The following is a 140,995-nucleotide window of genomic DNA, read 5'->3' as shown; positions in this document are numbered from 1 at the left end:
CTCTCAGCTCAGTTCCGTTACAGGAAGATCTCAGCTTCAGCCCTGCTTTTTTTTTTTTTTGCTGGAAAAATCTCCCCACAAGCCCCTGCCCTGGCTTGCACTGTGGCGAGGGAAGCTGACACCGCTTCAGCTCCCTGCCTGTCCCTCTCCTACCCCCTACATCCCTTGGTGGGATGAGGTCCCAGCCCCTGGGCCCTCCTGTTTCAGTGGAAGGGGCAGCCTTGGCATCCCCGCACTGGCCAGTGCTCTGGAGTAAGGTCCTTCCATGCTCCCAGAGTCTGCTGTGATGGCTCTCCACAGAGCGCTCCGAGGCTGCGGATGGGAAGTGCCCTCTGCGCCGTGCTGAAAGCTGTTATTAGCACTAATGGCTCTTTTGCTGGGGATATTCAAATAGCAACCGCTCCATTTCCATTGCAAATCTTTCCCCCCACTCCCTGCTCCCCTGCGAGGAAGACAAAGGCTCATCACTGCAGAGTTCCCAGCAAAGCCAGGGAGCCCATCTCCCAGGGTTTGGGGGCAGAGCAGGCTGCAGACACATGGCATGGATGTTCGCGAAGGAAAGGGCCAAAGCATCTGCTAAACCAGCACCGGGAGGGGGGCAAACGAAGCTCCCTTGTGCCAGGAGCAGATGTACCCAGGCAGAAAGCAGGGATAGGGGAGAGCACGCACAGCCTGTCAAGGCCACGGGCACTGGCGGGTGCCAGAAGATGTGCAAACGCGCAGAGCATCCCCGCTTCGTATCCCGCAGCCCAAGGGATGGGGTGGGCTCAGGGCTGGCTCCAGCGGCAGCCTGGGGTGGGATGGCGGCCCAGCCCACCTGGCACTGACTGCTGTATTTGCATTTCTGGGATTCACGGAAAATGAGAGTGATTTTTTTTTTTTTTTTTTTTACTTAGTAAGCACAGAGTTTATGTTAGTTGAAAATTGACTCAATAAATATTTCAGCCGGTATTTTAACTGAATGCGCGGGCTTCAAAGGCTATTAGGGGAGCAGATTTATAGAAACAGGCACTGAATCACACCGGCCGGAGCACATTACGGACCGAGGTATGAAGATTGCTCCCAGGGGAGCTGTTCTTGCCTCTGCCCAGTTTGGATAAAATAACTTCCCCTGCAAACTGGTACAGATGGGAGCTGGGACTCGCACCCCTGAAGTGCCAGTGGACACGGCTCACTGGGGAGGATGCTGAGCTGGGGATTTGCAAGCCCCGGTGCTGCCTTGATCCAGGAAAGCTCATGCAACCGGTGTCTCTGTGGGCTGCTCTGGGACCTGACGCCCAGTGACGAGAGACCTGGGTGCTGCTATGGAGCTGGCTGGGCTGAGGCACCTCCTTAGCTGGGGTCCTCCCTGGTACAACAGAAACGAGCCGAGCAGCAACAGGGGAGGGTGCGAAGCCCTAGAGGAATCATCTTCCTCTTGCCCTGTGGGGAGAGGGAGGCAATTACCGCTCGTGGAGCCCTCCTCGTCTGCCTGCGCACTGAAATGGCCCCGCGGGCAGGCTGCCAGGCATGCGTGGCTTTGGCCAACTCGGGCTCTGCAGCTCCCGGCATTGCTCACGCCCTGCGCTGCTCCGAGCTGCCTCATCCTGGCAAGGCACAGCGGGCTACACCACGAAAGCAGGAATTTTGCTTTGGGCACCTTGACACCCCTGTCATCCCCCCCAGGCACTCTGTCTCCCCTCCCTGCCCGCCTCCCCATGGGTGCTGGTGGAGGCATGTGTGCTGGAGCCCAGCAGACCTGGAAATCCTCACAGCCAGCCAGACAAGTGGAAACCACTCCTCTCCATTTGGAAATTAAACGGGAGCTTTAAATATTGCTGAAGCCAATCGACGGGATGGGCAGGAGCCCAGTGCAGCCCTTGCCAAGAGCTGTCCGGCATGGAGGGGAGAGAGCTCTGGTGCCCAGCTGCCTCAGCCATAGGCTCGGTAGCGTCACCTCAGATGTCCCCAGCTGCACTCATCACCATGCATCCATCAACCCCATGGCCACAGCATCCCTGGGGTGACAGCCGAGGGTGGCCCGGGTCCCTCAGCGGTCCAGGCTGCATCCCTAGCCCATGGTGCAGATCAGTTACAGACCCAGCAGCAAGCAGAGGGCGGGAAGCCCTGTGCCAGGATTAGAGCAGTTTGTGCTGGGATTAGAGCACTGTTTAGCCACAGAACGGCACAGTAACCCCGCTCTGCTTTACTGAGCTCTGCGGGATTAATATTTTGTTTCAAAGGATTAGGGCGATTAGGAGTGTTGCGGGGGGTGCTGCAGGATGCAGGGTTGCTTACTGGTGCCACACAGCAAACAAGCACTGAGTCGAAAGGGCTCAGTCCCTTGGCTGGCTGGCAGGGCTCTGGAGATGCCCCAAACCCATGCTCCCACCTCTGAGGGTTGCCGATCCCTCGTGGGTTCATGACCAGGAGATGCGCTCTGCCCAGCCCCCTTGGTGGGGGGAGTACCGTGCCGAGTGAGCCCAAGCCTATCCTGATCCCATCTTCTCAGAAGGATGTTGCAGTGGGCAGAGCTGATACCTTCATCCCATGCTCGCATCCTTGCTGCTCGAGGCTGCTGGGCACGAGGTGCTCTCCCTGCCTGATTTCCCAGTGAGCAGAGGGAAGTTAGTCCCTTGCTCCCCAAGACATCCCCAGGACCTCTGAAACGCCATACTGGAGTAGGAATTGCTGGAGCCCAGCAGGACCAGAGGAACAGCTCTCCCCAAGTCCATCAGTGCAGAAGTGAAGCTAAAATTGCAAAACCCACCCAAGATTAGAAGCTGGAACAACCAAGGAGCGGTAGCTGGAGACTTCGGCCCTGTATCTCTGGCTGGGTGCGTTGCCCCGTGTAAGGCAGGCAGCCCTACGCCACGGTGATGGTGCCAGGGATGGTTTCTCAGCTCCCACATCTCAGTCCTCATCTTCTGTCAATCTATCTGCTTGCTGCGTTATGCTGCAGCCCAGATCGCTGAATTGATCCTCCTACAGAGGACTTGGCTCCATTCCTGGCAAAGCCCCGCCGGCGGCATGGCTGAAGGCAGGTGAGAGGCTGCAGCAAGCAAGGGGGGTGCAGTGAGACCCCAACCCTGCAGCTCCCAATGACTGATGCTCCTAGGCCAGCGGCACAGAAGCTGTGGGGGCTGCAGGGAGTGGAGTAGCCCCCAGACCTCTACTACTTGCCAGGATCCCAAAGTCGCATCTGTCCTTACCGTCTTGGATGGTCACACAGCTCTTTGCTTGGGTCCCACCACCCTCTTCTCTCCTGTTGCTGCCTCGCAGGTGACCCCCTGCAAGGGGGCTACAAGCTCTTACTGGCCCATGACTCACTTTGCATGAGGATTTGGGTTGGTTTAGCCAGCCAGGAGGCAGTGAACAGTAGCATGCAACTACCTAAAGTGGCAAAGATGCTGGAGGTGAACATCTCCACGGTGGCAGATGGTATCCCAGAGGCTGCATCTCGGCAGCTTGTGCTGGATGGAAGGAAAAACTTCTTCCCCTGGTGCTGGTTGTCAGGGGAGGGGAGGAGGATCTGCCTCCCCTCTTTTGGGAAAGGGCTGTGCTGGGGACCATCCATGCCTGGAGAAAGGAGGTTTGCAGGTCTGGGCTTGCGCTGGAGAGGATCTGCAGAGGAGGGAGGGTTGAGGAGGTTGGGAGGGGGGTGCTACTGCCTGAGGGCTGGGGTAAGTGGAGATGGTTTTCATCCTTTCCCCTCCTCCAGCCTGTAAGGAGAGCTTTATTTTAAATCCTTTTCCGCTCCCCCCGGGCTCACGCTGTGCTGGAATGGTTTAATATTGAAAGGAGACAAATGAGTGACTCACGCACATATGCAGTGGATAAAAATACTTGGGCCCCGTGCATCCCACGGCCTGGACCCGCGTGGTGTGGCCATGCAGAGCTGGGTGGCCAGGCATGTCGGAGGTGACATGCCTGCTCCCCCGAGCAGAGCCGGGGACCAGAGGTTCCAGGGACCCAGCGAGTGCTGCCAATGCTGCTCTCACCCCAAGTGGCCGTGAACGAAGGGGAGCGAGGGCCAGGTGCCGTGGGGAGCTGACCGAAGCTCATGTGGACTTTGTGTCCTTCACCAAGCAGAGGAAGATGCAGCTTTTGGCAGTGATGCTGGATCCCACTGCTGCCTGAGCCCCAAGCCAGGCGATATGCCACGTCATGAAACCAGCAGCAGGGACATAGACCCTAGCTGCAATGTGGCATCCAAGGGATGGGCACCAGGCAGGATCTTGTCTTCCCTGGCCTCTGGAGGGGTAACGCAGCCCTTCCAGGTGTGCCCAGCTTTCAGTACCACCCTGCCTTGCCAGCAGTGGCTTAGCTTGGCACGTGCAAAGGTCAGACCAGAGCGGCTTGCACTAATCCTTGCTTTCCTGCTCTCAGGTGGAGGAAAGAGGCTTGAAAGCAGAGGCTCCACTTTGCATTTCTTACCTTTTGCATTTTCAAAAATGGGACATTTTGCAATGTTTTTGCATGCTTTATGCTGCTTTTTGCATGTTTTACGATGAAAGACTCCCATGTTGGTGAGTGCACACACTGCTGTTAACACCCAGGGACCGTTCGTGCCCATCCCTCCCCTTGTTTTGTCCCCCAGGGCAGAACTGGTGGGTGACGGTGGTCTCACACCTTTGCAGAGCCTGCTGCTGGCTGGGTTGGTGGCAGGCAGCAGCGGGGCTGGGGACATCACCCAAACGTCTCTGGAGGCTGGTCAAGCCCTGACAAGCTGGAGCACACAAGGCATAGAGGAGTTTGCCCATGGGGTGCTGGAAAATGGGCAGAGAAGGACCCTGGGGAACCTGTGCCGTGACTTACAATCCCTTGACGAGCAGCGATCAGGGCTAGCTTGCAGAAGGCACACAAGGAACGGTGAGAACAAGAAAAAAATGGGCAAATCAAAGAAAAACTCTTGGCACAGCAAGTTGGCAAGAGGAAGAGATGCCCTTTGGGTGAAGATTTCCATGAAAAAGCCTGATGGAGCTCCCTGCCAGAGTATGGCTAGTGGCCACTGGTCTGCTGCTTCTTCCATGTTGGCTGAGGAAGAGGATGCCAACCAGAGAAACTTCTGCAGTGTCCCCATGGCACCTTCGGGCATGTGGGCACTGTGGTGGGAGTCACAAGTGATGCTGTGCTCCACCCCCAGGTTCACGGAGCACCCAGCTTCCCATTGGGTTCCCAGGGCCCTCAGCCTGGGAGGCAACAGGGGGCAGTGTGTTGTGGGGATGGGGTCTGAGCACCCCACAGTGCCTGTGCCCCACACACCCAGACAAATCACCCACGTCTTGGTGTTACTTGTCCAGCTGGTGATTTTCCAGGGAGGGGGATGACCACCATCGATTTGCCCAGAGAAGGGTTCGACGAGGAGCAGGATACTCTCCTGGCTTGGGTATGATCTCAGCTTTCCTCAGGATTTTTAGAGTCCTGTCCCGTTCCCCACAATGACTCTGAAGTGTGAGCTTCCTCCCTCTGCATCCTCAACCTGCTGGTGCCCACCAAAGGGTTTTCTTTGCAAGCAGCTCTGAAACTCAGCAGGCTCCGCTGCGTTTTGGGTCACCAGAAAGTTCCCAGGCAGGGGGAGAGGAGAAGTCCAGGTGCTCACAGCAGCAGGGCCACTGGTGATGCACCCCACGGAGAGGCGTGGACTGCACTGGCTGCCCCACCGCCACAGCTGCGGGAGAAAACGTTCCTCCCCGTAACCTGGCAGGCTCCGGAGATCATGTTTCTGGCATTTAGCTGGAAGCTGAAGTGCGGGAGACGGGGGTCTGGCAGGGATCCCAGCGCTCTCTGCTTTACTGGTAGCAGGGTGGGGAGCTGCCACAGCTCGGCAGGAGGCCAAGGGCGCAGGGAAGAGGATGCTCTTGCAGGGATGCGGAGCTCAGGCACGTTAGCAGATGCAAGTTGCTCCAGCTCTGCTCTGCTTAGCTCTCCTGCATGGCTCTGTGCACACGCCTGCTCTCCCAAAGGCCAATGTGAGAAAGCAGAGGCTGTCTGTCACCCTCTTTAAACCTGTGCGCCTGTGAGCATGGGGACACGCTCCTGGGCTGAACGTGGCTCACCTCCATCACAGAGTGCTGGCGGGAGGAGATGGAGTGACCAGCTGCAAGGGGGATTCCTACTCTGGTGCAGCGGCGTTGCGATTTTGTGGGTTCCCTGTGCTGGAGGGGTCTCTCCCCATTGCTAACCTTGTGGTGGCACGCTGGGCAGTGGTGGCACGCTGGGCAGTGGTGGCACACCAGGCAGTGGGGGTGACCGGGGCAGCGATGGAACAGCGTTGGGGTCTCCTGCTTCTGGTTGTGTGCTCCCAGAGCATGCCGGCCCATTTGACCAGGGGCTGTGTGGGGAACTACCTCCCAGAGCTGAGCCAGGTTAAAATATATGGTGAGATATATATATATATATATATATATATATATATGGCAAAAGAAAGGGCTATTTTGAGCCTGAATTAGTTCCTGGATCTGGATCTGACCATCCCCACCGGCGGTCTGCATGGCCGTGCCAGAAGTGCCAGGTGACAGTGGGGCACAAGCAAGGGGACGTGGGATGGGAGACCCTGGTCTGGCACCAGTGCCAATGCAGGCGGGACACACAGCAGGACACAGGGTCACCTCCCAGGGGCATTTACACCAGGCTGCAGCCTGCCCAAGCCGGTCGGAGCGGCAGAAGGAGCAGAGCTGCTCTGCCACCCGATCCCCAGCTGCATGGTCCTGCCACCCCAGCTGGTGACAATGCAGACATGAGTCATCTTGGTGAAAAAAAAAAGGGCTCCTTTTCTCTTTTTTCCTTTGCTGTATCACTTCCTAGCTGGGCTGTCTGCTCCACAACTTGCTGAGCTGTCTGCTCCACAGCCTCCCCGTGGCCAGTGCCAGCACGAGGAGACTGTTTATTCTCAGGGGAGATGGGTATTCCCTGCAGATGGGAGTATATCTGCAACCTTTTCCCTAGGGCTAAATCCAGTAGCAACATGCCCTTCACTGCTCCCATTGCTTTCTTGCTCTTTGGGGCCCATTTACCACGTCCCACTTCATGGGAACTTGAACCCATCTCGGCAGCCAGGGCCTGGCCAGCGCTCCAACCTCGGGAGGGCAGGAGCCTCCTGCCTGGGGTCCAGGGAGCTGCCAGGGAAATCTACAGCATGTTTGAGGGCACCGCATCTCGCACCCGCTGCTTGGCACTCTCTGTGCCCCTGCCCAGCTCAGCAGCAGGTTGCAGGACCAGGATGGTTCTGTCAGGACCGATGCTCTTGCCAGCATCTGCCTTGTCTTTCTCCATGACTTGACTATCTCCTCCTCAAGTGGTGGGGGGTTCCTTGGCGTGGAGCTGGGTGCACCTTTGGGAAAGCCAAGAGCTGATGCTGCCATCCTCGCGTGTCACCTCAGGGAGGGGCTGAGGCTCAGCATTTCTTAGCACACCTATGAGCCACCCATAGGTGCTCTCCCCTCCCCTGCCCTCTCATCAGCGCTTGCAGGGATGCTCGTGCTCACTTGCTATGGTTCCCGCACACTTCTCCTCAAAACACCAACCTTGGTCTGGCAGGAGCAGCCTGTGCTGCTTGTTCCTGGTTATAACTCTGGGCTGGTTGTATTAAATGGGATGGCTGGATCGGCCTGTGCTGGTCTGAAGACTGCCGTCTCTTCATCACTATTTATTGCTCTGCCAGGCTCACGTGTCAACTGCAGATATTAGCAACAAGATTTTAGATTTACTTCCAGACCACTGATGAAAATGTGCCGTCGCAGTGAACAGCAGTTTTGCCGGTCTCCAGTCCTCTGGAGAGGTTTCCAGCGTGAGCATTTTGGGGTGCAGGGATGGATTGACAAGTGGAGGGGACCACCTTGGGCTGGAAGGTGTTACACCCCCGCCACAACCACCCTGCCTGCTCCCATGGGTGTTTCCACCACGGGGGGAGCCCGCTGCCTGCGTGGCCATAAATCGCTGCCCAGTGTGTGGAGGAGACCCCAGATCTCCTTTCCCCATTTCCAGGGGCTGTTTTCTGCTGTGGAGGTTCAGCAGCTGCTTCATCAGCAGCGCAACTGGTCTGGCAGCGCATGCAGAGGGTGGAGCAGGGAGCAGGGACAGGAAACACTGCCCTCAAATTCGCCCACCTGGGGCGGTGAATCAGAGCCTTTCCTAACCCCTGCTATTCGGCTACTGATTGATTGAGTAAACGTGCCGTAATAACAGCTCGTAACCTGTAATACTCCCATCACTGATCCCAGGGCAGACACCGGCAGAAAGCGTCTCACCATCTCTGTGCCTGGTGAAGAAACCCTGTGCAGGTGAGAAAACCTTTGGACAGAAAGGTGAGACTCTTGCAGGCTTTGCAGGGTCAAGCCTTGCCCCAGAAGGAGTCAGGCCCATCTGCACCATGCCACCAGCATGCACTTCAGCATCATTGCTGTGTGAAAGAAGGGAAAATCCAATCCCCACTTTTTTTTTTCTTTTTTTTTTTTTAATGTCCATTATATTCGACATGAGACAGCAAGAAAGACTGCATGACTCAGTGCTTTGCAATGCAGCTCAGCTGTAGCTTCCTTTGTCTCAAGAAGGACAGCCACTGGCTGAGGGTTGTTGCATTGGTTTTGCCTTTCTGGCTAAATTCTTCTTCTATGGGCAATGTGAGGTCCTCCAACCTTGACCTATAGAATCATAGAACACTTTGGGCTGGAAGGAACCTTAAAGATCACCCAGTCCCTGGGCAGGGACACCTTCCACCAGACCAGGATGCTCACAGCCCCATCCAGCCTGGCCTGGAGCACTTCCAGGGACGGGGCATCCACAGCTTCTCCGGGCAACCTGGGCCAGTGCCTCCCCACCCTCACAGGGAAGAATTTCTTCCTTCCTTCCCCTGGGTAAATTTTCTGTCCTACTGGAGGACAAGGTGAACTTGGGTGGACTCCCAGGTCTCGCAAATGTAGGTAGCAGGACATGAAAGCCTGGATCCATGGAGGATGTAGGGGGGAGGAGGGATCACATCTGGGGAGTGAAGTGCAGCCCAAGCAAAGCCATCTTGCGCAAGAGCCTGCCTGCAGCTTCCAGAGGGGCTCTGGGCCTGGTGCTGCTGCAGGAAGCCGAGGGCTTTCTGGTGCCGATGGGACGCACGCTCCTCGCTGGGCCTTTGTTGCATTTTCTCGATGGGGGCATTCAGAGCAGGTTTGCTCCGTGGGCCTGGTGTGAAGCGCGGCAGGCATTTTCATGCACTGGTAATCTGTAACAATAGGGTGAAAATCTCTCCTGCATTGTTGTCAAGTTTCAAATCTCCGATGGGCTGTAACAGAGACAAAGCTCTCCTGGTTTGCTCCTTTTCCATCTCATCATTCGGGCTGAGTGGGCAGATCTCTCCAGAGCTAGACAGGCAGGGAGCTGCGAGAAGATGTTTTCTAGTTTCATGCTCTTTACACTGTGATGTGTCCTCCAGGACCTCTTGTTTCCATTTTGTTGGATGAGAGGCAGCATGTGTCCCGCTGCTCCCCTTCAGATCCGTTCCCTGAGGTCCCGGGTGTTTACCTGAGCAACAGGAGCTGAAGGAAGTGGCTCTGGCATACCCAGCCCCTGTGCTTCCCACAGCTCCTGAGGTGTTGCCTACCTGGAGATTGGAGGGATTGCAGTCTGTATCGGCCATCCTTGAGAGTCCAGGGGCCCTCAAAGCGGTGAGCAAGCCTTGTTTTTTATGGGCGCTTTGGTGAGGAATGGTTAGAGGAGTGTGTAGAGGGGTTGAGTTTGCAGGATCTCTCTGGGGACAGGAATGCCACACAGGGCTGGAACCAGCATCTCCTGCTCCATCTGCACCTCCAAGCATCTCCACGTCTCCCTGCACTGCCCATGCCTCCCTGGTTCATCAGTCTCCAAAGGTCACCTCTACCCTGTGAAGCCACTGGTGGGAAGGTGCCTGGAGCTGGGGATACATTGCCCAGGGTGTTGTAGGCTCAGGGGCATCTCCCCATTATCCTCATCCCTGCACCTCCATCACCACTGGTGCTGTATTCATCCACCTCCAGAGCAGAACAGGCGGCCCTGACAGTGCTGATGTCCCTACTCCAACTCCACTGCAACATCCCTGTCCCACCAGCCATGTTGCCCCCAACCACAGCAGTGTCCCCACCCCCTCTGCCATCATCCCCCATGCCCTTGCTGATGCATTTCTCCCCGGTGTGGCGGTTCCTCTCTGCCACCCTGGGGAGGAGGCAGGGAAGGATGTAACCCCCCCTGGTATTTTCCAAGCCTACCTCCCTCCCGCTGCGTGGGGAGCTGCCAGCTGGGCTGAGCCACCCGGGCTCTTGTCTCCACTGCGAGGGCCGCGCCGCGGAGCCCACGCCAGCAGTGCCGGGTCACGCTGCAGGACTTATTTATATCTCTTGGCGTGTGGCGGGTGCCCGTCTCTGCTCTGGGCGGTTCTGGCTCTCCACTAGCAGGTGGCCCGCTGGGATTTGCTGGCAGTCGTAAGGGGAGGGTATTTTTAGCCTTCCACTCTCTCTTGCTGTGGGTGGTATGTGGCATTTATTTGTCGTTAAAGTATTTGTAATCAGGGTGGCAGGCTGCTTTCACAGCAGGAGCTATGGCACGGAGCTGGAATGTGCTAAAGGTGCCATCACTAAGCCCCAAACTGCTGGGTGCAGGGGTGGCGGTCCCGCAGGCTGTCCCTGCTCCCGTGCCCAAAGGTCTGGCTGACTCTCCCCATGTCAGAGGGAAGCTGCATGGCTTGGTCAGAAACTCAAGGGACCCAAGCCAACTGGTCATGAGCTGTAGGTGAACTTCCAGGGTCACAAATCCATTCCCATTTAGCACAGGCACCTCCATCAAGGCCATGTGTGAAAACATTTCAGTCACCTGCCTCCTCGCATCCCTAGGAGATGCCATCTCTAAGCAGGCAGGAGCTGCCTCCTCTTTCTAGTCTCCATGTGTCCGTGCTGTGTTTGGACCCACTTTTTCCCATGCCAGCTCCTGGTATTCCCAGGCCTCCCTCCCTGCCTGTTGTCCTGCACATGTGTCTGGGGAGAAAACACCTCATAAGTGAAACGGTGCCCTGCAGGAAAATGCTATCCAACCTGTTGGGATGGCTCTCTGCAGGGAGCTCCGTGCCTTTCCTAAACCTCCGCAGGCTTCCAGAGCCTCCCTGGCATGTGAGGTCCTTGCTGCAAGGATCACGCATTCCCTGGCATGGAGGAGAGACTTGCTGGAGACAGCGTCCGGGCACGGGGCCAGGAGTAGCATCAGGCTTGATGGGAACGTGAGTGGGTGCTACATCGTTCCAGTCCTGGTGTGGGACGAGCCCTGCGCGCCGCAGCGTGGTGGGGAGGGCGAGTCCAGCCTCTCTGACGGCTCCTTCTTGCGTGGGTGTCACACCTCTGCCTCCGCTGACTGGATGGGCACGAGCTGCATCATCCCTCTCCATCCCCTCTCTCCTGATGTGATTGCAGGGGCTGACTGTCTGCGAGCGTGCTGGGGCACAGTACGTCAGAGCCACACTTTCAGAAGCTGGTGCCAGCCCAGGTTTGCTGCTGCAGCTCCTTGTGCTGGCCCCAATCAGAGACAGGAGGAGCATTAACCGGTCTTTGCGAGAGTACTGGCTGCAGGAACGGTGTGGGAACCGAGCATGGCGGAGAGAGCAGAGGCTGGGAAAGTAGATGCCAAGACCAACCTTGGAGACATGTCCCAGAGCTGAACAGGAGGATGGCCTGGCTGTTTTGCTGCCCTGGAGCCTCTGTTGCCTACCCCATGATAAGACGTGCGCTTGCGCATGCTCTGTGCACATCAGTGTGCATGCATGTGCACGTGTCTGTGTTTGCAAGCTCACGGGTGTCTTCCCTGCAGTGACACAGCTCTGGGGAATGTCCGGGCATGGCAACCTCCTTAGAAAGGACCTGTTGCAGCAGTGCCTGCACGGCAGAGAGCAGACAGGAGGTGACTGACTCACTGCAGGTCCAGACACCGTGGGAGGGCTGGTTTCAGGTCCTGGCTCCTCCAGGATCCCAGTATGACCAGTGACGGCTCCTGGCTTCTGCCTGCACCACCAGGTTCAAAGGTGGTGCCTCACGTCGCACTGCTTGTGTGTGGCTCTACCAAAGAGCCTTCACGTTGCCTAGAAGAACGGAGGGCAAAACCCCTGCCAAACTGTAGCGCACTGGGCCTCTGCAAGTCCAAACAGTATCCTGACAGAAGTGGGAGATTCTGCCCTCATACGGGTCCTCGTGCATGTTTCCTCAGGAGCTCAGCCAACACCAGTGCCTCAGCAACGTCGGTGTCTGTATGCACACACTGGAGCGGCAGAAACAGAGACACGGTCAGGGCAGGTGCCTGCATGTTCCCGGCAAGCCAGGTTGCATCCAGGGGCAGTCAGGCACCACGGGCAACCAGGGAAGATCCTTTCCCTGGGGACCCTCCACCCACCCAGCTGGGTGTCTGCAGCACTGGTTCTGGAGCAATGCCCCACCGGTGCTGGGTGGTGGACGAGCAGGCAGAGAAACCTTCCCGATGCGGGATGATGCCGTAACCGTGGATACCAGAAAGGTAATTGGTGGGAAAGGAAAAATCTGAAAAAGGCACCCGCTGCTGAATTCAGCCATCGTAGAGCTCTTTGAGGTAGCTGCCGATTTACACATCAAAAGAGGAATCTGAGAAAAGCCTGCCCAAAGGTTGCAGCTGAACTGTGCTCAGGTCCTCACCCAGATGGCTACTGGCCTCAGCAGATGGGGTAGGACGCACCCCTCCCAGCTCAAACTGCCTCCCCGCTGATTCTGCTCTGAGTTGTCCCTTTATAGGCCGTGGGGGAGAGAGACACCTCTGGATGACAATTTGTGACACTCTTGGGTAGTGAGACCAAAACAGGTCTCTCAGCTGCTTCTGGAGCAGCCAGCGGACACAGATGTGGGGGCTTGGCTATGTGAGGGAATGACCAGTGGGATGGAAAGCACCACTGCAAAGTTTTCATGGTCAGGGATCCCACACGTGTGGCCAGACAGCCACCATCTCCGATGCCTTAGCTGCCATGGTAGGGGTGGTTTTCCTCGGCCTCTTGCCTTGTGCTTTGTGCGGTAGCCTTGGCCCAAGCCTCACAGAGGAACGGGCAGTGGAAGGGGCATTCCCCACACGGGGTGCTTGTACCTACAAAAATCCTGTGGTTCCTCTCTTGCCCTCCCACCATCAACCATTTTCAAGAGAGCTGGCACCATGTGCACATCCTTAGCAGGTCAGGATGGAAGGGGACTGCTTTCTGTGCCATGGAGAAGAAAAGCTTTCTGAAAGGTTGGCTGGAATCAGCCAGGTGTTGCCACCAGATGACCATAGTTATGCAGGGCAAAATATCTTCTCTGATAAAACAGATTTTGGACCATCAGCATCATCAGTTTCAGTTAGAGCCCTTTCTTCTGCTCATGGAGTTGGGCCTAGAGGAGAAGAAGAGCAGAGCACAGAAGGAGGAGGCAGAGAAGCTGTTTCATGAAGGACCTCTCCTTGAACCATCTTCCAACAGTCCAACTTCCAACTGTCCTTTTCCAAAAAAAAACAGCTCCCAGGAGTAGACAGACAACAGCATCTCTGGCACAAGGGATGGGGTCAGGGTGAAGCTCCCCTTGAAGTCTTGGTGCTTGCAAGGGATGTGCCTTTCTGCGCTCATGCATCAGCCCCGGCCATGGTATTGCCATCCATGGAAGCCTCAAGGAAGCTGTTTGTCAAGTGTGACAAAACCAGCCGCAGACAATTACAGTGGCTTGTCCTCCCCTGGGGAGGTGGGGCTGAGGAACAAACGTCCCACACCCAGCATCGAGAGCCTGCCTGGCTCACGGTGCAGGGAAGCTGGGAGCATCCTGCATCTCCTTGAGACCTACGGCAGCTGGCCAAAGCCAGGAACCCTGCTCAGAAACTGGGGCCAGGCTGGAGATCTGAGCTGCTCCCAGGGAGCAGGAGGAACAAAGAGGTGGCCTGGCGAGGCAGGAGCAGCGTGCGGCCGGCTGGCCCCGGCCTCGGATGCCGCCCACATTAGCAGCCTGCCTGGAGTCTGTGTATTAGCCGTGAATTAATGTCCTGCAGAGACTGGGAACCGGGATCATGCGGGGATTAAAGAGGCATTACCCCTTTGTTAAAGCTGATGTTTTTGGGATAATCTGGAAGCTTTAGCTAATACATTATTACAGAAACTCCTTCAATCACAGCGCAGACAGTAAGCAGATTTGGATATTACTGCATAACTGTGCGCAGGCCTGCTGCTGCTGTTCTTCTTCGCCTGGGCAGCATCGTGGTACAGCCGTGTGTGTCCTGCCCAGGGAGCTCTGCAGAGACCCTGCGGTGGCCTTGGCTTTTGGAAGAGATCCCTGCCTGGAGATGCTACACGCACAACCGAAAGAAGGCTGTGTGCCAGCCAGGGTGCTCAGGGCTCCTTTGGGGAAATCAGCAACTTCGGAGCCACTCAGGAGGCTTTGTCCATGGAGGAGAGCACTGGGAGCTCCAGCTTGGGTAGATGGCTCAGCCCATCCAAGCACCTGTCAGCAGTGCCATTCAGCTCACAGCTGCAAGGAGATGGAGGTGGCTGGGGCAGTGTGTGGGGATGGAGCCACCTGTTCCCACAGCAGCCGGTGGCCAAGGATGGCAGGGACCTGGGAGGGGCCATGGGGTGCCAAACCTGGCAGCCGTGGGAAGCTGCCCTGGATGGATCTCTCCTGTCTGACAGATCAGCACCTTCCAGGGCTGACCTTGTGGCAGGGAGGCAGCTGGAGAGCAGGGTGCTGTTGAGAGGAGGGCAGAGGGGCCATGGATCTCCAGATCAAGCAGAGTGGAGCATCTCTGGACCAGGGGGAAGGTGGTGCTGATGGGAGAGGTCTCCCCTTGGTGCTGCTGCACCATCAGATCTGCTGCTCCTTGGGTCCCAAAATTGCTCCTTTCTCTTTCCTCAAGAGCTGCAGCAGGTCTAACAAGAGATAGCCTCTGTTCATCCCAATGTGGACAGCAGCATCAGGATCTGGGGCTTCTGGAAGAAGCCCCTTGTCCATGCTCCCAGTGGTCCCAAGTGTGCAGGGCTTCACAGGTGGCTTCTTGACATCACATTCCCAAGCCTCATTGGGACTTCTGTGGAGACACATTCCCAGTTTTCTGTTGCTCCATCACATATTGTATCTCCCCAGGCGTGACCCCATGGGGCACCAAGGGCTGCCAGGGATGCTTTTCTAACTTCTGACAGTCTGGGAGGTGCAGGAAGCTCTTGTGTTCAACAGCTCATCATTAACCTGGACTGTGCAGGTGGAGCCAGACCCTCAGGTGCTCATCAGCAGAAATCATGGCGAGACACTGGTGGTCCACGATGTCCCCCTCCCCTGGCTGAAGATGCTGGTGCTGGTGCTGAACACAGTCAGCCTCCCCTCCTGGGAGCCCTCCAGTCTGCACAGGTTCCTGCCCGCTGGCAGACCGTCCTGAAGCTCAGCACTTCTGCTCCCTCCACAGAGGCTTATGGAAATGGGAAAGTCATGAGGAAACGATGGCATGCCCTTTCTCTTCCCATGGAGCTTCCCATTTAGGCTGTCCTCCCTGTAGGTCTGTCACAAGCCAGAGCCAGGTTCAACCTCAGTCCCTGCTCATGACTTTGTACCCCACCCTGCCTCTCAGGGATGCTGTGACTCCCACAAAGCAATCCCAGAGACAGGGATTAAAGCTACCATGCCTGGGATGGAAGGAAGGGCAGTTCTCACTGCGACCCCTCTCCTAGGAGCAGTGGATGGAGATGAAGCTCAAGTCTGGCCCTGCAGAGCTGCGGGAAAGGTGGTGGACTTGAATGTGGTGGTGCGCAATGTGATGGGACCCGGGCTCGAGCCTGCTTAGTGGTGCTTTGGGGACAACTGGGAAGAGAAACAAGGAAGGTTCATATTGCTCTTATTGGCAGATACATGAGACTGTGTGAGCCAAATGCTGTTGAGAAAATAGATATTAACCTCCGGAGAGCTAAGAGAAAGAAAGAGAAAATGCAGTGAGTAAAACATGGGATGGAAATTGGGAGGCGGAGATGGCTGAGAGCACACACAGCCAATGCAAGGCGCGCACAGGGGAGTCTGCTGGGGACCGGGACGTGGAGGGAACATGGTGGAGATGCAGGACCACCCGGCCAAACAGGGGGGCACCCCGAAATGAAATCCTTGTGCCGGAGCAGGGAGCCGTGTTCCCAAATTCATTCTCCTCAGGCGGGGAAGCAAAAGACAGAGATGGAGGATTCAAAGCCGCGATGCTGGAACACACAAAAAGCAGCAAATCCCCAAGCCCGCATGACACATCTGGAGTCCTCAAAGAGCTGAAAACCAAGTGACTAAGCTCTTAGCAATAACGCACAAATTCACAGCCTCCAACTATTGGACCGGGGGCACTAAATGCTGGGCCTACATTTTAAAGAAGGCCCCGGGGTGTGCTAGGGATTACAAACCAATAAGCTTTGCTTCAGCGTGAGGAAATGGTGGAGACAATTATGCAGAGGCGTAATTAGAAGTCTCATAGAGCGGGGGTTCCTGAGCTGCCGTATCCAGCCACTTCAAACGAGTGCTCATCACCTGAGCGGCTCTTCTTTTTGAGGCCATGTTATTGGTAGGTCTGGTCCCTGTATGGACCCACAAGTGGTACCCATGCAATGGGAGGCACAGCTTGGGACAGGGATGGAGGGGCTGGCAGTAAGAAGAGCTTTGAGCAGACCCCAGGGCCTGGGGGCCAGCAGGACCCTTATCAGATAGAGAGGTTTAGACTCTGCCAAGCTGCTGCCACTCACGCTAACAGCAGCAGGTCAGACCCAGAACAGGCCAGGGCAGGCGGCTTTTCCTTCCCTCTTCATTTCCCCCAAGACGCTGCGCCCAGTGCGGACGCTCTGCACAAACCAGGGTGAGATTTCGGGGGGGAAAGTGCACATTCAAGCACAGAAGGAAACCTGCTGCTCATGCACAGAGGAGGAAGAGGCCATGGGAGCACTGGGCAGCTCCGTTCCCGGTGTTTCTGCATGTCTGCACATCACGATCCGGCCCCTGACTGAGACCCCAGCACCGTGGCTCAAGGGTACTGCAATGCTGGGAAGATGCTGGGAGGTTGCCATTCGCTCATCTTGTGTCTTCTCCTCCTTCAGGGTACCTTTCCCACCTCCCCATATCCAGCCACCGATTCTGGGGACACCTCAAGGAAGGTAAATCCTGCAGAGCTTACCCCAACTGGTGAAACCAGCCAGGAGCTAAAATCACCTCATTTCCTTAGAAAACCAGGCTGAAATATAAGGAACACAAACCAAACACCCCAATGACCAAATAGCCATCAGTCCCCAGGGTGTCACCGAGTGGGCTGGTGTCACCAGCGGGGACTGGGCGTGCTGCCTTCCCTTGATGCTGTTTTGAGCTGTATTTTTCTCAGTGCTAACAATAGGACTGCAAAACAAGAACATATGATGGGATCAGTTATATCACTTCCTCCCCTCCCACTTTCCTAAATAGGTGGAGGGGCATGGAAAGGTCCACAGGGTTTTAAATACCTGACTCAGGCTGAAAATAAATCACTCCAGAAACAGCTGAGAAAGACTTTTGTATGATACCTTTTGTGACAAAGCCCCCCGCAAGGAACTTCAGGCCCTCGGGACCCATCAGCAGAGGTCCTGATGCTCAGAGAGTCCCTCTTTGCCTGCTCCAGTCCTTTGGAGATCACTGTGCCCCAAAACCAGCCCCGCCGAGGCCCCTGTTGTTAGGAAGTTGGGGTACAGGCAAGCAGCCAGCACAGATGAATGTTTCTGCCCTGGGCTTTTCTTGGCAGAAAGAAGAGCAAGCACCTCCCTGGAGGGCCTCCTCTGCCTGCCTCGTGCCCCGGGGCGTTCATGCACCTTTCTCTCGAGCATTCGCATGGGGCACCGCAGAGACCGCAGGCTGGTCTGGAGGGATGCTGGTCTGGAAATCCCCACTGCAGCTTCCCACAGCATATGCCAAGGGGCCTGAGGACAAGAAATCAGGAGGGACCCCCTCCTCGCTGCTCTTAACTGTTGGAAAAGTAGGACAGGTCTCCCAGGCTCTCCTGTGCTCCTTCCATCACTCCCAGCATCTCTCCAGTTCACTCTCTCCTAACCCTGCCCTTTCTTGCTCCACCAATGTAATCCTCAAACTCAACAGTGTCCCCAATTTAACTGCTCTCTCTTTGAGCTGGGACTGCCTGGTGTCTCACAGGACATGAATGCTGCAGGCGCGGAGGCACAAAGAGCAAAAGAAGGGTAGGAAAGAATTGCCCAGCCGAGGAACTGCCACTTCAGCCCAATTAAAACTGCCACTGAGAGCAGCTCGGGAGCCCCTTTGTGCTCGGTGGAGTGCTTGCACTCCCTGGCATCTCCAAGATGGACCCGAAGGTGACGAGCACCACGCACATCGATGGGGGATCCGGTGCTGGTGTCCATGCAGGGCTGACGTGGCGGAGCGATGGTGTTACGATTGCCCTGTCCTGCCTGTATCTCCTGTGTCTTCCATAGTTGCACCATCACAACCGTTTGTGGGGCCACACTGAAGTGGAGTGGGTTTTATACAAGGGCCTAGAGCTGAGCTTTCACTTGGGACCAGCCCTGCTTCAGCTTGACGGGTTTTGGACCTGCAGGGCAGCCCCTGCATGGAGTAGGGGAGAAGTGGGGGAGCACAGGGTGCCCTTCCCCCTTGCATTTCAGCAGCCTGGCTGTGCCTTGCATCCTCCCTCCCCGTGCTGCCACTTCCCATCACAGAGCATCCCGGTGACACCAGCACACTGCCCCCTTCATCCTCCTTACCACTCACAAGGGGCTGAGAAGCTCCCTGGACCACTTCACAACGCCCTCCGCGTGTGGCTTTCCAGCCCACTCCAGCTCCAAGTGACCCTGCCATAATCAGGCCAAGAGATTTAATTTCGTGAGCAAAACATAATGTGGTCAGGTTCACTAAAAATGCCTTGCCACAAGCCAGGCCAACACTCTCCAGTGTTTTTCCTTTCCCTGCTCGTCTACCTCTTTGCTTGAAGATGTGCATCTGGCACAGATGGCCCTTTTTCACCCCAGTGGCACTTCCCACGCTTGGCTCCACTTGCATTGCTTTCACATCTCATGCACAGCACCATTGAATTTGCTGGGTGAGAGAGGCCACGCAGCAGCGAATTAACTTTCCAAAGGCCGCAGCTCCCTTTGACACCTCTCCAATCCACAGAGCCACCTCCGTGCTCTGGCTTGGGATGCCTTGATTTCCAAAAGGCTTTCCTTGCTGCCTGTTGGACAAGTCATCGTGACTTTGCCAGAGACCTCAGCTGGATGGATGGAATCTCTTTATCCAAACCTCCCCTCTGAGTTGTCTAAGGATGTTAGTTTTACTTCTTGCTATGTAGAAGACCCAGACACTAAGTCTGCTTTTTCTTCTTGGCCCCTAAGTCCTGCAGCTCAAAGCTTTGTGTGACTAAAGCCTTGATTACTCTGGGCCAGGATGAGGTTGGAGGGCCACAGAGTGGGTAACAGGAAGAACGTCCCTCCCATGGTCGTGATTGTCCCCATCATTCCCTAGAGACAGACAGATGGCCCAGGGAGCCTGGTCTCTATCCTCCCCACATGGATCTTCACACTCCATCACTCCCCGCTCTCAACCCATCCCATCAATCTCTCTTGCACTTTCTCATTTCACAACTCTCAACCCGGACGCTGCAGGTGGTGGCCATGGACTTGTTTGCCTGCCTTGCTCTCATCCCCTTGCTCGCCAGGCTCACACACACATGGGCTGTGGTCCCTCTCAGGGGCCCTTGCACTGTGCCAAGGGAGATTTTCTTCTCTTCACAGGAATGAAAACCTTTCCCAAATCAAAGTGCTTGGGTGGCTTTGAAGAGTTTCCTCTGGAGATGAAATAAAGCTGTTTGCAAGCGTAAGAGATCGCTGCCGAAGCGGGAGCTCCTGGTGGGACAGTGACTGGGTTGCTGCTGAGCACTGGACCAGGTTAGCAGCCCCGGGGCTACCCCAAGCTGGGCATTTGGGTGACCTCAGCAGGCTTCCAGTAGGCGTGAAGCCAAAGGAGCCATCCTCCAGGCTGAAACTTCCCCCCTCAGACAAAGCCCAACACAGGACTTTACTAATTCATTTCTAACTGGCTGCACGCTGGCAATTGTGCGGCATGAAAGGCAACCGACAAAGGAACGTTTTAGAGGATTATGTGGAGATGCTAGAGATGTTCAAAGGGCACCCTGCGCAATAAGGCGCTGCACAAATCCTCGCGTCTCCAGGACTCACAGAGCCCATCTGGAGGGGAAAAACAAATGCAAGGGCCAATGCAGAGAACGTCTGAAGACAAGCTCACCTCCTGGAGGAAACCACCCAGACTAGGTGGAGGTGGAGGGACTAGGGGCAATCTTGCTGTGGGCTTGGAGACAGGTAGGCATGCTTATGTGACCCGGGACTCGCGGGCACAGGCTGTACCTGCCAGCATGCCCTGGGGAGCAGGCAATGCCTGGGAAGCCAGTATGCATGTAGATGATTGTTGTTTGATATTTTCCCTTTAATGCTTTTGTCCTAAAATAAATACACAAAAGTTCAGGGCCCTGCAGGTCGCGTCTATTAGCAAGAGAAATGAATAACTGAGTCATTGCATTGGAGCAGTCAATGCTCTTTGTTTACCAGGATGGGCAAAGTCTAGTCTCCCTGGACACATCTTGCTCATGGTTCCTTGTGAAACTGCCCCAGAACTGTCTTGTCACCCTGCCCACACAGCCCTGCCACCTCTCCTCTGCCTCTCTGGCCTTCCTACTCAGGGGGGGAGCATGCTTACCAGTGTGGCACCAAGCAAACCGGCTGATGGCTGCTGCATGGGCCAGGGGGTCTCCTGGGCTTTGGGGACAGAAGTTCTTTGTCAAGGGGCAAGAAGGGTGAGGGCCCACACTGGATCCCAGCCTGGGGCAGGGATGCTGAGGGACAAGGGGAAGCAGGATGGGCATATGCTGTGTGCTCTGTGTCAGGGATGCATCCATGATCCTGGCACCTGGCACGAGCAGGGAGTGTCAATGATGTCAATGCTCTCATAGCGATGCTCACCACATGCATCCCACCCCCAGTGTGCCACCCACTGTGTCCCAGGTCCAGCTGATCCCCACACCAGCACAGGGAGCCTTTTGGGTCCGTCATCCTCATGTGCCCCAGCTCCACGTGAAGATCCTGATAGAAGTATCCTGCACTTCTGACCTGCAGACCTCATTCAGGCTCATTCTCTCCATTAGGGACATGCTATTTCTGCATGGGGCTGGATCGGTCCCATCATGCAGGGCTCCCACTGCTGGGAACCATGTCCCATGCCAGAGGATCTTGGTTAGACTTTTTCAGCAGAGTCCAGCTTGTCTGTCACTTGTTTAGCGCTGCATTCCCCTTGGAGCCTCACGCAAACGTCTCTGGATTTTGCCCTGGAAGAGTGTTGGCTTTGGGATATTGCTGAGCAAATAAGGAGCAGAGCAAACAGAGCAAACACAACCCTCCAACCCTCCATCCCAGCGACTGCAAAGGCCGCACAGGTCCCCCACTGCCATCGCCTCCCATCCCGGCCCCTCATTGTCCCCAGGCCTCCTGCCTGGTGGCACAGGGCGGCCACGTGCCAGCTCCATCAGGCAGCACGCTGACCTCCCACCAGATATGGCCCACGGAGACTCAGTCCTTCTCCATTCCCAGCTCGTGCTGCCCTGGTCTCCCCCATCCATGAGGTCCCAGCACCAGGGCTGCCTGTTCCTGCCCTCCGTGTCTGCAGTGATCTTGTTTCTACCCTGTCGATGCTCATGGCACCTTGGGGTCCCTGTCCTCCACCTCTCTTCTCCTTTGTTGTCTCCTAACCTTGCTTTGGGTCCCCACCTCTCACTCTGTCCCCGTCGTCCGCTCCCAAGTCCATGGCCGACCCTGAGCTCTCCATCTTCTGGTCTCCATGCACATGGTCTCTCTAACCCTGCCATGGTACTCAGCACCCTCCCTGCCACAACGCCTGCCCCGATGCAATCAGGAGCCCTACATACTTGTCAGCGTGGCTGGCCGGGGCTCCCCGAGATGTGTCTGCCCTGCTGGGTTTGGAGGTTCGGGGAGCCCAGCCTCTCCCTTTCTCCATACATGGAGCAGCTCCTGTCCTGCCCAGCCCAGTCTCCCTGGGCAAGTCAGAGCGTGAGCAGAGTTTCCTGCTGTTGTCTCTCCCGTCCCCCGTGTAAGTCACACCGGGCAGGGCAGGTCTGATCTGGTCTCCTCTCCCCGAGATTCCTCCTTCCTCCCTCAGACTGCAGCCAAAAAGCAGGATCTTGTGGGAAGAGGTCATGGCTGCCCTGACAGCCAATGACTCCTGTTCTGGGGATGTGGAAAGCTCCTTTCACCCATGCCTGCTCACAGGAACCATCCCTGGACCATCTCCCAGCAGCAGCTGGAGGTGGGCTTACTGGAGGTGGAAGATCACTGCTTCCTTGAGGGGGGCTCACAGCTCTGGGGAAGCTGGGCATCCCCACAGGCTCTCCATAGTCTAGTAGTCTCTGGGAAGCTCCTCTCAAGTCAGAATCCCAAGATCAGCTCAGGCTTTGAGCACCAAGCTAGATTTGCCAGCAGGGTTTCAATTTTTTTGGTGCTCTGCTGTTCCTGCTTGAAGAAGTCTCCGGTGCCACACAGGATGGGTAGAGATGGGAGAAACCATCCTGTTCTCTGCCAAAGTCTGCCTGATCCCTGAAGCAAGAGATTGATTAATCATTGCTTGAGTAATTGCAGGGTGCTGCAGACAATCTGTTCCCCATGGCTGTGAGGGGAAAGGATAAGGGTGGATGATCGAGCCCCTGGGACGCCAGGGGAGGTCACAGGCCCCAGCCCATCCTCACTCACCCCAACCCATCCTCACTCACCCCAGCCAATCCACCACACATCAGCCTCACAGTTGCTCCCAAAAGCTGGATTAATTGGTTCTTTTCTAAAATAGAGATCTAATCACGTTACAAAAGCTTGAGGAATGCTGTGAGCCCCGAGGAAAGCTCTTCCAGCGTTCAAATGCTTTCACCACCAGGATACTGGCTTTCAATTCAAGGCTGACTCTGCCTCTCTTCAGCTCCAGTCCTGCTCTTGTTACACCTTTCTGTGGGATTTGACGGTTCCCCGCTTTTCCACACAGGAAGGCAGAGGCCAGGTCCTCAGATCACCTGAGAATGCCCTTTTTTTTTAACGAGCACCACATCATTTGTCTTGGCTTTCCAGCTCCTTCAAGCTCTCCTGGTGTTCCCCTGCCTTCCTCCCAGTGTGGGTGCCAGACCTGGCACTCCCACAGTGAGCAATTGACTAGTGCTCCCCTTTCAGGCACCCACAGTCAGGCTCTCCGAGCTCATTTTGGGGCAACTGCTCGCTCTGATCCTGAATTCTTCTTCCATGGCCAAATCGGCATCACTGGATGAGGCAGATACTCCCAGGAGGGCTTCAGATGAGCTCTCTTGGTTGCTGGGTAAAAGCCAGCGTTCGTATCTCCATGCTGTACCGGCATGCCCAGAGTCACTGCTTTCCAAGATCTAGCCTGCAAGCTTAGCACGCAAGCTTTGCTTCCAGATATATTCCTGTGTTTATCTGTATTCAAATGCACCCTGACCGTTCAACCAGGTGATTCAGCATGAAACCGTCCTCGTTCCTTTCTCTCTCATCACTCTCGGTGTCATTTTCAAGCTTCGCCAGCAAAGATTTCATATCTTCATCTACATCATTGATAAAAATGTTTAATAGCAGTGGACGAAGAAGAGGTCCCCGGGGGAGGTAGGTAGAAACAGCGCTACTTACTGATACCTACCCATTAGCAACCACCTCTGAGATCTGCCAGGGAAGCAGTTTTAATCCATCTAATATGTGCCCTGTTAATTCCTTATAATGCAAGTTTTAATCAAAATGTCAGGTGGAAGTAAGTCAAATGCCTCGGAGAGATCCGAGTGTACTATATCAACACAATTGCCTTTCTCAACCAGACCGGTAATCCTGTCAGGAAAAGACAACAGGTTTGTGCGACGAGCCCCGCCATCCATGCCACCACGCTGGCAGCAGCTCCTGATTTTCAAGACCTCACGTTACTGTTTTTTTCTTGACCCAGGGATCTACCCATGGTCTGAGAACCCACCAGAGACCAGCAAAACCCCCTGAGCAACACCTTCACCCCCTTTTCCTAGCTCATTTCCATGTTCCCTCCCCATTTGCAGTGATATTTTGGAGAAGGGGACGAGTTTTTGAGGCCAGATGAGGAGGTTTGTGGTCCTCAGCCCCAAGGGTCTGTCCCAGGAGGAGCTTCCAGGTGGCCATCATGGAGCCCGTGCAGCCCCAAGACGCGAGGTGGGAGGACCAGAGCTCAGGGGCTTCCCTGGCTTGCAGGATCTTTCGTCCTCCGTCACCACAAAGCCGGGCCAGATCTGCATTTGCAGCAGCCCACAGAAGCTGCCTCTGTTGTCTTATTTTTGTTATTTTTGAGAGGATATTTTAGCGCTGAGCACATTCCCTCCTGTTGCCATGGCAGCCATGACAGGGGTTATATACCGTGAGAAAAATACCAAAATTAATGAGTGAGTGAAAGTGCAGCCGCAAGAAAAACAAGGTTAAAAAAAGAGTTAAAACAGTAATAAAAACAATCTCCCAATAATTTGGCAGCAAGCGTCCCACACGCAAGACGGGCAGCGACCATCTGAGCCATTCAGCCCCTCCATTAATCCCGGCTCGGGGGTCAGCCGCCCGCATCCCGCGGCCGGCACGTCTCCCAGCTGAGCTCGCTGGCGCGGTCCGAGGGATGCTCCTCTCCAGCCGCGTCCCGCTTACACTCTGGATTGGCCTGAAACCGCCCAGCCCCTTCCCCCGCAAACCTGCAGCCCTTCATTACGCGGTAGGCATGCGGAGGAGAAGTTCTTTAATGTGCTCATTTCCTCGCATTTGGGTTTTGAGGATCTTTTTGTTTTTAATTGTAGAAACAAGCGAATCGTCAGAACATCTGTGTTATTAGCATTTGCTGCCCAAATCCGTGCTGCTGCTTCTCCTGCGGAGCCCGGAGCTGATGAGAGAGAGAACAGAAGAGCCTTTGAACTCCTTGCAGCAGACGGCAGCCAGGTTGCTGCGTGTGTGTGTGTTGGGGAGGGGGTATTTATTCTCTTGTAAGGTTCATTTGCTTGCCGTGTTTCCCTTTCTTCTCGCTTTCCCAGAGATTTAGCTGGATGCTCTTCTCTCGCAGGCTTTGTTCTTCTGACAAGGCCCCACCGGCACCATGAAGCGACTGTTTCTACGCGACGCCAGAGCATCCTGGCACGGGGTACCCACTGCACGGGGCAAGCCAGCACCTCTAGCAGCATCTCCAGAGTCGGTGGCACTGCCGGCACCAGGATAGGTGGGCGGGAAGGAGCTGGAGGTTCCAGTTTCATGGTTTCCCATTGCTTAGACTGGCGCTGCCATCTGGGAAATGGCAAACGCAAGGGGAGGACCCGTGACTCATAGCGTAAGGCCCAAGCAGAGGGAGGGCGGGGAACGGCAATGCCAGCATCAAGCTCTCCTTGCTGTCGGAGGGCAAGGAGCGCTTAGGGAGGAGCCAGGCCGCTTCCAAAGGCAGCGGCAGAAGAGGAAGGCAGGGACAGACAAATTGTTTCTGGGGTGCCAGGCCGCCTGAATATGGTGTCCTGTCGGCTCCCTTGGCTGCAGAGAGGTGGCTCCGGAGCCTGGGACACTTTTTCCCCTCCACGCTCTTAGCGCCTGAACCTGCCTCTTTGAAACCTCGCTGAGCAGAGGCCGCAGATGGCAGGCACGCGTGCCCCCTCGAAGGGGCGGCATCCAGTAAACTACCTGCACGCACAGCCTGCCTGGCTGCTCCCTGCGCAGCCCGCCTATTGACTATCTGTGTCTCTTGCGAAACGGAAACCTTCGGCCCCCCAGCCATCTCTTAAGTTTGCCTTCACCGCTCCGCAGTCAGCCTTGGACCCACAGGGTCACTTCCTCACTTCTTCCCTCTGCCACGGCTCTCCAGCCCGCCGAGGAGGGCTGCCAGTGACCGATCGATCAAATCTCACGTTGTCTCTGGGGAGTTTAATTCCCTCTCTCTGTCCAGTTCACGCTGTATCAGCAGGGTAAACCCTGACAAACCCTGCAGCTCCTTTCCCCACCCTTCCACAGTGGGCTTTGACCTTCCCCAGCTTCTCGCTTCACATTTTCTGCTAAATAGGCTTCATGAGAATTGACACTCAGAGAAAAAAAAAACAAAAAACCAAAAAACAACCCAAGAAACCAACAAACGGACGCAGAGAGGCCAACATCTCTGCAGGAGTAGAGATGGCCCTGCTACAGGAAAATCTTGGAGGAAGGGATGGATTTTCACCCGGAGGGGATGTCTCTCCAGCCCCTTTCTCCTGCCCAGCAGGAAGAAGCCCTGCCAGGGGCTGAGCTCTCTTCTGGGGGAAAAAACAGGGCGATTTGAGCTGAGCCGGAGCCGGGGCTCCCCCGACCAGGGCAGCGTTGCCTCTAGATGGTGCAGTCACCGCAGCCGAGCCGAGCATGTGTGCAGGGAAGGGAGCTGAGCAACAGGTTGGCGTAGCTCAGCGGGAAAGCGCTGCTCCTCATCCTGGGGCTGCGGAGAAGCGGAAAGGACTCGCCAACATCCTGACAAGAAATCTGCACCGCAACGAACCAAGAAGGTGGGTGCTGCTGGGTGAGGGGCCCTGAGGTGCCAGGTCCTTGCAGGGTGCCGAGAGCCACTCCAGCATCTCCCATCTGAGAGTGCCGAGGCCTTCGGGCAGGGCCAGGCTGCGGATCCAAGCTGGCTACAGGGAGCACCCGTTCTCCTTGCAGGAACGCAGAGGCCGGTGGGAGCACTGAGGGATGGGGCACCCATGGAGCACGCTGTCCCCGAGGCTCCCTGGGACGTCTGAGGTCCCACGGGGGCCAGCGAGGTAGCACAGCTTGCGAAGGCATCGCAAGGGCGGCCGGGAGCTTGCAGGCACTCTGCGTTCCCCAGTCCCAACACTGTGTCATAAAATCATGATTCACTGAGGTGTGATGGGAGGGGACGGTCGCTTTTCCAGGCCCTGCTCTTTCATCCGGGCAGGGCTGCAGGCATCGTTGCAGGATCCGAGGAGGGGTGGGCACGACCGGGTGGAAAAATAAAGAAAAATAAGTGGATAAAGAAAAATAAGAGCACCGTGAGGGGAGCGAATGGGGTGACTCACTCCCACAGGTGGAGGGTCTCCGAGGTGAGGGGGTCCCGGGGGGGCTGCGGGGACCCCCTCCCCAATTCCTTCTCCACGGGCGGACGGTGAGAGGGCCGGGTGGCCCTGCCCGGTACCCGCTGCCCGTTCGTCCCGGCCGGGGGATGCGATGAGAAGCCGGAGCTCCACCTCCTCGCGGTGGCGACGGGAGGCGGAGGCAGCGGGGTTGGGGGGGGTGGAGAAGGAGCGGGGGGGTGGAAAGGGGCCGTGCCTGCGCTGCGCTTCCCTTGCACATCCTCACACACGGCGAGGGACGGAGGCGGGCGCGGACGGAGCTGCCCACCGGGGCTGCCGCCAGCCCCGCGCCGCTCCGCCGGAGGAGCCGCAGCCCCGGCCCGGGGGAGGGGGGGCGGTTCCCGCGGGACTTTTTTTTTTTTTTTTTTTAAACCACCTCCCCTTTTTAAATTTTAAATTTTTAATTTTTTTTTTAATTTTATTTTCATCCGTGGATAACGACCGGGAGGAGCCGGGGGGGTTGGGGGGAGCCCGGTCCCGGCGGGGAGGAGGCGATGCAGCCGCCGCCGGATCAGCGCGCAAAGGGACGGCACGGAGAGCAGCGCCGTCCGCATCCAAGTAAGAGCTGCGGCAGGGCCGGCAGCCCCGCGGCCGCGGAGAGCTGCGGAGCGGTGCGGGATACCCTGGGCGGGAGCTTGGCCGCGGTGCGGAAGCGCGGAGCCGGGCGGCGGCGGGAGCGGCGGTGGCGAGCATCCCCCTCTCCCCTCCGCGCCCCTCCGCGCCTTTCCGCGCTGGGGGTGCGCGGGCGGCGGCAGCGGGGCGCGGGGCTCCCGGTTACGGGTCCCGCCCGGCTCTGCCACTTGTTGTGCGGGGCGGAGCGGGGCCAGCCCCGGCCCGGGCGGGGTGGGGGTGTGCGGCTCTGTCGGGGTTTTTTTTTTTGTGGGTTTTTTTTTTTTTTTTAATTATTCTCGTCGGGGGTGGCTCTGGGTGCGCGTCCCCTTTCCACCCCGAGGTTTGAGCGCGGCTGCGGGGCGCGCCGGTGCGTGGGAGCGAGAGAAGTTGCGGGTGAGCTGGGAGCCGGGAGCGAGCGCCGGGTAGGAGCGGGGCTGTGCGTGTTCGTGCGTGTGTGCGAGGGAAGCGGGGTGAAGGGGTCCGGCAGGTGCACGCGCCCGTGTTTCCGTAGCGGGGGGGTCTCTGCGTGCGTGTGCCCCGGGGGTGTGGGTTATGGGAGCAGTGTGCGGGGAGCGGGCTGCGGGTGTTACGGAGGGGTGCGGATGCGAGTGAGTGTGTCAGCCTGCGCCTTGGAGAGTCCCTGTGCGCGAGGCTGAGCGTGAAGTCGGTGCCGTGTGTTTTCCACGGGTGTGCGTGTGTGTGCGGGGCTGGCGGGAGGGCCCCCTCAGCCCGCGGCTCCGATCATCCCCCGGGCAGCCGGCGCTACCGGCTGCGGGAGCCCGGGCCGCAGCGGCCGGAGAGCGGAGCCCGGTCTCCATTCTCCCACCCAGCCGGCGGGGAGAGGGGGCTGCGGTTCTCCCCGGCACCCTGCCAGGTTGAGGGTCCCCTACCCCCCCTCCCCACACCCTCCCTAGCCCCTCCGACTCCCTGTGGCCCTGCCAGGGTGTTCCAGGCCAGCGACATTTTTTGCCTTCCCCCAGGACTCACTTCCAAGCCAGGATGGCGAGCCGGGATGGTGGCAGGAGGGGACAGGAACCCTCAGGATCCCAGAGGGGCTGTGAGGGACCCCTGGGGTGGGAGGATGGGGGCTGCAGCCCTACGGAGGCTCTGACAGGTCTCTGCATCGCTGGCTGCCAGAGTTGGAAAGGATGTGGAGAAAGGAGGGAAGGCCCTGGGCTTCGCCGTCTTTTCATCACTGTACAGCTCCTAAGAGATGATTTTGGGGTAAAGCTGCTCACGAGCGAGTGGGGTTCCTCATCGCTGGGTGCTCTGGCTCAGAGCGCTTGGGCCCAGCCTGTATAAATGCCAAGCAGCCGCAGCGGCAGCTGGAGCTGAAGGAAACCGTGGGACGTGCCACAAAACGCCCAGGATTCCACCCATCTGAGCCTTCGATGCGGGGCTCGGCATCGGTGGCCGTTTTTTTGGACAATATGGTCCTTGGCCTCAGCCCCTCGCACGAAGTGGAGCCGCGATTGGCATTTGCTGCTCGCTGGGATGTTGCTCCAGCTCCGAGCCTCAGAGCAGAGCTTGGGGGGGGTTGGCGTTGGCTGGGGGGGGGATTAGTACTTGTGTGCTCAGTGCAAGGTTTGGGTAGGCTTGTAAGCATGGCTCCCAGCCACGCAATCAGCCGTTGGGAGCAATACAAGGGTGGACTTTGGTACCCGGCGTGCTGCTGCCTTCTGTGGAACGGGGCCAAGGGGCTGTGGGAATCACAGGGAGCCCAGGCTTGTTCAAGCAGTTGCTTAAATTCTCAGCGCTTTATAACCTCCCTCTCATTAGGGCTTGGGTTTTTTTTGTTGGTTTTTTTTTTTTTTTTTTGAGGGGGAATGGCTGAATTCTGTAGGATTTTGCATGCCACTGTCCTCCGAGAGCTTCCCAGTCATGCATTAAGCAGCGTGACTAACGCCTCTCTCATGTGGTTCAGTCTCTCTCACACTCTCCCCGTAGGGAGAATTGTGTGTGTGGAGGAATAGTTGTTTTGGGAGGGGTTTTTATTTTTAAGTGCTCTGTGCTCTGCCAGCAGGTTGGAAAAAGGTGCCTGGCACCGGAGAAGAAAGTGTGGGATGGTCCTTAGATCCCATGGGAAAATAGCCCTGATGCCTTGGACTGGCCCCTGAGAAGCCTCTGTCTCCTGCACAGACGTGCTTTTCCCCAGTGGTGGAGGCTTCCGCCTCCTCCTCCTCCTCACGCCCAGCACTGGGCTCTCACGTCTGCGCTGTGTCATTCGCACCCCTAGGCGCCAAGCAGGATTCCTTACCCCGGTGAACCCGGGGCCCCTCACGCCCGCCGGCAGTCCCTCGTGGGGTGATGGTCCCACTCGTGTTCCCAGCCCCTCTTTTCCGCCAGCTTCCCTGCTTTGCAGGTTTCCTTCACCTGTTGGAATGGGGGCTTGGGTTTAGGCTGCAGCCTAATTTTTCAGGCCAGAAAGCATGGGTGCTGGGCACCCATGGGTGACTCCCTTCCTCCTCCGGGCTGGCACAGGGCTCCTGGGACCCTCCCTCCCAGCTCAGTCAGGGCCACGTGAGGCATGGCCCCGCGTTGGGACTTTCACCTTTACCTGCAATCATCCACCTCACACCAAGGCTTAGTCAGGATGGCGCTACGTCACCGGCAGCCGTGGCCCAGCCTAACGCAAACAGGCTTGTGCAAACAGTCTGGTGGCGGGCACGGGTGCCTCTCCCAGCCGGGGCATCCTCCGGGAGCACCTTCCCAGCAGCTGAGGCTGCCCGTCTTCCCCTTCTCCCTGTCCTGGCCGCAAGGCCATTTCCCAAGGGAGCATGGGGCAACAGGGCGGTGAAGCTCAGTGCGGGTTTGGACACCCCAGTAAAGGCAGGTGGGCGTGTAAGGGGGGGTCTGGTGTGAGTGCACACGCATGCTGTGGGCACACGCGTGACCCAGCCGGGGCGTGCTCACACACACACAGTGGAAGTACCCCCCGCACAGGGTGACATCACACCGATGCACACCTGGTAGCGACAGGGGCATGCACGCATGCTCCCCCTGCACGGGCACATGCGTTGCTTGGTGCGCGCACACGTGCAGGAATACAAACTCGTGTCTGGTGCACGGGCTCTCCTGCTGCAGGCATGGATGGGATGTGCGCCTTGCAGTGCATGCACGTGTGTGGCACACCCCGCTAGTGCACACGTGTGCGTGTGTCCTACAGACATGCAATTGTGCTCTGGGCACACACACCCAGGCGCTCTTAGTGCGCAGACACACGCATGGGTGCACACATCGCTGGGTTTTGCCTGTGTTGATACCGAGATGTTTTGTACTTCTGCTCAGCCTCTTGCCTCCTGCATCCTCAGCCCCGAGCAGGGATGGAAGGAGCCTTGCTTGCCTCTTCCCTTCCTCCCGGGGACATACATGTCAGAGGCATCTGCACACAGCGCTGGTCTGGACAGACCTCAGCATGTGGAAACACCCTCTCTGTGGGTGCCCTCAGCAAGGTGGAAACACCTCTTCTCTGCATGGAGAATGCTTGCAGGACAAGGGAGCAGAGTCTAGCTCAGCTTCAGGGCTGTAGTTTTGTCTCCAGAAACGGAGATGTATTTCCATCTGCAGAGGGAGAGCTCCTCACTTCCATGCCATCGATGAGGCACTTGGCCATGGGGAAGCAGAGAGGTGGAAGGACTGGGAGCTGCTGGCTTGCAGGAAGGACCAGGGTGGAGAGCGCAGGATGCTCCACTTGTTGAGGATCCATACGATGCTGGGGTAACCAGGAGTTAGGCACTTGCCGTGTGGCACTGTGGAGGGGAGATGCTGGAGGAGAGCTCACCCATCCCACGGACTGGGTGCAGAGTACGGAGAGAGCGGGCGATTGGAGCAGTGAGAGAGGGTTGCTGCTGAGGCGCCGTGGCAGGCGCTTGTGGGATTGCAGGGCATCCAGCCACTGGGCGTTCTGGGTGAGCTGGGCTGCAGCCCTTCACGCTTACGGCTCAGCTTGGAGCGTGAGTGCTCCTGGACCTTGGAGGAAGGTGCGTTGCCGGAACGGAAAGCGGAGGACTGGGAAAGCTGGTGGCCAGGCACGGTGCTAGGCAGAGGCTTGGTTACAGGGCATGTGGCTTGGCGCAGGAGGGGACAGTCTGGATGGGGCTGGCGGTGCGCCTGGCACTGCCCCTGCAGCGTGCGCGTACTGGGAGGAGGTTTCCAGTGGCTGGGTGCCTGCGGTGCAGTGTGTGCAGTGTGTGTCTCTGCAATGCAGGGGGGCAGTGCTCCTGCCACTGCCTCTGCAGCGGGTGGGGTGGACACTGGCACTGGGAGGGCACCCAGCGCCTGCTGGCAGTGTCCCAGTCTGGGGTGGGAGGGAATGGGAAGGAACGGAGTGTCTGCAACGAGCAAAGGGAGCAGTATTTGCTGGCGCAGGGTGTGGGGTTGCCTAGTGACTGTGCAGCAGAGGGGAGATGCTGTGCCTCCCGTTGCAGTGCGCTGGGGCTGTGCAGTGCCGCTGCAGCGCCGGGAGGCACGCGGCCTGCCCTGTGGGGTACACGCAGCGCAGGGTGGGCAGCGCGTCTGCGTCTCTCCAGTACAGGGGTGGGTAGCGCCCCTCTTTCGGCGAGGGGCGCGGATGGGTGGCAGCGCCCCGCATGCAGCGCGGGATGGAGGATGCACGGGGCCCGCTGCATCCCTGCAGTGCCGGATGGGTGGTGCCTTTGCATCTCTGGCAGTGCGAGGCTGGCAGTGCTGCTGTGTCGGCGGTGCAGCGCGGCTCTGGCAGTACCCCGTGTCCCCGCAGTGATGGATGGGTGTTATCCCTGCATCCCTGCAGAGCAGGCAGAGCCCCTGCCCCCCTTTTGGTGCTGCTGTTTCTGCAGGGCTGGCAGGCGCATGCAGTGCCTCCGTGTCCCCGCCGTGCGTGGCAGGCAGTGGCCCTGCAGTGCGTGGTACACAAAGCTGCTGTGTTTCTGCGGTGAGAAGCTGTCTCTGAGCCTGGCCGGCTCCCATCGGGTTGCTGGCAGCAGGCTGCGTGCAGTCCACCCTGTTAGTGTGCCTCGTTGGGACTAATTACAGTTTTCATGGTGACACAGAGGGTGGACAGTAGCAGGAGTGGCTTCCTGCAAGGGACAGGAAGCTGAGGTTTCAATGGCTGGGTTGCTCACTCGAGCAGGGCGTTGCAGGAACTTTGCAAGCTGGGACGGGTCCTCCCGGGCATTCGCTTGCAGAGGCTGCCAGGAGACCGTGGCCGGGGCCAGCTCTGTCAAGCGGGCCCCCAAAGCTCCTTCCCTTTGAGGGGGGGATGCTTTGAGACCATGCGCGGTACCCCAAAGGATGCCCTGCAGAAATGGGCTGGGGCGGAGCGCTCCTGGGGGCCTGGGGCTGCCTAACCTCCGGTGTCTGTGTCTCCTTCCAGCTCCCCTCCAGCGCAGGATGAAACCGCTGGCATCCTGCCTGGGCCTGTGGCTCCTCTTCCAGCTCCCTGCCCTGGTCTGTGGGACGCGCGTGGTCTACAAAGTGCAGGAGGAACAGCCCCCCAACACCCTCATAGGGAGCCTGGCCTCCGACTACGGCTTCCCGGATGTGGGGCACCTCTACAAGCTGGAAGTGGGGGCCCCATACCTACGTGTGGATGGCAAGACCGGGGACATCTACACCACAGAAACCTCCATCGACCGGGAGAGCTTGCGTGAGTGCCAGCACCTCCTGCCTGGAGAGCCCTGCTTCCTGGAGTTTGAAGTGTCCATCACTGACCTGATCTTGAACAGCAGCCCACGCTTGCTCGAGGGGCAGATAGAGGTGCTCGACATCAATGACAACACCCCCAACTTTGCCTCGCCTGTTCTCACCCTGTCCATCCCTGAAAACACCAACATTGGGACGCTCTTCCCCATCCCCCTGGCCATGGACCGGGACTCGGGCCCCAATGGTGTTGCCTCCTACGAGCTGACGGCTGGTCCGGAGGCGCAGGAGCTCTTTGGGCTGCAAGTGGCAGAGGATCAGGACGAGAAGCAGCCACAGCTGATCGTCATGGGGAACCTGGACCGGGAGCAGTGGGACTCCTACGACTTGACCATCAAGGTGCAGGATGGAGGCAACCCACCACGGGCGAGCAGCGCCCTGCTTCGCATCACCATTTTGGACATGAATGACAATGCACCCAAGTTTGAGAAGGCCCTGTACGAGGCGGAGCTCTCTGAAAACAGCCCCGTGGGGCACTCCGTCCTCCAGGTGAGTGTGGGGGCTTTCTTCTCCTCCCTAGCTCTCCTCCTGTCTGGCTGCAGCAGGGACAACCCAGGGACCATTTATATGGCCGCTTGCTGTGATGGCTCCTCAAGGGAGGAGGGAGCCTAGAAGGGCTGCAAGCCGTTGGAGCCCACGGTGTCACCCAGGGCCAGCGGGCAGGCATGTCCCTGGGATGTCGCATCAGCTAAAAGGAGATTAGAAAGGATGCGCAGGCATCTAATCTAAAGGATGCTGTTGGGGCGGGGGCTGCAGGACTGGACCGAGGGGCAGCAGCAGGGCAGGCTGGTACGCAGCAGCAAGGCTCCGGGTGACGGGGAGGGCTGGGACCCAAGGTCTGTGGGGAGCCTGGCTTCATGCCAGACGGATCTCAATGCTGCCCGCAGACAAGACATAGACCCTTTCATAAGTTGCATTCTCTTGGCTGCTCCATGGAAACTCAGGCTTGCACAGGAGGTGGGGGGCAGGCAGCATCCCCGCTGCTCATCTCGGGGGGCTGCCCCTGACTCTGGGGGTGCCTTGCTGTCTGCAGGGGCCGGAGGCTCTGCCCTGTCTCGGGCATCGGCGCAAACTGGCCGAGGGAGCCCGAAGGTGTGGATCTCGGTGGATTTGGCTCGGAGGGGGCATTGAGATGATAGTAGCTGACATCTGTTTATCTGCAGCTGCCATCTTAATAAGCGGAGCGTGGCCAGCTCTCATCTGCTTGCTAATTCTGATGTGAATTTTTTAAGAATTCATTTTTCACTGTTAAGAGAATGGAAGTTGGAAGCAGATAAGGGAGCCGCATGGCTGGGAGGAGAATGGGCTGAAACACCGCTGCTGCCATTGCTCAGCTTTTATCTTTCAGGGGGAAAATGACTTCCGCCTTTTTTGTGAGTGGAGGTAAAAGGTGGAATTTACATTTAACAACTTTCGTTCTCCATCCAAATCTGCTGAGCAAGATAACGGCAGAGCAGCAAATGGTGCAGAGAAGAAGCTGCTCGGAGAGCCGATTAGGGAGGCAAATGTTAGACAAACCTCATCTTCTTTAGAAAGCAAATAATAGGCACAGAGGAAGGTTTATGCGGATGCAGAGCTCCTGACAGGCGTACAGGGATGGCTGGTGCTGTGCAGAACTTAGGCAGCTCCGCTCCCGGCTCAGCCGCATCCCTGAATGCCGGGATGGAGTTGCTGCAGCTCTGCACATCCTCGCCTCCCTCCTCATCCTCACCTCCAGCCCCTATTCGGGGAGGGTATTGCGGAGCGGCTGCAGCTGGAGCCGTCCCTCCATGCTGCTGCCTGGGCTCTGGTGGCGAGGGTTCCCGGAGGATTCCCTGCGTGCCGGAGCTGGCCGGGAGGAGAGCACTGCCAACCAGCCCAGCCGGTTTTGCCAGAAGAGCAAGGAAAAGCTTCTGTGCCGGAGGGCCGCTCCCAGCCGCTCTACCAGTCCCAGGCTCTTTGCCCCATAGTCCTTGGCCCCAGAAGAGGAAATCCTGGTTTTTCCCCACCAGCCGTACCTGGAGGAGAGCGGCGGGCTGCATGGCAGTTTGCGGAGGGGCTTGCATCGCATTGCCCTCCTGCTTACTGTTTCTCCCTCCATCCCGCAGGTGAAAGCCAACGACTCGGACCAGGGTGCCAACGCCGAAATCGACTACTCCTTCCACCAAGCCTCGGACATGGTGCGCCGGCTGCTGCGGCTGGACCGTGCCACAGGGCTCATCACCGTGCAGGGGCCCATCGACCGTGAGGACGTCAACATCCTCAAGTTCTCCGTCATGGCCAAGGACAAGGGGGCCAACCCCAAGACTGCCCGCACTCAGGTGGTGGTCACCATCAAGGACATGAATGACAATGCGCCCTCCATAGAGATACGAGGCATTGGGCTCGTGACCCACCAGGATGGCATGGCGAACATCTCGGAGGATGTGCCAGTAGAGACAGCAGTGGCTCTGGTGCAGGTGTCTGACCGAGATGAGGGCGAAAACGCCGTGGTGACCTGTGTGGTGGCTGGTGACGTCCCATTCCAGCTGCGGCAGGCTAGTGAAACAGGGAGCGACAGCAAGAAGAAGTACTTCCTGCAGACCACCACGCCGCTGGACTATGAGTCGGTGAAGGACTACACAATTGAGATTGTGGCAGTGGACTCGGGGAACCCGCCCCTCTCCAGCACCAACTCTTTGAAGGTGCAGGTGATGGACGTGAATGACAACGCACCTGTCTTCAGCCAGAGCTTCACCGAGGTGGCCTTCCCCGAGAACAATGAGCCTGATGACCTGGTGATGGAGGTGAGCGCCAGCGATGCTGACAGCGGCTCCAACGCCAAGCTGGTTTACTCCCTGGTGACGGACCCCTCCTCCAAGGGCTCCTTCACCATTGACCCCAACTCTGGGGAGATCCGGGTGAAGGCGGTGCTGGACCGAGAGCAGCGGGAGCGCTATGAGTTCTTGGTGGTGGCGGCAGACAAGGGCAGCCCCAGCCTCCAGGGCACAGCGTCTGTGGCCATCAACGTCATGGACAGGAATGACAACGACCCCAAGTTCATGCTGAGCGGCTACAACTTCTCGGTGATGGAGAACATGCCGCCCCTCAGCCCCGTGGGCATGGTGACGGTGATTGATGCTGACAAAGGAGAAAATGCCCGCATCCAGCTGTCGGTGGAGCAAGACAATGGGGATTTTGTCATCCAGAATGGCACTGGCACCATCCTCTCCAGCATCTCTTTTGACCGGGAGCAGCAGAGCACGTACACTTTCCGACTCAAGGCTGTGGATGGTGGGGATCCTCCTAGGTCTGCCTATGTAGGGGTGACCATCAATGTCTTGGATGAGAATGATAATGCTCCCTTCATCACTTCACCTTCCAATGCCACCTACAAACACATCCTGCCCCACACCAGCCCTGGCCAGCAGGTGAGCAAGGTCAAGGCAGAGGACATTGACTCTGGTGTCAATGCGGAACTGACCTACAGCATCACAGGAGGCAACCCCTTCGAGCTCTTCCAGATCTCCCCGCACAGTGGAGACATCACCCTGGAGAAGGAGATCCTGCGCAAGCACCATGGCCTGCACCGCTTGGTAGTGCGCGTCAATGACAAGGGCAAGCCCTCCCGGCATGGCACAGCGCTGGTGCACTTCTATGTCAACGAGACGCTGGCCAACCGCACGCTGCTGGACACACTGGTGGGGCACAGCCTGGACACACCGCTTGACATAGACATCGCTGGAGACCCTGAATATGAGCGCAGCAAGCAGCGAAGCAACATCCTCTTTGGAGTCATTGCCGGCATTGTGGCCGTCACCCTGGTCATTGTGCTGGTTGTCCTGGTGCGCTACTGCCGGCAGCGGGAGGCCAAAAGTGGCTACCAGGCAGGCAAGAAGGAGACCAAGGACCTGTATGCACCCAAGCAGGCCAGCAAGAGCAGTAAGAGCAAGAGCAAGGTGAAGAAGAGCAAGTCCCCTAAGCCACCCAAGCCCACGGAGGATGAGGAGGAGACAGGGCTGCAGAAATCGCTCAAGTTCAACCTCATGAATGACTCTGTCAGTGACAGCCCCCGAATCCACCTGCCCCTCAACTACCCGCCAGGCAGCCCAGACTTGGGTCGCCACTACCGCTCCAACTCGCCGCTGCCCTCCATCCAGCTGCAGCCTCAGTCACCCTCTGCCTCCAAGAAGCACCAAGTGGTGCAGGACCTGCCGGCCACCAACACCTTTGTTGGCACCGGGGACAACAACTCGACGGGCTCCGAGCAGTACTCGGACTACAGCTACCGCACCAATCCCCAGAAATACACCAACAAGCAGGTAGGAGAGCTCATCCTGAGGCCAGCAGCGGCCCCGCCGCTGAACCGGGGCGCCATCTGGACAGAGGTGTGGGAGTGAGCGTGGACTGGCCCCCAGCCCTGCATGCGTGGCCTGGGGGGCTGGCCAAGGACTACCCTGCAGCTGAGCCACGAAGCCTGGTCGTGGGGCGGGGAGGGGATGGGGATGGTGGGCGGGGGGAGGCCAAAAACTGTCAGAGCCCTTGTCAGAGCGCCCAGGGCTGGGTCCTGGTGGTGCTACGTGGGTGACGGTGACGTGAGGGGTGCTGCATGCCTATGCCTCTGCATGGGGAGCCCTGGGGAGGGAATCTCACGCTCCCAGGTCCCCTTTGGGGACCGTCTCTAAGAGCACCGAGGAGGGCAATGCGCACCCTCCCATCCATCCATCTGCTTGGGCCGGCTGGTGGGGAGGAGAGACTGATCCTGCTCCTGCCACAGCTCTGGGCAGCCGGTTTCCAGCCTTGCCCCTGTCCGGGGCGCGGCGAGGAAGGCACTAACCTTGCTGTTGCCAGCCTGGCTCTGCTGTTGCGGCTGAACCTTTCACCATCCCTGCGCAAAGCCACCCAAAAGGGAATTTTGCATCCGCCAAGGCTGCCCAGGCAGATGAGGCTGGGTGGAGGAGCAAAGCTCTGCCTTTTTCCCAGGCTCAGGTGCTGGCTTCCCCCAGGCTTGGGCCCTCTGCCATAGCTGGCACGGTGAAAATTGGGCTTCCCTTAGTGTGAGCATCGGGCCCGGAGCTACGGCTCTGCGGGAGCCGCGCTGCAGCCGCTGCGAAGGAGGAGAGTGGATCCCGGTGCCCTGGGATTGCTTCCTCCAGGCGACACAGGTCCAGCCGTGTGCCGGGGCTGGGGCTGGGTCTCATGCTGGGGGCTGGAGGAGTGGGGCACTGGGGTCTCTGCTGCGTGCTGCGGTCGGGTCACTGCTCTTGGTCAAGCCGGGGCTTTCTGCTGTGTGCGGGGCAGGGCGGAGGTAGGGTCTTGGCTGTGGACTGGGAAGGGCTGCTCGCTGGTGTGCAACTGGAGCTGGAGCTGTCCCAGGAGGTTGGGGGACGAGCCCAGAGCTTGCAGGACCCTCTTTCTTCAGGCTGTCCGACCAGTTAGCTTGCACCACTTTTCTGCTTTAGCACCTGTCGGGTCTATCCTTACTGAGCTAGGGAGGGAGAGCGGGGACGAGTGCCTGTGGCTTTGCCTTCTTCCTGGGCCCCTGTGAGTGAGGACCACCCACTCCCCCACCGTGCTGTACCCTCTGTGCCCTATGGAGACCCTTGCTCCCTCCTTTGTACCCCGGTGAGCGGCAGGCTGGGCTCCTGCCGCAGGGCTGAGCTCAGCTGCCCTGTTGGATTTGACTTCAATAAAGTTTTCTATTTTTGACCGGTTGTGCCTTATTTTCCCTGCTGCCCCTGAAGACGCTCTTGCTCCTAGCCAATTCCCAGCCATGTTTTCCATGTCCTCAGCCACCGGAGCACCCAGACCCCCCGGCGCCGAGAAGCGGTACTCAAGTGGGCCGGCCATCACCACAAGCCCTTCACCGTGCCCCAGTGTGGCCAGTCCAGAGGCCTCGTGGCACTTGACCCCTCTCCCCAGACTGACGTCTCCCATCTCCAGTCACCATCTGGCCCTCCTAGGAGACAGCTTCCTCCAGGACATGGTTTGCAACACATGCATGTACATATGCACACACGTGTACATGTGTGGACAGGGAGGCGGTCTGAGCCACAGCTCAGCTTTCTTCCACCCCAACATCCGCCTGCATAGTTTCTCCTGGTTCATCCCCACGTCCTTTTGAGATCCACTCACGTCCCAAAGACAGCGCATGGAGCAGATCCCTGCCGCATGGTGCCTGGCTAGCGTGACCCAAATCCTGCAGGCAAGGGCTGGAAGACGCCTGCCTCTCGCCCGCCGCAGTGCTGAATGAGGACGCGCGCGGTTGCAGATGGAGCCTTGGCGCGTCAGTGGCACTGGGGGGAAGCACCTGAAGCAAGATGCTCCCCCCACCCCGGGATGAGACGGGCACCCTTGCAGCGAAGGAGAGGTTCTCCCAAGCAGGCTTGCTGGCGCCGGGAGGGCGATGGAGCCAGGCGGCCACGCTCCCTGTAAGGATGGCTCTGCCCCTCCCAGCGGGCGGCTTGGGGGTGATGCTGCTGCCGTGGGGCTTGCTCAGGCTGTTGTCTCCAGTGAGCTGGAGAGAGGATGGGTCCTGGTAGGCAGGAGCAGTACAGCACCCTTTCCCCAGGGCCTGGATCCTACACCCTCCTCCCTCCAGCTGAGCATCACATCTCAGGGACCCCCTCCCCAGCCACCCCTTCCTCTTTCTCATGGCTTTTCTTTCAAACTGGGGCAGACATCCCCACGCCCATCGCACCAGCTTCACCTCTTCCCCAGGGCCTCCAACCAGCCGTGCCAGGCTGCTGGAGAAGAGGAGCTCTGGCGCTGGGAGAGATTAGATCATCCGGGGAAACCAGTGGTTCTGGCTTCGGTGGTTTCAGCCCTGTGCCAGCCTTGGCTCTCACAGCCTCCTCGTTTGTTTTGCTAACAGCATAAGGTTTTATCTTGAACCGTCCAGGAAGCGTCTGGGCCTCCGAAGCAGGCAGGGCTGGGACCTGCGGGGAGATGTGATAGCTGCAGAGGAGGAAAGGAGACACCAGCAACCACCTAAATAACTGGTCCCTGCGGGGCTGGGCAGGGCAGTCTGGGGGCTTGGCTCAGCCTTGCTATCGGCTTCCCTTTGGGAACCTTCTGAGAGAAGTTTCCCTTCCTTGTCCTTTGATGAAGCTCTTTGATGAACCTGGGGCGAGAACGCAGCCTCTCAGACGGTGGCGCGGGGAGCTTCTCCTGCGAGTCTCCCAGGCTCCATCCTTTGGGGCTTTTTTATACTGGGAGAGGAGGGGGCTATGCTACGTACTTTCCCAGCTGGACAAACCCAAGATTGCCCCTGGTTCTTATAGCCTCCCACCATCGGAGAAGCTGGCTGGAGTGGTGTTAGCTCCAGCGTGCTACTGCGAGGTGCCTGCACCTGCCTGCGGGCTCAGGAGCGCGGTGTAGTATTAATTACTCTCTGCGGGGAGTGAGGATAAGAGGAGTATTGTAACTGTAATGGACAGAAATGAAATTGTCTTGTTGTAGAATTTCGCTTAGAGTCTTGTAAATTGCAGGTTTAGGTGTTGGCAGATGTCTGGGAAAGTCTCCTGCCGTCCTGGGTCAGTGGATTTTTCTCAAGGTCGTTCACGTGGAATGAGCTGATAAATGGATCCAGCAAAGAGCTGCAGATGGAGCTGAGGGCTCATGGGGGACCTGCCCTGTTTTTCCCCAGTCTCGGAAGGGCACTGTGCTGGGAGCTGTTCCCAGGCACTGCAAATCAGCTCCTGCTCCCAGGATCGATTGCACTTGGTTCAGATTTGGCTCCGGTGTGCGGAGATCGAACCGGGGAGTGTGTCAGTGAGGTCCCTGGGGCTGAGCCCTAGCTGTGCTGGGAAGAGTGGCTGGGGTCTGCAAAACAGCTACGGACGCACAGCGGCTTGCGAGCGTTGATGGGGGGCTGGTGGAAGCTCGGCGAGCACTTGAGGGGGTGAGGAGTGGGTCGCGCACCATGCTGTTTTTTGGGGAGTTGGTGAGGATGCTGGGAGCCCCAGGGGTGAGGCAGGAATGTGCAGGGGCAGGTGATGCAGCCGTGGGAAGGCTGATCCTTCCGAAAGCATGTCTGCAAGGAGGCAGCAGCGCTTACTGTCCCCGTTGCATTGAAGAGAGCCTCGGATCTCTCCTGCCTGACAGTCTCTGGCCCCACCATCTTTTGAAACCTCCTCCTTTGCTTCCGTGAAGGCTGGCCCAGCCTGTGCTGCCTGCCTGGGGCTCCTCACATCAGGCTGGGCTGCCTGGGTGCCTTGCAGTGCTGACTGTTTTCCCTCTTCCCACTCTGCCGAGACGGATGCTGCTCATTCCTCCCTGCCCTCCTCTTCTTTTCTCTTCTCAGACCCCTAAGCCGGATACCCTTGGAGCCAGTGTTGGTCTGTGGTGAACACAGGCTTCCCTAGGTTGAATGTGGTGGGGCTTCTCCTTCTTTCTGCCCCCCACCCTTCCCTCTTTCCTTTCACAATTGTCTCTGCTGCCTTCCATCCCTCTCTCCCGATCTCTCCCCCAGCTCAGCTCCGGCAGTGACCTCTTCCTTCCCTGCTTCTTTCTCTTTCCCATTAGTCTCTCTCGACCGGCTGTCTGCTGGCCCTGGTACAGAGGGATGCTGAGCCCTCCGCAGCACAGGGCTGAGTCCCTGGCTGGCTCCGACAGCCGAGCTCTGGATCCTCTGCGCGATGAAAGCGCTGGCTGTGTGGGCAGTCGCCCGGTCCAAGCCGCGCTGATTGATATTCCCAGCACTGCTCTGCCCACTCGGCCGGGCTCTCAGCTGCAGTGCTGTTCCCTGCGCCTGCTTCATCCCTCACCCAAATCCTGGGGCAAAACCTGATGCTCCCATGGGGTGTGTCGTTGTCCCTCCACCCAGAGAGCAGCCAGGAGGCCATGGATGGGGTGAAGGACGGAGGGTGGGATGCAGCTGAAGGGGGTGGAGGGTGAGGTGCTCCCAGGTGAGAACAGAGCTGGGATGTTCTGGGACAGGAGGCTGGGGTAATGGGGTAATGGGTGAGTGATGTAGGGCAGGATGGGGTGGGCTGTTGCGACAGAGAGCAAGGGCTAAGGGATGTGTGGGACAAAGCGGTTCTGTCCGGTTCTGTCTGGGAATTGTGTCAGCTCCGGGTGGGGATGGCAGCCCTGGCAGGTTGTGGGGCAGCAGCGAAGGGGTGGATGCTGTGTGCTTGTGTCCCTGGCGCTGGTGTCTACCCAGGACCCTCGGCGTGAGTGGGTCACAGGCAGGAGCCGTGCAGCTGTGCAGGGTTGACTCATGGGGTGGGTCGCAAAGAATGGGAGGTCCCCTTCACGGTTTGTATTCAGCCCCTGCGGTATCCTGCCAAATCTCTCTCATGCTGGCATGTTATTTTGAACGCTGCCCTGGAGCTGAGCCCTGTGCCAGGCCCAAAGCACCTCCCTCCACCCTCCGTCCCCACACATACCTGTCGTATGAGAGCACCTGCCCATGAAACCCCGGGCACAGCCCATCTCCATGGGAGCGCTGCGCTCCTACGTACTGCCCTGCAAGCTGGTCCATCCAAGCTGCAGTTACACAACCCAGGCTCTGCTCCTGGGAGAAACCAACATGGTGGATGGAAATTACTCCAAAAGGGATTCTTCCCGCAGTCCTCTGCTCCTTCAGTGCCCTAGGAATCACACGGTCTGCTCGGCTGAGACAGAGAAGAGTTGAACACGGGTGAGGAGGAGCCTGGCTGCAGGAACACAGGCTACTTCTGGTACCTTGGTCCTTCTCTTCTTGTCACCTCTGATGCTAGCTGCAGCATCCACCAGCCCAACCTGGATGAAGCTTAGTCTTGGTTTCACCTCTGGGAGCCAGGGTCACCTGCAACTCAAACCCACTCAGCCTCCCCCCAGTAGGTCCCCCGTTGACCTTGTCTTCTCTCTAACTTTCTGGACTTTTCTGAAGGTCTCAGTCTACAACCTTGAAGACCTGCTTTGCATATCCCACCAGTGGTATAGGTTTCTTTTCTTAGTGGGGTTCCCACTCAACCCTGTGACTGAGAGCACAAGAGGAAGAGGATGTCAGACAAAGGAATAGAAAGAAAACAACTCCCCAAGATCCCTTAAAAACCTCTCCTAGTTGTTTTGCATCAATGTCTTCCCATGGCGTAAGCTGTTTACTGCCTCCATCCTTCAGATGCTCACAGGAAAGAGTGGGAGGGAGAGTAGGTTTGTGGCAGTGACCTGCTAGGAGGGCAGGCTAGCTCGTACATTACCTCATCATTTACATCAATTCTGGCGTTTACAGCCGTGCCTATGGATCCCGCCCAACAATCCTTAAAGATGACCCTGCCCTGGGGAGGTAAACACCCTTCTGAGCACTTCTTCACTTGCAAAATACCCGCCTCCTGATCTACTGTGTAAACATGGCACTGCTGGGCAGCCGGTGGCCTTGGCAGGTTTCATCAAAGCTGTCTTTAGAGCCATCATTTTGGGCGGGCAGTGAATTGCCACCTCTCCTTTAGAACTTAGCCTGCACCGTAGCGCGGTTTTTGAAGCGGAGTGCCCTGATTCAGCTCCTCTGAGACACCTCTGAAGGCCTGAGCAACCTGAAAGCCTGGAGCTATTTAGCTCCCAGGTGGCCTGGTTTTCACATGCTCCGAACTCCCCGATGCTCTCGAGCAGCTGCAAAGCTGCTGCCAGGGAGGTTCTGACAGATATCGGTCCCTGCTGAGGGGGGAACGTCTCGTCTGAGTCCGGGACTGAGATCCGTGCTCTAAATGTCTTGGTAATGTGATGTCTGATGTTCCTCTTACGCTAATCTGTTAATCTTTCTGCTTCTTCATCAAAAGCACTCAAGCCCAGTAGAAAGCAAAATCAGTGTTCAGATGTTTGAAGAGCCCTTCATTATTATTCAGGCTGGGCAAGACCTTTTAGGGTGTTGTGATTCAAGGCCCTGGGAATGCCTGGAGCAGCTTGGGCTGGTTTTTTTGCAAGGATTTCAAGTAGATCACAGTTTATTACGGACTATCAGCATGTCTCTCACCCAGAGAGGAGAGCTCAGAAAGCTTCTCAGGAAATTTTCCTTGAGCCACGATCTGCAAGGTCTGGCCAAGGACTTTACAGCTCACTTAGGATTTGAGGACAGGGCCAAAGAAAGCGGTCCTCAGCTCATCCATACCGGAGGTCCTGTGCCAATAAGAGTGGTAGCGCCAGACCAGATAAGTGGCCTTAACAAGCCTTACAACATCATTTGTCTTACCTGTTTGATCTCTCCAAATGAAGGCTTGTCTTACCCAGTATTGTCATTAATCATTAGGTGCAGGTTGGTTGCAGACCACTGAAGTGAGGGCTCTGCCGGTGCTTGGGGCGTGTTGGTGCACAAACTTATGGAATAGACACAATTCCTTGACCAAACAGGAAAAGCTTCTGCCCTTTGCCTGTGGAAATAGAGATGGTTAGAAAACAGGGTTGCCAGCAGAGGAAAATTTTCAATTTGAAAACAAATCAGCAAGAACGGACAATTTTTTTTTCTCTTTTGGCTCAAGTCAGTCAATAAATATTGCTATATAAATATATATATATATATTTCCTCATAATTTCTAAAGGCATGATTCTGACTGACCTTTTTGAATTTAGCTTCATAATTAGTACTTGGCTTGAATTCTGAAGTGAAAGTTATCTTTGCAAGAGCATCATTTTTTCATTTTTGCATGTCAGCAAAGATATCCCCCCTGCCTCAACTTTGAAACGAGAAACTCACTTGAAAAATGGTCTGATTTCAACAAATTGACATTTTTTCCATGCAAAGTCTTCTGTTGAAGCATTCCTAGTGATCTCTCTTTGTTTTAGAGTCCTTGGCTTGGGACCCCCTGCTCTCCAAAGAGCTTTCAATACTATCTGTCAGCTCCACTGGGTGCAACTGGGAGCCAGATTAGCTCATTATTTTCCCAGCATTATTTTCCCACTCTTCAGCTGTTGGATTCCTCAAGGGCTTTATTCAAGTGTTACTCCCAGTCCTGGAACCTTTTTCTCCCTGGGATCTTCAGATGGTTTTAACGCGATTATGAGACCTCCTTCTGTGTCCTGAGCAATTTCCGCTCTGTACCAACTATCTACAAAATGGCTCTATTATCAGCTTGAAGGTGATAGACATTTCAGGACACCACGGTCAGTCCAATTTAGACATTATTCCATGAAGATTATGACCCCTTTAGATTTTATGATTCACCCTTCAGATGATTTATTTCCATATTTTCCTTTCCAGTCCTCATTTCAACCAAAGAAAAGCCAAATTGCACATCCTTGATGGGCTCAGAGCTCTGATAGGCTGAGAGGTTAGGCAATCTCTGTCCTAAGGCTGTCTAAATGGGTTTCTAATTGCGTTAGATCTTGCTATGAGTTAGATAAATTCGATCTGACCAGGCAGGTTGGCACCAGGCTTTGGCGGCTTCTTTGAGCATCATGCAAATTTCAGGAGGCTTCAGGGCACCTATGTGGAGTCAGCCCACATTTTACCCAGATTTATTCATTAAATAGTGCCTCGGGATCTGATGTCCATTTTAGGATGGCTGTTCTGCTATCATTATTTCAGCAGGACATGTAGCACCTCTCTTTTGACTGCAAGGTCAGCACTTGCGAATTGTCAGCAATGGGAGCCATGCGAATAGCCACGTAGAAGAGTTGCTTTTCAAATAATTCCTGGTTTTCAGAGGTGTGATTCGCATGAATTCCTGTGCGTCTTTCCTCCAGTTGTGGATTCCTTCTGTAGCTTCATTTACCAACAGTGAAAGAGCTAGAGGTTTGTTGGGAACAGCCCTCACTTCGGGCACAGCGATGGGGATGGACACAAGGATTTGTGGGCAGAGCACAGACATCAAAAAAGACCTCATGAACATTAGATGGACCCAAACTGTCAGCCCCATTGCTAGTGTGCCTTGGGCAACCACAGTAGCTGCGATGGAGGTGACTCCAGAGGATTGTCAGACTCAGAAAATCGGGCCTCTAAGTCTGTTGGTAGTCCTGTCCAGAATTGTCAGTGCTCGTGTGGAGACACGACCTTCAATGATAAAATTCTGGGAAGGCCTGAACACTTTTCTTGCATGCAGAAGGGGTCTTACAGGTGTGCATAGACCACTCGTTCACTTAGAACTGCGTCCATCTCCCTCCCTTGGTTGTGCTGGCTGGAGCTCCAGGCAGGCAGTTGTCCCACCTGGTTGCTCCATCCCTGCTTTACCCAAAGCCGGCAGAGTCCCCAAGGACCTCTTGCCTTGCTCTGCACCAGCTCTTTCCCCAACCTCTCTGCGTTGTGCCAAAAGGCATCAATCCGGTACTGCTGGGAAGTGCAGCTCTGGCGTGGTTCGGTCTGCTTTACGAAGTGATAGTTAGCCTTTGTGCCTCAGAAAATCTGTCAGCCCTGGGCGTGAAGGTGGGTGCAGGAGGAGTGGGGGTGCTCTTGGAGGGGTTTCTTCTCCAGAAGTCAGTGCAGCAGCCGAACAACGTGGGAAAGGATGGGAAGAGCTATCAAAGCACCAGCAGAAGCACGTGCTGGTACTCAGACAAGCTGTAAAATGGTCGACTGCTTATGGCCACGAGCTAAGCTTGTGTCTTGTTTCCTAGAGCCCTGGATGGTTCTTGGCAATTCAGGTCCAGCTTTCCTCTGGGCTTGCCCTGCTTTCCATGGGCATAATGCTCCGCTCAGCCTGCTGCTTTGCGCTGGAGCCATGCTCCTCTCCAGACGTGACATTAGCAAATGAAATAATTCCCACATGCAGCAAAGCCTCCGTACATGAAAAGCTGGATCTGCGTAGTTCAGGGCATGGTCCCTGGGCTTATCTTTTTTTTTTTTCCCTGTAACCAGGGATATCGCATGGCTCCATGTTGGTGTGTAAAAGAGAGGGGTTCATGAATTAATCCGAAGTTGGCTAACTCATGTGCTACAATGGCTCCCTTGTCACTTATTTTTATATTCTGGGCATTGGGTCTGACATTGCCTTTCACTTTCAGCCCTGTGAGTTGCTGCATTGTGGCGGCCGTTGGGGAAGCGGGCTCCTTTGGCAGCTGCCTGAAAGGCCGTTGAGGCTTCTGGTATGTGGGGAGGTGCAGGAGCGACCGGAGGCTGCCAGATGAGCCCGTTAGTAGTGGATCCTGCTTTCGGATCAGCAGCGAGGTAGTTAACAATTTTAACATTTCCACCACTCCAGCGTTAATCACCGCATGGGGTGGGGGGGGAAAGCAGTGCAGCTCATCTCCGTGGCGGCTGCTGCACCGCACCGTTCCTGCTGGCAGGAAAAGGGGGCCTGGGGCGGATTTTAAGGTTTCCTTTGTGAACAGCGCATTTTCTGGTCTGCCAGATGGGCCCGCATCTTCTGCCGCTCGGTCCGTGCCGTCTGCGCATGGCGGGTGATGCCGTGCGTTTGGAGTTCCCCTCCGGCATCTGTGGGTGGGGAACCTCATGGCTGAGGGCATCAGAATAGTGGAGCCCCTTGGCAGGGATGGGCGTTGGGGGGTTTTGGGGTCTGCGGCCAGGACCAGGCAAGCCGACGAAGGCTGTCAGGGAGTGTCCGAGAAAATTTCACATCAAAGCAAATCCCTGCTACTGTCAGATAAGCCCAAAAACTGGCACCGTGGCTTTGACCCTAGCTTCCCCGTGGTGTGGCAGGGCTAGAACAGACACAGAGAAAGTGGCAAAGCTGGCCTGACCTGCCTGGCGTCTGCAGGAGGACAGGCTGCACGTACTCGCGTGCTGCAGCTCGCGGAGGACACGGTGGAGCGGGATGCGGTGCAGATCTGTGAAATTGGAAAGGGGTAGAGTGAGGAGCAATTACTCATGTTTTCTCATAACCCCGCAGGTAGGAGAAGTTCAAGGAAAAATTACCAGGCAGCAGATGTAAAACCAAAGGGAAGTGCTTTTCCCTGTAGCACACGGGCAGAGAGCTCATTGCTGCAGGATGCCATGGGAGCCAAGAGCAGGCGTGGATGCAAAAAGGCGTGAGAGCACTTCACAGAGGACGGAGGTCGTTAAACGTAGGAGCTGCAAATGATTCCTTGCTCAGGGAAAAAAAAACACAAAACCTGAGCTGCGGCACAACAGAAACCCGCAGGATTTACCAGGGGATGAATGTCTTCATCAGAGCATCCGCCGGTGCTGGAGGCAGCCGCCGGTGCTGGTGCTCCCTGTGGAAATCGGGAGACGGGGGCTCCGTTCGTTCCTTAGATGTACAGGCTGGCACAGGCAGGTCTCCCCATCAGGAATATAAGCGCGAGCGCTGGGGAGCCCTTGAAAGGAGTTTTCTTCAGAGCCACAATTCCTCAGTGAAGAAAATAGAGAGCTTTGCCCCAAATCCCATTTTAGTGCCATGGCAAAGTGGAGGCAGCAGTAAGAAATAGAAAAAACAATAAATACTGGGGGGGAAAAGAGGGAAAAAGGAGGGAGTGTATAGCAATTAGTAGAAATGAGTAGTTATGGAGTGTAGAAAATTGACAAGGAAAGCCAGAAACATTTGGGGAAAATCAATTTTGACAAGCTAAACACAATAAGGAGTACTTTTTAAAATGTGCTAGGAAGAGGTGGAATCCAGTAATTGTCATTTCAAATGGAGATTGCAAAATTGTTAATTATGTAGAAAAATGCAAAAGTATTCAACAAATAGTTGTAGTAATTTGGACTGAGACATAACAACGTAGGATGCAGTACCTGCCAGTGCGTCGGTAATCAGCAAAGACATTCAAAATATTATCTCCTCAAAACAGTGATATTTGGAATAATGGAATAAAATCATTTGCGCCAGAGAGTCTGCAAAGGGCTGGAGTAGGAGCACTCTGATCTGAGGGTGTTAATGGAGCTGGGGACCCCAGGATGGGCCAGGAGGAGTGGGAGGGCGATGATGCCCTCACCATCCCTGGGTAATGATGGGGATGCTGTGTGCGCCGCACACTGTCCTCGCCAGCCCCAGGGAACAACTAGATTAATAGCTGAGGCAGGAAACTCGATGGAAATAGCATTGACGTCAGTCAGTGCGGTTTGATGGGGAGGGATACTGGGCAGTGTCATTACATGACACTCCAGCTCTGGAACCTTTCCTTAGGCATCTGCTCCTGGCCACTGTTAGGAACAGGATCTGCTCGAGGCGTACCTGTGGGTTGGAAGCAGCAGAGCTGGTTTTGTGTTGGTGTGAGATTACAACGTGCAGCTGATCAGCTTGGAGTCTGATGGAGACGCCAAGCTGATAGTGCATTGTGTTATCATTATTATTATTATTTTGAATTAACATGACCCATTATAAGCAGAGCATTGTTACATAGATGAGGATCTAGTTTATCAACAGCTTAGCGAAGAAAAGCAGTCGTTGGTCTGGAGTCCTCGCGGAACGAGGTTCTCCTGGAGGAGCTCTTCGGCAGCAGCACTGCACTCGTTGCCGTTCAACGTCGCAATCAACGATCTGGAAGTAAATATAAAATCACCGTTGATAAAATTTGCAGCTGACATGGAGATTGGTGGAGTGGGAGATCATGATGAGGACAGAGCAGTCATGCAGAGCAATCCAGATTGCTTGGTAAACTGGGCCCATTTAAACAAAGTGCATTTTAACGCAGCCAAATGCAAAGCTCTGCATTGAGAAATAGGGAATGCTGGTTTATATCCTGGGAAGCAGTGACTTTAAAATGGATTTAAGGGTCACACTGCATGAGTAGCTCAGCGTGAGCATTCACGGTGCTCCCGACAAAGGGTAAATACAGTCCTCTGATGAAAAACCTGAGAGGGAGGAGGAGAAGCAAGGCTCTGCAGAAAGGCCTGGGGAGATGGCATCGGTAGTCCTGCGGGGACTGGCGAGGAATGGGGAAAAACTGGGGAAAGTAACAGTGAGGGCCACAAGACTGATTGGCTGGCTTGCAGGTTGAGACTTGAAGAACCTGGTTTGTTTAAGTTCTCAAAAAGAAGATTGAGTGGTGCCTGGATGGCACTGTAGAAGCCACTTCTTGCGTAGAAAATGCAGCATACTGAAAGACTCTTTAACCTAGCAGAGAAGGTCAAACAAAACCCAATTTCTGTAAGTCAGTGCCAGACAAACGGATTCAGTGTCTTTCCGTGACTCCAGAACAAGGCTCACAGGGCAGAGAGCTCCAGGCAGATACAAGCTACTATTATTTTTGGAGTGCGTTGTTCGCAGCATGGTGGGGACAGCACAGAGTACGAGGCGGGCACTGAGCCCCGTCAGTGCTGTGCAGGGTTGGTCGGGGAGGAGTGGGGTTGGGCGTGGGTTGCATTTGCCCTGCAGCAAGGCAAAAAGCCCTTTCAAGGGATGCCAGGCAGGACCTGACATTTAAAGCAGGTGTTTTTTGGGTGAAAGTGATGCTATTTGGATGGAGATCTTCAGCAGAGGGATAGTAGCTGTCACAGGCTGGGTTTGTGAGGCTGTTTGTTTGTATTATTGCAGGCACCCCAAGGAGCCCTAGTTGTTTGTCTGGGGTTTTACAAGCACAGAGTGAAAGCAGGCACTCCGAGCTAGGGACGAGCCGCGGTGGTGGAGGACAGCTGTTTCAGACAGGCAGCCAGGGTGCCTTGACCTTGGCTCCTCCAGAGCTATGCACCAAGACCTCCTGAGAGGTGCTTGCCCATCTCTTCACGACAAAGATTGCGCCTTCTGCTTTGGCAATCTATTGCACTTGGATAGACCTACCATTGCACTTTTTTTTTCTGTAGCAGCTAACCTCGGGCTTTCCTGCTGCAGGTGAAGGCCATTCCTTCTTGTCTGTCCATGGTCAAAAGCAGCAGCTTTCTCTTTGCAGAAGGCTTTTATGAGGTTTAAGAGTCCTGCCTTTGCCACTCTTGGCCTTCTCCTCCCCAAACCAGTTTCCTCAGTCTTCTTATGTTTTGTCATGATTTCTAACAGCTGCTTGTTTCTCTTCCTCTCTGCTTAACTGGTGCGCATGTTCTTGAAAGTGGTGCCCATACTGGACATCGCTCTGCCTCTGACGTCCTACTTGAACGCAGCAGAGCAGACAAATCCCTACGTGACTTAAAGACAAAGCACGTGGATGTTTACACATCCCAATATAGATGCATTTTTTGGTGGGAGATTGATACTGTTGACGGATAGTCAACCCATGATCTGCTGTAATCCCCAATCCTTCAGCCAGCCTGATGCTTTGCGCTGTGATTATTTTTCCCAAGTGTGCAAATGTGACAGATATATTCCACATCTGTCATCCACGCAGTAAATGAAAATACAGGCTAGTAACGGACTTGGGACACAACTGGAAGGATTTCATTTGATACATCGTCCCAGCTGAAAGGCCTGTCTTCCGTAATTACTTTCTGAATACAACTTTCTAAAGGCTTTGCATCCACCCTGCAGTGAATTGCACTATATTACCTATTACTATATGGCACCTACACTATTTTCCTGCATTACTTGTGAGAACACCGTCTCAAACAGCGTCAAAAAACTTCCCGAAGTCAAGATACAACATTCACTGCTCCTCCTCCATCCACAAGGCCTGATGTCTTTTCAAAGGAAGAAGTTCAATGGCTTGACATGTTTGTTTGTGACAAACCTACAGTGGCTGTTACTCGTTTCCTTGTTATCTTGTAGGTACTTACAAAGAGTTCTTTCATCTATTTCAGTATTTTTCCAGGAACTGAAATTAAGCTAACTGTTTTATAATTCTCCAGTTCTTCTTTATTCTCATCTTTAAAGACAGGCGCTCTTTTAGCTCACTTCCAGTCTTCTGGAAGCTCCCTGATTCTCTACAAATTCTTTTAAAAAAAAGTATAAAAAAAAAAGCAAGGGAAAAAAAAAGCCCTAACAGCTCTGAAGTTACTTAAATCAGGTCTCTAAGCACCTGGGGTGAATTTAATCAGGACCAACCAGCCTAAAAGCAGCTAGCTCATCTAAATGCTCCCTGTGTGTTCCCTCCCTCAGTCAGTCTCAGTTCCTGCCCCTTCCTCCTTGGTGCTAGCTGTGTGGGACGCCTGATTGCCACTCAGCTGTAGTAAAGACATCAGCAAAAAAAGATATTCAGCCTAAATGGTGTGTTGGTTCCTCTCTTTCCTGATCGCTTTCAGATCCCCATCAAATTGTTCCTTTCTTGGGCACTTTCCTATGTTTACAGATTATTTTGTGTCTTTTTGTCTCTCTTGGTGTTTGTGTTTCATTCTCTGTGCTCATTGTCCGGCTCTCGCCCTATGAACTTGTGCTACCCCTTCCACTCCTTGTTAATCACCACAAAAAAGGATTTTATGGAAGGATTTGGAGGAGGATAACACTTAATGGCTGTTTGCAGGAGCTCCTCCCAAGCACGAGGCAGACCTGAAAGTGTGAAGTAGGATCTTTGAAATGTTTAACAAGCAGACAAAAGAAGCAATAGTGACCCTTGACGGAGAACTTCTTAGGATGAGAGATGGTGTGAGGCCAGAGGCTGGGGGGTGAGGGATGATGTCACCGCAGCTTTGTGCTGGGCAGTGATCCCATTAGAGAGGTGGGCTCTGCCAGGTGGGTTTCTGAGAGCATCAGGGGTGCATGCAGCATCTGAGTGCAAAGTGGAGACCCCAGATGAAGGGTGAAGGCCAATGATTCAGGATGCTATGCCAGCGGCAGACCTTCCTGGAGCCTGCCTGGCATGGGAGAGGGCATCTGCCCAGGGTTGTCTCTGGGTGGAAGAGGAGGCTAGGGCATGAGCCATGGAGGATGCTGCTGGGTCAGGGGAGCGCAGGCACTGTGCAAAGCGTGCTCCCTGCACGAGGTGGTGTCTGATGGGGTGCTTTTGGCTGGGGTGGAGCCTGGTGCTGTGTCTGTTGGGCTGACTGCCGGGGGCCGATGATGGACCCTGCTAGGGAGGAGTGGTCTGCCTCTGTTTAGGGGTCAGGTTTGATGACCCCCCCCACCTTTGTCTTCATCTGCTGAGTGGGTGATGCAACAGCTTTTCTCTTCTCTCCCAGTTACCTCATCGTCGAGTGACGTTCTCTGCAACCAGCCAGGCTCAGGACCTGCAGGATCCCTCCCAGCACAGCTACTACGACAGCGGGCTGGAGGAGTCAGAGACCCCAAGCAGCAAATCATCCTCGGGGCCCCGCATTGGGCCGCTAGCCCTGCCTGAGGATCACTATGAACGCACCACGCCCGATGGCAGCATCGGGGAGATGGAGCACCCTGAGAACGGTAGGTGCTCGTGGCACGCGTGCCTGCCCCCTCCCCGGGACCTGAAGCTCTTCATCGTCAATGCTGCACCTCCCCTGGTGCGGCTGAGATGGGCGAGGAGCTCGGTTGGGACAGGCTTGCCACGCTCAAGTCTGGTGGGGCTGGGAGGCTGGAGAAAAGATGAGGCTGAAAGCAAGAGAGCAGCAAGGACATGGTGGGGAGGGGAGAGTTGGATGAGGGAGCAGAGGTCTGGGGGGAGGCCAGGAGATGTGGGAGTGGGAAGAGCTGAGGAAGCAGATGGGTTTGGCAGGAGGCAATGGGTTTGTCATGGTGTAGGCAGGGGGCCCAACAGGATGGTCCGAGATGGCAGCACAGGCGGCATGTGGAGGGGGTGGTAGCCCAGGCGATGGTGAGCTTGCGTGCTGCAGTCAGGTGGTCTCGTGGGTGCCTGCCCCCATGGCAGGGCAGGGATGTAGGGGTGGTCAGAGTGTCTTCATGCTATGGTGGGTGTCGGAGCCATGGGGGTTTCCCAGGGAGCAGAGCGGGAGAGCAGGTTTAGTGGCACAGACTGGGGTGAGGAGATACGTGGAGTAGAGGATCATAGAGCGTGGCGGTGGCAAACCCAAGAGTGATGTGTCCTGCCTTCATTGGGCCCTTCAGATCACCTCCTGCTTGGGCCCACCTTTACATGAGAACCCCACACAGGGGGTGTCTGTAATGTCACCTCAGGAGAGCTGGCTTTCCCCCGCCCTGGCACAGCTTCAACCCCAGTTCTGCTCCTTGTGCTGCCTCTGTGCTGCCTGCCTGACTACCCTCAACCAGCCCACTCCCCAAGCTATCTTCTCTGGCCAGCTTAAGTTGCTTCCTCGGACTTGGCTCTGGCTGCGCACATAGCATCTACTTTCCTGTACCTGCTGTCTTCTGTGCTCTTGTACTGAGGGGAGGTCGCAGTGGAGCTGGCAAGTTCAGAGGAACCTCTGGGAGGGAAAAAGAGGAGGTGCAAAGCGTTCTCCTGAAGTCTTCTCCTACTTCTGGGAGCAACCTTGGCTTTGGGACAGGTCTGTATGTGGTGTGAAAATGGCTAAGAGTGGGCTCAGCAAACCTGCTGGGTCCCCCTGTTAAGGAACACAAGGGCCCCAGGGTAATTTGTGGTCTTGAAGGTCTAGTGGAACATCTCTCCCTTCTTCCCAGGTTAGTTCCTGGAGTAACACTGGAGTTTGCTATGCTATGACCATCAAAGCAAGGCATGGTTGTGCCAGGTCTGGCAACGTTGCCAAAGACATTTGTTGCTCTTGCAATATGAGGCACCCTCCTGTCTAGGAGTGTCGTGCAGATCACTTTCTTCCCAAAAGTACCAGCCAGTCAACTGAGAAGAGCAGCGTGGAGAGGTTCCTGGAGTCCTGGCACAGAATAACAGTTCTGGACTTCCCAAGTGCCCTCGAGTACAAGCTAGGTGCCTGCAAGAAAGGCTTGAAGGGCATTTGGGCAAGGAGATGCCACATGGCTCTGCTGAAGGATATAGCGTGGCAGTGGTGATGATGGGGCTGGAAGAGGAAGGTTTGACCCTCTGAAGGTGGCAGGCAACCCAGAGACAATGAGGAAGGAGCAGGGCTAAAACTAGAAAGAGGAGAAAGAGAGGAGGACCTGGAGGGTCTGCAGCAGGAGATGGAGGGCGGAGAGGGCTGCCTGTAGTCCCTGGGATGTTTGTTGTCTGCCTGATGGGGATGAGCAGACCCAAGGAAGGCTGGGGGACACTGCTTGGAGCAGTGGCTCTCACAGAGACAGAGCACCTGGGCGTGGCTCCTTGCCCACAGCATCACAAAACCCAATTTCTATAAATTAGGCAGCTCCCTCCCTTTGCACAGGAGACCCTGTGTGTGTTCACAGCCCAGGAGGGTAGAAATCACCATGTACCTGTCCATGAACAAGTCCACGTGTGACACAGATGTGTGCAGAGGCTCCTGGTGCATAGCCGTAACCGTGTTCGGCTTGCCATACCCCAGCCTGTCCTGGCTTGGCTCCCTTCACGTGGCAGTGGCTGGGAATCAGGCTCCAGTGCCTCCAGCAGCTGCCCTGACCTGGATAAACCCAGATCAGTGCAGAGGCCATGGCAGGCCAAGGCTCGGGGGAATCCACCGGCATTAACTCTAGTCAGTCCCGGTGCTCTGCAGATCATCTGGCAAAGGCAGTTCAATGAACTTGAGGGGCTGGGGTCAAGGTCGTGATCTGTTAAACTATTTGGGGACCCTGACACGGAGCCAGGTGATTTGGAGATGGTGAGTTACTGGTTGTGTTAGATCAGTTCATCAGAGTTGCGTTTCCCACGGTCTGCCTGCCCGCGACCTGGCACATCAGACCTCTCTGTGGTGCAATCAAGACCTCTCTGTCCTGTTTGTCCAGAGAAGGGTCACGTCTTGCTTCCCATAAATTGTCTCCAGTGATGCGGGACCATCATTACCTTTTGGGGAACTGTTTCACCATGACCTTGTCTTGGCTTCCGTAGCTGCTCAAGCAGCACCAGCCCCTCAAAGAGATCAGATTTGGGTTTTCTTGTGAAGCTAGGAAGACTAAGCCATTCTTGACCTTATATTAAACTGAAGAGACTAATTGGATCCCACACACCCTATCTCGCGGCACGAGCACAAGACTGACACAACTGTGCATTTTCTAGGCTTTCATCTAGTTATAAATATCCAACATAACAGGGCTTCCATTGCTTTCTCTAGGAGATTATCCCTGCAGCCGAACCAATCTGATAAGCAAGTATGCAAAGCTATTTATAGCTTTTCAACTGGAAGACAGATCCATGCCTTTTCTTTGTAGATGGTTCTTCACTTGATTAACAGACATATCAGTGTCCTCCTTTTTTGGACACCTTTTCCTGTGCAGACTGCAGTAAAATGCTGTATTGCAGGGGCTGAGCCAGGTCCTTTTCAGCAGGAATTATGATGTTTCTGATGAAGACTTCTCTGGTATCTTGGCACTGATGTGCCAGCTCCTCAGTCATCCCAGGCATTTGTCATCCTTGGTATTTTACCTAGCTGCCCACTGTTTCCTCCCCAACATTTTGCCATGCTGTTATCCACTTCTGTGGGGTACACGGAGCTGGGAACTGAGCTTAGTCTCCCACTTGGCCACCCGTTGCTTTCGCTAAAGACATCTGCTCCCCGTGTACCACAGATTTGCTTTAGTTGGAAGGAGCCCGGGAGTGATTCTGCTCTGCAGAGAATCTGCCCTGCCATAATGCACGCAGAGCTTGGATTACGAAGGTGCCAGTCTCTCTCCATTGTATTTAGCAAGATTACAGGACCAAATATGTGCAATTTAGGAGACGTTACATAAAGGATGTTTCACTCTGTTCCTGTGTGGTGCGAAGGTACCTGAGATGACAATATATTGGATGAAGTATTTCCGAACTGCGTTCTTCAGCCCACAGAACAGGGGCAAATGTTTAATCTGTTTTATCCCCATTATTCAAAGTGAGGACCCCATGCCATTTTTAATGCATGCCATTACAGCCTCGCACTGAATATGTAATTAACAATCATCTCATGAGCTTTCGCAATGCACTTAGTGCAGTAGTATCTGTACTTCACAGATGTTAATGAGTTTATCCTCACAGCTCTCCTTCCAGGGAAGAAATTCCACCATAGGTGGGGAATGAAACAGAAAATTATAATCTGCATTTCTGAGATGTCTGCTAGCTTTGGGTGACCTGCTGGACGAGCTCAGTCTGCTCTTCTAGGATGGTGAGAGCCGCTGTAGAATCCCAGTGCTCCTGAGACACAGCTGCTCTTGGACAGCAAAGCCAAGGCGACATCAGCCGCCTCCGGGCAGCTGCTGACGTATGAGGCATGAGCAGTGTGGCTTTGGGACTCTGTGGCAGAGCTAGATGTAAAACCCTCTCACCTGGTTCATAGCCGTGGGCTTTTCTGACAAGACCAGCTTTTTTTTTTTCATGGTTTCCTATCTCCTCTGTACACCTCAGCACAGCTTGACCAAATGAATTGAGATACCATATCCAGGGTTTGACTGCTGGAGTTAATAAAACCCTTTCAGTCCAGATTTTACTTTGTTCCAAGAAAGATTGGTAGATTGATGCATTGTAAAGCCTGAAGGAGCAGCTTGTCTAACCCCTGCATGGCACAAGCCATAAAATTTCACCCTGTGATTTCTACACCTCACCATGGCTGCGCAGGAGCTCTGCTTTGGAAAGACCCCATTTTGATAGCAGATTGCAAATGGTGGCAAGCGTGCGAGACCCCTGGTGAGCCCTTCCAGTGGTAGATCCTCTCTGCCCCCAGTTTCATGAGCCTGCGCTTAAGTTCTGCTTGAGCTACACTAGCTCCCATTTCTTTCCATTAAATCTTACGACATTAGAAGATGCCTCACTTCATGCGTACTTGTAGATCATGCGAGCAAGTCAACATTTAAAGTTCTCTTCGATATACTCAAAAACTGACTCAAGTCCCTTACTGTGAGCCCAGCCAAGGCAAGACATTTCGGCAGCTGGGTCTCTCTTCCTTTCCTCCCACCTTCCTTGGGCTCCTCCCAGCCATTGCCATCTGTTCATGACGCCACCACAGACCTGCAGCCCCATTCCTGGACAGCAGCAACATCTGGCACATCTTGGATGTCTGTGCTGCTTTTTTGGCAACCCTTGCAAAGGCAGCCTGGGGAGATTTTTTTTCCTCCTGCTCCCCTTTCCTACACTTCTGATTATGGTTCAAGTCTTCCATTCCTTCATATAATTTTTTTTCTCTGCATGATCACCAATTTGCCAACAACCTTTTAGCAGTGTGGACGTGTCCAGATGATAGCCTGCAGCTCTCTGGCAGCACTCGGTGGCATCAGGAGCAGCACCAGATAGTGTGACGGCTAGTGTTTGTCTTCATAGTCTCAGGACAGGCACATGTGTCTATCGCACGCAAACAGAGCTGCTCCTGGCTAGCCCTGGGCTGTGCGTGCACCCTGCGGTATCACAGCACCTTGAGAAGGTGGGGAGCTCAGGAGAGGACTCCCAAGCCAACAGTCCCTTGTCACTGCTCATGGTTTTTTAAGGTTCTTGCTGCTATTGTTCAGTCCCTTCCAGCCAGTAGATGAACAAAAAAAAATTACTTTCTGTCTCCTCCTCTGGCAGAGTGAAGTCTCTAGATCTTAAAACCTATCCCTCTTTTTTTTCTTTAAATGTCCCTTTTGTCTTGCAGATAGTGTTCCAGGCACATGTTCAGTCTGCGGATTTTTTTTCAAACATACCCTGCAGCATTTTTCGTTTGTTGTAGAGCGCTGAGGAATGCTTTTGACTGGGCTCCCATCTGGGATGCAGGATTGGATCTAGCTCTGTGCCATTCCTGGTCAAAGGCTGGTGAGCCCAGATACGATGCCTGGTACACAGACCTCTTCTGTTACTGAAAGATCTCACACCTTGTGGGAGAAAACTGAGGGTATGGAATTACTTATTGTAGATATTTTGTCATTACCAATAGTTTCCAAGTCCTGCTCCTCTTCTGGGTATGCACACTCTCTGTGACCATCTTCTGCACCTCATCTACTTCTACAAATTATGTCTGGGTTTATAGCGATCTTCAGCTCTACAAGCATCTACATTTCTTCATAAGAAATGGTGAGCTTCTCTACTTTCTTCACTTAATTTTGGTTCATCCCCAAAACCAGCTTCTGGTTTTCCTAATCGCTACTAAAGAGAGATGTGGGAAAAGATTCTTATCCCACAGAGAGACGACATCCGACAGATTGCAAATGGTTGTGGATTACACCATCTTGGTTTCAACACGCCATTTCTGTCTGAGCTGTAATTTCAAACTTGTTCTCATTCTATTTCTTCTTTTCCATATTTTCCAGCACCCGTGTCTGGGTAAGCTCTCTCTTAAGAAAGAGCCGTTTAGGTCAGAGTAGTTGTGGTGTGCCACATCAACTAGGTCACCTTCCTTAATTGTACCAAGGATCCCAGGGTAAACAGGGTACAGCTGTTTTTTCTTCCTCAGACTGAGTAACAACTACACTGCTACAAGCTACAAAGAATGCCTTTAATCCTCTCAAGACCTTCTAAGAAGGATGCTACTTGCTTCAGATGTTGTCCAAAATAGCTTTAATAATTCATTTGACAGTGTCTTCCTTGTCTCACAGGATTATGTGGTAGTGCACATGTAAGACTGTCCTCAACTTCTCCAAAGATCCTTGGCAGATCCTAGACATCTCTAGAGGAGTTATTTGAAGGAACCAGATTTCCCTGTTGGATTCTGGTGACTTTTTCCACCCTTTCTGTTCCTGAACTGTGGCTCCAGCTTCAGAAAAGTCTAGGCAGGACAGTAGTTCTAAGTCAATGCCCAAGAGACACAAAGCTTCATATTTCAGTAGGAAGATGCCTTCTCCTGTAAAATTTCTAGGTCCCTGTGGCTGTATGTGTGCCTCCTGCATTTGAGACTGGATTTTTTGAGTTTTCTGCTGCTCCTTGTGATCCTGGACTGGGCTGTGACATCTTCCATTCCCTCTTGCTCTCTGTGGCAGGACAGTGGTAATAAGTGAATGTCATCTCCCTTCTTTTCTGTCCTTCCCATTCTTCCTGCTCTGAACCTACTGGACGGAGAAAATCCTGTCATTTTTTCTTAATCTTTATTCTTTCTTCCTTTTGGAAGCCTTTCCCAACACAATCCTCTCCCTGTACTATTGCGCATTGCAGGGAGGTGTGCTCTACTCTGCTCTGCTCTAAATTTGCTGATTTCCTGGGCAATATGCAGAGACCACAGACTTGGAGAATATGCTGAGAGCTAGCCCAAAACTCACCTTACTCTTCGGAGCCAGTCTTCCCTGTTCACCAGGCTTGGTCAGCTCCATGGCAAACTTTGAGATGTTTCTTACAGGAACCAGCTGCAAACAGGTGGGAATATGTAATTTTTATCTAAGAGCTATAAATGCACTTCTGCAGGGAAAATTACTTCTGCTGTCCCAGGGAAAGGAGAATTTCCCAGTCTCCCAGACCAGGGAGACCAAGTGATGTCGTGTACCTCCTCCATGCCCATGGAAATGTTCACGCACAGCCATTCTTATCTGGACCAAATTTAAGCACCCCTTCTTTGGTATAAAGTCTATTTTCCAAAGAGTAGTTTATGTCATCCTCAAACTATTCATGGGTTCAACCCAAGTTCGCTAAACTGTGTTACAGGAAGAAACTTCAAGAATTACATCCATAACAGGAACAAGAGGGTGGGTCCCTTCTTCGTTTGTACCATGTTGCTCTCCAGAGAGGACATTTCCTCAGAATGAGCAGTTGGATGAAGCTCCTTCAGACTCTTTGTGTTTTCTATAACATTTTAAAATATGCATTTGAACAGGGATTGAGACCCGATGTCCTGCCTTTGGACAAGTGCTCTGGAGCAATTGCAGATGGTCCATGAAGGAGAGCCAGTAGCTGAGTTATGAGCATTCCTGTTGATGAACCTGTAACCACAGCCCATACCCCATGTGTTTTGCTAGGGAGAGGACCAAAATAGACAGCTCCTCTCTGTCGTGGTTTGCTCATCCCTGTGCCATGTGCCAACATAGCTGTTTGTCTGGCGGCATGGTGAACTGGATCGGGGAGCTGGTCAGGCTGAAGTTTTGCTGGCTCATTTTTTTTTTTTTGCCAGATTACTCTTCAGTCAGACCAATTTTCCTAACCTGACTGCTCTGTGGCTCCACAAAGAGCTGAACTTGCAGAAAGCAGGGATTTTGCAGAGGGGCAGTGAGCAGCCAGACGAGGTCTGTGTTCAGGTTTAGAATACGTCTAAACCAGAAAAAACGACCAAGTGTAAAAGCAACAGACAACTAGGAACCCTGAGCAGTCCCAGACTATTTGTTGTTTTCAAAGACCTGCTTCCTTTTGAAGTAATTTGACATGCCATTTCCAGCTCCTGTGTGATCTAACTCAGTTATTTCCCCTTTATCTGCCTCTGAATGCTCCAGAATGTCTCTAGAAATCTTCCTGCTTGGCAGTGCCTCTTCCCATGTAAAGGGGCTGCATTAGTGTGGGATTTAAACCTAATGCTAGAGAAGCTTATGAAGTCTCCTATTTGAGCTTCTTGAGGACTTCACACTGCATTTTCTTTCTCATAAAAGTAGTGTTTGCCGGAGTTTGAAAGATTGGTCAGGTGTAGATCCCTCAGGTGGAAAATCTCTCTCATAGGCATGAGACAGAGGATAAGGGATTCATTCCTGTCCCCAGTGAAATCAGTGTGAGCTTTGCTATTGAGATAGGTCAAATGTCAGTCTCAGTTGTTCGTTCTTCCCTGGGATTTTATCCTTTGTGCTCTCACTATCAATGAATCTCTCCTCCTGTCTCCTTCCCACAAGCTCTCATCCATCCTGATTTGAAGTCACCTCCATTAAGTGGTTGTAACGCTAGCTCTTTGCTTTACTTGCAGAGAGGACACTCCATAAATCTAACATTAGTCATGGCATCTGGCGAGCGATACCAAGGATAGGCTGCTTTGACTCAGAGGTTATCTAACCGTATCAGCCCCTGCGTTTGCCTTTCCTTTCAGAGAACTGCGATTCCCCTGCAGGAACCAGGGCTCATTTCATGTGAGCTGATGCAACCATGCAGTCTGCTCAGACGGTTTAGGGCCGGTGCTGACAAAACGGTGGTGTAGAGAATCCCCGTGGCGGCCAGCTCCTTCTTCCCTGGGCAATGTGGTTGGACCCGGGCTCCCTTTCCAACACCTCAGCCCTGTCTGAGCAGGACAATAAGCATTCAACAAGGAGAAATGGGAAAAGCTTCTGCGCTTTGTAGCTGGCGAGCTCCGTTTTCCCAGGCAGGCACATCTAGACAGGTCTCTTTCCACCACTGCATCACTAAATACAAAGAGCCAGAGCTCATCCTTGGGCTTTGAGGCCAACTGCCCCCGTACAGCTCATGTCCGCTGGGCTAAAATCTTTCTGTTGGGGTTGCTTCATCCTTCCTGCCCGTTGGGAAGCCTTCTTCCGCAATGTCTACTTGCAAGCTGTGCTGGGGCTCGGTCTGTCAGAGATGTGCTCCGCAGCTGGCGAAGGCAGACTAACCTCAGAATGAGCTGGATGATGAGGACAGCGCTCATGGTGGGCCTTGGAGATGCTTAGATTGACATTCAGGACCCTTACTCCAGCAGAAGACTGGTGTTATCAGGTTTGACTTATTCACTTTTTAAATCATTTAGGGTAAACTGGCAAAAATGCTGTGAGTCAGGAATAAATCAGCTTAAATGGCCCGTGTGCGAGAGGGTGTGTGCCTCTGTTCCAGTCTGTCTGAGGTCATCTAATTACCCAGACATAAAAGGTAAAACGTTCTTACGTGGATGGCCATAAACCCTCTGTACAAGAAACACCAGGAGAGGCTGGGGAAGGGATCTGGGAGAGAAGAGCAGGATGCTGGGGTACATGGGCACAAGTTCATAAAACCAGCAGTTCTCAATCGGTTGTATGTCTGTGTCTGGTTTAAAATTACCTTGCTTGGAAGTGAAAAAAGAAGGAGGCAGTGAGAGAAAGGAGGAGAAGGCTAGGAGATGATCTTTGTTCAGGGGTGTGTCAGAACAGCATGTTGTGTTGTTTGATAGCTGGTGTGGAAAGAGAAGATGGAGAAGGGAATGTAGAATGACAGAGAGTGAGTAGATGTGATATTTGCCTGATGTATTTTGCTGGTAATTAGTATAATGCCAATTAGACATAAGTAATCTTTTTTTCCCCTTCTTCAACTGTATAAGTTATTGCTTGAAAATATGCCAGCTAAACCCAAGATATTAAACTTTGAGTGATATGGAGATCTCTGTTCCTTGAGGATCTCTAGATGAAATTACCCAGACAACAGGGATCTTGACAAAAGCAAGACTTATTGTATCTAAAAAGAAAATGAATAAAAGCCAAAGAAATTGTGTATTCTGTGTCTAGCATCTTGCTGCTTATTAGCCACACAGGAAGGGGCACCCACAGAGATGCAGATAAAACAGTGAAAGAAGGCAAATATCTTGCTTTTCCTGAAAACAATGCTGCTCCGACATTATTGTTTACTCTATCAGTTTCCCTTAGCAGCGAGATCCCAAATCCTTCCTGTGCCCAGGCAGATCCCCACTGCAGGTAAACCCTGCTGCCCACACGCATTTTGTTTTCCGTTCTCCGAGCACTGCTAACCCACATCGTGAGACGTGGGACTTGCGTTGTTTTCCCTCATGGTCCCTTGAGACATAAACCTCTTTAATGTCAATTAACAGCTTCTTTTGAAGGGTCAACTGCTGGTCCTGGACCTCTCAAATCACAGATCCTTTTGGGCTCTCTACCTGTCCGGTTCTGGGCTGCTCTCTCACACAGTTACGCCACTGCGTTGCTCAATGCCACACACTTATTTACTATTGCTACGGCCCGTGCATAAGGAGCAGACCTGCTATTACCATCTTCTCCCTTTTCAAAAATAATCTGTAAAAACTATGCCCTTGGACTGATTCTGGAAGTTTTCGTACATCTCTGCTGGACCGTGAAATCAAAATCTTCTCGTAATCATCCTGCTGTTCCCTTGTGCTGCGCTTTGGGGGTGACAGAGCTGGCAAATCCCTTTTGCCAATCTGCCTCTAATGCAGGGCGATGAGGCATCCCCGTTGTCCTGCCGGGATGTTAGGCAGCCAGGTTTAATCCTCACTCGTTCTTTAAAGCGCGTTTTATTCATTCTGTGCCTTTAGGACTGCCTCTGGCAGATCTCCCTGGAGTGGTGCAAACTTTATTGCGTCTAACCTCCAGCAGTCTGTAAACTGCAGCACCCAGGGGTAGCTGGAGGTTGATACTCCCTATCGGAAGCGATTATCCTTCTTTTTCCCGCTCTCCCAAAAGAGCGCCTTCCTGCCATCCTAATAACAAACACAGGGTAGAGCAGTATTCATCAGAATCTTTTTTTTTTTTCCTGGGTCTCCCAAACAAACCATAGCCACTCTGCCCCGTTCCTACACCTGCATCATCACGCTGACATCCTCCTGTTTGCCGAGAGGTGCACCTTTCCCAAGCTGTATTGGCGTGGGTACCTCCTAATTTCACACGAGGGGGTGACTTCTCCCTGGCTGTGGCCATCAGCGCTGCGAATCCTTTCAATGCCTCAGTGGGAAATCACTCCAGCAAGATTCGATTCAGAAATGGCAGCCACCTGGGCTGATTGTTTGGCTCATATTTTGGCTGCACCATGGGAGGATTTGACCAGTGCATATGCTGCTTGTGCCACATGCCAGCTGCAGAATCTCTCCCTGTTTAGCTTCCACTGAAGGTTTTCAGCCTGCAAGTCTGTGGGTGTTGGAGGCGTCAATAACGTGTGTTTTCAGCTGGGGTTGTGGCTTGTGTCTCTGCCGCAGAGCAATGGGCTGGGTAGTTCAGAGGTTTGGGCTCTGCTGCGTGGGCTGCTCTTGATCCTCGAGCGACCTGAAGCCAGACACCCTCATTGGGCGTGAGATCATTCATCTGAATTTTCATGACCGTATCCCTGATCTAATGCTCACAAAAGTGCCGTGTGCTGGATTTCACATGTGTTTGGTTCTCTGTGGCTGGGTGTGGTATCCGGGTCTATGTCTGCATCCTCCATCAACAGACAGATTTTTCTTCCTCAGGGCAGCCCATGAGCATCAGCCCCGGATTTAGTGCCCATCCCCTGATCCTTCAAATATCCATCCCAAATTCTGGCAAAGGTCTGGCCTCTTCCTCCTCAGCATCTGCATTATGGCTCAGGCAACCAGCGCGTTTCGACAGTCAGAACAGCCTGTAAAAAAGCTGAAATGACAAGTGAACGCGCTCACTCCACTCTTAAGCAGCCCAGGAAAGATCCGTGGAAAGAAAACAAAGCGTATGCATGCAAATCCATACTCTCGTTTCCTCTCCCTGTTTCCTTGGGGTTTGGCTTGACTCTCTTCCTTCTCCCCTGCCCTGCTTCTCTCCGAGTGGTCTTGGTTTTCTTTGTCTCCAGACCCCCTTGTCGAGGCAAGCCCTTTTCATAAAGCTGGGATTTCTTTTCTCAGTCAAACACCTAGATGACTTCAAAGGCCTCGAGCAGCACTTTGCTGTGTGGCTACCGGCCCCCCCTGCAAGAATAATTTCCCCTGACTCATTGTCCTGCTAGTGGAAGATTATTAAATTGTTGATGGAGCTTAACAATGGTTCTGTTCAAAGGCAGACACGTGTATGCCGGTTCTTTTCTCCTTGACACAAGAGCTTTAATACAAGCGTACAATGAAAGGCAGCCACCGAGGAGCAAACGCGGAGAGTGCTCCTAAGACCAGATTGGTTTTCCTACGTCCTTGTGCACGTGAACTGGCGCACCTTGCAATGCATTGTGCATGTGGTACCTGCTTGCTCTGGTCCCACATAGCCTGTAGGTGAGGTGAGAAAACTGGTCTTGCTGAAAATTAATTAAAAAAAGAAAAAAAAGAAATCATGATTTAATTCTTGCTGATGTGATTAGGACAGGATGAGGATTGAGGAAGTAGCAGGTGAGCAATGCTGGGAGAGGACCACCCTTTCCAGGAGCAGCGGAAGGACCGTACAGCGTTGGTGTAAGGCTGAAACCGTGGCTCTGTTCCTCCCGCTCGGAGCATGCCGAGCGCACACGTACATCTCCCAGCCCGCCTGCGCCGTCAGAGCAGCTCTTGGAACCTGCAATGAGGATCATTATATAGACTGCGCAGCCTCGGGCTGCTTGACATTTTGTGTTGTACAGACTTGTTTTCGATTGCTTATCACTTCAGCAGATTTCCAACACTAAAGCTTAAATTTTCCGAGCTGGGTTTCCCTCAGGTTGATTTCTTTTTTTCTTAAGTTTTAGCAGAGGTGTTCCAGCTGGTTTTTGAGAACAAGACATGCTATCTCAGCCCTGCTAACAAACTGGTTACAAGAATTTCTTTTCAAGACCCATTAGCGTAATCGTGCTGTGGAACAGAGGTGTGGAATTTGGCACGGAAGCTGTCAGCATCGGTTGGAGATTGCCCCAAAATGGCTGAGTGTCTCCTTGAATGCGTGCCAGCACGCGTCCCTGTGTCGCTGTGCCCACACACCGCTGTGTGGCCTTCGAACAGCAGCGTTTCTCAGGGCTTGTGTATCCCTGCCCTCTCTCAGGGACTCGGTGCAGAAGCTGGCGGCAGATGCTGTTGCTGGACGGGCATCCCTCCTCTCGCTCGACAGCATCCCTCCTTCCCTAGTTTTCTCTGGAGTGCTGGGTACCGCGTGGCATGGGCTGTTCCTTGCCTGTGGGAGGACTGAGTGTGGCTTGCTCTGCCGCCGGGGCACGTGGCACACGTGGGCTCTGGTGTCAGGGCGTGTATGTGTGGGTCTTGCCAGGATTGCTGCTTTGGGGTGCAGTGGGGGGGTGCGGGGTCCTTTTCCTGCTGGGAGATGGAGCTAGCCTGTAGGGCCTGCCAGCCTGCCTGGCGGGGGGCAACTTTCTTGGCTTGCTCCCAGGCTGACGTGGCAGAGGTCCATCAGACCCTGCATCCCCCCACACTGGCTGGGGCTGGGTCCCTCGCTGCTCTCCTGGTCCCGGGGCTGCCAGCGCAAAGGGATGCTTTCTTTATCTTCTTCTCCCTTTTATTGTCCTTCCTGGGGCATGTTCCCTGCCCTTCTCCCGCTTCTTTCCAGGCAAACTGGCAGAGACTGCCTCAAGCTCCAGTGCCCTCCCTGATTAGCCACTGCCAGGAAGGGAAGCAGGACTCCAGCTTTAATTAAATGATAAGGGCAGAGCCCCGGAAGTGGGGAGATAAGTGCAGCGGTGTCTGCCACCACACTTGCCCAGGCTCTTTCTAATTAGCTTTGAGAACCTCCAGAGAGGAAGATTAACCCATGGAGGGAGGCTGGCTGGAGTGGTGGGCTGTGGCAGACGGAGGGTGCTGAGGCCAGCCCCGGGGATGGGGTGCTGCAGGTCACCTGGAGGGGTGTGAGGGACGTGGGCTGGTGGAGACCCCACAGTGTTGTCCCCCCTGAGCCCCACACCTGAGCAGAGGGTCTGGGTCAGAGGGGATTAGACCCCTGCCTTTCACAGGCCCAGGTAAAGGTAAAGCTCAAGGATTAGCCACTCAGGTTCCTTCTGTAAGAACATTTTCTGCTTTAAGCATCCTGTGCCTGGCAGCTGTGGGGTGGCCTGGGGCATCTGGGTTGCTGTGCTTGTCCCCGCAGCTGCGCCAAGGCTTGCAGTGCAAGTGGGTGAGAGACCCCAGCCTCTGGAGCGGTGGCAGGAGCGCAGGGCACGATGGCCCTGCAGAAGCTCTGGGACAGGTCTCTAGTCCCCTCCGGAAGCCATGATGTGCCCCAGTGATGCTCTGAGAGGGGAGGAGGGAGACAGGGTAAGAGGACCAGTGTATGTCAGCAACCCATAATGGTTATGGACCAGGAGCTCCTCGGTATGTGGTTCCACAGGGGACGTAGCCTCAGCTCTCCTGCCCTTCTCCTGCGTGGAGCAGATCCCAATTGGAGTGTGCATTGCTCCGGACGGCTGGGGAAGGGCACCTCAGCTGTCCGCACCCTGTAGCTGGGTCAGCGAGTAGCTGGAGCTCTCACTGACATGGGTGACACTGCTCCTGGCCCTGGTACACTTGCCCCTTCTGGTGACCCCTTGTCCCATGGGCTGGCAGCACATGGGTACCCAAGCCATGCCAGGAGGCTCTGGGCAATGCATCCATGTGTCCCTGGAGAGCCCCTGGGTGGACAAGGGGACAGGTCAGCCCCACAGACCCAGGCTGCGACCCCCACCAGGAGGGTCTGGGAAGACACATACCGGGGGAGACCTCGGCTGAGTCAAGGTGGGAATGTGGAAGGAGCAATTGTGTAGGTATTTGGGTAGCAGGAATGCGCATACAAGGCATGCATGAGCTGACAGCCTCTGGGGATAGCAGGTGGTGTTGCTCTTGGTATTTACATAACCATCATTAGAGAGGACTCAAAAGCCAGAAAAGCCCTGTGCTCTGACCTGCCCCTCCTCCTTGGGCAGGGAGGGAAGAAGGGAGGCTGCTCTGCTGCCCACAACTTCTTGTCAAGACGACCGTGTGCTCCTAAAGGTACCGCAGGAGTTGTTACTCACCTGGGCTGGGTATTGCAGGAGCAAACAGTAAGACTGGGAAGATGGTTTGGTTGTTACATGGTTTGGTTGTTGCATGCTTTGGTTTGGTTATTGCGTGACTCCTCAGCCTTTCTGGTGGTTGTTTGCTGAATGTCTGTGGTCTGTAGGTGTCATGAGAAGTTCTCCGTTGGCCAGAGGACAGCATCTGGATATTGCAGGAACCAGGATTTCATTTTAAAGCAAGACTCATTGCTCTGTTTTATGCAATGTGAAGAGGATTGCCCAGTAATCCTCCTTACCAGACTTTGTTTTCAGTTGCTTGAAGTTTTGGCAAACTTCAACTGCAAGGACACAATCTTTCATACAAATATTTTGAAAAGTGGCAGTGAAATCTGTCCAGATATTTCCCTTCCAAAAGGAGGTAGGAGAGGAAATTACTGTTTTTCCTCAATAGTAAAGGAATCCCCCCCAACCTCCAGCCCCGTGCTTTGGAGATGTAATTTTCTGTGATCTCTTGACCCTTTCATTGTACCTTCTCCAATTTCTGTGCACCCTGTAGGATAGAGTCTCACTGGCAAAGCCTCTTCCACCCAAAAAGCCTGGTACATCTCCCGGGTGGTTCTGTCCTCTCCCCTGGAGACACAAAGGACCCTGGGGAAAATATTTTCCACCAGAGCATAATTCTGGTCTGCATCACAAAGCAGACTTTCACGAAGCGACTTAAGACTGCATGGACAATCCTAATTTTGGCATTTCCTAACCTTTGAACCCTGTAATCCTATTAAGGTAGCTCTTAACGTAATTATTCAGTAATTTAATGTAATAATTCTGCTTTTTATAGTCCAGCAAAGGTTGAAGCCCCACTGTGCCAGGGTAGGAGATCATATAAGTGGCACCATTTAGAATTTCTTTCACGGGATATCACGGGGATTGCAGTGAAGTCAGGGGGCAGATGGTGCTTTCGGTGTCCAGCGAGTGCCGTAGCCTGTTGCTGAGCCCTGCGAACCCTGCCTGGTCCCTGCAGGAAGACAGTCAGTGTCCAGAGCCATCCATCTGGGTGCTCCTGCCACCGGCACAGGATACTGATCACCTCCCATTGCTGTGGCGGTGTGGCCGTGGGATGCCTGCACTTCCCAGCCAGCCTGCCACTGTCACACAGCCGCCTGCAGTGGTGGCACAGGGGAGGTGGTCCCTCAAGCTCCAGCTACGATGAGCAAGGGAAGAACATGTCCTCTGGGAGCCTGGGCTCCCAGGCCCTCACTGCCGACAAAGTGTTTTAGCACTGTGCTACCTGTACTGGTGAGGCTGAGGCTGGTGGGTGCATCTGTCCACATTAATTACGTGCCGGTTCTGCTGTGATACCCTTGGCGGGATCTGGGAAGTCATTTTCTTCGGTACTGCAGTCAGTGTGTGCTGTTGTAATATACTCCAGGGGCCACGGTTTGAGCCACGCGTGCATCCGGGGGCTGACAGGCCATTAGCTTTGGAGCAAGCTGTCTGTGCTGGTGTTTAGATCCTATTGTTTAGCACGAGGGGAGAGACGCTCGGTGCTGTAGGGGCTGGGGGAGATGGTTGTGCACGTTATATCTCTTGACTTTAGTGCCTAGGAGAAACCTATCTGTGTGCTGGCATCAGTCTCAGGATCTTTCTCAGTATTTATTGTAAGATTGGGTGTTGCTCTTTATTGCCCTGAGAGCTGTAGGTGTGGCATTGAACCGCAGTCACCACCTTTACGGGCAGTGTCGGGTCGGTCTCCGATACCAGAAGCCATCTGTCTGCATGCTGTAGTGACGGTGTTAAGTTTGGAAAGCCATCTGTCTGGGTGTTGTAGTGCTAGAATTGGTCCCTGAAGCCGTCTGTTTGGGTGTTGTAGTGCTAGGAATGGTCCTGCAAACCGTCTGCCTGGGTGTTGCAGGGATGATGTTAGCTCAGTCTAGGGAAAATAGGGATTGACGTGGACTGCGGGGAGTTCTCCGCTCGTGCTTTCAGCTTCCGATGTTTCTGTACCCATTGATCTCTGGAGCATTGCTATGGAAATGGGCAGCAGTCCAGCAGCCTTCCCCAAGGCCTGGAAAGTGAAATGGGTGTTGTGCTTGTGCTGCTCTGGAGGTAGAGGGCTCTGGTCACATCCACATGCGATGTGGGAATCAGGGGCCAGGAAGGAGATGGATCAAAGAGCTGCAGAAGGCGAGCTTGATGTTCTGGTCCCCTGTGACTGGCCGTGCTCACCTCATTTGAGGTCTGGGCTTTGCAAAGGAGATCACGGCTCCACAGCTACCCACAGCACAGCTCCTCTCTCCCAAAAGCCCTCACAAGGGAAAGATGTGTTGAGAAGGAGCTGAGATGGCCAGGTGAGGATGGGCTGCCGAGCATCTCTTGCTGCGAATGTGGGGGGACTGCTCCAGGCTACTGGGTTGGGTGTGTTGCTTCGGGAGAAGGACACAGCAAGGGCTAAGACAAGGGGTGGATAGTGCAAGGCACTCATTCCAGCAGTGCTGGGATGAAAAAACGTGAAGAATAGCATAGCATAGGATAGCATAGCATAGCGATGGGGCTGCTGGTATGAGAAAATGGGATGTTGGGGCACAGTATCCAAACAGCTGTACTGTTAGGGTGTAGTGAAGAGGGAATAGACCAGAAGCAATGGTGCCTGGAGGAAGCAGCACCGCGGGGGAGTGGTATCTGGAGGGAACAGCGCTGTAAAACATGGTACCTGGAGGAAATGGCACCATTAGAGCAGCAGTGCCTGGAGGGAAGACAGCAGCAGGAGGGGAGGCAATAGCTGGAGGGAGCAGCAGCACAGAACATGGCACCTGGAGGACGTGGCACTGTAGGGGACCAGTACCTGACGGCAGCAGCGCCGTGGGGGAATGGTGCTTCCCAGGAACGGCGCTGCGGGGGGAACGGCACCTGTAGAGAGCAACGCGGCGGGAGAGTGGTACCTTTGGTAACCACGCCGTGGGGGCCAGTACCTGTAGGGAACAGCGCTGTAGGGGAACAGTACCTGTAGGTAGTCGCACTGTAGGGGAGTGGTACCTATAGAGAACGGTGGCGCGGGAGGATGGTACCTGTCAGCAGTACCGCGGTAGGGGAATGGCGCCTGTAGGGAACAGCGCTGTCGGCAATGATACCTGTAGATGGGAGCACTCCGGGAACTGGTACCTGGAGGGAGCGATGGTGCAGTGCAGGAGAATGGCACCAGTAAGCCACAGTGGAGTAGGGGAATGGTGCCTGCTCTCAGGAGCTGCGCTGTAGGAAGGGAGTCATTGGAAAGAGTGGTACTGGGGAGGCTGTTCCCATTGCACAGATGCTGTAGGGGCAGGCAGGGAGGACGGTGCTGCTGGGATATGATGTCATGGGAGGTCATCGCCGTGAGGGATGTCCCAGGAGCGATCTGCAGAGCCCTGGGGGCTCGGTGTGGGAGAAGGGGTCTTTCCAGGTGTCCACATCAGGGCAACAGAGGGCGTAAAGCTGCCCATACTGGAAACACTGCATCCTTCCCTGGCTGAAAGACAGACATGTTGAAAGAAATACCTTGCACCCCAGCCTGCAGTTTGCAGCATGGGCCATGCTCCATCCTGACTGGGGCTGGAAGAGATACAGTGGTTTTGGGCTCGGAACAGGGGTAGCTGGTTGAAATTAGTGGCCGATATTTTCCGTGCCACCAAGTAGGGAAAATGAGTCTTTCTGATCTAATGCTTCGAGAGACAATCCTGCTTTGCCTCCGAGCTTCTCTCCCCAAACTGTCATATTCCCCCTTTCTCTGCACCACTGAAGTTCTCTATTCCCTCCTGGCATGCTGCGCTTCCCTCCTTCTCCCTTCCGGGCTTCTCTGCATCCTCTGCCCTGCTCTGCTCTGTCACATCGCCACAGTTCCTGTCTTCCCTCCCAGAGCCGCTCCACTACATCCCCTCACCCACCAGATCTGGCCTCCCGTGCTACATCATCCCCGCTCACCCGGCGCTGCACACCGCGCAGACGGTGCTGATGTCTGATGCGAATGGAAGACAGAGAGAACCAAACCAGACTGCAGATGTTGCAGATGGTGGCAAAAAAAAACCCCAAACAACAAACAAACAAGTGGTTGAGGCTGGCTCTCAGCCCGTGCTTGAAGCTACCTGGCTTGCGGTGGGCGAGTGAACCTCTGCACGTCTGCTGCAGGAGATGGAAGTGCCTGCTGAATGAGGCTGCTTGCTTTTATCTCCTGTCTAACAGTACTCGAGTGTGCTGTAGAAATCCCTCACTAAGAGCAATAATGCCGTTAGAGGAGCCCTTGCGAGTGGCTGCAACAGGATGTGTTCCTGCCCTGCATGGGGATAGAGAGGGAGAAATAATTAGCAGCGGCACCAATATGTGCCTCTTCCCAGAGGAGACAGCCTGGCACAGTCTCCTTCGCAAAGAGCAGAGGTGCCCTGGGTGTCAGCAGAGGAGAACAGCCACGCCAGCATCCAGAGCAGAGCCGCAACTGGAGAGAGCTCCCCCCTCCTCCAGCCAGAACACGGGCCCAGGGTGCATCTCTGAATGCATCTCGGTGTAAAGCCCCAACCGTGCCCCCTTTTCATCTGAAAAGTTCAAAGGGATGCAACTTTTACTGCCCCGGATTCCTTCCTCTGCAATGTGCTGAGGCAGAGCAGCCCCGAGGCAGCTAACAAGAGGATGCCAGAGAAATGCAAAGCTATAGAAAGTGGGGAGACAGAAGACTGTGAGGACTGTGAATGCCCAAATAGCCACACAACCCTTCTGGCATGGAAGCCAGCCCTCCAAAGGAGCCCAGCGAGAGGCAAAGCTCAGGAAAACATGGCAGCTGCACAGGCACAGCTTTTACTTTGCATGGCCAGGATGCCGTGGAGGAATGAGGTGCTGGAGAGAGGGTATGGCCATCCTTTTCATCACCTGGGAACTTCGTCAGATTTCAAGGGTTTAGAGCCACAAAACTGCATTCCTGGGGTGGAGAAGGGATCCGAGTATGCTTCATAAGGTGAAGTGAGCACCTCGACCCCCAGCTGAGGTTTGGGCTCTGCCTCCTCATTATCCCACAGAGCATCCAGAATCGGCACTCTGTGGGCAAAATTTCCACCATTTTTTACCCCCTAAGAAAGATTTCTGCCTGTCTGCGGTGGCACATTGAAGCCTCTGAACCACCGGCATGTGCTGAGAATTAGGCCATAGGGTCGTGTTTGCTCTAAATCAGAGCTATTCAGGAATTACACCCTGCTCCGTTCCCGGGCTCTTACAGTGGAGCGGGTTGTGCTCACGGCACATAATGCACTCCTTTAGCGGCAGAGCCCCAGTGCCAGCGTCTCACTGCAAGCAAAGGGACAACGCTGGAAAAAGGCTTTAGTGCCAGCAACAGGCAATGGGAAAACCAGAATAAAAGGCCCTGAACACAGCGTTCCTGCTTGATCCTGCGATTTCTAAGCTGCCATTGGCGCAAGGAAATCACCATATCTTTGTTCACTGGAGAGGTAGTTTTTTTTGGTCCTGCCAGTACCCTCCGTAGACTCAGCAAAGCATCTTCTGTCAGAGCAAGAAGTGATGGCACTCATCCACTCCCCACCCTGGGAGCGCACAGCACCGAGGCATTTCTGGAAGTGGAAATGCTGCTGAGCCATCCCATTTGTCCGGTAGGAAAGCAGATGTGAGAGAGACAGCGATATGTCTCTTGAACAGAAGTGAAAGACAATTGACACGAAACTGAGCAAGCTGCTGGCCATCAAGCCATCCTGTTGTCCTGAGAGGAAGACCTGGTGGATCGTCTAGGACACAGGCTCCAGTCTCTGCTTTGGCTTGCACAGAGTAGAGATGAAAACCAAGCTGTTTTGCCTCTAGTTTGGTATCTTGCTTTCTATCTGTAGCTAGGAGAAAGAAATGAGGCTACTTTCCACGTGCTCAGGAAATAGGACAGCAGGTCTGTGGCCAGCCCTGAGGATGACCCCAAAGACATGCACTGGCAAGTGAAGCTCTCACACTGGCCTGTGTGGGCATCTTGTCCCCTGTGATGCTTGGGCTCCTGCTTTTGCACCCTGCAACGTGAGCATGGCTGTCCCCTGCGCCGGAGTTCATTTGAGTGTGGTGCATGAGCATGTCGGCGTGCATCCTGCTGGGCTGTATCCGTGTGTGTGTGTGCCCATCGCCGCATGATGCACAGCCCCACTGCCTCTGCACATAGGGGCTCGGGGTACCGCGAGCTGGATGGCTTTGAGCTTTGCCTCAGGTTCCCGTGTGAGTCCTGCAAGGGCCACTGAACTCCAGGGAGGCTGGGATAAGGCTGGAGAAAATAATGAGACATCAGCAGTGGTGGCCAAGTAGCCTCAAGGAGGCTGGAGCAGGGCTAGGAGAGACCAAGGGACTCCTGAAGGCAGTGGGTACCAGAGGGATGCTGTGGGGCTCGGTGCAATGCAACGGGGAGGGCTGACAGAGGCTGATGGGGCCAGGAGGACCCTATGGGTGGGTGTGGAGGCTGGGGGCTGTGCAATGATGTGACCCTCTCGTCCTTTTTCTGCTCCTCATTAGAGTCCCCTGAGCGGAGCAGGCTGTGAAGGGGGTCTGCGCTGAGGTATGTCCGTATGGCTTCTGCCAGGATATCACAGCTTACATGTGTGCCAGGGGACGGGACACGGGAGGCGGCTCCCAGCACGGGGAGCAGTGTGGGTGCCAGAGCCTCCACAGGAACCAGGGGGAAAAACTGGGGTGCCTCAGCCCCCAGAGGAGCTGAGAATTTGGGATACAGTCACTGGGGATTGTTTTAGGGCAAGATATGCTCATGCACTGGTTTGCTGCTAACTTTGCCCCTTCTTCCACGCCCATCTCTGTAGCTCTCACTTATGACCCTTGTCATAAGTTCTTGGCATTGTATGGAGCCTTCTCCTGCAGAGACCTTCCACATATCCCAGGGGATATGTGAAAGCTGTGCCAGGGTGGCTCGGGGACGCCTGTGTCCGAGAGTCCTGAACTGGTGGCACAACGGACATGCTGATGAGGGCAGAGTCCCTAGCATGGTGTGAATCGCTCTGGTTTGCTTCTTCCCAGGGCTGAGGGAGTGCCAGCAGGCCTGTCCTTTTTTTTTTTTTAGGAGGATGGGATTATGTATACCAGTGTGTATCTGGTGGGGAGGGGCATGCCCTGAGCTGGTGAGAACACCATATGTCTCAGGTCCCCAGAGCTCCTTAGCACCTCCCTCCATCGGTCTGTGTGTCAACAATGCAGTGGAGCTCCTGGGTGGAGAGATGGAGAGGACTTCTGTGAACCAGAAGGGATGTCTGCAAGTCAGAGCTGTCTCAAGGTCATGAACAGCCCCCGACTTCATCCTAGCATCAGCACCAGGCTTGATCTGCCAGCAAGTGCTTGTGGTAGCGGGCAGCGATGTGCCCCGGGCAGTGGCAGGAGGCTATGCTGTGTGTAGATGGCAAGGAATGGCTTGTGTCTGGGATGGCTCTTGAAGGGACACTCACCTCTCCATGGAAACACTAAGTTTTGGCCTCTGAAGACTTGTGACAGATACTGCATGTGTAAAGGACATGTGGCCAAGACTCAAGAAGACCTTGTGCTGTCTGGGGTAGAGGATGGCTGATATGTGAGGATGCTAGACAGTGAACTGGTATAGCTGGTGGTCAGTTTCCTGGCTATACCAAGAGCAGGGAACTATTAATGCTCTCAGATACCTGGCTCTCTCAGGAGGACATGTTTGGTGCACAGAGAGAATTGGGTGCTCCTGAGGCAGGAACTCACAAGTGTCAGATATGTCTAGCCTCTCTAGGAGTAGACATGGGTTTGCCCATGCATGCTTCACTGCACTCAGGGATTTCAGGCTCTGCGGGAGACCGGCCAATGTCTGAGGACTTCTGTCTGGGCTTGGGGCTCCTGCTGATGGGTGCCTGGAGAGGCTTTCAGGTGACCTTGGATGTGTGATGGTGTTCAGGAAATATGTTTGTACCTCAGGGCAATGAAGAGCTTGATTGTGTTGAGGGCAGTTCCGTCTCTGAACGGTGAAGCTGTCGGAGACACCCCAAGGTGCTGTACCAAGGTAGTTCCTGGAGCCTAGCAGGGCGAGGTGTGAGTCCGGTGGCAGTCTATCTCCTGCTGTGCAAATCCAGGCTGTGGAGCCCCTCCTTTGCAATGCTCATCTCCAAATAGGGTGGGCTCTGCCCCGTGCTCTGCCTCCCATTTCTCTGTACGCATCCGCTGCAAGGAGGATGTTTGTCCAGGGGAAGCTGAGGCTGTGAGCTTGGATGGGAGCCATCGGCTGCCAGGAGCCTTGGGTTCCTGTCTCAGCTTTGCCTTCGCTCCCTGGGTGGCCGTGGGTTCAGCTGTCCGCTCCCACTGCGGGGGACGTGGGTAGGATGGAGACGTCCAGGCTCTGCTGCTCGTCCCTTTGCTCCATCCTCATGTCCCACGCCAGTGGTACCCAGGTGTGCGTAACGATGCTCTCGCTTGCTTCTCTACAGATCTCCGGCCTCTGCCCGATGTAGCCATGACTGGGACCTGTACCCGGGAATGCACAGAGTTTGGCCACTCCGATACCTGCTGGATGCCCGGCCAGTCCTCCCCCAGCCGCAGGCCCAAGAATGCCCTCAAACTCTCCACTTTTGTGCCTTACCAAGACAGAGGGAGTCAAGAGCAAGTTGGGAATGGCAGCCCCAGACTCTCAGAAGAGCGCAGCACCAAAATGGCCAACCTCCGCCTGCTCCCCACGTACAGTGCCTTCTCCAATAGTAGCCATGAGCCCTGCAAGGACTCTCCCATGGAGGAAATTCCTCTCACCCAGACCTCGGACTTCCAACCAGCCACCACCCCCTCGTCCCAGACCACCAAGAGGGAGATATACCTGTGAGGCTGGGCGTGAGGGGCAGGGAGCAGGCGCGCTTCTGAGGCCAGTGTCAAGAGGAACATTTTAAACTTCAATGCTTTATCGCTCCCACGGCTGGTTCTCCAGGCGGTGGCCTCGACGGACAGCAGGGCAGGGCAAGGCAGGGATGAGAGGAGCGCCTTTTTAATCCATTTTTTTTCCTGGGGCCAGGGGTGGGCGGGAAGGATGAAGGCATCCTAAACCCGATTTCTGAGCACTTGCGGGTGCGTGTCTCCGAACTGCTGCATCGCCAGGGAGGGCTGGGCAGGCTCCTGGTGCGGAGGGCATGGCTGGGGAGAAGGGCTTACGTACCAAAGGTCCACGCAGAGCTGGTAGAGTTCCTGGGGCATAGGATGAGAGGTGTCCCCGAGCATGGGGAGCGAGCTGCCTGTCTCTTTGCTGTAGACTCCTGTAAATACGAAACTTAGGAATGACATTCAAGTCCTGCCTGATCGAAACTTTTTATTGTCCTTGAAACAAAAGACGTTTAAACAAAAACAAAAACAAAAAAAAAACCAAACTAAAAAAAAAGGGAAAAAAAAAAAGGAAAACAGAAACAAACCACAGGGAGCAAGTTCCAGCTTTGAATGGTTTGCTGCGTGGAAGAGCCCGCGGGAGCGCAGCGTCCGGCCCACACTCATGTTCTATATTGTAAATAGAGATGTGACCAGTCCCTGAAAGAGAAGCTGGGGAGCTGGAGGAGAGGGGCAGCGTCCTAGCCGGACTGTAGGGACTTTGCTGTTTTTCAGCCTGGATCTCTTTCTGAACGTTGTCACTGTGCCCACAAGCTGCAGGGTCCCTAGGGACTGCCCGGTGCCATAGGCGGGGTATGCTTTGGGGAGGGGGTTCCCTGGCGGTGGCCCTGCACCCGGCGGGTGGAGGAGGGATGGGGAAGCCCCCAGTCAAGGGACCGGCTGGGTCCGGAGAAGCCCTCAGTCCGACTCTGCTGGCAGGGAGGTCGTCATCGGCTGTGGCGTCTCAGCCCATTGCCTTGTGCCTCCTCCGGGGCAGGGGATGCCCATGAGGCCGGCTGTGCCATGCCTTCGACCTCCGTCCCGCCCGCCTGTAAGCCACCATTGCCTTTGTGAGGAGGAGCTTTGTCTCAGGGTCACACCGGGGGCCGCCAAGCCCCTGCCCGCTGGACTCCCGCTGCCCTTAGGCCACAGGGCCGCTCTCACGGGATCATCCAGCTTTCTCTTCCATTGTCAAAGGTCGACCGGTCTCCCCAGCAGGTCCTCGCTGCCCCGACATCCTTGACCCCCATGCAGGGTACCCAACCAGGGCAATGCCACACACACAGCGGGGACAGGACCCCCCTTGCCCCTCAAAGGGCTCTCCAGAGAGGGATGCTTAGGCGCTTTCCTGAGCCTCTCTGCTCCCTCGGGAGCTGGGTCACAGGCCTGTTTGGGGGGCTCAATGTGCACCCCTGGCAGGATGGGCCTGGGGAACTTGCGCCTCGTTCCTGGGTAGCCCTTCCCGGTCCTCCCCCGCCGGGATGCGGGGAGGGGCTCTGCTGCACCGTTGTTCTTCCCGTACTGGCGCGTGCATTGATTGTCTTCATCTCTGGGATCTTCCTTAGGGCGGGAGTGAGGTCAGTGGTAACTGCAGGACGTTTCCCCCCGCAGCTTATCTTTGACCCACATGCTCCATCACCACGGGGCTCGCGGACATCTCTGCTGGGCTCGACCGACACGGGGACAGCGCAGGGACGGGGCACCCCAGCCGCTGCAGGTCAGAGACTGCCCTGCCATAGCTGTAGTGCCTGTCGGGGTGCAGCACGCCAGGGGCCCGCCTGCCCAACCTCCCCCACTCCTCCAGCATCCCTCTCTCTGAGCAGCTCCTCTCCCTTTGCTTTGGCAGCAGTGACAAGATGCAGCCAGCTCCCCGGTGCAGCTCCCGTTGACCTGAAGGGACTCTGTGCAAGCCTAACCCGGCTTACGAGGGAAGGGTGGCAGAAGGCGCCTGCTCGCGCCCGCTCCCTCGTGCCCCAGCCTTGCTCCTCGCCTTCCCAGGGCGGCACCATGCCACACTGCATCACTCGCAGCCCCAACACCTTGGGGTGCTACCCGGAGGAGGCAGGACCCTCCTCCCGGCCTCCTGCTGCTGCTTCCCGCCATCCGGCCGGGGTCCGTCGAGGCGGGAGCGATGCTCCTGGTGGATATCCGTCCGTCCGCCTGCCCATCCGGGCATCCCTGCTCTACCCTTGCCCGCGGTGGCTGCCCGGCAGGGCCCACTTTCCCCTGGCCTGGCTGCCTGAGCAGGTCACGGTCCCGAACGTGTTTTTATTGTAGCTCTGTAGTTTCAGGGCCAAACTGGGCAGAATGTGCAATTTGGCTGCGCTGGCCAGGATCTTTGACTCCACTGCCAACTCGACTGCTCACGCCTCCCCTCGGCTCAGGCAGCGGCAGTGTCCAGTGCCTCTCTTGGGGAACCCCCCAGGAGAGCAACGTAGCCACATCTGAGGGGTGCTTGTCCAAAACCAGCTTCCCCTGGCCCCTCGCCTGCGGGTGGGCTTCTGCTCAGGGTCACCAGAGGGACCCTGAAGCTGGAAGCCCTGTGACTGGAGTTGTTGTCTTCCCTCCTGGAGCACCTGGCAATGTTCTCAGAGCGAGCATGGTGCAAGGCAGGGGGTGAGTGCAGAGGGGGTCCCCAAGGGGTGGGAGGGATGAGTGCTGGGAATACGTGCCATGGGGAGGGAGAGTGGGGGGAACGGGTCTCGTGGGGGTGCACAGGGGATGGTGGGGCTGGGTCTTTGAAGCACAGTGGGGAGAGGACATGGGGATCTGGGGGGTGGAGAGGGGATGGGTGTCTACGGGGAGCACGGGGGGGCGAGGGTGGGTCTGTGGGGAAGAAGAGAGGGGGCAGTGGGACTGGGTCTTCAATAGGGTGCCATGGGGCGGGAGGCCATGTAGGGTGCAACGGGGATGGGTCCCTGGGAAGGAGAAGGCTCCAGGCTCTGGTCCTGGGAGAGCGGGTGCTGGGGATTTGTCCCGGGGTGAAGTGGACAGTGTCACTAAGGATCAGTCCCGGGGGAGGGCGAAGGAGAGGTGCTGTCGGAAAGACGCTCATTTGCACAATTATAAGCCAGAAGGATAAAGCCTCTGTGCGTGTGGATGGGGGAAGCTCCCCACGGGCTCCAGTCCAGACAAGCACAGGGAAGAGGAGGGGGGTTCAATGCCCCTGTGGAGGGGTTCACTGTATCTCACACTGCACTAGGACAAGCCAGGGGTAAAACCAAAGGTGGGAGCCAGGGAGCAGGCGGGCTGCGTGGGAAGGATCTAAGCGACCCCTTTGTAGCTCTTCAGTGTTGGTTCTATTTATACGAGATTTCATTTCCTTGCTTGTGATGCCTTGTTTTTTGTACAGTTTTATGTACATGCAGGTGTAGCTTTTCTAAAGGAGAAATCCTATGGCAGAGTAAAGTACCCAACTATTTTTCAGATGGTGACCTATGTCTAAGGCGATGCCTCTTGCTAAGGTTGTATTGCTCTCAATGTGTGATGCATTTCCCTGTGCGGGGAAGGCTTTGGGCCTTGGGCTTGGTTTTCCCCGGGCGCTGTGAGCACAATTGATTCCCTTGTAATTCTTTCTGTTCAGAGCAGTGAGCATGACACCGTCGTGATCCCCTTTCTGTTCCCTCCTGTTCTGTTTGTTTGCTGAGCTGTCAGATGACCAACTCCATTGTAATTAGCCCTTCCTAAAGCTTTACAATAAAAGTGTGAAAACCCCCGTGCCTGTGCCTGAGGGATTCTTCCCACGTGTCACATCCTTGGGGATGGCTTGGGGTATCTTCGGGAAAGAAAGCACACGGCAACCATGAAGAGCCTTGGTGGCTGTGGGGTGATACCTGCTCCTGTTGCTCTCCTCCAGGTGCAAGGAGCTCTAGCATGGCTGCTCCTGTCTCTCCACTCCTGTTTTCCAGCTTAAGGATGTTTTTGGACTTGATGATCTTGGAGATCTCTTCCAACCTTAAGATTCTGTGAGTCTGTGATTCCACGAGTCTATGAGTCTACGAGTAAGATAACCCCACAAAGCAGTTTTCTGCAGACCAGTCTCCTTTATTTAAAACCACAACGTTTCAGTGAAAAGACATTTCCAGCCCCAAGGCTCCTTGCACTTGTCCCCAGCTGAGGTGGGAACCAGGGAAAGTCCCACCAGCCAGCTCCAGCTCTCTCCCACCTCCATCACTGCTCCTTGGAGACCTGAATGCCATTTTCCACCAGTTCACTATCTCCTTTACCAAGCATGGTTTTGTAGTACTGCTTTTCTACCATCCCCTTCTCCCTGGGCTCTCGTCTGGGCCCCCCCACTCTTGAGGGATCACGTCCTCTTGGGAGAGGGGTTGGAGGCTCTCAGATGCCCCTCTGTGTCTCCACATGCAGGGATGTGTCTCCAGATGTCCTGGGGAACCAAGTGGTCTTGCTGCCTGATGATGACCCGTCCCAGTGTCTGGATAGACACTGAGGATGGTGCCAGACTCCCACAGCTTGCATGGGGTGGGGGGCAGGTAGCACCCACACAGAGCTGCCAGCACCCACCTGCCCCTGGGATAACCAGGATCACCAAATAATATCTTCCTAAGCAGAGACACAGTCCCAGGGCCTCCCTGTCCCTCCTGAACATGCCTGGCCTTGTGCCATGCCCTACGGTTGCTCCGCACACTCCCTCCTCCTCCCTAGTCAGCCCAGGCTGTGCAGACCCCCTGTGCCCCCATTTATGCCTCCTTCCCCTCCTCTGCTCTACCCTTCTCTGCCCCCCCACATATCCCATCCCTCCCACTCCCTCAACTCCTCCCTTCCCTCTTTGCCTTTCCTCCCCACTCCACCGTGCTCCCGGCAGTCCCTGCCCTCCCCTCGTCCCACCCCAGTGCAGCAAGCCTTCCAGCTCCTCCAGCACATCCCTGAGCATCACATCCAGCCAGCTATGTGCTGGTCTGGAAACTGTTTGGTTTCCATGGCAGCACACATCAATTTACCGGGGTGGGAAAGGGCCTCGCAGATGCTGCTGGTGAGGATGCTGCAGCTGCCCAGCACAGTTTGGAGTTTGGACACAAGGCTCCCTGGTCAGTACTGCCCACGGGATGGGTCTCAGTGCTCAGTGAGCCCCACAGGTGGATGTGGAAGGAGTACCCTCCAGCCCAGGATGGTCCCACAGGGCTGGGCCTCATGAACAACCAAAATGGAGTTGAGTGGCACAGCCTCAGTGTCCCTGCAGAATCCGCTGGTCCTTGGAGGTTTGCATGGCCTGGGGCTCCACAAGAATCATTCCTAGCCTAAGGTGGAGGAGATGGGAAGCTGCTTCTCCTGCCTGCTCCTTGGCAGCCTCCCCTGGGGAGGGGACATCCGCAAAGAGGGGTGATGACCCTTCTTTGAGATATTTTTGAGACACCATGACCCTTCTTTGAGATGAAGGGAGATGAAGCCTATCTCCCTTCACACACACACAGCGTGTGAAGGCAGATGGGCTGGGCAAGGAACCACTTGCTGCATGGGCTTTGTTCTGTCCTGGGTTTTTCAGGTACATCTGGTTTAAGAGGGTCTTCGGCTTACAGCAGGAACTGGGAACGTGCCAGGCCAGGGCCATCCATTTTGATAGAAAACTTAATTCTCATGTCTGCTGAGGACCTGACCTTGCGGCTTCAGCTGTCCAGCTGCCTGCACAGATCTGACAGATTCATTTTCAGTGGTAAAGTGGATGAGGTTTGGGGTCTCTTTCTGGCTTTAACCAGGAGCGACCAAATGCAGCGGCACCATCTTCCTCATGGAGGCTTTCTCCCAGCATGGCTTTGCTCTGTAAAAAGCACTGTGAGGTTTAAAGTGGTGTTGTCAGCAACCACAGAAGATCTGTGCTTACAGATTCCTTGTCTCAGCTCCTCACTTCTAGAGCAATGGGCATTTCTGCAAGCTAGAAACAGGGAACCAGATGGAAATCTCAGAACTGCCTGATCTATTTTCACTGCTTCTTTAAAGAAATAGAATGATCCTGAGATGATTCCTGGGCCAAGCAGATCCGGTGGGAGGACAAACTGAGCCAGCAGAGCTCTGCACACAGCCAGCTGAAGTGGCCAGACAGTGAGTTCCCACCAGCATGGCTTTCTTGCTCAGATGAGCTATGGACGGTACAGCCTTCGGTGACTACCTGTGACGGTGGCCACAGATGCACTCCTGGCACGGGAGCAGGGCGCTGGGCCACTGCTGTGCCAGCCTGCTGCTCAGGGTAGAGGATCAAAGCGAGCTGAAAGCAGTTGAAGAGCTGACACCACCCCTTCTGGCAGGGGATGTGCTTTATGCCACGATGCCCACAGGCAGCTGTGGACAGCTGTGGAGCCGACAAGAGCAGGACTGGCCGTGGAGATGGCAGTGACGGGCTTCGATGACAGTACCCCAAGGTGAGATTCTGTGAGGAACAGAGCCTGCCGTTCAGGAGGAGCAGGACCATGGTATAGGGATGCTGCAGAGCCCTCCATCCCCAGCTGGATCCAGGCTGCAGGGAGGTCGCCCCTGCCCTGCTCATAGGATGTTAATAGGATGAGCGAGGTTGCCTTTGCTCGCCGCGGCCGCAGGGCTTGGCCCCGCATATGTTGCGGTGGCCTCTGGGGGAGATTGGATATTGTGCTGGAGGAGAAGCCCCTGTAATCACCCACGGGATGATTGGGATTTGCCAGCGGCTCAGGGAAGGCAGGGGGGGCCGGCCCTGGGCAGTTTGCTGCGGTGTCTGTGGTTGTCTGGCGGTATGATGAAGGGGATTAGGAGATTTAGAGCAAACCCAGCCCCCTCTCTGGGGGGCTCTCGAGCTCAAGCCTCAGCAGAATACGCAGCTCAATTTATTCCCATAGGCAGATTGATAAAGAGAAGGCTGGGGTGCTGCTAACAGCAGCTAATCAAAGAGCAGAAGCTTTCCCCCCCGCTCTGCTAGCTTGGAACTGGCATTGTCCAAAATAGGGAGACTCCATCAATTTCCTCCACGGCTTGATGATCAGCCCCCAGCAGCTTCCACCTCACATTGCTGTTCCCATCCTTTCCTTGAGCTGATCCCACCCCCAGCCCCTCCGCAGTGCTTCTTTAGCTCGGCGTGAACCTCCGAGTTCCCGCGCTGGGATGGCCTGGCATCCAGCTTTAGTCACACAAGTTTTGGTGAGACCGTGCTCCTCCCCGTCTGCTCATGGTGGCCATGGAGCTGAGCCTGGCCCACGCAAAGGCAGATGCTCTCTCGACAAGGAAGCGCTGGCAGGGGCTTAGTGCAAACCAACCTAATGGGATTAGCGCAAATGGGAGCCACACTCGCTTCCAGAGGAGAGGGAAGCACGCCTGCCCTCCCTCCCCAAGTTCACCTTCCTCCCCCAGCCTGTCCATCAACCCTGAGCGGGGTGCCAATCACCAGGTATCTCAGCACCCATACTCCTCAAAAGGCAGCTTTCTAAAACTCCCTGTCCTGGGCTTCTCCAAATTAATGGATGCCATGCGTCAGACATCTCAGCTCCCTGAGCCTGTCTTTCCACCCTGATCTCATTACGGACAGCCAGCTTCTGTTGCAGAGGGCTGAGTCCCACTTTCACTTGTGAAACAGCCCCAGATTGCAAAATTATCAGATTTGACACTGCAGAGAGAAATTTTTTCAAAAGGCTTTAAAATGGAGTTTTATAATGTCAGGGTGGACACCGAACCCTTCCTCAGTTGTCCCTTTGCAGCAGGCTTGTCACAGCTCCAGGGCTGCAGGGAGCTGGGATGCTCTAGCACCCCACGATGCTCTGCTTGTCTTTCTGGGAAGCGTGGGAAGGATCCGGAGGCCCATCATCACCTACCATATATTAGTTAGCATTGCAATAACACTGGGGCTCCCACCATAAACCACTGCAGTGTTACACTCAGCACCTTGCAAACACAGACAAGAGATGTTTGCTGCTCCAGCACTGCCACACCGGTGTGATTTATAAAATGCTTATGCTGTGCTGTGGGCAGGCTTCCAATCCACGCAACCACAACCCCAAGCAGACACCTTCCCCACCGGCTACCCTGCCTGGGATGCTCAGCTGCAGGCGGCTGCATGTGTAGACCGAACCTGAGCGTCAGGGGTTGTAACTCTACAGTCAAGATGAGCCCTTGGAGATGGCACAGAGATGGTTGTCAGCTGGAGAGGGGCCGTAATTAGGCAAATTTGGTCATGGTTGTCACAGAAGGCCACCGTGGGCCGGGTCGTGTTCCGGCGGTGTGGTGCCAGCCACCCTCTCCTGGCTGCTGCAGCTTGGAAAGGACGGAGAGATGCTGCTGCAGAAACTGCTGCTGAGTCTCCCACCGTGCAGGAGAAGGTGTCTGTGGGCAGCTGCATGGCAAGAACGTGGAGGTGAGCTGCAGCAGAATCTCTGCACCCATCGGAGGTGAGCTTTGAGCATCTTTGCAGTCAGCAGGGGAAATTCATGGATGTCTTGCTGCTGTGTCTCCCAGCTTTGTCCTTAGCTGCTTTTCATTTCTTCTCCTGCCCTATGAAATAATTCCATATCTGAAAAAATGGCTGCACAGGCTGCTTTCCAGACTCAGAAAGGCAGCAGGCAGGGAGTGACTTAAATGGCTTTTCCAAAGACCACACAGACCTGGGACAGTCCTTCATTGCTGGTCCAGCAGGTGAAGGGCTTTCCCGGGATTTTGGGCAATACCTCTGGAAGAAGGTCAGCCACTCCTTCCACCTGCCCCCGCACACGTACCGCCTTGCTGCAACCAAAACCAAAGCCAGCAGGAAAGACTTGAAGGGAGCAAACAGCTGTGTGCCAGAGGTGCTTGGCTGTAACAGCGCCAGTCCTGGGCGGGACGACGGGGAAGGTGCTGGGCACAGCTGGATGTGTGGGCTTGTGTGCAGGGGAGGGATGGCCAGGGGAAGCAAAGAGGCAGGAGGGAGACACAGAGCAGTGAGGAGAGTGGGGAGGTGTCAAGAATGATGGAGCCTTCTTGCCCTACCTTGTCTTAGATTGATCTAACGCCTTCCCCAGTGCTCTCCATCCCGTCCCACTCACTGCTCTGCCTCTGGTCCTGGCCAGCGTTTCTACTGTCTCAGTTTTCCAGGGACCTTCTCATCCGGCCCTGGCAGATCAGACTCCTCCGTGCAGGCTCGGCGCACAGATTGAGAGCCGCTCCCACGCGCCATGCTTGCTCACTGAGAGCAAACCCGTCACTCGCGTGTAGGAGGCCCGGCGGCACCACGCCCCCCCCTGCGTTATTTATACCACAGCCCAGCATCCACCTCTGAGCGTGGCTGTGAGGGCACGGCGTTCAGCTTCTGGGATAAGCTGTGCTCATCCCAGCCCTTTCCAAGCTTGCTGGAGAGGATGGCATCTTTCCCAGGGCCTCTCTGGCTGCCAAAGTTGGTCTGCCATAGCACAGCTCCCTCACCACGTGGAAAAGCTCATCCGAAATGCTGACGACACCACCCGCACCCCAAAATGCTTTGCTGGGGGTAAGGTGGGTGGGGAAGCACCGGCCTTTTCCAAAGAGCAAAAAAGCAGAGGAAAGGCTGTTTTCCCCTGCCTTGCGCAGCTCTGTGTATCCTGAAACCTGCTGAATTATGCTCATGACTCAAATTTGCAGGAGATGGAGAGATGATAAAATCTCACTCGTCGTTCCAGGGCTCTGCCTCCAGCCCAGCGCGACGCTGGCGTACGCTCCAACAGTACAGGCACCAGTGATGGCTGAGCGCAGCAGCACGCCGCAGGCAATGCATGAACCCTGCGCTGATGTTGCCCGTCGAACAGCCTTTGGGAGATGGTGAGATCCCAAACGGGTCAGATACATGAAATAAAATCAGCCACAACTGAGCCTTCTGGGAACTGGTTTTCCTCACTCCTGGCAAAGCCGAGCGCTTGCTCCGTGAGGTCCTCACCCTGCCTGGGAGCTACCAGGAAACACCAAATACCACAGTTCTCACACTGAAACGGTGGGCTGTCTCCTCTGACTCTCTCCCTCCTGTCTTTCTTCATCCCTCGTGTTTGTCCTCCCATCTTTTTCCTCCAGGACAGCCCAGCACCAGCCCCTGAGGACCCTCGGACCCTGCCTTATGCCTGGAGAGAGGTGGCCTTGGCAGTGTGTCACCAGTCCCGGTGACTTAGAATGAGTCCCCAGCCTGAGCCTGGCCAGCCTGGTGTCTGCCCTTCCTCATTCCTCTCCTGTGGCACTGGACTTCCCTCAGCCAGTCTGAAATCAGCATCCCACCTCCCCAAATCAAAACCAGAGACCACGGAGCTCCCACGTGCTCCAGACCCAGACTCAGTCAACCAACTTGTTGGGATCTGGATGCTCTCTGGGAGTTTTCCGGGGCCAGAGGTCAGCAGTGGCAGGGGAGGATTGATGCAGGTGAGACGTTGCTCTGGGAGCAATCCTCCATTTGCCCTGTCAGCTCTCGTTTAACCTTGGAAGGGTGTCCAAGCAAGGACTGGGGTGAAGGGAGGCACAGGGAGGCTGGCGATGAAGAGGGAGAGGCAGAAAGGGCATGCCCATGCTCCATCAGCATCTCAAATTGTAAGAAAACAGAGAAGCAACGCCAGGACCAGCCAGTGTACATACCTGCTGCAAGGATGGGCAGAGACCAGGCAGCATGTGGACATCCACTGCAGGGAAGACAGCAATGAACTGGGTAGGGCAGCCTTTGTGGGGTCCTGCACCCTGGGCTGTGCAGCTGGGTCTTGCTGCTAAGCCAGGCAAGACAAATGCCTTGGGGGTAAACCTTCCTCCAAGGACCCTCATCCTTCCCCCATCCTGGGGTGAAGGGGTGTCCACAGCAGCCTGGGTACCATGGGGATACATGGCACAGCACATACCACACGTACTAGGGAGAGCGGCCAACACCGATGTGCGGGCAGCGGCTGCCGGTAGTGCCTGGGTTTGCACACGCGTGCCGTCCTCCTCCCCGCACAGCGCAGGGGCTGCCAACAGGCTCTGTGCAGCTGCAAGCCCACTCCAGCAGAGATGCTCTGTGTCTAACCGTATGTCCGAGGTGGGGGGATGCTCGTGGCCAGCCACAGACCGTGTCCCTGTGTGTCCTCCCTGCGCACAGGGCGGGGGGCACACGCCGCCTGCACTCGCACAGGCAGATACAGGCAGGTGCATGTGCTGCATTCGGCCAGGGGCGGTTATTATTCTTTATTAGTTTTCCTGTCCGTCTGACATATTCTTTATCACTCTGTCTCAATCTTTCACTCGTCCTCCTTCTCTCCCTCAATCATCCTCGATTAGTTTTTTTGTCTGCCTCCCATTCCCATATTCTTCATCAGGCGCTCCCTCTCCCGCCCTCCCCGACTCTCCCTCTCCTCTTCTCTCTCTATCTCCCCTCCACCAGCTTTCCTCCCTCCTTTCTCTTCTCCCCCGTTGTTGTGGGAGCCCGTCAGCGTGGAGTGGTCAGGAAGCGTGGGGCCATCGTGACTCTTTTCCAGGAGCCGGAGGTTGCTCAGTGCTCCCGCTCCATCTCCATCTCTGCCCCGGCTGCCAGGCACTTGGGATTTTCCAAGCTGCCAGGAGCAGCCTGGGGATGCTGAGTGTCTCCAGCCCCCCCCTAGTGTGGATGCTGCTATCCTGCTGAATAGGTTGCAAATTAAGCCCCTGGCTCGAAGCAGCTTGGGAGCTGAATTCTCCTTCAAGAGGGAGCAGATCCCCTTGGATTCTTGTGCCTTGAACCCACTTCCCCATCCCTCTACTCCTCCTCCAGTCCATCTCAGCGTGCATCCCCCAGCAGGGAAAAAACTTGTCTTGTGCCTCATACCCATTCCCCTTCCAGGCTGGTAGTAGAAGCCCCTGAATATGCTGGTGCTGTAGGACTCATCTGTGAGACTGAAGGCAGCATGCCAGTTGCCAGAAGAGGCCCTGGCTGACAGCCCCAGGCCGATTCACAACCTTTATTGCCTCTTATCCCAGCGTCTGTGCCTCTGCCTGCACAGACCTGCAGCCACCAACCATGCATGGTGGGGACCAGAGCAATGGTACAGCCATGGGGTGGGATGGAGTTGCATGGTCAGAGACGGTGGAGACCAAACAGAGAGCAGAGCTGCTGGTGGACATCAGGCTTTGAGGCACAGCGAGGGATGCTCTGGAAGGCACCTTTGGCTAAAGACGGGAGACGGATGAAGACATACCCTTCATCCCCCAGCAGAGAAGGCACAAATGTTTTGCCTTATCTCCCTTCCTTTGGGGGCCAGAAGGTGAAAGTCAGGAGTCGGGAGTCACTCAGGTAACTGAAATGGCAGTGGCTACTGTGCTCCAGGCACCCAGAGGAATCAATCGGCCTGGACTGATGACAGCTTCACGTGGAGATGGTGTCCACTCTGTTGCTGCCCTCCGCTGACCCTGGAGGAAGAGGACGACCACAGAACCCGGCACTGGCTGCAACTCGTAGCTCCCCGCATCCTTGTCCCTGCTGCCCAGCATGGAGAAAACCTGACCTGGCATTGTGGGAAAGACCCTCAATGCCCCAACAGCCCCCTCTCTGCTGCGTATGGGCAGCAAGGGTGGGTGTCTTGACCCATCAGCTGGGGCAAGCACAGGGTTTCTACAGCTGGGCCCAGCACAGTGCTCAATTTTGGGAATGAGTTGTCCCATCTAGAGCCTGATTTCCTGACACCACGCTTGCTCCTGTTGCTGGCTGAGAAGCCTTGTTGCTGCCCAGTCCCAGAGCTGCCTTTACTCTTGCCCACAGTGTCATAAAAGCCCATTTCAATGGGTGGCGGGGAGGTGAGTTGCAGCTGGGAAGCCACACTGAGTGGGAGACCTCGTTAGGGTCCAGCAAAGCCCCAGGACCCTCTCTGTATGGTGACGAGGTCCTCTCTTGGCTGAAGGCTGCTGCAAGAGGCGATCGGTCCTGCATTGCATCTGCTGCTGATGCTGATGTATGTGACAGGCACGGGGGTTGCCAGGAGACAGCATCCTCCTCCTCGGGCGCTGCGCAGCCAACTCGGCTCAACACCGGTGACGTAATGTTCCTCCGGCATCGCTTGTTGCCGGCCTGCCCTGTTTCTCCCCGCCAGCGATGGAGGGAAAAATGCAAAAGCCTTTATGGACGTTCCTGTGGCCTTTGTCAATCTGCGTTGTGCTCCCTCCTTTCCTACGAGTGCGACGAGCAAAGGTTTGCAGAAAACAGTTTCAGTGTCAGCACCAAAAGTGCTCTGGCACCCTTCCCATGACAGGATGCCAGCCCCACCTCCCGATAGGCGAGGTCTATCGTAGACCCCTCACTGGGGTTTTGCCTACGTGCAAAGAGTCCATGGCGAGATCTGAGCAGGTCTTCGTCGTTTGCTCACATACGAGGGGGAGAGGGAGAGGCAGATGGCCACTCACGCACACAGAGGCTCATTGAATAAATATCTGGCTACAAATTATCTCCTGATCTAATAAAAAAGATATTACCTACCTCTACAAACCTAGTTTCAAATTATTCCTTCTGCTCCGTTCAGTAGCCTACTGGGAGATCACTGGCAGGTTAATTTGCTATTGAACGGGTCCCAACTGGAATTAGCGCTTCAGCCCGCCTCTGGTTTCACTTGACAGTTAATGAAAGTCGCTGTTATTCACTCCTGCCTCTGAACATTATGCGCTGCACCATGTTTCAGGGGTGTGAAAGAGCTGACCAGGATGTTTTCCTTTGAACTCGCAAGGTATTCAGTGCTTGCAAGACCCAAAAGGTGCTGAGGTAGAAAATAAACTGCCGTTTGTATGCTTTTACACGAGAACTTGGTGTGTTCCTAACAAAAGTGGCCTTTATCTGGGGACTGTCATTTTGATTATTTTATATCTGCACAGTGCCCCAGAGGTGTGCATAGAAAATGAAAACAGATAAAGAGCCGGAACGAGGCAGAGCTCTGCCAGAGGCCTTAATAAACCAGCAGGCTGGACTAATGGGGGGAGGCCGGCATGCAGGGGTAAGTTAAAATAATCCATCCTGCAAGCCAGGGCTGCTGCCCCTCTCCGTGGCTGGGGAAGGCGGCAGGGAGGGCGGTGGGTCTGGTCCACGGCTGTGGGAGATGTACCTTGTGAATGCCACTGGAGAGGAGCGACGGCTCTGTCCCATCACACCTTCCTCCCCCTGCTGCTCTCCTTGCCCAGCCCCGCTGTCCTGCCGTGTTCTCCTTGCTTCATCACTCTCCCCTCATCCCATATACAATTTCTGCAGACCTCCTTGACCTGCCAGCCGTGAGCCAGAAGCTTCCCTTGCAGCCCAGGCATGGTTTGGTTGGGGCTCAGTCCCATCCTCTGCCCCGAAGACAGGTCACACAGCAGGAAGAGCTGAGTCAGCAGCTTTGGCCTTCCTCTTCCCCTTCCGACACCCTGAAGCCCCCTAAGTAATTTCCTTCTCCCTCAGTGTTTGCACCCTTCAGGCACTCAGAGACAGTTATCCGGCTCCTGCCTGCATGATTGATCGGCAAAGCTAGACAGATTTAGTTCATTTAATCTGCCTCCTAAATCCCATCCTTCAGCCCCTTCATAATTTTCCTTGTGTCTCTGCATTGTGTCTGTATCTCCCTGGGACAGCCGTGCCTCCAGCTGCGCCCAGGCTGCAGGCAGGGGCTGCTGGTGCCGGCGCGATGCCTGGCCACCCCGGTGCGTGTGGCATGACGGCTGCACCAGGGCCACCCCGACAACCCCAGGTCCCTGAGGATGCTTGGAGGCACCTTGCATTCTGGGCACTGGTGCCCATCGTGCCACAGCATCCCCTCTCTGATGCAGCCCAAAATCTGCTCCATCCCCAGCTGAGTCATGGGTGCTGGAGAGCCACTTCTTGGCAAACGCAGGGCTCTTCTTTTGTAAGTGCTCACTGCTGTGGAGTTGCCTGTCTGCAAAATTTGGGCCAAAATCTCTGCTGCCGGCTACACTTGGCAATGTTTCTCCTACTTGTGGAGAAAAATCTCGTGACGATGAGGATGTGTGACTCATCCAGCCAGGCTTACCTGAGCCTGCAGAGACCAAGACTGCAACCTGTCCTGCCCCTCTGCACCAGGGCTTTGGAGGTTCTTCTCCCATTCCTGTGCAATAAGACATTTTGTCCAGATGACCTAGAATGCAACGCTTCCATCCCAGATTCACCTACAGATGCACCTACAATTGCTGTTCCTGCCTCTCTCTCGGATTAGACCCTTCCTCTGGCTGCCCCTGCCCGGATTCCCTGTGAAAGTCGTCGCGTTTCCAGCTCCAGAAGCCCGGTGTGGCTTCATCCGAAGCAGCAGGACCGAAGCTGCTGCTGAGATCCTCAGAGATGGTTGCTCTACAAGGAAAGAGCCCCAAAGTGGAAAAGCCACCCCCCTGATCAAAAGGGGTGGGTTTTGCACCAGCCCTCCAATCGCCAGCACAAAAGACTGCATGGGGAGAGGGCAGCAGTGCTGGGGGGAGGTCATGGGGGCAACAACACACGCACAGCCCGCAGACGCAGCGGGTTGTGTGCCTGGTCCCCCTCTGCCCTCGTGGTCCCACTGGATGCTGCCGCAATTTTGTTATTTTCCAGAAGTCTCCCTGGCTATCGGCTCTATTGTTGGGTTGAAGATGGAGCCGTAAAGTTATCGCTGCTGGGATCACTGTCTTTTCATGAAGGCTGGTGTACTTCCTTTTTCCAAATCCTCTGGTAATTTCCTGCTTCTCTGTAACTTAAACAACTCTATTGTCGGTGCCTGCTTTATTTCATCAGCTCAGTCCCACCCTGTTCCCTGCTGCATGCCCCCAGCCCTACTGAGCCGCACAGGTTCACCCTCTCTTTGCCTAAGAGTCATATTTGACAATTTGACAAGCTTTTCTTTGTTTTCTTATTGTCTGTAGACTCTCTTTAGCTTTTCTTTACTTTTCTTTTCTTTTTTGGTTAAAGGCACATTATAGAAGGCTGTGCAGCAGTTCAGCCATTTGAGAGTCATCATTAATTTAATCTTCTTCCTAATTTATTAATGGCTCCTACTTTCTCTCCAGTACTTGAGACTCCCCTGGTATATTTGTAAAAACAGTCTTATTCCCCCTTAACCTCTGAGGCAGCATTGGTTCTCTCTGCCTTTCCTCCCTGTCTCCGGCAGGTTGAAGCCAGTCTCTGTTCTCCCTGTCTCCGGGACGGTCTTGTCCCATCCCATCGCATCTCCCGGCAGTTTCGCTGCCTGCCCTCTGTGTGCTTCTTGTTAGGTGACTTGCTGGAAGCTGCCCCCTCGTTGAGGGAGCGTGTCAGGCTCTCCTCATGCCACCCCAGAAAATAATGCCCTTTCCTCCTCACGTCTCTCATCAGAGGGCAGGGAAGCCGGGGGCATGATGCAGGGTCCATAGCTTGCTGGTTTATTAATTGCAGCCCAGCAAAGGCACGTCCCACCCCGAGCTGGTACAGCAGCCCGAGGTGTTGCGAAGAAATCTCTCCTCATCAGCTGTGCTCCGCAGGCAAGACCCGGAGCTGCTGGCTCACAGCAGCTAACACATGATAAATGGAGTAAACTGATAAGCAAATATCGCTTAAAGAGCAGGAGAAAAGCGCCAAGACTGACCTGCAACTGTAAATATATTAGGCTTAATCCATCACTGGTTGAAGTCCTCTGTATGTACAAGATCCTGGTGGCTGCAAATCCCTCTGAAGCATTCCAGGTGCTATTAGGGAGCCTCAGAAGCTCCCCATCGCTTCAGACATGGTAGTAACTGATCCACTGGTGATGAAGCTTGACAAAGAGCTGGTTGGGAGGATGGGTGGCATCTGCCAGGGGTGGCTTCTGCTGAAAAGCCACTTGGATCAGACTGGGAGGTCCCACCACTGGGAACCCAGCCAGGCCAGATCCTGGGAGCACCCCAGCCTCTCAGCTGTGCCCAGACTTTTCCCGTGTCTGCATGCCCACCACCTTCCTCACCGCTCATGCACTCTGCACCAACACCCCCAGGCACAAATGCACCCACAGCTGGGAAGTAGCTGGTTACCCCTGGAGACAGCGTCTCGCATCAGCCCCATGCAACCTCAGAGACGATGGAGAGACAAAAAGGAGTTATATTTTCACAGGAGATGCTGAGGATATGACTTTTTTTTTTTCCTTTATTTGCAAATGAAACAGGCCCATCAAAGTCTGATTTTTTTTTTTTTCTAGAAAAAATGTTCTGGAAGCATTTCTTTTGGACCAGTCCAAATGGTCAGTGTCAATGAAGCCAAAATACATCATTGCAATTTGGACTTTTTCAAACAGAAGTAGAAAGGACACTTAAATTGAATTTGTTCCTAAATGTCATTTTGAACAAAGAGAGAAATTCCTCAGCCTGCAAATGTTGAAACAGACATACGGATAGCACTAGACTGGTTAATCCTATTAAAACAAAATAAGATGGGAATATACACATTTTATTCCATTTTTTGATTTGGACAAAACCACTATAAAATATAAAATCCCGAACTTTTTGAGAGAGCCATTTAGCACCATGTGCTCCAAGCAAGACAATGGGACCCCTGCTCTGTGCTGGAGGCATTTGGGGGTCAGGAGAGGGGAGGCAGCTACAGGGTCCCACAACCCCATTTCCTGCAGGATGCTGTCTTGGGAGGTTCCAGCTCTGCCCAGTGCCATGGGTGCACCGGCAGTATCACCCCATGGGTAACCACATGCTGAAGGATCTCCGAAATAATCTAACCAAAGCCCCATGCCTTTTTGGGACACATCATGAAATGCTGATTTGTTGAGTAAGAAATGCTTTGCTCGGAGCACCTCGGTTCTGACAGATTTTCACCAGCGCTGCAGATAAATTCCTTCGCTTTGTGGGGCACCCTGAAAGCACCTGGAGTCTCGCCTCTGAAGTTGCCTCTCTAGGATGACTCCAGTCTCGTAGGACTGATAAACTTCTGTGTCAGTTCATTTCAGAGCAAAATCAAGTCAGGAGAAAAAAAAAGTATTATCATGAACTGGAACTGTCAAGGTAAAATTGTGTTCCCAGATTGCTAGAAATGAGCAAAATGGAGTCTGGTTGGCAGCAGCTGGGGCTCCTCAACCCTGTTGTTTGCTCAGGATTGTTTGAGATCTCTCCCTGCCGTTCCCTGCACTGCAAATTTCTACATTCATGACAGTCCCTTGCGTTTCAGCACCCATTCCCCCAGTGCGGAGGGTGCCTTCCCCACCAGGACTGCTCCCCGGATTTCAGCCACCTCACCACCACCCATCAGGTAGTGAGGTGGCCATCTTCCTCTCCCTGTGCACTCAGTCACCCTCACAAGCACTCCTGGCTCTGGAGCACTAAAAATCCCCATCTCTACAGCTACCATCCCTCTCTGTGTCCAGGCTCCCCATGTTTTCTATGCGTTGACCAAAACATTACTTAAAACATCTTTGGGGTTTTTTTTCCACTCAAAGTTGCGTGGTATTTTGCCAACATGTTTTGACTGCAGCGATGAGATTTTTCATCCAAATTGCTAGCAGCTGTAAAATGCAGACCCAGACTAAAAGGGAGCCAAGACTGCGTACCCATCACCCCCATGGCCAGGAGTGACGTGCCTCTGATTACCGTCGGTAGCTGCCTGCATCACCCTGCTCCATGCCGGTGATGGCACCATTCGCCCTACAGCAGCCAGGATGCTGGTCAGAAGGCAGACAGGAGCCTATCTCCCACATGAGCTGTTGTAATTTCATTACTGGCCATCAATGCACTTGCAAATCTCCTGCCATGCTCGTGATGCTGAAGAAACACTGGTTCCCATTCCCAGAGCATCCTCTGGAAAGGAAAAAGGGGGAGGGATGAGCACAGAGGCTGAGGGCAAAGACCCTCTCTCATGCACAGCCCCATGCAACACACAGCATCTCTTATTTCCATAACCACCAGCAGAAGTGGCTCGGGCAGTGCGAGAGCAGCTCGGCTTCCTCCCCTCCCAGCACTCCTCCTGAGTGGGGTCGAGCGACAGGCACCTGGCTGCAGCGTGGACCAGGGCCAGGAATGGCATGTCAGTTTGTTCACTCATTTATTTTCAGATGGATATAAGCAGAAATCAGCAGCGCTTGGACTGGAATGCCCTGTGGTTGCCTGACAGCAGAAGCCAGCCTCAGAGATGGTCGCACAAACACTGAAGAGGCGATGAGAAGGTCTAATTATAGAGAGGAGAAAAGCAGCCACCTAACCAGGCAAAGATTCGCATTTCTATCAACAGACTCGGAGTGGAAGGCAGGAGGACAAAAGAAAGAGGAAAAAGCTTCTCTGGGCTGACTCATGCTTTGCTTGACCCTGGGGAACACATGTCCCCATCTCCAGAGTGAGCACACAGAGCGATGACAAGCAGGTGTCACCTTGGTCTGCCTGGGTGCTGGCAGGTACCCACATCACCAGCCATGTCTCACACCGGGCAGCCCTTCCCTACCCCAGCAAGGGCAGCCAGACATAGTTTCAGTGCCTCCTAACCCACTCCTAACCCACCCTCCTATCAGTATTTAACACCAGGGGAAAACATCCATCTCTGCAGGATGGGCTCTGAAGGCTTTAAAGGACCCACTCCCAGCTCTTGCTTACTCTCAGGGCATCATTTCACCCCAGCTGCAAACCTGCCTCTCTAGCACTTGCAGGCACATGGAGGTGGCAGAGATTGCGTAGCTGCTGAACGACTGCCCTGGTTCTTCTCACATGCTTGGGGATATATAGCAAATAATGAATCCAGTATCATCTGGGATTGATTTCCCAGCCAGGCTTCGAGGATCTTAAATCAGGTTTCTGGATACTATCACAATAGCAGTAATATGGAGAAATTGCTGATGCCTCAGGAGAGATGATGGCACCTGCAGCAGCAGCTGGGCTCACCCTGCGGAGGACGCAGGGCTGCGAGTGCCAGGGGAGGGTTGCAGGGGTGAGCGAGGATGCTGTGTGCCCTCGGCACCGGGGCCAGAAGCATCCCTCAACCCGCGCTCCTTCCCAAACTCTCCCTGGTGTGAACAGCATGGGAAGCAGAGGCGGTGGCTGCAGCAAACTGCAGGGCAGGCTGGTGGGAGATGCTCGTTTGCAGGTGGTTTGGGGGTTGGGCTGTGCTCGGATGCTACACCTCGCAGTGGGTGCACTGGCTCAGACAGCCCCGTGCCACAGCGTGATGGGCTGAACAGAGAGCTGGAAGCTCACGGGGACCAGAGTGCAGACTGGATGAGTCTCAGGGTTCCAGTTCCAGTTAATGTGCATCTTCCAGGACCCAACTGGACCCCCAGGCCCTTTTGAAAACACTCCTCTCTGCCAGGTGCCTGCTCTGGTTGCTGCCATGAGCAGAGTCCAGGCAGCCCTCGATGCTTGCTTTGACCAAGGATGATGGTAGTTTGGCTTCACTCTCTGCTGGGTGGAGCTGTGTTCTCAGCCCTAAAACACGGAGCAAATATGCTTCAGAGAAGGAGTGAGAGACTCTTGTGGGAAGAGGTGAATGAGGGCTGCCTCGTGGCTTTTCCCCAGGAGTTAAGCTGGAGGCAGCAGCATCAGCAGCATCTCCTGCCCAGGGAAAGCGATCGTTCCTCTAACCTGCCATGGGGCACCCCAGCCCCTCCAGGCTGGGCTTTACAGACCCAGGGCTTCCAAGAGCTGTGAGCACCTGCAACCCTCTCCTGGCAGAGTCTCCTCTCCACGCATCCCGCAGCCAGGCTTGCATCTCGCCCAGACAGCTGCTTTGCCACACTGCGGATGTGCCATGTCACCGCAGGATGCCTGGCAAGCCCTGTCACCAGCCTGACACAGATGCACTGGCTTTCTCCAAGAGCTGACGTCTGCGAGGTCTCGAGTCAAGGAGCTGCTGCTGCTGCCAGTGCCGAAGATCTGGTCCAAGAGGAGTGATGAAACGGAAGCAGAAACAGCTGGCGCTGGCGCCGAGACGTGCCGCGCTCAGCGAGCAGCGTGTGTGTCCTGCCAGCCTGACTGAATTTCCTGAGCTGTCAGGTTGGATGGAGAAGTGCCACGTCAACCTCATCTGGTCATGTTGTGGGGAGAATGTCGTGTGTCAGCAGTGGCATTGGCAGCTCTCACCAGCTGCAGAGCTTCGTGGGCTTTGGGGAGACCACAAGAAATGACATTTTGAAGGAAGGCAGCACTATCTTGGCACAGGGAAGTGGGGCTTTCAGCGGGAATGAGTGATGGCTGGGTTTCACATCTGCACAGGTCCACGGGTGTTTTATCATGCATCAGTAGAAGCTGAGACAAGTCTACTTTCAACGAGTGTCCATGAAGGAGATTTGACCACTGCCAACACTGATACTGGGCCACCATGTCACATAGTAGCTTGTCTTGTCAGGTTTGGAGAAGAAGCCAAGTGCATGGCAGGTGACAGATTTTGACAGATGTCCTTTTCACTCAGTTTGGTGCCAAACCTCTGGGCAGCAGGCAGGGAAAAGAGCAGTCATGCGCGAGGGCAACAGCGTTCTACCAGCTGGCTCGGTCATGCAGACCTGGAGCGTGGCGTGCAGCAGCCCTGGAGATCTCAAGGAGGTCCCAGACCCCTTCCAGTGTTTACACCATGGCGTGTAGCCCATAGCACAAACTCTTCAAGACTTTTTGCTGTGACTTTTTCATCCCCTCCCTGATGTTAGCAGGTTATTCCAGAACTTGTGGCTTGTTCAAACCTATTTTCCTTTGTGCCATTGTCACCTGTTAGCTCAAAGGATTCTCCTCCGTCACACTCTCTGGAGCATTTTCGGGGAGTGGGCTGCCCTCTGAGCCATCCTGGTGGGCAGGCAGGCCAAATCCTTCCGAAGACGGGGAGCGGGGCACACTGAGAGAGTCTTGGAGCAAGCAGGACTGGCAAGGCTGTTCCTGATGAGGCCTCACTAACTGACTGTCCGCAGCGCTGATGGGTTTCTCTCTCAAGGAAATATTGCAGCTTGGCTCACACATGCCTTTTTTCACTGCTGAACCAAATTGACAGTTTATGGCCCTTCGGTGACTGACTCCCGCAGCAAGCTCCCTGTGCTTTTCATTTACTTCCAGCTACAGCTGAAGTTCCTGCATCAGTTCCTAAGTACCTGACCTCACATTTGTACTATTGAATTTCCTTCCAGGTCTCTTACTGCAGTCTTTAAGGTCACCCAACTCCTTCTGTTTGATATTCCACTGCTGCCATGCATCGGCTTCCTCCCTGGAATCATCAGCAGGTTCTATCAGCAGTCCCCTACCTTTTGTGCAAAGATCATTAGTGGAAATATTAAGAAAAATCAGACCCCAAATGGATCTTTGAGAAATTCCATTAGCAGCCTGCCTGCAGCTTAGTGCTTGCTGTTTTTAACACTATCCATTGCTGCCTCCCCTCCAGCCATTTCCCATCTTACCCTTGTTCCTTATCATTTCCCCATTAATCCCCATCTTCATCAGTTTAATTAATAATTTCTCATGTGCATTACATCAAATGCTTGACTGAGGTTCAGGGAGATGAGATCTACTTCAATTCTTTTGTCTGGGAAAGCAGATACCTTCTTAAAGCTATCAAGCCAACATGCCACAGTGTGCCTTGAGTAAATCCAGGTGGTATTTAATCCTATGTTCTGTTTACTTCAATGCTTTTAATTACAATTTCCTTCAAAATCTATTCTAAAGCCCGGCCTATTGCTCAGGTCAGGTCTCAAGTCGTCTTTTCTCCAGATCTTGTTTTTTTTCTGTTTCTGGTCAGCTGACTGTTCAGCCCAGTGAAAAACTCCCATGGGCATGAGCATGAATGCGGTCTAGAAGAAGTGAGTTATTGGAAATGCAGCCCAGGCAAGGCTGGACAGCTTGGAGAAGACTGCCAGCTGCAACCCATGGCCAGCTGTGTCCTGCTCTGCAGTGGGAGCTGGAAGCCTTACTGGTGAGGGGTCCATGCCTGGTCGGAGAAGACAGGCTATCAAAACCTAGAGCATGGCTGCTCTGGGGTGAGGAACCACAATGCCCACACATCCACTGCATGCAAATATCTAAACCTTCCCAGGAGGGAGTCTCTTACCCAGCGATGGTTCCCCACCATGTGCTGTGCAGGGAGCAGGGTATCCACACAGGGAGGCTGTGGAGTTCGGAGTCCAGGTCAGCACGTGTCCTCAGGAGGTGACAGTGCCAGGTAGTGCTGCTGTGTGCAAAGATCACCTTATCTGCAGACTTGTGTCTGTACTAGAGGTTTCAGAGGGCACCAGAAGGCTTTGGGCTTCATGGATCAAGCTTGGTATGTTGGACAGGATCAGTCATCAGATGACACCAGAGCAAGGCCGGACCCACTTCATCTTTACGTCTGATTTCAAACCCTAGGGAGAAGAAATTTAAAAAAGAACAGATGGGCATCTAGGAGACAGAAAGCATGGTCATTTGTAAGGACGGCACCCAGGTGTGTCCCTGCTGAGGAAAGGCATGTGTCTAACCCAGCCCAGAGATCTGCAGAGCTTGGAGAGGAGACTGGTAGCAGTATACTGAGACAAGGAACCTAAGGGAGGAGGAACCAGGGCAACTTGTGCAACACCTGAGGTGGGACACCAAGAAATTGCCTTCCTTTCCTGCTGAGACTACTGTCCTGAGCTCCCCTCCAAGCCTCATGTCTGCTGGAAACAGGTGCAGGGATGCACTGTGCCAACAGGGTTCTTAATAAAAGCAGGGAACACTATTCTGCCCCTTTGTCTTGGCATTTCATGAGGCTGCTGAGCTACTTCGGTTGTGGGATGCTTTCCTGCTTGTGCACAGGCACACCAGAGCCATCAGCCCTGCAATCAGCTTCTCCTGGCTCAGCTCATGTGTAAACCATGGGACTGCCCCGTAACATTTAACCCAGAGAAATGATGGGTGAAAATATTTTGGGGAAAACAGAGGAAGAAAAGGGTAAACATCAGCACAGCAGCTTGTTATTTAAACTATAGCCCAGTGTTGGCACAAGAGTAAATAGGATAAACTATTCATGAATGTATTTTGAGTAGAAATTGGAAAAACTGCTGAAGTCATCGGAAGATCAGGGTGGCTGTGGAAAAGCCTCCCAAGAGGATCAGGGAGAAGCTGGCTCAGAGCCTTTTTGCTGTTTATGAAAGAGAGCCTCAGAGCCTCTTGGGTTGTGCAGGTCGTCCTGCTCCCAGGGGCAACGAGGGAGAATCTCACACTCCAGAGATCCATGCGGAAAGAGCTACACCATGCTCTGTGCCTCCCCATCCCTCTGCCCTTCCCAGATACCACCGCTGCCCCAGGAGGCTTGTGCTGTGCCTTGGTTATGAGGCTCAAAGCTTTCCTCTGGAGAGCTGGGAAAAGTCTTGTGGGGACCAGCACCCCTGGAACTCCCATGTCTGAACATTGCACTTTCCTTATTTATCTGGCTCTTGATTTTCTTTGCTTAAGAAAAGGGAAAATTTTATTTCCTGTTAGCAACAACTAGAAACCACTCTCTTCTAAGCTGAGCCCTCTGTTTAATCAGGACAAGCAAAATTATTTTAAATTCCTAAACTCTATGCTGGAAACGTGTCCCCTGAAATGCAAGTGGGTGCAGCAGTGAGGGACAGAGGTGCCGGTCACTTTGCAGGAGAGGAGCGGGGCTGGGGCCACCAACACTGTCACCCAGGAGGGGAGATAGAAATCACTCCCAAGGAGCTATTTGGGTTTGGTACTGGGCACTGTGGTGATGGTGATGAGTGGTGGGTGAGGAGACAACAGAGGTGCCCCACACGGCATGAGGTGACCTTGACTCTGAAGCACCCCAGGTGACTAGAGGCTGCTCTCACACCACCACTTTGCCCAGACTGAGTGTCCCCACACAAGGACAGGAATGAGGCGGCAGACCTGGGTCTTTCCCCCAACACGAGTTACCTGACAGCGTGAGGCACCGTGCCATAGACACTGAGGGTGCAAATTCGTGTCCCTGTGTGCTCTAGCCTGAGCTTTGCATGGAAGATGTGTTCTCATCTCTTGGTAGGTCTCAGTGTTGAATAAAGGCATCAGATGCCTGCAGCAGCATCTACAACAAGCCCTTTGCCCAGAAGATGCACTCTGGGCTGGAGACCCTCAGAGACCCCCCTGTCGTCCCCCACTCCTGCACTGTGCCTGCCCCCATTCCTCCGTCTTCTTCATCCTTCTCCCTGCACTCTCTTGCTCTATTTTCCTGGGAAGTTGGCGCAGCTGGGATAGACGCCAGCTCTGCTAGGGCTTGTCCGAGCTTGCTCCTGACCTTCAGCTGATGGATTCATGCAGAGATTCCACTGACCCCATGCTCAGCTCCCTGCAGACTTGACTGTGAGATTGCTATGTAGAGCACAACTGATGGGTCATCTCCCAACTTCAGAGAGCCCTATCCTGAGTTGACAGAAGTGCCTGTGAACCAGAAACAAACTAAAAGACTGTGTTTGTATTTATGTTTGTTTTTTTTTTTTTCCTAGTAACATATGTTTAGTAGCAGATGCTTCCTATGGGAACGTGACCAAAGAAGAGACGCCTTTGCCTGACCCTCTTCCAACACTGTGCAGATCCAAGGGGAAAACAGAGAGCAAACATTTGTTTTCAGAGGTTCATTTCCACCAAGCTGCATTTCCACCCTGACAGTGCCTTCGCCCTGCGCAGAAAGTTTCTCTGTGTTTGCAAAGATCTGTGCTCACCAGCTCCGGTGTATAAACAACTGTGTCCTTTTGCCAGCCTGCATTTATCTCATAGCAAAACTCAGATGCAGATTATATACAAATGAGGTGTAGCCTGGGAATGTTTGGTTAGCTCCCAAAGCAGCCTGAAGTGCTGAAAACATTGCACATCTTTGAACCAGAGAATGAAAGTCAGAGGAGTTCCTGGAGCTTCCCCAGTGCCTGAATTTTGGACAGCTATTACTTGTATGAGCTCTTCTAACACTAATTAGCCAGCTCTTCCTAATAAGAGCCTGAAAATACCTTTTAACTGGCCCAGGCCCTGGCCCCTGAAGCTTGGCATCACAGGAGCTCCAACGCAGAGACTGCTCATGGGGAGCAGCTCCTCCCTGGTCCAGGAGCACATCTCCATCCATGGGCTGGTGTCCCACTCTCCACGTGGATCCTCTTCTATTTCTCCTCCTCGCCCCTATCACATTTGAACACAGGAGGTGGAAGTACGGTATGTACCAGTATGTACCAGTATGGGTGACTGGAAGAGCAGGACAGGGATGGAAAATTCAGCCTCTCTATCCAGATCCCAGACAGCCTCTTGGTCATCCCTGGAGTTTGTCCAGATGACTTGGTTGTCTCTGGAGTCTGCAGCCTGTGTGCTGGGGTTAAACCACGCTAAAGACACAAAACTCTGCTGCAACCTGGTCAGTGAAGCGTGTTGGAGCGGCATGTAACCTGTTACAGTCATCAGCCTGGTTCTGCCTTTCCCTGCGAGCAATGCCTGGATGTCCTGCTGCACGCACATGCTGTGCCTCACCGACTGCAGAAGCAAATCTGCCAGAAGGAAAACAGGGATTCTCCGATTCTGCCTGTGCCACAGTGGCATCAGCTCCAGGGCTGGGCCTCCAGCAGTGAGCTGCAGCCGTGAGAAATGCTGAGTGGACTGTCACTGCCAAGAACATCTCCTCCCTCAGCAAAAGGAGCCTGGCTTTTGTCACTTCCCATTTCTCAACTTTCAAAAACTGGACATTCCACTTTGCTGTCTTCAGCCTTCTCCTGCTGATTTCTTCATGCTCCCCATTGCCACCTCCAAATAAGATCCAACGCTTCCATGCAGCTGAATTAGCAGGTCTTGTCTCCCCATCCAAGCACTCCTGTGCACAGCCCCGGCTCTCGGGGGGTTTTCCAGCTGGTGCAATTACCGAGTGTACGGGCAAGCACCACGAGCAGAGTTTATCAAACTGAGGGTGCCCTTCTGTGGAGCTCCTTGGTGTTAGAACATGTCAGCTGAGCTCCGACACAGCTCCTCACATAGCTAAACCCTGCAGGCAGGTCTGCTGGGAGAGGGGACATTGTGGGATCACACAAAGCCCCTCCTGCAGAAGCAATTCACAGGCAGAGCGGTGCTTTCTGCAGCCTGGAGGGGTTTGCTTGCTTGGTTTGGGTTTCCCACAGTGGGCATAAAAGGCTGCTTCATCCGTGCGAGGAGTTTTGCTGGTATAATGTGGTGGTATTTGTGTACCAGCAAGGCACTCCTGTTGCAAATCCCCAACGAGGTTATTATAAAACCGGTAGCTTAACTGCGATGCTAACCTCAGTCAAGAGGCAACAGGCAGCTGTCTGCTCATATAACATTTTCCGTGTGCCTTTGTCTCTCCGGTTTTCACTAATGGATTCTGGTCAGCCAAAACATACAGCTTGATATTGCAGTTATTTGCAGTCTGACCAAAGGTCACGGTTTCAGTAAAGTTTCAGGGACAGTAGGAGAAAATGGCTGGATCTGTGGGCCTGGGAAGGAAAGGAGCGTCCTTCTCAACGAGAGCGAGCTCCTTGGACCATAGACCCATTTGAGCCAGCACCTTGATTCCCAGGAAGGATCCTATGACAGCAACCAACTCCCAGGAGAGAGGACAGATTTCTCAGCTTAAGTCCTGGAGACAGATTTTGGAAAGAAAACTCCTCTGGGATGACTGTCAAAGCCTATCTGTGACATCTACATCCCCTGGCTCACGAAGAGCAGCTGAGGAGCCTTGCAGCCCAACGGCTGGAAATAGCAATCCTGCCAGGAGGCAGCAGCCATGCCTTGGAGAGGTACGGTGCAAAGGGCTCCTCCGGTTCCATGCCACTACCTGGTCCTCCATCTCCATCCCAGGAGGCTGCCAGGATGCTTTCTCAAGCTCCAGAGGGTTTTGCTCCTTCTCCTTTGGCAGATACTGCTAGAACCCATGGTCCACCGAAAGAATTGCGAAACATGGTCACTGGTAAGCATGTGAGCACAGAGAGGAGTGCCTACAATCCTTGCTTCAGGTCTCACGACTGTAATTAGCACAAATGTACTTCCACAAGCTATTTTAGATAGAGTCTCTTCATGACAATCTGTCAAACTCTGAACATAAACTCCTCCAGATCACTTAAGTGGATGTCAGTACAGAAACCCTGTATCTGTAGAGTTGCCTGTGATTTAGATGTGAGTTTTTAAGGTGTTCCAGACTCACTTTTCTCTGCTCCTTCCCATTAACCCAGAATTTCTCTCTCACAGACACCTTTGTCTGTTGTGCTCCATACAGCTCTCACCTGTCCTGTCAACCCTACAACTTGGTTTTGCTGGGTTGGTCCTAGGTCTTAGAAGCGGCACAAATGTATTTGGAGTGTCTTGCTTGCAAATGCCTTGGGCTTATTCATCTCATCAATCTAAACACTTGATTTTTTAAATATCATCTGTCAGCAGCTGCAGAAATGTTTGTGTTGGAGGCATAGCCCCCTCACAGGGGAGCCAGCTCTGAGATGACAGGAGCGAGTTGTTCAGGGTGATGAGCATTCTGGGTCATGAGCGGTGAAGGACAGTGTGAGGAGCTGTGATGTATTAAACCCAGGTTGGCACGCTTCTGCAAACTGACCTCATACTCCTGCTCTGCTTTCCAGAGCCTCCAAAGCCACCAGAAACTCCCCAGGCCAAGCAATTTGCCCATCTTCCTGCAGAAGCTGACAATCTCAACTCCAAAAGACATTAAAAAAGGCATACGCATTTACAGGGACACCAAAAGGTGTCTTTCTGCCTCAACTCCCCCATAATTTGGAGGCTAGAGTGTTTGCCCTTCCCTTCAAACCTGTCCTCTGCTTTATGTCACAGACTGCAAACCCAATGTGTCCAACAGACCCACCTTGTTGCTTCTCTTGGGCAGGACACCAAAGGCCTGGGATGGGATGGAGCCATCCCCAGGTGTACTGCAGACACCACACCACGCAGCCCGGGGCTCACCGGGTCCTGCTGGGTCCCGCTCTGGTTCTTGCAGAGGAGCTGCCAGCAGCTGGCCATGAGCTGAGGAGCTCTCTTGGCTTGCAATCAGCCACGTGGAGATGGAAATTAGATCTGGGCAGGTCCGCAGCGGTGTCTGCACTGCAAAGAGCTCAGATAACCTCATGGGCAGAGCTGAAAACTGACTAGCTGCCACAGGGAATTTTAATATCCAAGGAGGCATTTTGGGAAGTCCCACAGCAATCCAGCAGGGACCGTACCACCCCACGCCGAGGAGTTCCCTGTGCTCCCTCAGGCCCTGCTGAGCTGAGCTTTGAGGTTCTACGTGAGGGATGCTCCAGCACATGGATGTTTCCCTCCCAGCCCTCACTTCAACGCACCCCATTCCTGTCTGGGGCAGAGCATCTGTGCAACCCTCCAGATGTCCTGCTGCTTCTGCTAGAGGAGCACATCAGGCACCCTGGGAAATGGCTGCTGCTGGTTTCCTTTTCATTTTCAAAATGCTGACAACCACTCTTTGTTCCTGGATGACTTTTTTGCTTTGGGCTTTTCTTTCAGTTATTGTGAAACTGAATCATCTTGTGACCAGACGGGAACCTGGACCTGCCTACAAACACAGCAGCAGGTAATACTGCTGCTGCAGCTCCCGGCTCCCAGCCTGACGCTGCTCCCCACACGTCTCCCTGCCGTGCTGGAGCGCCTGGAGGTGGGACAGCCTGCTCATGGCAAGGGTGGTCACCTGCCAGCCACGTACTCCATTGTCCATAATCTGAATTGGCCATGATGAAGTTTGGGGCAGTTCCTAGTGCTCCCCCATCTCACCATCCCTTCCCTGCAGCATCGAGGGTGCTGTTTTACCACACACTCTGCCTCATCGCGGTGCTGCCCAAGCATCCCTGTGCTCTGTATCCCAGCCCTCGGTGCTTCTCACACATCTGCTCTCATCACCATTACCCACGAGCCACTGGCTGTGGCTCCCAGCCACTTCCCAGGCATCCTGATGCGTGCTGCGGCCAAGCTCCCATTCCTGGGATCTATGGGAAGACCACGGGACGGCTGCCCACATTACCGGTCTTTGCTCTCTCAGCTCAGCGCCTGTCCATTTCCCGAGCAGGGCAATGCCTGGCCTTGATGTTTGTGACACTCTGGCCTGGCTCACTTGGAATTAATAACATTCATTTCACAGTGCCAGGATTTCACTGAACCCTTTTCCTTATTTTTCACATGATTGCCAATGTCTTTTGTTTCACTAGCCGAGTCTAACAATTTCTCTAACTGCCCAAAAGGGCTATTAATCAAATGAGCAGCCCCTGGTCCGCGCTGTACGTGAGGCACACTCATGTGCACGGCCCCGTGGAAGTCAGCCTCTCCTTCACACAGCTGCACTTGAGCTCTGCAGCTCACCCTGCATCCTCACCACGCTCTTCTCCGTTGGCTTTGGCTGGCGTCCTGGCTGTTGTTCTCGGCGTGAGAGCCAAGGCATCTTTCTGGGACCTGGCCATGCCGCCCTGCCGTGCTCCTCAGCTCCTTGGCTGATGCAGGTGGAGGTTCTGCTGAACCTCCTCGCCCGGACCTCTGTTGAGTCCCAGCCAATGCATCCCATCATCTGGTCCTAGAGAGCACGCAAGGCTCAGTGCCCGCTCTGGATAAGTCAGTCCAGGGAAACTTCCGCAGCAGCACCAGGGCTTGGCTGCTGAGCCTAAAATCAGCCCCCTGACGGGTTCATCCGCTTGCTTGCCTTGTCTCCCTGCCCGCCCCTGCCTAGTTCATCTTCTGGTTCATCTCCCTGCCTGGCCCGTTCGAACCGCAAGATGGACCTGAGTCACTATTGCACGAGGGAGGGCAGCAGCCGTGGGAAGAGGATGCCCTGCACCCCAGCGGGAACAGCCTGGCTGTGCTCCCGTGGGATGCAGAGAGGGCAGAAAGAGCCTTAATCAGCATCTGCATGAGGGCTGTGCTGGACAGACGCTGTGCTTTGCCAGCCCTCAGGTTTGTGCACAAGACAGTTGTCTGGGGCCCTCGTGTCTTAGCAAGTGCCAGGGAGGCTGAGGCATCCTGGCCTCTTTCTGGTTTTGGGAAGCCTTATGGATCCAGTGAGACATGTTGGGGGTCAGGTCCTCAACCCCCTTTGCCAGTCACACTTGAGCAGTTTGAGGCTGCACTTGAAACCATGCCTGAACATCTGAGCCCTCCGCAGAGCTTCTACTTCCAGGCAATTGGCTTTGTCCTCTTTGTGGCTGCAGGGCACCTCTCGGTGTCTCCTAGAAAGCCTTTAGACAGAGCTTGAACTCCTTCCAGCCGTCCTGGATTTTTTTCACATGGTTCAGCTGTTTGCTTCCTCCCCATTTAGGAATAAGAGTTCCCAGCTTCCTTGAACACAGCCTCTTTTTTTTTTTTTTTTTTTTTTTGCTGGTGTCCTTGCAAAATGCTTCCTGGAAAGATGAAATTAGGCACAGGGTCAATCTACTCTGACCAGAGGTAGGCATCTTCACCAGAGTTGGTCACCCTGGGCTCCTCTTACAGCAGCTTCGGGGTGTGTGCCAGAGTATATCAGATGCGTCTTGCCTGGAAGTTTATTTTTCTCCTCAGTGACAGCAAATGAAACAGAAATGAGTGGCCTGGTTGGTGAGATGCACACTATAGGCATCCAAAGCCAAGGGAGAAGAACTCTGCGCAGGTGTCCGAGCACGCTCCTCCTGCACACTCACTCACAACCACACGCGCACACACTACATCAGGCAGCACAATATCCTTTTCCAGGAACCCGAGCACAATATCAGCACCTGCAGAGGGGAGCTCGGCAGCAGTGAATTGATTTTCCTGCAGGGCTTTTAGCTAATAGATGTCCTGCTCTCACCAGCTCCCACCCCACGTGTCCCTTACTCCAGAGGCACTGCCTGCCTTCCCAAGACTGAATGTTTTCTCACTTGGTAGGGAAGATCTGAAAGACTGTCTAGTGGTACAACACAGCAGTTGTGGCACAAAGCCTTAGGGAATAAATAACACGGGGAAAAAAAGGGCAACAGTGACCTTGCATTTGACACTAATAATTAAGGGAAGTCAGGCCTGTGGAAGCACAAGGAGAACGACCTGAGAGTGTAAATATGTGTGGCAGGAAGAGAAAGAGCATGCATCTGAGAAAGGAGGTGAGCACGACTGTGAATTCATGCACCATGGCCATGGTTCACCACGGACGCTCTCCTCCAGTCGCACCCTCTTTGATCAGGGACCCACCAACCATGCCGGGACGCAGAAGCAGGATAACAGATCCTGCGGATCCATCCTCCTGTTGGAGGTGGGCAAAAGCCGCTGCAGGCGAGGTCCTTGAGCTGCAGCTGGTCACAGGTGAAGCTCACGGGTTTGCTTTCTTGCAGGTAAATTGTAAGAAACAGCTAGGTGTCCCTTTTTGTCATATTAACTGGGAGCAAGCACTCTAGGAAGCGGCCAATATCAGGGTGATGGAAGTGCTACACTTCAGGGACTTATCACGCAGGCAACTGGAAAGGGCTGGGATCCTTTTTTTTGGGGAAGAGAGGATGAGTGGGGACCTGGTCCAGGGTACAGGTTTGTTGTAGGTATCATGCAATGAACCCTGCTCTTCTGCTTGCCTTTTCTCAAACCGGAAGGCAACCTAATTAAAACTGATAAAAGGAAACAGTTTCATATGTATAGCAAAAGCTTAGCTGGAGGGACTCATGGCCACAAGGCATGCCTAAGGATGTGGATTTAGCAGGGATCAGAAGAGGGTTAGATCTGTAAATGGGCTAGATGAGATCCCTGGTGGCCACCCTTGGACAGGATCACACATTTGGCTTAGCCAGGAGATAATCCTGCATGCTTTGGGCCATAACCCAACCACTTGCTCACACTCTCAGGCATCTGCAAGGAGAGGGATCCCTGCCTCGGGGTACGGCAGAACTTTGTCTGGAGGCTGGAGATGAGGCCAGGCAACAGCCTGAAGAGGAAGTGCAAGCTGCAGTGGCAGTGGTTGAGGCTGGGAAAGGAAACAAGAGATTCATGGAGGAGAGCAGCAAAGCTGGAGTGCCCCACTGGAGACAGGACCTGACCACCACATCCTGGGATCCACCAGCTGTGGGACCCCAAGGGCTGCCAGCTCCCTCTTTCTGGGGAAAACCTCTTGTTTTCTGAGATGTGGAGAGAGAACAGGAATCTGCTGCTGAGTGGAGAACTGGGGAGGGAACAAAGAGCAGGAGTTGGTTTCTGAGCAGGATGTGGCTGTCACAGGCAGGGGGGACTCTGGGCAGGGTGGGAAATAGATATTATCAGATATTAGGAAAAATTTTTTTTCTGCTGAGGGTGGTGGAGCACTGGCCCAGATTGCCCAGAGAGGTGGTGGATGCCCCATCCCTGGAAGCATTCAAGGTCAGGTTGGCCGGAGCTCTGAGCAACCTGATCTGGTTGGAGATGTCCCTGCTCCTTGCAGGGGGGTTGGGCTGGGTGGGCTTTACAGGTACCTTCCCACCCAAACCACTCTGTGATTCTAAAAGCCCTGGTGATGTCGGAATACTCAGGGCTTTGGGGGACGGGCTGGTGTGGGCAGCTGTGCTTGCAAATCTCGAACACAGAATACATCAGTAGTTAAGCAGGGATGGAAACACCTCTGGCACTGAGGCCAGGCTGCAGAGCCCTTGTGAGGTTGCTGGTATCAGTGCCCAGTTAGCCTGATATCTCCAGGAGGAGCCCTGGCACATCCTCATGGGCATCTGACCAGCAGACCACGGTCCCACAGCCCCTTGAGGACGACGCCTGTGGCAGGCAGCAATCCCTCCAGCCTGGGGGGACAAGCAAAGGGCACCATCCGCCCCGGTTCAGAGAAAGCTCCGCAAAGAAGGAGCCGCATCAGTGGTAAATCTATACAAAATCCTTTCTAAACACAAACAGGCAGAACATTATATGAAAGAGCTTTAAAGAAGAGAGAAAGGCGTGCTAATAACTCTTGGTAGGAGCCGTGACCCCAGCGATGAAAGCGTCGGGCTGGCTATTCGAACTGCGAGGATTTTCAAAGAGTCTCCGAGTGTGGCAGGGACCCACAGGCATTTTAGAAAGGGGGAGACGTGAATGGTGAAGTTTGGGCTGCTTTGACACGCCAGCCTCTCCGGTGCGGATAAAGGATCTCTTTCTAATCAGCAGTGCCGGGACCCAGCGGAGCACATGCAGAGCAAGGGTTCCCAGGGTACATTATGAACATTGAATTCACACACGAAATAGCAAGCGAAAGGAAAAGGAAAAAAAAAAAAGCAGTTCATATAATTAAACTGCGACTGAAGAGAGAGAAACAGCCTCGGCACTGGGTGAGCTGGGGAGTGCTGGAGTCAGGCAGCTGGAAAGAGGGAATGGGGGGGTGGGGGGAGCAATTGTGGTAAAAAACCTGGAAAATTCATTTTGAACAAACTCATTAGAAAGATTGCAGCCCTGTCCTCAGAGGGGCAGAGGAAGAGCTATTGTGGAGAGCTATTGTGCGGCTCAGGAAGGACTCGGAGCTTCAGTGGCACCGGACCATGGGAGGCGGATGGCAGGGCTCCAGGGCTCTCAGCCTCAAGCCCTCTCAGGCCAGCGGCTCCAAGGAGCAGGTGGATTAGGAATTTCCTTGGACGCAGAGCAACCACACACGGGGGATTTGTCCTGTCGAGCCGCTGTGCTGGCCGGTGCCGAGCACTCCTGTCAGCAGAAATAGAGGCTGCTGCTTTGCCTTCTTTCTTAAAGCTGCCTACCCGTGTGGGTTTTCCATTTTATCCAGCAGTTTTACCAGCACCCCAGGGGCATGGGGGCTGGAGGTAGTGGCGGAAATGCTAGGAAAGAGCAGAGCAGGACCCTGAGAGAAGGCAGCTGTTCCAGTTTAACCCGCATGAGCCGGCGCTTTACCCCAATATGAAGCTAGTACTTATTTTTCTCTCTGTAGACACATGCCCTTTTTCTCGCAGTAAAGCTTTCAGCCGTGAGGGCTGGCAGCTCTCTGCACTACTCCAGGCTGCCTGGTGCACCATCCCTGGGGAACACCGTCAGCAGACTGAGGGAAGTGGAGAGCCCATCACCCCAGACCTCTGCTATGCACACTTGGGTTTGGTAAGCAGGTCCCCAAAGACATCAGAAAACTGGCTGCCCTTCCCACTTGGGGCTATAAGATTTATTTCTTTTTAATTTTTTTTTAAGTGCCCATGTTCACATCAGTTATGAATTTTAGTGTATAAGAGTATTCAGAAAGGCTATTCGCACTGGACCAGATCCCCTCATGGGCCATGGAGGCTCTCCTTGCCACCTGAGGCATGTTGAACACCTGGGGTTGCACCTAAGGAGCAAAAACTCCTTTCAGGTGTCCTCCTCAGGCAGGAGGACAGGGCATTCAATTCCTATCTCTAGTAACACTGTAGGGTGCTGGTGTGACGGAGATCTTCCACTTTATCTGTCACCAGTGACCAGTACACAAACAAGTCCCAACACCAAGCGCTCGCTGTGTCCTCGGCAGTGAAACAAAACTCAACACTCAGACATGGCTCCAAGGAACTGATCCCATCCGACTTCCCAAAGTTTCAAATGGCGTGCAGGTGGGGAGCACAGCTGGCAATAAAGGACGATCTGCACTGTGTTATTCTGGCATGTTTTATAGGGGAAATTAACTGGCGAACGGAGATTTTTACTGGCCTGATGATCTCTACCAAGAGGTTTCTCACTGGGGGCAACTCAAAACATGCTTTATGCCACCATGTGTGCTGGCTTTTCTGTGCGACAACACGAGAAGGAGATATCATGAAGGCATCTGGGCTGGGAGTACATGTAACTGTTGCTGAGGTTCAGTGCAAGACTTTATTGCCAGGAGAAACTGCAGAACAGCTGCCGTTGCTTTGACAACAGCCGAAGCAGCCTGGTCCCTAGGTGGGGAGGATGTGAGCTCGGTGTGAGCTGTACCAGTGTGTCTACCAGCACCATCGGCTCTTGTGTGCCTGCTGATGGGCCTGCCTTTGAAGGCACAGCGCGTGCTTTTCCTTGCCCCAGCAGATGATAAAATCGCTGGCCTTATGAGTACCTGCATTTTGGAGCAAACCATATCTCAGCAGTGTTAAAAAGCTCCAGTCCCTGAAGAAAAGTCCTTTCTTTCCACGGTGGTCGAACTGTCAGCTCAGACACACAGCACTGCATCAGTCAGAAGGTACCGTGTAGAGGTCCACCTAAACCCAGAGCAGATATCTTTGTCTGAGAACTCCTGTGTGCCACCCAGGGTCCCTTGCTAGAGACAAGCTGGTGAAAATAAACATAAACAATCTCGGCATATGGGTCTGTCACTCCTTCACCACCTGGATCAAAGGAAAGATCAGGTCTGGGTGCAGGCGATAGATGACGTCTGATGAGCATTATATCCAGCCATTCATCGAGGCCCGGCACTGTGATTTCTTCTGCTTGGCCAGGGTTGGAAGTGCTCTCTGTGGGGCCCATTTGCAGTGCCACTTTCCCTCAGTCTCTGTGGAGAAATCCCACGTGTTTCACTCAGGGTTTTGTTTCCAAGTCACTCTATGTGTGGCTGTGCCTAGGTCTTGGACGTGGCTGTGCACCTCTCTGCTCCAGAACCCTGACTCTGGTGTCCCTTTTCCTGTACAAAACGTCATCTGGCTTTCCTTCTCATTCTGGATTTTCTCCAGGACCATTCCCAACATCACAGAAATTCACCTCTCACTCCAGGGCAATGCATGTTGAGAGAGACCAAGTGGGGACCAAGTGGAGATTGAGAAAAGAGCTGCAACATCAACAGCCTTCAGATGACCACAGCGAACATCACAACTCACAGCCGACCTCAGTAGCAGTAGCTATCTCCCAAAAAATAAACTTTTCACTTTATAAAGGGCTTTCCAGGCCCGTACAAGGTCTCCACCCAGGTCAGATACTTCCAGCAGCTCAGAGAAGAAAATGTGAGGAGCTTGGGATCATGGTGGGAGCTTGGAGTCATGAGGAGTTTGAGATCATCTCAGCATGCTGGTGGGGATGGAGACAAATCCCCAAGAAGGGTAGAGGAGATCCTGCCTCAAAATTGAGAACGAGAGGGCAGATACAGGCGTGGAGTGACATACTGTGAGCATAACTGTGCTGCAGAGCAGGAGGGACGAGGTCTGACATGGAGAATTGTTTTACTGGCACTGATTAGCCTGCTCTACAAGGGAGAGAGGGGCATGCCCCAGGCAGAGGGACCCAAGGCAGGCTGCTCGCCTGGAGTATTTTCATTGGGTTTTCCTTCCCTGCCAAGCTTGATGCTTCTTCAGTGCAAGCAGAGCCTGACACATAAAGATGGGGAAGCGAATCCCAGTCTGCTCGCTTTCAGCCACATAATGAATGGCTACAGGGATTAGTCCTCTCTGGAGCGAGGATGCGCTGCTGGGAATGTCATTAAGAACACGCTCGTCTGCCATCAGCGCTGAAGTGGTCACTGCACACGCAGGGGACAGGGGGCAGGAGGGCCTGATATTAACCACTTGGGTTACAGTGCTGTCATTTACTTTTCCCAGGGGACAGGAGACAGCTCGGATGACAAATGTGTCAGCGCTTAGTCAGAGCGTTGTGGGATAGGTTACTTGCTAAGTGAGCGTGTGGCACAGTGTCGCAGGTTTTCTGGTGTCTCTCAGGTCTGGGCCATGGGACCCCATCAGAAACCTCAGCTCTGAACTAGCGATGAACTGAAAACATCTAGATGTTTTTTAAAAAGTGATAATGTGTACATGGCAGGAGGTTCTGCCCAGGCCAGAGAGAAAGGGAAAGGTGATGGAGAGATCCAAGAAGAGCATTACAAATCATCCCAAACTTGGTCACAAGGTTTGGAGAGAAAAAAAAGCCATGATCCAGGATGAAGGGACTCATCTGACTGAATTTCAGCATGGACTTGACTCCAATGGAGACCTGCTCAGTCTTACAGAGTGTACAAATCCCTGGGTAGGCTGGACAAATCACCGCTTACTCCTCTCCACTGCCTCGGGAAGCCAAGCCGGATCAGCAGAGCTCTAAGCCAGCATTGTACACAACAACAGCTGGATGAGATCCCATCTTACCCTTGAACTCACAGGGAGAAATGGGGATGCAGAAAGAGTGTGCCCAGGCTGCCTGCCGTCCCTGCCACCCAGGCTGCCCGCCAGCTGGGTGCCGCAGCTCCTGCAAGCACCCTGGAGCCAGGGGATGGACGCTGGGGTCCTCCTGGCTCTGCTCCGATGTGGTGCTCGCCCGGGCAGTGCTGGGGCCAGAGCTGAGCACCACCTTACACATTGATTCTGGGCCTGGCCAGTTTGCACTACAGTTCCCAGAAGGTTTCTTGGTCATTTCAGCACCATCCATGCTGCTCAACATCCAAGTACCCATGAAGACAAGACACCACCTTCGCCAAGCCTTTCCCGCGCGGAAGACAGTGCCCTCTATGCTCTGGCAACAGTGATCCACACATTTCTGACCTCCGGGCTCAATTACTGCAGCTCATTATATCTGGGAATGGAGCCAAGCAGGCTGAGAAAGCTTCCACTGGTGCAAAACGTAGCAGCCTGCGTGCTCGGGTGCCTGGGGGCTGTGATCCATCAGCCTGCAGCTCCTGCTTCTTTACTCATGTTCCCAACTAGCCCAGCATCACTGCCAGACTCCAGCCCAGGACCCGAAGCATCTCACGTGTGTTAGGACCAGCTGTATCCCAGCAGCAGGCTTCTGAGTCGGCCACATCTGGGGCTGAAAGGGGAGATGGTGGCAGAAGGCAGCCTTTCCCAGGCAAGAGGCAAGGGGTCCACCCCTCGTGGTGGATGCTGTGATCTCTCTCGCTTGCTCTCCCTTGGTCTGAGAGGTCCTTTCCTTGGTCTCAGCTTGGCACCAGGCTCCCTGGCAGAGGAAGGAGAAGGTGGTAGGGGCAGAGGATGGGGCAGCCACAGACACAGAGGAGATGTCAGAGAAGGGCAGGTGAAGCTGCCCCGGCTCACCTGTGTCCCTGCCGAGCCATGAATCCTTGCAGCCAAAGCAGCCAGATGCCCTGCTCCTGGGTCTCTGTTGACTCCGGAGAGCAGGAGCCGGCGTTAATACCCTGGGGCTGCCCTCAGGGATGGTGACAGTCCAGATTTGCTTTTGGAGATTGGCAGGAGGAGCTGGGCACTTTCCTTTGAGCTTCATAAGTCCAGGTGCCTCCCTGCCTTCAGCCTCATCCTCCTCTTTCCTCCCACCTTGGTCTCTTCTGACAGGCTCTTCTGCAGGTGAACCGGCGAGCACCACAGAGATACCCGAGCAGCAGTGCAGTGATGCCATCCCTGTCACCCCTCTCCCACCCTCCTCTTCTGTCCCGTCCCCTCCCCCAGCCTCACTAACTCACTCCCCTGCTAGTTTATGGCCAGAACATTTTGTTTGCAAAGTGCTGTCAGATGCGACATTAAGAGGCGCAGTAAATCAGAGCGCAGGGGCCTCTTCAAGCCTCCGCAGATGAAAACCTTTTATCACAATTTGGATCTGTTTGCACTGGTATGAAAATTATGGCTCCAGTTTAGCATCAACTTCCCATTACTCATGTCCCTGTGAGCAGCGCCTGCTAAATTGGATTGTTTCAAGCTCCCCACCCCGCTGGCCCTGAGAGCCCGGCAGATCCCGCTCGGCTTCCCATCCTCACCTCGATGTCCTCTCCCGGCGGGATGCGAGCGGGAGGGAGGTCGCAGTGCGCTGTGCGCGCTCCTGGCTGGAGGAGAAAAGGAATGCCAGAGTAGACGAAAAGGCTTCTGCTGAAGCAGGAATGGTCCCCACTCTGAGCCGTAGCCCAATCATTGTTGGTGCCGCTCCAAAACGTGGGAAGTGCAGGTTGCTGCCCACGGCTCCATGCTCATCCCTTCCCCTGCTCCCCAGCTCCCCTGCAGCCAGGCACTTTCTGGTTACTGGTCGGTGTTTGGAAGAGAAGCAGAGTTGATGGGTTCAGGAAGGAGGGGAGGACGAGGGGAGAAAGCTCCAGCAGGGATGCAGATGGAGCTCGGAGGAAAGCGAGTGATTTTCAGCCCCAGTTTAATCCTTGTTATATCATAAGAAATCGGGATTCTCTTCCTGCCAAAGAGGTCAGATGAGGGATTCCTCAGGGCAGAGAGGGACAGTGGCCAGGCACAGGGACAAAGCATGGGGCAGGTTGGAAGGGAGGGCCTTGTTCCTCATATGGGCTGTCCCAGGCAAGAGCTGGGAGTGGTGCTGAGCCCTGCTCTCTCTTGCTTTGGCCAAGGGAGTCCGGGGCTGTTCCCAGCAGCGGAACAAATCTGCTCCATGCAAGAGGCTCTGCCTTTCTCTGTCCTAGTGCTGCGTTCCAGTCAGACTCATCTTGAACTTGTGTTCAAGTCAGACTCATCGGGGGCCAGTGCATCATGGCAAGTCATGAGGGACACAGATGGACCAAGAGACAAGGTCTGAGGGGGCAGCTCAGCGCGAGGTGCCTGCTGATCCAGGCACTGGTCCTCATGCTGGCTGGGCACGGGTTGGTTAAAACACAGTGTCCCAAGGAGCCTAGACCAGCACAGCCTTTGGGGTGTGAGGAGGCAGTCATCCGGGCTGCCCCCAGCCTCTGGAAGTGCATCTTACACCAGCACCACGGTCCTGGCAAACTGGAAAACGCATTGGTTTCCACCTGAAGCACTGAGGTTCATTTTAATGAGGCACAAGATTTTCTTTACAACAAGTTAAACTAGAAATCTCCATTGAAAGGTGGTAAGAGGTGTTATCTAGCCCTGGTTGAAAGTGTTGGATGTTCCTGCCAAACAGCTCAGGCTCCACTGAAAGAACAATTAAATTTTCCCCTGGACAGCATCAGCTGGAACAGTACGGAACCACCGTCCAAGGGGACGATTGCCAGGAGGAGGCCCCCTGACAGTTATACGATGCAAGCAGGGTTTACGGTGGTCAGGCAGCACGTAGGATGGGGGAAGGACTGGCCGCCTTCATGTTTTCAACTGCACACACGTGTGATTTGCACGTGCATGTGCGAGATGGAGCAGGAGCAAAGCTAATGCAAAATCGAGAGTGAGCAGCCGCAGGATGAGAGGAACAGCAACGCATGTGACATCAGGAGAAGAGGAGGAAGAGTTTCTTCCAGATGAGGTTGGCCAACCAGACAAATCGGTTCCCCACGGCCAGCAGCCTCCTGCTCACTGCATTGAGGGATGCGGCGCTGCAGGTTTTTCTCGCTGCCCAAGGGGGACCATGCCCGTGTGCTGCCATGCACGTGCCGTGTAATGACACCAGAAAACTGCTCAGCTACGGCACAGCACCGTCTGTTGATTCTGTGAAGAAAGACAGATCTTGTAAACAGGTGGCTCCGTCACCTGAGGTCCCTACCATGGGAAACATTGTACCCAAGCCCTCACAGACCTCTTTTCCTCTTCTTTTTTTTTTTTTTTTTTCCATTGTGCAGGAGAGTTCAAGCAGAAGTTGCAAAGACCTGGTTCTCAAGAAACAGGGAGCCGCTGCAAGGACTTTCATGTAAGCATTTTTTCTGACACAGCTGGGAACATTTATTTGCTTTTTTGCACCTCGTTGCAGAGATCTTGCCACAATTGTAATTGAACACTTTTTTTTGATAATACGGCCAGATGGTCCCCAAACAAACCTTGAAGTCTGTTGTTGCAAGGCAATAGGCATTTTAATTTTAACTTAATACCAGCGTGATTGCTCAGAATGAGTCAAAATCACCATCCAGCAAATCCCTCAGGGTTTATCTACCGCAGACAGATTTGAGGTGAGTTTTGCTGAGCAGGTGACCATCCCAACAAATCTGGTCATTTCTTGCATTTTGTTTTGTTTTGTTTTGTTTTTAATCAACACTAACTCAGTGCTTGGGCCCCAGGCTATCATCTCTCTCCAGTCAAGTCCATGCTAAAGATCCCCATCTTCTGTCAATCTCTGGTGCTCTCTGTGTTCTCTCTAGCATTGCAGGCTGCTTAGAGCAAGACTGGCTTTATTTCTCTCTCATACATCACTGATTTGCCACACTGTCAGGGTTCAACAAGAGCAGCAATAATTAACCCTTAATCTGAGTCAGACACTGGGTCTTGTTTGCACTTTCTGTGTATAAGACAGAAAACGCTTGCAAAGATCGGATTCTGATGTTCCTCAGCTTAGTGTGAAGTGTCTTGACTCTGCAAAATTACTCAGAGTCTTTCATTTCTCTCTTTATGCTCGTTAGTCCAAATTAAAAACAGCATTCATTCTAATTTCAGCTTCTTGACATCCCTCCAAGACCAGTGCCATTATTCTTTCAAATGCCTTGGGCACAGAACTAACACTGAAAGACATTCACTAGCGTTCTCGATGTCCACATGGTTTAATAAAAGCCACTAGCTTCAGCTTGGTGATCCTGCCATCCACCTTGCCAAAGCACACACTATGCTCCTCCCAAAAGCTTCACCATCATTTCCATAACGTCCTCGCCACCTGTGAGGATCGTTCTCTGAGGATCTCAGAGAGGCTTTAGCCTCACGTTAGGTATGAATGTAGTCTCACACACAACCCTTTCTCCACCACTCTTACCTCCTCAGGCATTTATCTCTTTAGTCTTGAAACAGTCCATCAAGCCACACGATCGCTGGGTCATGCAACCCCAGTTTACAGCGGAGGAAGTTAGTGAGTCAGGCAGGTTTTACAGTCTTTTCCTAAGGGATGTTCAGCTTCATTTAATGAACTAATAAAGCTGGGCAATGAGAGACAAGGAGATGTAGCAGGAGAAAAGCTGCCTTCATGAATCAGCCCTCAGCAGGCAGGCATTTTAGGAGAGACCCCCCGATCCATAGTGGCTGTTCACTGTCTGCTGATGCTGTTCTGCATCAAACTCCAAGTGCAGGAAGCCAGGAGAGCCACGGGGATGCCTTTCCAAGCTAAACCCCTCTCTCCTCTCTCTACAGTGGCAGAGCAGCCCAGTTAAGGGTCCTGACGGTGTCCAACCCAGGGACCACGCTTGGAGACATCACAAGTCATCACTCAGTACACTGCTGGGAGATTTTGAAAGAGCTTCCCGGATGCCCACACATACAGCCTGGACATCCCACAGCACAGAGCCCCTAACTGAGAGTCATTCATTGCTCCGGGACATTTCATACCAGCTCAGCAGGCAGCTGCTCTGAATCCATCCTCACACTGGTTCCTCACCCGCTCCTGCTCTTATTAAAGAGGCGTCCCAAAAGCTCGCTGGTCGGCTTCCCACCACGCTCCCCTTTGTCCTGGAGGAGAGCGGTGAGGGTTGTCCTGGGGAAAGGGGTAGATCTGGCCAGGGCTCTGCAGCCTTTCACAGCTCTTGAGGAGCATTTATTTCCAACTTGATGCAGTCGCACAGAAGAGCGAGGGCAGGGGGTGAATGGCAGGAAGGGCTTTTGTTCACCAAGACGCACCAGGGAAGGTAATTTAGAGAGCACTGCCTAAAGTCACGTCTGCCTCGAAGTCTTGTGAAGTCTTTGGAGAGCTCAACAGAAGATGGAAATTATGAGTCTAGGAAGATAAAGATGTAGTTAATACCTATTTTACGTGTGCAGTCTATAATATGTTGCTATCGTCTTGAAAATGTTGTGACTTGGAAGCCATAAAAGCTGGAAGGAACATGCTAATTGAGAACACAGTCAGGCTATAAATCCAGAGGAGATACCGGGGCTGGCAGGAGAAAAACCCAGTTCCAGGGAAAAAGGAAGGGGGAGGAACTCAGCCAGAGAGCCGGGAAGGAAACTAAAGAGAAAGGGGAAAGAGGGAGAAAACGGGACTCCTCTGTTGCCTAAGGCTGGCTTCGCCTCAGGTAGCACTCCAGGTTGATATTAGAAAATCAAAATAATTGATTCAAATGGAAGTGCTATTAGAAGAGAGAATTTAGAACAAATTGGCAGCATGAATAGGAACTAATTGCCAGAACCAAGGAGATTCACCCAAAAATTGTATGGAAAGAAAAGACGACATCTCCCATCTACTCACTGTAATACATAACCTGTAGCTTAAAATGGTCTCTGTAGCAAAGTAAGGGAAGGTATCAACTCTGACTCTAGGGTTTTTGTGTTTTTGGTTTTTTTTTTAAAGTATTAAATGGGATGTAGAGCCTTACAAAACAGTAGCTAAGACTTCTGTTTCAAGCAAACAGGTAGAAATTGTAACCAAGAATAGAGTGATTAGGCAAGTGAATAAACAGGATATAATAGAAGAAAGTTGCTTCAGTTTCTGTGGAAGGAAGTCACACATCAGAAACCCGTAAATTTTCACCAAAGGGATTAATATGTGCACAGGAGTCACCTGTTCAATACAATCTGTTAGGATTTTCAAAATGCTTTTGGGCAATATCCCTCTTCAGAGACTCACCAGGAAATTAACTTGTTATAGGTCAAAAAGGAAATTCCTTTCATGGGTAACTCTCCTGGTTGAAAAATAGGAAAGAAAGGCACAAAAAATTAGTGATTTTCACAGGTGGGAGGAAGCTGGCCCATGAAGTCAAATGAGGAGCTGGGCTGCGGTGCTCAGTGCAGGCATAAATGGTCTGGGAAGGCAGAGAGCAGTGAGGTTGCAGAACTCACTGATGGCATAAAATTAATTTGGGCAGGCAAACAAAATCCGACTGTGAGGAGCTGCCAAATGTTATCGTGGGACTGAGTGCCTGGGCCAGAAAACTGTTTGGTGACATTCAACTTCAATGGAAAGTAATGTGCGCCGGAGACAAAACTGTCTCACCTGTGTATGCAGAGCCCAGGAAAGGGACCTCGGAGTTACACCACCTGCTTCCAGCAAAAAGATCACCTTGATCCGCGGTGGTGGCAGGGAAATAAAGGCAGTGATGAGAGCTATCATGAAAGAAATGCAAAGCAAAGTACAAGACTTCTGTTATTTTTTTGTTGTTGCTGTTAAATTAAAAGTGGAGCCAGCTTTGAAGGGTTGAATGGGGTGGAGAGCTCACACGTGGCATGGGAAAGTCAAGCAGCAATTATTACACAGAAGTCAGAGTTTTAGAACAGAGATTTAGAGTGGTGTGTAGCATAAAGCAGAATTGGCCCAGGACCTGGCACATCGGTGAGAGGCACATCTCCATGCTCAGCTTGGACCTGGCTTTTGGGAGGATGCCATGAAGGACCTGAGTGCCTCCAAGAGGGACACCATCTCCCAGCTTTCAAGAAGTTTAATCTCTAATCTGAGTCAGAAGAATGCAATCTCATACATGTCTTGCAAAAACTAATCTGTCTTCGTCACTTTGGAAAGGTTGCCAGCTCCTGCATGGGATCTATCTGGTGCTTGGGAAGGCTTGCAGTCATCTTCCATACAGGTTGAACCCCAAAAATTATACCGGGGGTAACTCTACTCACAGGAAAGAGCCCTCTCCTCTGCTCTGGGCTGGTCTGGCAAACCCCAGTAGTTTGCAACTTTTCCCACATCTTTAGCTCCATTTGAATTCCCATTTTAATAAGAAAGAGGAAAGCGCCACAGCTGTATCTGGGTGTGTGGTGAAATGGGATGCCTAGGAGGGACCCGGTCCCTTGCGCAACGTCATGGCGCGTGGCACTGCCCTTGCTGCACCAGCGATACTTAGCAGAGCGCTCGTCACACTGGGGCTGATGCAATCCCCCCTCCAAGCCTCCAGCCTCAAGCGCGTCGAGCAGGCAACGCGTGCTGGCAGGCGGAAGAGAAAAAGCTCCCACGAGAGAGCTGCTCTCGCGCAGAGCAGGCGTGAGAACAGAGAAGTGCATAAAGACCACAAGAGGATAATGTGGCCGTGCTGGCTCAGGCCAAGGGTTCGTCTAGCCCGGCAGTCAGTCTGCAGATGGACATTAGAGGATGCAGAGGGGACGAGTGTAAGAAACAACGGAGGTCTAGAGAGGACCTTCTCTCAGCCTTCCCCTAGCATCCCACAAACAGCGTTTCAGGAGATTTAAGTGCTGGAAGTTTCACCCAGATCATCATGTTCAGTGCTGCAGCTTTGTCTAACGTCTTTTCAGATCTGTCTATGTTTTTTGCCCCTGCCACCTCCCAGAGCAATGAGTTCCAGGTTTTAATAATTCGTTGGATAAATTGGTATGCTCGGGCTGCTGCCCGTCCAGGGCGCTGGGCCTGGCACTCTCAATAGCTGTTCCTGGTCCCGTTCTCACGCTCGTCCCCCCGCAGTGTCCTCCCTTGCCACACTCAGCTTAGGCTTCTTCAGTGCCTTTGCCGGGATGAACTCTTTGCAGGTCCCACCTCCACGGGAAGGAGAAGGAGAAAGGAAAAGCATCTATGGCTCCTGATCTGCTGAAGCAGCAGTGATGTTCTCGACTCTTTTCCTAATAATGCCTCGCTTCTGAGGGGCTGCTTTGCCCCCTCCTAGGGTGATATTTTGAGACCACCCTCCACGTTGATCCCTGGATCTCCTTCCTAATAGCCGTGTGCTCACTGTGTACTGGAGAATCGGTTTTTCTCCTGTGCTTGGACCTTCAGTGAATCTTTATAGCTGCTTATGTTTCGCCTGTCCTCAGTTAACACATCTCAGCAGACTGTAGCCCAGTACACTGAATCAGCCCCAGTTCCAGACCGTGAAGATGCCGGCTGTCTCAGCCCTGGTCTGAGTCCACTTGGATGCTGCTTTGGAAGCCCTGTGCAGTTATTTCGCATTGCTGTTTACTTGGCTGTCATACCCTTCGTTTGCATCACCTGAGTTGCACTGTTTTCTGGGCTGACTATTTTATAGAAACAAGCAAATATTGCATGCAGCTGTACAACCGCCCCAAAGCAGCCCAGAGCCGCAGAATTCCCAGTGGCAGGGTGAAACTGTGGCATGTGCCCTGGGGCAGCGGCTGCACCCTCCTCCTTCTGCTCACCCAGACTGGATCATGCCAGATCAGCCCGGGATTGCGTTCCCCTCCACCCCGTGTTTGCGCAGCGAGATGCAGTAACAGCTATTGGCAGCATCGCTTCCCTGCTTCTCGTTTCCGCGCGCAGCTCTCACCAGGGACCGCCTGCAGCCCCTCTCCCAGGCTCTCCCAGTGACCCTCTGCTCCTTTCAGCCTCCCTCATCCCCAACACTGCCTGGGCAGTCCCTGCTCTCCCACTGACCCGTGTGCCCCTTGGCACGGCGGCCCTCCAAAGCCAATGGCAGCTCTGCTTTGAGTAACATTCTTGCTGGCAAAAAAAAAAAAAAAAATAAATCTGAGGAGCTTGAGAAGTGCCTGGTCCCTATAGCTGCAGGGCATTTGTGTGGCAATCGCATTTTGTTCATGCTAAATTAATCCGCTTGTATATTCAATGCTGTTGGTTTGGGAAAAGCGATGCTCTTGGTCCTGACTCTGCTTCCTCTCCCAAACCCTGAGTGCTGTGGGGCGACGGGGTGACGCGGTGGGGTCGCTGCAGATGGAGGGGACCCACTCTGCAGCAGTGATGCCCAGGCCAGGCCGACTGATGGGAAATGCAGGAATGGGGTCTCTGTGCCTGGCATTAACTCTTGTAAGGCAGAGATGCTCCAAGCAGCTGGCTGCCTCGCTCACAGCCCCAGTCCCTCGAGCACCAGGGAAGGGGCTGAACGCTTGCCAGAGGCCCACGGGGAGGTTGCCACTCACGTGGTTTCCTCCGCATTTCCACCCACCAAATTGCATTTACAAGAAGCAAAACATACATTAAATAACTCCCGGATGTCAGAGCAAGCAACTGCTGTGGGGGATGTTCTGGGAGAGAGAAGGGGAAACAGCTGCTCCGTCCGGGAGCAAAGAGAGGGGAGAGGATGACGGGGGGTAGGGCGATGGGTTGGGAAGGGGCTGAGGGTGGCACTGCGGTAGGGGCAGATGTACTGGAACGAACATGTTCTCTGCTGGGACTGTGGCTGATGGCGAATAGCCCGTAGCACAGGATGCCTCACTGCAAGAGTCTGTCCCGCAGGCTCCTGTTAGAGTGCTTTGTACACAAGCTGCAGGAAGAAATGGATGTAAACATTCCATATCTCAGATTATAAATCCCTGCAACACGTGATGGGTCTGCAAGGTCAACTGGCACCGCCGCTGTCCCCCAGCAAAGGCTCCAGGGCAGAGGCAGGGGTGTGTGGCTGGGATGAGCTCCCTGCTCATCCTTTGCTCTGGCTCCGAACAGGAAACAACAGCCGTGCCAGAACTGTCCCAGGGGAAAGAGAATCTGACGGGGCTGAACGTATGGACAAATCCCAACAAATATCTGCTACCTTTCTAGAGTGGATAAAGACATGTCCTCCGAGTCCTCAGCCACGATCCCAGGAAAGCTAAGCCTTTGAGAGCCGGGCTGAGCTCGTCCTCGGGTTCCTGCTCTAAATTCCCACAGTGCCGTTTACCCGAGCACGCTTCAGGAAGCAATTGGAGATTCCCACAGGCAGTAGCACTGCTCCACCACAGCCTCCATCTGTGTCCCGAGGCAGGGGCAGGCCAGGGCAGGGGCCTGCTCACACGGATGTGCGGGAGAGCACCTCCTGATTCATCGCTTCCCGCTGCGCGCTGGTGCAGGCGCTGAGCAGGTGAATCCTCCTGCTTCCCCGTTCCTTCCTCATCACGTTCAGGCAGGCGGCATTCCCACCTCAGCCCTCCCAGCAATGCGTATGGGGCATTTATTTTTCCCCAAGTGGCCTTTGTATTTTATTCCTGTTTGATACTCTTTACGGGGAGCTATACAGGTGAGCGCAGCCTCTGAGTTTCCACCTCCGCAACATCCAGAGGGTTGAGGGGAAGGCAGAGTACAAACTGCACCTCCACCTGTGTGGAGGTGAACAGGCTCCCTACCTGGAGTGCAGCGTTTTCTCGGGAGGGTTTGGCATTGTTTAAGAGAAAATTTGAAAAGGAATAATCTCAGCAAAGCAGAGGGAGAGGCCCCCGGAGGCAGTTCAGCAGCAGAGAGGGAGCCTTGCAGATCTGCGTGAATGAGAGCATGCATGAGGGAGGAGCAGGAGAAACAAAGAGGGAGGATGAGGTGAAGAGGGGCACGTAGAAGAAGCCACCTGGGATGGGACCATGACAAGTAGGTGGGGTCTGCAGTGCCGTCCATGGATTTGATCTGAGCATGGTCTGCCTGGCTGCGGGCAGGGTCCTGGGGGGAGACCAGCAGTACTGTAGCACCTCATGGTGCCTGGTCCTTCCTCCTCAGCCACCCTTCGGGGGCTGCACGGGACAGATGGGGCAGCTGTCGTGGTCTGCTCAGCAGTCCCCTGCACCACATACAGCCCCGTCCAGGGCACCGGCAGCACTTGCTGCCTTGCCTCTGCACCTGAACCCCTGCAAAGGTCCATCCTGCACCATCAGCTTCCCGTCCTTTGACTGCTTGTGGGGCTGCATCTGCTTGGGGTGTCCCCAGGGTTCTCACCTATGCTCCAAGGGCTAGGTTCCTACAGGCACCTGGAGCGCAGGGAAATGAGTAGCGACGCGGTTCACAGCGCTGAGGCACATTCCCCTCCTACAGCATGGCCAGTGTCCAAGGGAAGGGGACTGCTCCCAGGGTATCCCAAGACGCAAGGCAAGGAACAGGAAGGAAGGAGGGGTGTCTTCCTGCTCGGACCGTTCCTCTGGACCTCTGCTATTGTGCTACTTCCTTCCTTCTCCCTGAGGGCTGCAAAGGAGCTGAGCTTTATCAGGGCAGTGAATCGGACCAGGTAATCCAGGCCACAGCTGCTTCCTGCTTCGCCTGGGACATCGCTCCACGAGCGGGAGGGAAGGAGATGAATAAGACGCTCTGCCGCTGAGAAACCCTGGCGAGCAACGGCGTGTGATTGCACTCCCCCACACCAGCCAGAGCACAAATCCTCCTTTCTGGGGCTTCCTGCTGCCTCTCTCTCCCACCCTGCTCACATCAGTTATCCTGAACAGGGAGCAGTCGGCTAAAACCCTGCTAATAGACTTCAGCAGGAGCACAGTGCTGGGCCTAATTAACTGCCTGACGGCTCCTCTGTATTGGACACACACCAGTCTCTGTCTTGCACAAGGTGTGCAACGCGCCCTCCCCGCCTCCTCCCAGGTCTGCCTGCGCTGCTGTCGCTTACAGCACCAGAGAGGGGATGGAGGGGTGGGACAGAGACCCACAGCTGGCAGGGACCGACAGATTCGGGAGCAAATAGAAGATGTACTGAGACTCAGGAGAGGGTGGGCGTCTGCGGCTGGTAGCTGGCTAAAGGTGGGAGTTCAGCCCTGCTCTCCTGCTGTGGGAGACAGTTCCAGGCATAGAGCCTAGAACTGGGGAGATGACCCAAAAATGAGATTTCTGAGGCCTGGGTAGTCCCATGCACCAGGCCATCAAGCGGGAAGGGCAGCCAAGAGCCAGGGTTGCCTGCGACACAGACACTGTTTGAATAGGGACCTCGGATGATTGAGGCAGGCTGGAGGCCTAGGGCAGGCTGCAGGAGAGGGGTTGGCTGCAGCATCCCTCCCGTGTCCCTTCTCATCCAGAGATGGGCAGAGGAAAGGGGAAGATCCCCAGCACAAGGAAAAGCAGAACACAATGTGTTAGCATGACTAAAAATAATCTCGGGGTGCAGCATTGGTTTGGCTTCATCCAAATGACCACGCTGCCAGAAGAACAGGGGTGCAGGCACCCCAGTGCACATCCCCAGGCACGGGAAGGGCAGGGGAGCAGGGGAGCAAAACCTCCAGCTGCAGGAGCACTTCCCAGCTCCTAGCAGTGACAGTGGGACATGCCTGTGAGCTGGTGGACTTTCATCCCCACCTGAGCTGCTCACAACCAACCCCTGTGGCAAGCTAGAAGAAAGCTCTTTCTTTCTGGTGGGGTCATGGAAGAGCCAAGTTGCCGCCAGGGTTGTGAAGATTAGCCGGGAATAACAATTTTATTGCACAAAAAGACATTCACCTCCCAATATGTCAGTCACTAGCCTGCATCAGAATGAAAACAGAGTCTTTCAAGACAGTTCCAAAAGAAATGAGATACCACAAATAGGTCAGGTCATTCCTTCAGGCCATGGGAGAGTTAAGTCTGCAGTTCATCTGACCCAGTACCCCAGTCACTGGGCAGGGACTTCCCTCTTGGAGACCCTCCTACTGCTCTGCTTCTGTTTTGCAGAGATAAATAAGCCCTTGCTGGGTTAGAGAGGGACAGATGACTCCCAGCAGCGGTTGAACTGCCATCTCCACATTTCATCCGACAGCCTAGGCCATAAACATGGTGTTCTTTCAGATCCTCCTTGCCCAACCGCAGGATCCACCCTCAGCCTGAAAAATGCATGTCAGCATTAAAAGCCTTTACAGAAATTCTTGGGAGAAAAATTCACCAGGTCAGACTGAGCACAAAATACAAAGACTGTCTTGGGAACTGCACCACATGGCAGGAGCCAGAAGGGTGGGGGACATCATATCGATCTTGGTCTGTACCCTTCATGAAGCACCACAGTGGACCTTTGGTCTGAGCTGCTTCAGCCATTCCTGCATCCTCCTGTGAAACAGGACAGGACATCACCTTGCACTGATGAATGCTTTCTGCAGCAGGCTGATCGGGGAGGATTACACTGAATCCCTGCCTTCCTTCTGACGTGGTCCCTCCTTGCAGTGGCCGCGTTGCCAGCCAGAAGCGCCCTGAGAAGCAGGCTATGTGATATAGGCTGAGATCTCACTCTGCCATAAAGCTCAGAACCTTTCCAGGAGCCGCACTAAACCTCTGTTTTCTCCAGCCCGCCCTGTAAGAGGCACTGCTTCAGGTGCCTGGTCAGTGCTCATTCAGGCGGCAATGGCATCGCCTCACTGGCACAGGGAAGCCCTTCATCTCAAGGATCTGCGGCGTTTCTACGGGGCTGGTGGTCATGAGTGCTGATGCCATGTGCCAGGACAGGGTCCTGTCACTCACACAGGGGCTCCTCCAGTTGCCCCCACCCCGGCACCTTGCTGCTGCTCCGGGGACGCGCCCAGCCAGACAGGCGAGGATGATCTCCTGAAGGTGTGAGCATCTCTGCTAGCTAGGCTACACGGCTTCCTGTGTTGGACTAGGCTAAGGCTTCCCTTTTGCCCCCACGTTGTGTCAGGGTCCCAGGAGCAATCAGCGGTGTATTTAAGTGTCATTGTTTTTCCAAGGATGCTATTGTGTTCGGAGGTCAAGTTTCCGGGTCACATTCCTTTCAGAAAGGTTGGACTTTGCATCCCTTTGTCTGGTTCTTCCTAGAAGGATTGAGGGAGTTGGTGCAACCTATTATTTTTTTTTTCTTCTCCATTCCTTGTTCTCTGGCTCTGTTTTTCTACAGGACTATTGATCTGCAGCCCTGCAGGGTGTTGGGGTAGCATATGGGAGTCCTTGTGCTGTGTGTTGGAAAGAGCACTGGCTTTTCCCCAGCTGTGGCTGTATCGAAGCAATTGTTTTCCATTCTTGCTCTTGTTTTGGGTGCCTTCCCACCCTATTGCCATGGGCTAAAGAATTGCTCTGCTGCCCTTGTGAAACTTTTGTGGCCGTGTTAGTACTGTTTGAAGTATTGCCATAATGTTTGTTTAAAAACATATTAATTAGGTTTTCAGCAATTGGGGTTTTCAGGGCTCTCTCATATTGTTCTGCTGGTATAATTTGTTCTATTGATCTTCCTCGAGATATAACTCGGAGCCAACCTGCAGCGAGGCTGTGGCATGCAGCTCGCTGTTGCTGTTCGGCGTGATTTGTTCATGCGCTGCGCTGGTGGCCTGTGGTCTGATGAGGATGGCCGCGTTCTGACGCTCAGTCCATTCCCATCATCACAAACCAAATACATCTCAGCAGCTGATCACTTTTTTCACCTCCCCAGTCCTGGTGAGACGCACGGTTGCCTTTGTGCAGAGTCCAGGGATGCGGGCGGCGGTGGCCATGGGCACCCAGGATGTCTCCGTCGGCTCGTGCTTGCATCAGCTTCACTACCACAGACCCAGAGACGCTATGGCTGTGTCTCCTGCTGTGGCGCGGCTCAGTGATGAGTTTCCATGGTAACCCCCAAGGCTCATTCCCCGACTCCAGGTTTCTCAAAAGCAAAAATTTTTGTTTCCATCAAAAGAGCCTTTCTGCCAGGAGAGTCAATGCCGCCTCCCTCAACCAGTGCTGAGGCTGCCAGCTAATGAGCCCTGCCTGAGGAGCCGAGTGCCTGCAGCCTGTCCTCCAGAAAGCTGCTTCCACCGGCAATCTGCCCTCATCCTGCAATGGATGTCCTCACCCATCACCCACCCTGAGTGGGCACTGTGCTGCAAAATTGAGCTCACGCTCGGCAGGGCTGAGCTCATTGTGAGCCCTTCACTCCCTCCATGATCAAAGAGATGCTTTCTCCAGCATCCTCCCACCATCTGGAGCCCACCCTCTCACCCATGCGTGGGCCAGCCTCTTCATTTCACCCTTGCTGGGTCTGTCTGGTCAAGTACCCCCCCTTGCCCATGTGTCCCTCTGGAGCAGGACCAAGGTGGGGGATGATGGTGCAGCCCCCAGTCGCCTTGCCGTTGCTGCTGGCAGCAGCATCTGCCTCCCTGCATCCCTCCTGTGTGTTTTTGTGGCTGTCCCAAAGCACCTGGCAGTCGTGTGAGATCGCGTAGAGACGTGACCATTTTTCTGCCAGCAGACGCAATACATTCCCGAACAATAGTCATTGCACAACTCATCCCTACATTTAACAGAATTTTACAGGCAGAATAAATCTCAGGGCTTCAATAAATCTTGCTGCTGAGATAAGGAATCTGCATCCAGAGCCTCATGTCAAGTAAATCCTGCCCAGCTCCAGGGCCCATGAGGAACATCCTGTATTTCACACCTGCTTTGGAGCCCAGTGGGAGATTTATGGGATTCAGAAATGAAACCACTGAGCTTTGCAAAGACTCCACATTCCGCACCCCACACTGGGGCACTCCCGATTGTCAGGCGGATAGAAAATGAGATTTCCCAGAGCAGCTGGCAAGGTCCACTGGGCTTTGCAGGGTTGAGATGGGGGAAAACTCCCTAGGTTTTGCAATTTCTGGGCAGTGCTGCCACATTCACATTCTGCAGCAAGAAGTCAAGAAAAGTCTGAGTGGATAGGTCTGCTTCGTGTGGTCCCACATCTCCATGGTGTCCCTAGGGATTCTCTTAGTGGTGTCCAGTCTTACCACGGCAATTGCTCTGGATCAGGGTTTTCTGGCAGATGACAGGGACCACCAAGACTTTTGGCATGTGAGCTGCTATGTGAAGCCATTAGCTCATCTTTCTGGCTTGTCTCAGTGAAACATCTGGGAGTGTCCTCTCTCCTCTCCTAAATGGGCAACAGTACATCCGAGTCAACTGCATGGAGGGGGAGATGTCTGGAAAAGAAAATACTTCTTCCCTCAGATTACCAAAAAAACAAAAAAGAAAAGAAAAAAATAAATCAAGAGAGCTGCAGTCCGTGGCAAGAGGTGTGGAAGTGTTTGGAGCTCCTCACCTCTGCGGTGGCATCCCTGGAGCTATGGGTCTCAGCCTGTGGTCCCAAGAGAGCAGCAACATGGGCAGGCCAGGAAAGGTTTTGTGGGACAAGCCTGGGAGCCGCTACCCCCTGCCTAAGAAAATGCATTGGAGACGTGCCCCATCCAATGGTTTGCAATTCCAACAATGCTGTGGTTTGTGCTGTGGCTCAGAAGACATTCTGATTTCCTAATTTTTCCAGCCCAGTATCTCCCCTTTGGATAGAGTAAATGACTGGAAATTTGCACCTTTCCACAAATCATCTTACTAAGCTGACCTATATGCTGGGTATGCTTGTAGGTGTACTTGGGACATATGCTTGAAGAATGGTGGTGGTGGATGTGGAAGGATGGAGAGGGAGCGAAGAGCTGTCTGGAGGGTGGGGATAGAGCTCTGCTGCTCCAGTTTCATTCCTCTGATGTTTCAGCTGCTACAGGGGAAAGGACGTAGGAGAAAAGGCTGAGTGACTGGCAAGGAGGATGGAAAAGAGAAAGCAACCGAATCCAAGAGGCTCTGGGAAGGTGAAGAAAGGGTGGGAGACACCTCACTGATCCCAGAGGCATGACTGGCATTTCTTCTTCAGGTAAGAATCAGATGCCTGAACAGAGCCTGAAACAGTCCCACCAGCACTGGGGCTGAGCCGTGGTGTGGGAAGACTTCTCCCAGCGCAAGGACTAGGGGAAGGGAGAGTATTTCCACGCACATACACATACCATCACACACGTGTACCTGTGGATGCAAAAAGCCGTGGGAAGGGTAGAGGTGCCCAGCATTTCGGCTGGGAAAGGAGCTTGAGGCAAGTGCCCTCTGCTTAGGACACGGGATTCAGAGCATTTTTTGAAATAGGATTACAACCAAGAAATATGACTTTCTAATCCATTCTCTTCCTAACAAAAATAAGACTCAGTGAGCTGCTCAGGTCAGGAGAAGGCACTAATCTCTACAGTATCCCCATGCTTAGGTCTGGCAGACTTGCACTGCCTGGTAGCAGCTGGAAGTGCCTTGGTTGTCTGCAGCAGCGGGAAGGCAAAAGCCCAGTGAATGGGACAAAGCGGCAGCAGTGAAAGCAGAAGACCCTGTTGCATCCTGATCCTCTCATCAACCTGGGAGCTGGGCAGTGGGCATGGACACGGGCTGAGCTTCCCTTCCCACTTTGAAGGAAACTAGGTGTTGATGTAGGTCAACCCACAGCACTGTTCCTCCCATGGTGTAGGATGGGGGTGATCCCCTGCAGCTCCTTATGCTGAAGAAGGGGTTGAGGTCGTTGGGAACACCTGAAAATCAACCGCAGGAGGCACAAACGCCCAGCAGCATTGCTATGTAGAGCTGTGGCAGGGGTGGGCAGTACAAGTTTGAGCATCCCTCTGCCTAGGCTGTGGCTGGAGAGCCGCAGCTGAGCTGGGGATGGGGCAGGGTGGTGCTTCTCCTCCCTCTGTAGTTCCTCCTGAGCTTGTCCTGAAGGAGAAACTATAATTTTCCCTGCTTTGTACTGCAGAAACCTGACCCTGACAGACACTGAATCCAGGCAAGAGGCTCCAGGGTCTTATTTCAACCCTTCTCCACCCTCTGCCGCCTCCACTATCTGATGCCATGCAAATGTTCCCAGGCTCCACAAATCCTTTGCCTTTCCTAGTCCTATCTCTGATTTCCATGGCGCATCAGAAAAGAAGTGGCAAGCTCTCCTGACTTCCCTGCTGCGCCTTCATTTCGACCTGTGAAGAGGAGGTGCAAAGTGTGTAGAGAGGACGGGTAGATTAAAAATCCCCACAGGTCCAAGGACAGATGGGGTGGAAGAGAGGTCCGCGGAGGGTTACTAACAGCACCGTAATGATGCCTGGCCCAGGAAGTCCCCGAGCTGCAGATTGAGGGAGGATGGGGGGTGATTTGAGCAGAACTGTGTGTGTGCTTTCCTGGTCCTTTTTCCTCTTCCCTGACAAAAATGTCCTGCGCTGGGAGGAAGGAGCAGATGAAGTGTGAAGATACGCATCATCCTCAGACTACGTCTGCCGAGAAACTACTGCTGCCCAGTGCTGCTGCGCTGACAGGACCCAGCACCTACCGGGTGGGGAACAGTCACTAAATGGACTGTTTTCTTGAATGAATTTTTTTTTCACCCTAGATCAGGGCAGAGAGATGATCAGTCCATCTAGATATGGACCAAGGGCACGTGTTGCTGCCCATGCTGCCTTTATGCCCTCAGATCATTGAAGGCCTGACAGGACATCCTGGTGTTGCCACTTCCCTCAGCCAAATTTTGCTTGAACTAAACTGTTTTTTTTTTCTGGGGAAAAAATAGTTAAGATGCCAGGAAATGGAAATCGTCACAGCCCTGGGGCATGATGGTTAATTGCCCTCTAGACCTCTACATCTATTCTGAATTTACCAATGTACTACTTCTGGCTCAGGATCTCTTTCTGCTTTGGTTCCTAGAGCAAAAATCAGAATTTTATTCTCCAGAAAGCTCTTAGATATGGAACAATTTACCCTTTCACCTCCTTTCTTTTTCAAGCTGATCATCCAAATTCAGCATTTACCTGCATGCACTTCAGCTGCACTCACTTTGCCGGTGAAGCCGTGCCGAGCAGCAAGGGATTGGTTGGGGAATTCTGGCGGTGTCATTGCTGTCACGGGTGAGGGGCTGTTACCATTTTGGCAGTGATGCATGGACTGGATGCTGCAGTGCCCGGGACGCATGCAGGGTGGGCAGAGGGGATTCTTTCACAGGCATCCTGGCAGCAAGGCTGGTTGAATGAGTCTGGTGGTCCTCAGGGTGCACACCAAAGGTGAGGGTCTTGCGGCGATACAGTTTGACCCAGACCTGCGTTTTGCCTTTACAAAGCACAGGATTTGGCAGTGGTGCGGCTGGGCTCCGTTCCCAGAGCGTTTTGTAAGGGCAGATGGCTCGGAGGCAGGAGGCACGAGTGTCAGCACACGCTTGATGGAGAGATGGCTGGGGGGAGGCGAAGCTGGAGGAGGTTTCAGGGCAGAGATGAGCTCCCGTTGCATCTGCCACTGGAATCCCCTCCTGCCCCCCTACACACCCCGCAGTGCTGACCTTTTCTTGCGCTTAGACTTGTCAACATGACCTGCTAACTGAACTAGGAATGATTTCCCGCTGATACATGAAAGGTTCTTGGGAATGTTAATTTTTTTCGTTTGTATATTTTTTATTTGTTGCCCAGCAATTAACTGAATTTCAGTTGAGTCCTTCCATGTAGAGGAAGCTGTGCGCTGCTGGTTCACCTACCAGTGCCAATTTGACCTGGATTATGTTTAAATACATGATCATATTTCTGTCAAATTTGCAACAACAAAAAACATGCTGTTTATTCTAACTTCACCCTGGCTACACACTGGCTGTAAAAGGGCAGACAAGACGGGATATGGCAGGAAGTTTGCTAGGGAAAAGCAAATTCCATGGAACACTTTGAGCAGCTGAACCATCAGAGCGAGTTTGTACTGGACCAGGGCTCTGCGAGCAGCAGCGCTCTTGGCCCGCGGTTGGGCACTGACATCAGATGTGCCATCGTACAAAGCTGTCCTACATCATCAGCAAAATCTGAACAGTGCAACTTCCAAGATGCTGTTATACTGCAACATATGTACCACCAAAAATTCTTCCCCGTGCACCAGGTCCAATGAAATTCCAGTTTGTTAACCTTATTGTAGAGCCTAGGCATGAATAAAATTATCAAACAGATGTCAGAATTGGGAAAAGGCCCTTAGACTAAAAGCATCCATCCCTCCTTTCCCACAGAGGGGTCTCCAAACTCTGAGCTGCAAGGAGGATGTCCACCTTCCCAGGGGTTCTGTTTTGGCAGAGCTCCAGGACAGCAAGCGATTCTTGGAGAATCGTCCCTCATTACCTGAAAGATCCTAAACGACTTTCTGAAAGCTCTGGTTTTCTGCAGACAACCCAAGAATTGCACAAAGCAATTGTTGGGCAGAGACCCAACCAGAGAAGACAATCCCTTTGGACAGAGAAGGACCAGGCCCACCATCCAGCTGCAGGGATGGCAGCAGGGTTTCCAGGGCTTTCCAAAAGGAAGTGCCAGGCCACGGGCAGCGAGCTGGCAGGCGAGGGACCCAGCCTGGATGCTTAGAAGAGTGGGGAGCAGATGCCCATCTGGGCTGAAGACAGGGCAAGAGACACCAGGGACACCGTGGTGGGTTTCTAGAAACCACTGAAAGTTTCCAGACTGAGAACAAGCCTAAAAGAAAGCATGAAGCCCCCTGGACAGTGGGCAGGGCAAGGCTTCTTTATGATCCCTTTTATTTTTATTCTTGCTCCAACAAAAGAGAATTCTCACCATTTTTTATGGTTCTCTTGTGTTCTGCTAAAAGTTGGCTTTTAAATGCATCAGGAGCTTCCCCCTCAAAGCTCTGGCTGGCTTGGGACCCTGCTGTCTGTACCCACTGTGTCCAAACACAGGGTGCCAGGGCAGACACCCCAGGCTAGGGAACACCGTGGCATGGGTCAGGCCCCAGGGGTTTTCTCTCCAGACAGGACTGTCAGCCGGCAATGACACATCATTCCTCCTTACTTTCTAATTCCTCCTCTGATGGATGCAGCCAGCCCTTCTCCAAACCTGACATTTATAGCACCAGTTTTCTCCGGGTATAAATATAACCTGAATGCGTCGGAGTAGCAGGAAAATCGTTTAAATGTTCCCTTTGACAGCAAGTTTGAAGATTGCTGACACTAAAACCACTTACTTATATTGTTCGGTATCATCCTGCACTCAGCCTTCAATCATCCTCATTACAGGTGCGCCAGGCACTTTGCACGGGGATGCATGCACGGGCTCACCCTCTCCTGCGTGCTGCCCACCCTGTGACACCTCCCACAAGCCCAGGGACCCCCTGCAAGCCCAGACACGCTCTTGTTCCCACTTAAACAAGGAGCAGACCTAACAGCCACACCGGGGGATGAACAGGCACGCATATGCCTGCACCGTCGCAGATGCCGAAGCCGTTGCACGCACCAAAGTCACAGGGTGAGCAGGCACACGCACGCATAAGCCCAAGGTAAGTGTGAGATGTTTGTGCAAGAGGTGTACACAGGTACACTCTCCAGTGTGCTTGTTTGGATACCTTCACGCTCTCCTAGTGCAAACTGGACAGGCGGGCAGCTCTGGCTGGTTTTGGTACCCAAAGTCCTCAGCCGCACCCAGCCTTCATCATTCAGGTAGCAGCACCAACAGCACATGTATGTGACAGAGGTTCAGATTTGGACTGAGTGTTCCTAACATGCAGATAGAGGATTTACAAATCCTGATGTGGTTCAGCATCTCTTGGTCTGTTTCTGACATCTGACTGGATACCCTGTGGTGTTGCAGGAGCGCAGGAAAGGTCCACCATGCAAGTATGAGAGCACCTGGGAATGGTCAAAAATTGAACATGGGCCCATTTCTCCCTGGCACTAGCAGCTGCAGGTGATTGCTGGCATGTGAGAAGCATCATTGCTTTCTGCGGGGTGGGAGAATGCTGCTCGGGCCACCATGCCTGCCCTTGTCCAAGGAGGTCACGTTCACATGGACCTGTGCAGATCCATCACGGGATGCAACCACACTCCTGTCACCAAGCCGCCAGTGACGGTGCCCCACAAGACGCTTTACCCTTGCCGTGACAGAAAAGAAAGCAGAACAGCTCACTCCATGGGGATATTAAAACAGCCCTCAGGCAACCGGTCTCTAGGAGGAGGTTCCTCCACTCCTCCCTTTCCCAGAGCCTGCTGCTGCATGAGGTGGGGGGAACTGCAGATGCCGAAGGGGGAGCAGATACCTAACAGGCACCGTGGCAGGTAGTAATACATTATGCTGGTGCACTAGCTCCTGCAGACATGAGCCAGTGACGAGACAAGTACAACGCTTTAAAAGCTGGAGAGAGAGATGAGCCCTCAGGTACTGTGTCTTCTTGTGACTGAGACAAAAGCCAGCCAGTGTATGATATGCAGTGGGAATCTGAAGATCTTAAAAAAGATGAGGATAAATGCACTTCCCTGCCCATCCACAACGGCTTTCTGGGCCAAATGAATGGGACCGCGGCTCTCCCAGGGCTCATGAGGGAGCAATGCTGAAGGATCTCGTCCAGAGGTGTGAGATACAAGAGCAAAAACACTGCAGGGGAAGCAGTTCTAAAAGATACAGACATTAAAGAAAGAGACTGTGATGAAAAGGAGTGCCAAACGTGTGGTGACACAGCAAAGGAGACGAGCATTTCGTGGAAAGTTTGCAGCAAACTGTTCTGTAATTAAGTCTCCTTAGGACCAGACAGATTAGGCTGGGCTCTGCTTTCAGGTGTTTTAATGCTAGCAGTGCCCTGAAGAAACATGTTTTCCCCTTCTGAGTCCCAAGACAATGGGACTGGAGGTAGTTCTGCCCCGACACAAGGCTGGGGTGAGCTCCCAGCTGCGGGTGCAGCTGGTGCACAGGCTCCATGGGCAGCGACTGGCATGTGGGGCTGCTAGGGCCACGTCCTTGGATGCGCTGGAGCTGCGGTACCATCGCCGCTGGTTCCCAAGGAGGAGATCACTCAACACACGCCCTTGTCTTTGGTGATGCCAGGTGATGTTCTCTCCTGTAAACATAAGGAGAGATGACATATGCTTTGCTTTCTGCTTGGCTGGCTCTAAAGCTCTCCGTGGTTAATCCTCTGCCGAGGTGACACACTGCACATTATGGGCCAGAATCAGAGGTGACATGAAGGGTGGTGTAAATGACATGCCGGTGAGTCGGGGTAAGCGAGTGGAAGGTGGTGTAAAACTCAGTGTTGCTGGGATGCCAGTGGGCAGGGAGAGGCAGGGAGCAGGATGCTCGACCAGCTGGAGAACGGGAGGAGAAAAGGCAGTGCAAACAGAGCCTCTTGCCCAACAAATGCCCACCAAGACCCAGCACCGGATCTCTGCTGGGGTGAGAAATAAGTGGGATGCTTGCGTGCACCACTGGTTGCATCCTTGGGGAGGAAGAGCAGGGGAATGTCTTAACCCTCCACGTTTAAAACGGCTTCATGCTCTTCACAAAGGAGGCATGAAGAATGCTGGTCCAGCGAATTCCCTCTCCCCTGCCCCTCCGAATGCGAGGCTCTACCACAACGCTGCCACGAAAAGTGTCCGTTCAGCAAGGTCGTGGCATTTGGTGTCTGCTGGCCCCACTGAGGGCTCTTGGTTATTGACCCTGGCTTCGGCGGTTTCTCCTTACGCACAGTCTTTCAGACAAATCTGTCATATTGGTTTAAAACCAACCAGACCTTGTGCTGTGGTTTTCTCGAACTAAAAAAATGTGGCAGGCTACGAGAAGACTTCACACAGCCCCTTGTTAGCATTCCCAGGCTATTCCGCATGAAAGCCGTATTCTCTCTAATAACATTTGTGTACTAATGTCTAGCCATGCCGCTGTTGGGCATTACCTTTTACAGCATTTGCCTTTCTTTATGGCAGCTCGCACTAAACACTGCTGTAACCAATATTGTGGTCTCATGCACAGTTCCCCATCTACAACAAGAAAAATTCCCATCTTCTTTTAACAGAAAGATGCTTTCTCTACTCAAGCTTCATGTGCAACATCACGGTACCCCCTCTAAGCCCCCATCCACAGAGCACTGGCTTATTCTTCCAGGTCAGGAGCAGGGTGAGGACACGCAGAGGACCCAGCTATGCGCAGGCTTGCTAGTAGGGATGAAGCACTCGGCATCATGGGGCTCTGCAGCTCCTGGGGAAGGAAGGTTCATCATCCCCAGAGCATTTGGGAAGCTGGACAACACTGACCTGGTGTTTGCCAGGGAGATCTGCTCCGCCTAATTTTGGGATGAAGGAGGAAAGCCCCAGGCTGGGTGGAGGCATCCGTGAGTGCAGAACCCTCTATGGAGAGGCGTGGGGCAGTCCCGCTGGTTTGCTCTGTCATTTGGTTGCTCTGTCATTTGGTGGCCCAGGATCTGAGCCAGCTTAAAATGCACAATGCCAAAAAAAAAGCATTGGTTTCTTAGAGCCAGTGAAGGTCCTTGACCCTGTTCTGAAGTGCAGGAGTGAGCACCAGATGCCCCAAGCTCCTGTTACCATCAGGGACTTTATAGCCCAAACCCCCACCCTCCAATGCCATCTGGGTACCAGCTGGGTACCAAAGCTGGGCTGCCGTATGGTGGTGGCTCTGCTGAGTCACAGCACGCAGGAGCCTCCAGCACCAAGGCATGCCTGCGTCCTCACTGCTAGGACATCCCAGGATGGAGCCGTCCCTGAGCTGCTGCGTGTTCTCCTGGGCACAGAACAGCAAAAGCCACCAGCATCCAGCTTCCCCTTCTGTCCCCTGGGACCCTCCCAGCACCTCTGTTCCCTGCCTGCGCTAAGGCTCCTTCATGATGTAGTGGCAGCTAAAAGCCACATGAGGCTCTGACTGGGGCTTTGAGGCACAGTGGAGAGGGGGGGTAGTTTTATTGCTAGATTAATAATTTAACAGGACAAAATGAAATTCACGGCACTGAGAATTCAAGAGATCCATACAGAGCTGAAGTTGCCCACTTTTCACCCATCGCGCAGCTGTCAGGCACTTTTGTCCTCCCTACCTCATTCCTCCAAGCCCCCTCACTTCCAGTTTGCCCCCCTCCTCTGGGACGCAGACCCTTTGCACCGCCGTGGGCATTTCCTGAGGCCGGCCAAGGAACGTGCATTTCCCAGCTTTGGGAGGATGCTGCTGCTCCTGAGGCGTCATATTCTGGCCAAGCAGATTTGGCACTGAGAAGGGGACGATTCGCAGCCAAGATGACTTACCTGAATTGAATTAATCAAACCCAGCAGCAGTAACTTCCTCTGCTTGCTGACGGCGTGCGCATTTACGGCTGCGCACAGCTGTGGCTGAACGTGCCTATAACAACACAGGCCACACGCAGGAGATTGGCATGACTCTCTGATAATAAATTGTGCAGAGAACAGCAAGAAAGGGGAAAAAAAAGAAAAACTCCTGACTTTGATGTGCAGGCGTACACGCTATCTTCCATCTCCAGCACAGCACGCATCCCAGAGTGGCCCTCGCCAGCCTGCTCCGTGCTCCGCGCCGACGAGGGTGGATATCGCAAATGCGGAGAAAATTGTTTGCGCTGGAAATGCGTGCAAGGTGCATGTTGGGTGGGAAGCTGAGGGGGCTTGCTCTCACCGGGAGCTCTTTGATTCACTGCCGCCACTCTTGAGTAAACGCCTGGGCACCGCTACCCAAGCAGGCTGAAAATTTGGCTTAAGCAGAGGCAGAGAAAATAGCAAGGGGTCCCAACTCCTTATTATGATAGCACAAGAAAACTAATTTAGAAATGAGAAATGGGAATATTAGTTGCTAGTTAGTGGTTAACTCATTAGTTAACGGGGTTAGTGTATGGAGCCCACTGCCACAGGGGCAGGTCTGTCCCAGAAAGCCAGGCCAGAGGGCTACCAACATTGCAAAATTCAGCTCCCAGCAGACAGCATCAGCCCGTTTCCTTTCTGGATGAATGATGGTTTGTCATAAGAGAAATTTGGTTTCTTAATCCCACTCCTTGTAGGAGGAGGCAGTATGGGAGCTCCAGTGCTAGGAAGATGCTACCAATTTCCAGCTGGGATTTCACGGTCCCTTCACCCCCATTCGCTACC

The 140,995-nt window shown here is 54.0% G+C and overlaps 1 protein-coding gene across 3 annotated transcripts; it reads left to right on the top strand.

Annotated features, from left to right (window-relative positions):
- Positions 1 to 27,430: 27,430 nt before the first annotated feature.
- PCDH1 (protocadherin 1) lies at positions 27,431 to 77,797 on the top strand. Of its 3 annotated transcripts, XM_086759055.1 has the most exons (6): positions 27,431 to 27,732; positions 33,140 to 33,954; positions 35,553 to 37,745; positions 53,276 to 53,495; positions 75,025 to 75,067; positions 76,956 to 77,087. In XM_086759055.1, the coding sequence occupies exons 1-5, from the start codon at positions 27,669 to 27,671 to the stop codon at positions 75,048 to 75,050; spliced, it is 3,318 nt and encodes a 1,105-aa protein (XP_086615181.1). In that variant the 5' UTR covers positions 27,431 to 27,668; the 3' UTR covers positions 75,051 to 75,067; positions 76,956 to 77,087. The 3 variants fall into 3 exon arrangements, with proteins under 3 accessions (XP_086615181.1, XP_086615180.1, XP_086615182.1); XM_086759054.1 differs by lacking the exon at positions 75,025 to 75,067 and having other exon boundaries at positions 76,956 to 77,797; XM_086759056.1 differs by lacking the exons at positions 53,276 to 53,495; positions 75,025 to 75,067; positions 76,956 to 77,087 and having other exon boundaries at positions 35,553 to 37,885.
- The last annotated feature ends 63,198 nt before the right edge of the window (positions 77,798 to 140,995 follow it).

The sequence above is a fragment of the Chlamydotis macqueenii genome, chromosome 14, assembly GCF_036417535.1.
Source record: "Chlamydotis macqueenii isolate bChlMac1 chromosome 14, bChlMac1.mat, whole genome shotgun sequence".
Classification (NCBI taxonomy): domain Eukaryota; kingdom Metazoa; phylum Chordata; class Aves; order Otidiformes; family Otididae; genus Chlamydotis; species Chlamydotis macqueenii.
This window is presented reverse-complemented; position numbering and strand designations above follow the sequence as displayed.

Coding starts and splice junctions, on each gene's coding strand:
- PCDH1 (XM_086759054.1), top strand. CDS start 27,669: ATGCAGCCGCCGCCGGATCAGCGCGCAAAGGGACGGCACGGAGAGCAG. Junction 37,746..53,275: donor AGAAATACACCAACAAGCAG/GTAGGAGAGCTC, acceptor CTTCTCTCCCAG/TTACCTCATCGTCGAGTGAC. Junction 53,496..76,955: donor GATGGAGCACCCTGAGAACG/GTAGGTGCTCGT, acceptor GCTTCTCTACAG/ATCTCCGGCCTCTGCCCGAT.